The sequence below is a fragment of the Zootoca vivipara genome, chromosome Z1, assembly GCF_965207765.1.
Source record: "Zootoca vivipara chromosome Z1, rZooViv2.hap1.1, whole genome shotgun sequence".
NCBI classification, from domain to species: Eukaryota; Metazoa; Chordata; class Lepidosauria; order Squamata; family Lacertidae; genus Zootoca; species Zootoca vivipara.
Genome location: NC_142583.1, coordinates 28,399,669 through 28,530,832, shown reverse-complemented (window position 1 = coordinate 28,530,832; position 131,164 = coordinate 28,399,669). Strand labels below are relative to the sequence as shown.

Below are 131,164 nucleotides of genomic sequence, written 5' to 3'. Positions count from 1 at the left end.
GTCAGCAGTTCGAATCCCTGTGACGGGGTGAGCTCCCGTTGTTTGGGCCCTGCTCCTGCCAATCTAGCAGTTCGAAAGTATGAAGTGCAAGTAGATAAATAGGTACCACTCTGGTGGGAAGCTAAATGGCATTTCCGTGCGCTATTTTGGTTTGCCAGAAGTGGCTTAGTCATGCTGGCCACATGACCTGGAAGCTGTCCCTTGGCCAGTAAAACAAGATGAGCATCGCAAGCTCAGAGTCATCCGCAACTGGACCTAATGACCAGGGGTCTTTTTACCTTTACCTTTAATTATAAATTACCAGTTACATATGCTATTAGTAGAAATCAAATTAATCAGAAGGCTGGTTTCTGTTGAAGTAATGTTTAAAGGTTGTTTGATTGCGAGCAGGAAGAGAGAAGTAGATTGGGGATTCATTGTGGAATTTTCTCCCCCCCCCCCCGCCGCCTTTTGTGTTTGATTTAGTTGGAGTAACAAATGTCTGTTTTAAAAACTTGTAATGTGTTATCCTCAACTCTAAGCACATTTTCCTCAGTATTTTATTAATCTGTCTGCCTTTGTGGTTAGCTCCCAAGTAGCTAGGTCATCAACAGGCTGATAGGGAACTTCATTTAAAAAATAATAATATCAGTGCTCCTTAGCTGACAATTCTGCCTGCAGGGAAAACCTTATCTGAGGTTTTCCCACAGTGGATATAGTCATGTTGCTCACTCTGGTCTCCCCTGAACCAAAAGGCTAAATCTGGCCAGTTTGAGAAGGTGCTCTGACTCATAAAGTTAGCTAATGAAAACATCCAGCCTCAGCGAGTAGATTATGTTAACGTTTCCATTTGTTGGTAGAGCATTATTGCTGAATAGGTTCTTTGGAGAGAGAAGTAAAGTGAGCCGAATTTCCCTAGTGGGAAAGTAGAAGTATAAAAATAGAACTGTACATATAATGAAAAAGCAGCTGATGTTTCACGTAGTCCAAACTCCCTGCCCTTATAGTATAGCTAAAGCAATTTTACCCTTAAAAACTTCAAAACAGGTGATTTCTCAGCTCATTCATTTATTGTACTTAAAAAAACAAACCAAAAAACCCCCACTTAACTCTCTGATAGTCCTTGTGAAAAACAACAGCACTTTTTCTTATCCTGTCTGAGGTTCAGTGCTATCTCCTGGGCTACACTGGTTTTTGTGATTCATGATGGAAAGAAGTTTTAGTGATAACATTTTGGTTTAGTTATTATTTGCATTGCATAATGGTAGTTTGTAGCTTTAAAACAAAAAACAAAACAAACTAGATTGGGTGGGATATTGACCGGCTCAAGTAATAGGCCTGATTTTACACTTTGGATTTCAGACAAAACTTTGAAGGGCCGATAATATAGATACCTTTATTCATAACCGCTTGCTTTAATACAACACTTGCATTATTATGAGTTTTCTGTCTCCAAGTACAAGTTTTATTTAATCCAAAGAGTTCAGGGTTTAGACCATTGTTCTGATCTAGGACAGAACAATGGAGAAATACTGTGAAGACAATTGGGAAGACCTCTAGCCAAGAAAGCTTTATTGAGCGTGTGTACTCTTTGACTTAAAGAACACGGGGGTTACAGTGACATGTACAATAACATAAGCAGTTCGCCATAAATTGCTGCTTAAATGTAGGAATATGCTATCCTATTTACAGTGCAGGTTTCCTCAGAAGTGAACTGTGTTCAGTGAGGCTTATTCTCAGGAAAGGTTGGTGCCAGGCTTCAGGCGGCCCTTGGCATTATGCCACCAATATGTCCCCACCCCAAACACATGATCCACCCCAAGACAGCAGTGGCTTTCTTCTTCTTCTGCTATTAACACAGCATAATGATAAATTTTATTTATATGCCACTCATCCAACTGGGTTGCCCCAGTCACTCTGGAAAGCTCCCAACAAAATATTGAAAACGCTTAGACATAAAAGCAGTTGATTTAAACCAAGTTAAGTCAAATTAAAACTAAATTAAAACTGTGTTATCTGGGACTGGCTGCATAGTTCAACATGTTCTTCTTCTTCTTCTTCTTCTTCTTCTTCTTCTTCTTCTTCTTCTTCTTCTTCTTCTTCTTCTTCTTCTTCTTCTTCCTCCCTCACCCATCTGGCTGCGTTTCCCCAGCTTGTAGTGGGGTGGCTTCCAACCGAATATTAAAAACACAATACAGCATTAAACATTAAAAAATTCCCTAAACAGGGCTGCCTTCAGATGCCTTTTAAAAGTAAGATAGTTGCTTATTTCCTTGACATCTGATGGGAGGGCATTCCACAGGGCGGGAGCCACTACCAAGGAGGCCCTCTGCCTGGTTCCCTGTAATGTCACTTCTTGGAGGGAGGGAACCGCCAGAAGGCCCTCAGAGCTGGACCTCGGTGTCTGGGCTGAACGATGGGGGTGGAGATGCTCCTTCAGGTATCCTGGGCTGAGGCCGTTTAGGGCTTTAAAAAGCAGCACCAACACTTTGAATTGTGCTCAGAAATGTACTGGGAGCCAATGCATGTCTTAAAAACACAATAAGACATAGAAAATGAGCTCATCCTGTCGCGGGGATTCAAACCGCCAACCTTCCGATCGGCAAGCCCTAGGATCAGTGGTTTAGACCACAGCGCTACCCATGTCCCACAAATACAGAAGCAAAATACAAATTAACATGTACCATTTAATAATAATTTACCCCCCCCCAAAGAAAACCTATTTGCTACCTTCCATGCTCAGCTTCTGGGCTGTAACTGAGCATCAGAGAGGAAATGATGCCACTTTTGAGCAGGAACCAAGCTCGGATCCCCTCTTCAAAGACCAGCTGCCATTTTAATTAACTCAAAATGCAAGGCCGCAGCCCACACGTATTTGAAATGATGTCCTAGATCTGTGAGCTGGGGGCATTTCCTTTGGGGTAAAGGAAAATGGCTGGTGTCCCCTGTGAATGGGGCCAGAGAACCTACCCTTGTCAGATGGGTGAAAGGCTCTTCTGAACCACTGGAGACCCTGGCCAACACCCAACCTTGTTAGCCTTGGCCCTGGGGGGGGGGACATTAAGTAAGGTTGTGTATGCTATAAATTGTATGACAAATCTGGTATAAACAAGTGAAACTGACAACACCATGTTGCAGCATGGATTCCTGCTCAGGATTGTATCCTCTACATCCCTTCCTGCCCCACAGTGATATAGTATTCTATTGCCACAGAGCCCGCTCAGTCCTCATTGAGCAGTCTTATTTCTCTACTCACCCTTTTAGGGTGTGGGCTTCCGCAAGCCTGCTGTTACTTCTCTGTTGTGGGTGGGGCTGTTTTGGCTACATACGCAACAACACAGATGCATAAACACTGGAAATAGAAGAGCTGCTTTCTCATACGGTAACTAGCAGTATGAATATATCACCCGAAACCCAGAACTATCACACTTGCCACTTGCTTGAAAATCCTGCCCTATGCAACAGTATTCAAGGCAGTTTGACATTAATTACTAAACATTCCTGACAGACAAGTCAGAAAAGTGCCTGAAGAAAAATACAGACTAACTTGTTCTTTTGGATGTTGAGTCAATACAGGCACTAGAAGGAAATGTATCTGGTTGGGGATGAATAACTTCCTAGAATAACAAGGCAATCTAGAAAGTTATAGGAGGACAGTTCTATGACAAAAGACTCCTTTATTTTTGTCACAGGATTCCCAATGAGTGGGAAAAATACCCCACCCATCTGCCTCAGTTTCCCCAGCCACTCTGGGTGGCTTCCAACTAAGTATTAAAAATACAATAAAACACCAGACATTAAAAACATTCTTAAACATTTGTTGCTGTTTTTGTGCTTTTGTTTTCAATTATTTTAGGTGTAAATTGCCTGGAGACAGTGGATTAGAATGAAATTAATAAATTAATTGGAACAACAACAATGTTTCATTGTTTAAAAGTTCATCTCACTTATCGAACTGAGTATATATGCTTTAGCTTTATTTTTATGCTATCTTCTTATGCCATACCATGGAATTTCTGGGTCCAATGCCAGCCCAGTTCCAGTAAAAGAGCCTGACATTGGGTCCTCTGCTGTGCCAGACTGGAACTGGTTCAGCTAACTCCCCAGAAAAAACCACATCTACCACCTTGACTGGTAGGGGGTTCAGATCCTTTGGTGGTTCTGCTGCTCTGTTTGACCCTCAGTTGACTTAGGATTGCTCTGCCCCTGTCTATCTGTTTGAAATATACTCGGAGTCCTGTAGTGACTTCATGCTCTTTATTGCAGCTTGTAAAACAGTGAATGAAATGCCCCCCAGACCTCAGGCTTTTATATACATTAGTTACACAATGAGTCCTGTCTGATTGGCTGATTCTGCTTCTCCCCCGGGGCCTGATTGGTCTTCTCTTGCAGGCCAATCAGTTGTTGCATTCTACAATCCTACCAGCCTAATAGGCTGATTAACTTCTTCGTGGAGCCTGATTGGTCTTTTCCTGCAAGCCAATCAGTTGTTGCATTCTAGGATCCTACTTGCCTATTGTTCTAGGATCCAAGCTTAGTGCATAACACTGTTACAGTATGTTCCCTCTCCTGTGGATAGCACATAAAGTGGTTTGTACCCAAACATCTCCAGCAGCAGCATTCTCAGTGAAACCACCAAGGAAGGAGGCACCATGATGCTGTTTGTTAATTGAAATTCTATTACAGTTTGTTGCACAACTATCAGCCAGGAACACATCACAGAGTGTCACTTCTTTTATACTCAGTAATTCTATTCACGTGAATTGGCATATTGAGCAACTCAAGTCTGATGGCTTTTGATTTGTGGATGCATGTAGAAGATGGAGCAAAACTTGGCATATTAAACCCCTCTTGGCAAGATGTACAGAAAAATGTCTAAAGATAATTGTGCATTTCCAAGCATGGTTAGGCAAGAGATGAGTGATGGTGAGAAGTGTTTTCCAAATGCAGGTGAGGTAACAGTTGATGGTTAACTTTTATTCCAGTCTTTTCACCACATGGCAGCAAAAATGGATTTATTCACATATACAACCTTATATCACAGCAGATTCATATATTGGCCAGCTGATGGACAGGAGAAGGTACAGAGTATTTACTTTTCAAACTACAGATCACATTAGCTCCTTGAGATGTTTCAGAAGACTGCTATGGAAAACCACTGAGAGATCGAAGAGAATGACCTGGGTCACACTCCCTGAACCTCTCTCCTATTAAATGCCATTAATCAGGGTGACCAAAGCAGTTTCCGTGTTGTGACTAGGCCTGAAGTCAGACAATAATGTCTCCAAGTACAGGTGACTTTCAATTTACGTGGGGGTTTTGTTCCAGGGATGGCATGTAAAGTCAAAATTGCGTATAGTCAAAGTTTTAAAACAGGTGTACTAAATTCTAGCCTTTTTTTCTGGCCACAGTGACCACAGTTCAAAGTGCTTATGGAGAATTTATTCTTTTCATGGTCGTTTCTGAGGTAAAACTTTGTTTTGAGGAAATGTAAAGGGCTAACTCTATGTCAGCTGTCTATGCTTTATACTAAGAGGTGTTTAAATACATGGTATCAGAATGTGCAGGTGGCTAACTGAAATAATAATAATAATAATAATAATAATAATAATAAATTATTATTTATACCCTGCCCATCTGGCCGAGTTCCCCCAGCCACTCTGGGCGGCTTCCAACAAAATATTAAAATACAGAAATCCATCAAACATTAAAAGCTTCCCTAAACAGGGTAGCCTTGAGATGCCTTCTAAAGGTCTGGTAAATGTTGTTCTCTTTGACCTCTGGTGGGAGGGCATTCCACAGGGTGGGTGCCACTACCGAGAAGGCCCTGGATGGGTGGATGGATAGACAGACAGACAGACAGACAGATAGATAGATAGATAGATAGATAGATAGATAGATGGTGATGATGATAGATAGAGGATAGATAGATGATGATAGATAGATGATAGATAGATTTGAGTGCAAGTCCCTCAAAAACAAAGCATTGAAAATGGCAGGCTTTGAGTGGTTCAGTTAGTGGACATTCTGCCTCATCCCAGTGAATCACTGAAGTGCCCTAAGGGAAATTTCCACCCAAATTTGAAGGGATTGGCTACAGAGAAGCCCTGGTGGGAAAATAAAAGGTAAGTCACAAGCCAGAGTCTAGGTCTGTCATTGTGAAGAAGGTCAGTTCCAGTGAAGATGACAGCCAGCATGAGGAGAAGCAGAAGTGGATAACTGATGGTACAAATAGGGAAATCAATAGGTCTCATTCATCCTATGTCTCTCCTGAGAGCGACCAAAAGCCAATTCACTCAACGGGTCTAGATTGGGCTCATCTACATGTATCTGCCATTGTGCCACAACCACCTACTCCAAAAATCCTTCCAGCAGAAGGGAATTTGTGTCTGGGCAGTAGTTGTTAAATATAATTGGGTCTAGGGTGGTTTTTGTTTTAGGAGTGAGTGCCCTACTACACCCTTCAAGGTGGCAGGCACCACCGAAACATAATGACACATTTAGCACATCCTGAATCCACCCTGTCACTTTGACAGGGCAAGGGCAAGAAGGGCAAGAAGGGCAAGGGTTGAGAAGGCAAGAAGGTAGTCATATTGATGCACACATCTCTTCCACAGCATCAAAGCCATTAACTAAAACTGATTCCCAAAGCCAAGCTTGATGGTGCAATGGACTGTCAAAACCATGGTATCAAGACTGCTGAGGGAAAAAAAAGTTATCATCAAAGTGCCTAGCAAAACAGCTACTATGGGCCTCCACAGGATCCACGGCCCTATTTAACAAGTCAGTATTAACAAACCTCAAACCACTGTTACCTATTTGCGGTTCATGGTCTCTCAAAAAGATATTTTGTGGAATATGTTTCTCCAAGTGTTAAAAACAACAACCAAGCAGCTGAAAACATAATTAAACATACTTTATATTAACCCACTGTTTCACTCCACAGCCTGGATTTTGCCTGGAAATATATCTTGCATGTGTGATTATTCACGGTTGCCTGTAAACCAAGATAAGCTGCTTCTGTGGAAGCCAGACATGAGTTTGGAAAACATGAATTGTGAATATAGAGTACAGTAGATATATAAAGCAGTCTGACTGCTGTACACCTTTCCATGAAGTTATTTGCTTGCAAAAGCATATGTCTTAAGAAAGGACAAAGAAAAGCCATATGACCTCTGTTGAACTGGTTCAGTTGTTCATGAAAAACAGGATCTAAATTCCATAAGGATGTCATACATCTGCAGATACGTACTACTCTCTAATCCCTGATATGAGACATGCTGCCACATGCAATTGAAAGGCAACTGTGTTGACCCGTATTTTCTTTCTAAATCAAAAGCAGCTTTTAAAGGCAAATGTTTAAATATAAGAAGTGGACTGAGGAGAAGGAGGCTGCTTTATGCTATCTATTTCAGCCATTTTTTGCTCAACCCCCATGGCAGCCTGCTCTTTATCACACAAGAGTAAATAGTCATCTCCTCTTTTGTGACTGGGTAAAAAAATAGCTTGAGGGGAGGTAGATTCTGAGCAGAAAACAGTTGGAAGGGAAAGGGTTAAGCAGCTCATCCCACATCTGTTTCTTTGGTGAAACTCACAAGTTTTGGTTTTAAAGGTTTAAGAAAATGTCAGAGAAAAGGCATGAGCTTAGCTCATTGTCCTTTTGAGTGCAATAAGTTCAACAGGGCAAGATGTTCCTATAGGAGCGATTGTACTTTTGCATTCTTCATCAGTGGGCCTATCCAAGTCATGTAGCTTTTTGTAAATGAGTCACAAAAGCATGCAGGAATATATCTGCTGTAAAAAACAACAGCTCTACTTTCATTAGGCATTATTTTTGCTTGTCAGCGCATGACATCCATCTCTTTGCATCGGAGGCTGAAATAAGAAGCTGACACCAGTAGCTGCATTGAACTAACCGCCACTTTAAACCTGCAGGTGTATCTGGTATATAATACTTAGGGGGTTATTTCACTCGGAACTTGCCGGAACTCAGTTTCAGCACCTCTCAGGTGGACGCCATTGCCATTCTAAGGGAACAAGGGAGGTTTTTCATAGTGAGTTCCGGCTCCTCTTTTTCTAGAAAAATAGCACCAATAGTAGCCAATAATCTTTTTAGTTATCTACAAAGTTTCTTCCCAAAAGAGATGTGAGCAATCCCTCCAAAATATGTACAATATCTGATCCCAGAGCCTGATACCTCCAAATTTATCTTCTCGGAAATTATAGCTTTGCTTCAGATACAGCTGTTGCGCTCGTGTCCTGCCTGTAAGCTCCCCTTGCTGGCCGCTCTGTGAGAACAGGATCCTGGCCTACATGGCCTTTGACCTGTTGCAGCAGGCTGTTCTTTTGTTGCTCTTGTTATTATCACTGATTTATTAATTGCCTTCTAAGACTAGCCTATCAAGGTGACTTACCCGTAATTAAAAACAGTTACAAAAACAGAAACAGCAAGAACATTTCAAACAAGACTAAAACCATAACAAATGGTAAATACCTATTTATCCAGCTGGGAAAGTCTGTCAGAACAAAAAATGTCTTCAGTTGTTTCTGGAAAGTGGGAGCCTTTGGTAGTATTACACCAATGAACAGAATCTTATAAACATTTCCCATGAGGAGAATAGTTATAGGAGTGTTAATTACCACAGTGCTGCCCCTCTGATTTTCTGGCTGTGCCACAGCTGGGTGAGATCCATTTTACCCAGCTCACCCACAAGATTTCAGCAATGCAACCTCAGGTCGGCTTTATCATCCATGATCAAAGTTTGATGATGATGATGATAAAATTTATACCCCACCCATCTGGCTGGGTTTTCCCAGCCACTCTGGGCAGCTCCCAACAGGATATTAAAACAGAATAAAAACATCAAACATTAAAAACTTCCCTAAACAGGGCTGCCTTTAGATGTCTTCTAAAAGTCAGACTGTAAGCTATGCTAGTGCATTACGGAAGGCCTCAGGTTCATTGCCTAGCAATCCAGTTATAAAAGGACTGGGTGGCAAACATGGGCGTACCCAGCATGGGGCAGGGGGGGCAGCTGCCCCCTAGAAGCAGGGCAGCTGGAGAGGACAGGCAGGGACGCTGCCTGCTGTGCTCCGCCTCAGCCTGCTTGGCTGAAGCGAAACGGCAGCAGTGGCAGCGAAGCTGCCTCCGTTGAAAAAAAACCTGGACCTGGACCTGGGCTAACTTCAGCCCACACTCCTTCAAGTCACAGCGAGCACAGCACAGAAAGTGCTGTCCCACAATGCTGTGCGGCACCTCATTTGCAAATGAAGTGCCGTGGAGCATTGTGGGGCAGCACTTTCTGTGCTGTGCTCACTGTGACTTGAAGGAGAGTGGGCTGAAGTTAGCCCAGGTCCAGGTCCAGGTTTTTTTTCAACGGAGGCAGCTTTGCTGCTGTTGCCTCGTTTTAGTCACCGCTGCCATTAAAGGAGCGGGCGAGGCAGGAGTGCAAGCGCAGGTGGCTCCATGTGCTGCCTTGTAAATGGCCCCCTTTCCTCTGGGGGGCGTGGATGTTGACCATGCCTCCTGGGGCAATCCTGGCCACGCCATTGCCAGCTAGCCAATTGGGTGGCTGGGGGCGTGGCTGGGGGCGTGGCTGGTGTGCCCCCACTAGCTTTGATCCTGGGTATGCCCATGGTGGCAAATGAGAGAAAGACCTTTGACTGAGATCTTGAAGAGAAACAGGAACCTACATAGGTTGTCTTATGCCAAGTCAGACCTGGAGATGCCAGGACTTGAACCCAAGACCTCACCCATTGATTTGTGCCCCTTTCCCAGTGTGAGAGCTCATGCCAGTTAGAGTTAATACTGGGTAGATGAACATATAATCTGACCTTGTATAAGGCAGCTTCCATTTTCCTAAAGGTGATAGCCTGAAATCCTTCTGTTTACCCTTACAATTGTCCTGGGTTGTTCGTTTTACTTAAAAGCATTTTTTAAAAAAGTGAAGTACCTCTGAATAATTCTGGACCATTCGGAGGGCAAACAGATAGTGACTTTTAGGCTATCACCTCTAGCAATTGATGTATTTTCCATGGTGTATTCTAATAACTTATAACATAGCCTGAAGTTTGGTGTAAGGAAAGGCTGTTCCTTGTTCTAGATTTTTAAATGTGACAGGCATATGTGAGGAAGAGATAAAGAAAAGAAGTGAATTGGTACACATTGTACAAAAATAATCATGCAGCCTCTGCCTGCAGGCATGCATGTAAAGGATTTCAACCCAATTGCCAATCATTAGCAGCAAAAGACATATGCAATATATCAGTAGAAAAGGAAGGATTTTCTAAGAATTAAAGCACTTTAAGTCCCCCTCCTGTAGTTTGCCAGCTATTTATGGAAAGCAGTTTGTGTGTCCTTTCAATGTGAGATTCATTTATTTATTTCACCTTTAAGGAGCTCCAAGGTGATGTAAACGGCTCAGGACCGCAATATCTCGAGGACTGCCTCTGCCCATATGAACCAACCTGGATTGTGTGAGCCTCATCTGGGCCCTCTTTTGTGCACAGTCTCCACAAGATGTTTGGAGGGCAGAAACACAAAAGCAGGCCTTTTCTGTGGTGGCTCCCTGCTTGTGGAATGCCTTCTCCAGGGAGCCTTCGTTACATATCTTTAGGTGCCAGATAAAAACATCCCTCTTTCCCCATGCCTTTGGCTTTTTAAATGGGTGTAATTGTTTCTGTTTGTAATGTATTTTTGTGTTTTTATATTGTAAACTTCCCTGTGATCCTCAGATGAAGGGCAGTATAGAAATTTAATTAATTTATAATAATGTCCTCCTCATATAATCTGCACAACAACCCTGTGAGGTAGGTTAGGCTGAGAGGCAATAATTGCCCCAAGGTCACCCAGTGAGCTTTGTGGTTGAGTAGGGATTTGAACCCTGATCTTCCACGTCCTAGTCTGGCACTCTAACCACTATACCACTAGTACTGGCACTATTACTGTGGGAGTTTGCTGCTAAGGCTGATTATGCCCAGTGTGCTAAGGAAGAGCAATTTAAATTGTTGTAAAACCTGCTGAGAGAGACTTGCCTATTTGCATCATGAGCATTTTCTGGGCTATGGAGCAAAGGTAGATTTCTCCATGGTGTTTTCATTAATGGCAGCTGCCAACAGATACTGTAGGTGTGTTGATAAAATGTTTGCTTTTTACAGGCGTAGACACAAGGAACACATTAACCTGCCTAATAAATCTAAAGTAGCATAGAAAATCTAAAAAGTGCAAATGTTTACATTATTATTTTAGGAGAGGCTTATTGGTTCAAAACAGTCAACGCCCACACTCATAAATTTGTATGGTTCATCTTATAATATTTTGTGAACCTTTCATTTGTATTTGTGTTAACATTTTGAAAAAAAATTCTGAAGGAGGAGGCCTGATAGTCTAAATTAAAAGCAATAGACCAAACTTTGTTCAACTTGCACACTTCCTGCAACACACACACACACACACACACACACACACACACAATAAATAATTGCATGTGTGCCTAGTATGGGGTGGGGGTAAAAATGGCGCAGGAGTGACTGCAGAGAGGGACAGAAACACAGCCCGGTTGCATTCTGTCCAGGGCTCCCCACTGGTGCGGATAGCAAGCTGCAGAACAGCAAATCGGCATCCAGGCAGAATTTGTAAAAACTCATTCACCAATCATGCACACATGAATGACTTTTGTTTGGACTCGTTCACCCTGCCCTACTTCCTCAGAGTAAGGCATAGGAATGGGGCAGGCACTCTGCAGAGAACCAAGTGGTTGCAATATCTTTGCTGGGTGAGTAGCTGGGGGTGACATCAGTGGTGGATGACGAGGCACGTTCATTCACTGCTAAGAGAAGTGCTTTCATTGCATCCTCAATGTGTCTGAAGACCGTGTTCTCTAGGAATGAGACTACACGTTAAAACATTGAAACCATTCCGAGATATGAATGTTTTCATCGATGGTCCAGTCTCCCATTCTGCGTTTGGTGTGTTTTCGAAAGCCTAAGGAAGAAAAAAGGATTACTGTTCTATGTCCGCACTCTGAAGAAGAGTTCATTACCAAAGCAGCCTGAGAAAGTGATATGAGTCAGGCTCCCAGCTCTAACTAGTCTTATCAGTGCTCCCATTTGCAAGATTTCCAAAGTAAACGAAAGTTAGGAACAAACAAGATTACATCCATACTAGCTAGAATACATTGAAGGAGCAATTCCTCAGGAGCTTTTCTAGGAGTGAATAGTTGAGGCCTGCCTTTAAAATAGCTATCTGATAAAGGGGATGCATTCTCAGTTCAGCTTGTTATGAATGAAAATAGCATTGTTTAGCAAATGTCAATATGGTAGTGTAATCAGGCCTGAAACAAATATTTCACTACATTGCGGGTGGGGTGGGGGTGGTATGCCAAAATTAAAGTTGTCTAATATTTCATTTTAGACTTGAAAAGCCTTATTAATGACTGTTATTACAAATTTCAGCAAAGGTTGCTTTGGTGAAACTTACGTTAGCTGATTGAATTTGACAGAGCAGGTTTGTTGCTGTTTAGGGATGAAATATTCTTATTTTATGTGCAGATATGTGCAACTGTCCTAACTTATTTAAGATACAAGATGCAAGACCAGAGCTTTATGGCTGATATCGGTGGTGTGAGCTCCCAGAAACCCTTGATCCTGCCTCTGTATAAATAGGTGCTTTTGCCAGACTATTTTGATTTGTGGAACAAGAAGAAATACAGATGTGATTCATTCATTCATTGTTTTTGTTGAGAATTTAAAAGCTTCACATCAAAATGACATGATTCAGAACTGTGGAATGCCATAGAGAAATGTTTTATTTCTGTGAGGAATTCAGAATATTAGGTTACTTCTGATATTTTGTCCCTAAGTGCTTCTGAAATTAATTCTTAGAAGTCCCAAGGAACAAAATGCCATAAATAGTCATAATATCCATAGTAGGGAAGAATGAATATTTCAGTTTTGTTTTATTACTTTTCTCATTTTTCCAACCTTAAATTCTGTTTTTCACATTTCTGCAGTAATCTGCAATTTCTATTTTTTAAAGAAATCCTCATGAAAATATGTCAGCATTTTAGTACAACTTACTCCTAATATTTGTATGCAGTTTTGAGTTTTTAGAAGAATTTTCCTCATGTATAACATGTTTATGTATTTTATGCACATTCTCCCCTAATACATATCTTTTGTACCTATTGTGTGGATAGAGAACTGTATTGCAAAATTCAGAATTTCGAAGAATAGCTGTGTTTTCATTCACATGTTAGTTCAAGAAGTGTGAATTAGGTAGTTTCTCATTAAATGCAAACAAAATATTTTTTCTCCTCCATCCCCATAGTATATGCAAAAACAATATATTTATTTAATTTGATAATTCAAGAACAGTTTCCTGTCCGACACTGAATGTACCTCACTTATTTGCCTTCTGCTTTCTTTCTTTCTTTCTTTCTTTCTTTCTTTCTTTCTTTCTTTCTTTCTTGATAACATTAGCTTGATAACATGTAGCAGTAGCTACAAAGTGGACTGCTATATATATATATATATATATATATATATATATATATATATATATATGCAAAGTATGATACTGAAGCTTGAGCCACAGCTAGGGCCTGTACCAGATTCAGAGAAACACCTGGAATTTGAAGAGTCACAGACAAAAAGTGAATAGAAAAGTCAATAGTACTTGTGCAATTTCTCACCAATCCAAAGGCTTCATGCAGCCTTCATTTTGGCCTGTGCAATGCCAGGCAATGTTGCACACCCTGTTCTCTTCTGAAGCCTGAGCACACACAGATCTGAATCACAGTGCAATCCTAATCACACCTATTCAAAAATAAGTCCTCTTGAACTCAATGGAGTTTACTCCTGAGGTAAGTTGGGTATGATTGCAGCTCTGGCCTCATTACAAGTGGGTCTTTTCTTAATGCTGCGAGGTTCTTGGTCTCTATGTCTCTCACCTGGGATGAGTCTGAGAGAGGTGGTTATCTAGATTTGATGATGCAGATGTTGTGCCCAAAGTGGCTCACAACATATGAAGTGAACAATTAAGTACAACAGTTCTCTCTCTCTCACACACACACACACACATTTGAAACAATTAAAAATAATTATCTATAAATACATACCCCCACCTCATGAGAAGAGAAGAATCCTTGGAAAAGACCCTGATGTTGGGAAAGATTGAGGACACTAGGAGAAGGGGACGACAGAGGACGAGATGGTTGGACAGTGTTCTCGAAGCTACGAACATGAGTTTGACCAAACTGCGGGAGGCAGTGCAAGACAGGAGTGCCTGGCGTGCTATGGTCCATGGGGTCACGAAGAGTCGGACACGACTAAACGACTAAACAACAACAACACATACTCCCAAATATATCAATCCACACAAGTTTTTATAGAACAATACAAATAAACCAGTCTCACTTAACAATTTAAAACTAAACAGGAGAGCGAATCTGGACTGAGCTTCAGTTTGTTGACTCTCACCCATTATTGAAACAAGACATTGGTCCAGCATATCCCCTACCACACCTGCAGATGTGAAGGAGATGTGGAGCTAGGTGTCAACAGCATATTGCTGACAACATAACTCTTAAACTGGAAACAATCATTCAAGTACGACCAGAACCACTACAAAGCAGTGCCGCCCACCCCCAACTCTGACAATTACTCCAGAAGGATAATAAAAAAATTCCTTCAGTAGCACCTTAAAGACCAACTAAGTTTATATTTTGGTATGAGCTTTCGTGTGCATGCACACTTCTTCAGATACACAGAAGGATACTATAGTTCTTCAGATATACAGAAGGATAACTATAGTATCCAGAAGGATACTATAGTTGACCAAAAGCTACTGAGAGGCCGAGGAGAATTAGCAGGGACACATTTTCCTTGTCTCTCTCCTGACAGAGGTTGTCATACAGGGCGACCCAAGCAATTTCCGTGCCAAAACAGGGCCTTAACTGTGATAGAAATGTATCTAGAAAACTGAAATGTAGCTAGCCAACTGTCCCCTCTGCTAGTTTTTTTTTTTTATATCAGCCACGAAGGACTGATGATACAAATGAAATACTGATTTTTGTACTTTGCTCAGCACTTCTGAGAAATGTTGAGAAATGATTTGGAACTTTCCAGTCAATGCTCTTTGCTTGATTATTAGGTTTTTTTATTTTTAATAAAATATTGGAGGGATATTTATGTGTGCACTGGCATTTTTTACATTTCAGAAGACTCATGAGACTCTTTTGTCTGTTTTCATGATGAATTTAGGTAATGAAAGCCAGCACTGGAAAGAAAGCCAGTATTTTTGACCTTACACAACTCCTGCAGTTTCTTTCATACAGATAATATTTGCTGAATCTAGCTAAGAGATAATAGTGTGTATATTGGACTAAATGACTTTAAATCAGTGTAGTCCTAGCAAAGTCCAAATGAAAAATGGAACCAATCACCATAATGAATGAAGTTCATTTGACTTTTTAAGCTCATGTTTCCTGTTAATTCTTCTCATTTAATAAGTAACCATTTAACTCACTCAAAAGGTCTATATTTTGGACAAACGTACCATTCAAAACAGTATATACCTTTCTTCTCTGCAATGGATTGAATAGACCACATATCGCTAAATGTTAGTACAGATAGCATTATTTCTTTTTCATTCAGCACCATAACAGCACTGTGAGAATTATTACATTTTAACTGAAGCTGAAAAGAAGCAGCATGTTACCAGCTGCCATTTGAATAATAAAGCTAACAATTATTTGATTCTATTTTTATGTCCTAAGATAGCCAAAAGGCATTACTTCTGCACAGCAGATGGGTGGGGTAATAATAATAATAATAATAATAATAATAATAATAATAATATCTTTTCTCCATCCATCCATTATTATCTCCCCCTTTACCTTTATCCACCTGCTCCAAAACATTTATTTTTTATTTTATTTTTTATTTTTACCCTACCTTTCCCCTGACATGGAATCAAGGAGGCTTACAGATAAGGTATCTAAAGAAGTGTGCATGCACACGAAAGCTCATACCAATGACAAACTTAGTTGGTCTCTGAGGTGCTACTGATTTTTTTTAATTTTGTTTCGACTACGCCAGACCAACACAGCTACCTACCTGTAGATAAAATAAAAACAGCTTAAAACACAGGGGGGAATCATTTAAAAAACAATTAAACGTTAACAAAATTAAAACACACAGAACCTATTAAAAACATACAATAAAAAGGGGTAAAAACTGAATGTTCAGCCCACAGCGCCCCTGTCACCAAAACTAGTTCTGCAGGTCTGTTTAAATGTGGACAGTTTGTGGCTTGAGGTATGACTGCAGACTTCAATTGCAAACAAGCAAACTACTAGTAAGCAGAGATGTGCAGAACAAAATGATAAAGATGCACAGAAGAGGAAAACAAGTTGCAGGTTGCAACCTGAACGTATTCTGGTGCTGCAGATTTTGTGATATCGTTTGAGAAGAGGTCCCTGAAGCTCAGAGTTCAGATTCTCTTGGAAGACAGACTTGGGAAAGAGATGTCCTTCTTCAATGGGCACATTGGTGCCTCTGGAAAGAGAAGCCAAGGACAGGATGCATAATCAGCAAATGTAGAGCTTCATGACAAAAGTAGGGAGGCCATTCTATTTATTAGGAGCATCTTCTAATTTGTGCATTTTATAGGCAACAAATAAAAACACCGTGTTCTATATTCAGTTGAGATTGATTGGCGAGACACACGTACTGTATAGTAAAAATGAAATAAATGTAACCAAAGGAAATAAAGAAACATTCTAATGCTAAGTACATTATTTGGATAGAGGTTTATTCAAAATAGACATACGGTACTTGTGTGTGATGGTCTTAATCCAGGAACACATGCAGTACCTTAGGATCAACGCATCAAAGCTTTTAAACTTTTAGTTACAGGTAGGTAGCCGTGTTGGTCTGAGTTGAAGCAAAATAAAAAAATTCCTTCAGTAGCACCTTAAAGACCAACTAAGTTTATATTTTGGTATGAGCTTTCGTGTGCATGCACACGAAAAGTATCTGAAGAAGTGGTATCTGAAGAAGTGTGCATGCACACGAAAGCTCATACCAAAATATAAACTTAGTTGGTCTTTAAGGTGCTACTGAAGGAATTTTTTTATTTTGCTTTTAAACTTTTGTTAGCCAACAGTACTAATTCTCAAAGCACCAGAAATTAGTTCTGAAACAGAGAGAGGTGTTAGAAGACAGTTCTCGATGCACTGTTGGGAAGGCTGCGTTGTGGAAAGGCAGTAAAAGAGACAGTCGCCCTTCAGAGACCCGTCTATCAAATATATAGATTGACATAGGCTGCAATCCATAAAGCTGCACAGCTTCAGTTCATTTCAGTAAGGCATTAGTGATGCACGCCTCACAATAATTAGTAAGTATGAGCAGTAAGACAATGCTTGATGGATTGCAGCTGTATTTTCTTTAACAATCAAAACAGCCCAGAAAATGAAAAATTGCATTAAATAAAAGATACTGGGAAGGAAGTTGTTTTGGCTCAAACAATATTCTGGAACGTTTAATGCAGAGCCAGTATTTACATGTCAGCAGTTCTAAATGAACTGCTAATAGTGATATAATTTGAGACATTTGGCACCTATCTGTCCTAAGATGTCAAGGAACTGTTTCCTTTAGTGTGACTTATGCGAGGTGAGGGTGGGGGTGGGGGCAAAAGCACCACAGCACTGATTTTTACGTCTTAAGTGTAACAGGGTCTCTGTTAAAAAAAACATTTAGGGCAAGTTTTAAAGTGTCCTTTAAATTTAAATTTTGATCAGGGATGTTATTCTGGGCTAAGGGGGGAGATGTTAAATCTTCCCATCATGCTCTTTCCACAACATAAATCGTACGCCTGGCCTTGAAGCTATTTCATTTAGCCATTAGCCACAGAGCTGGGTGAGTGAAAGACCACTGCAAGGACCTTTCTTTCTCTTCTCCTTGACAACTAATAGCTTCATGGTGTGTGTGTGTGTGTGTGTGTGTGTGTGTGTGTGTGTGTGTGTTGTGAGGGTAAATGGCTGGTTTAAGTTAATGAATTGGTAGGGGGAAGGGTTAGTTCCTCCCTCCCTCAGTCCAATCACACATCCTCTTCAACTGCTTTCAATGAAGGGGCGTTGGGAGTTGTTGATGATGGATCTACAACTTTCAGGGCAGTCTCGAGCAGGTCGCGCACCCTGGCGCTGAGGGGCGGAGATTGCTCCGGCACCCTCGCAGGGCACAGCATGGCTTCCGTGAGGCTTTGCTGCGCAGTGCCCTGCCTACTGGCCTGGCGCCCTGGCACCCTGCGCCACCGGGACTCTACCTAGAGCCAGCCCTGCCAACTTTGGATTATTTCCCCCACCATACAGCTGAGAGATATTAGTCATGAAACTGAGCATTTGGGCCAAGCAGGCTAAAGTGAAATAGGCACACTTAAGCCTATTGACTTGTTGGGTCACGCCCCACATCTATATAGGTTAATTAATGTTTAAAAGAACTGTTATATAATGAAACTTTCAGAACATTTGTAATATGTTTCCAGAGTTCAATCAGACTAGACAAAATATGAAACACACATCTTTTGGTGGTGTGGGGAAGGGGATTAATACCATTCATGCAACTTCCCCCACAAAAGTTTCCTCCCACAATCTGCTATTTGCCTCAGGAGATAAGCTGCTATTTGTGTTTCAGGTAGAGGTCTAGAATGGCCAGCACCTTGAGGCTTGTTGAATGGAAGGCCCTCCACAACTAGTCCCATGATCAACTGAATTGGTGGGACTGCTTGATGTGGTCCTCTTGGAGTCTTCCAGATGCCAAGTGCTGAGGGGTGGTGGTGGCTGACACCAATCAGGACACATACCTATGGCTTCACTTTATGGAAATATGGTTCTGCCATCTTTCATGATAGCTTGGGTGAGGGAGTTGCTCTGGGGTGGTTTTGCAGGAGATTTCCTGCCCGGCAGAACAGGCTGTGCCTCACCACACTTGTGTTTGGCTTCACATAAAATCTTCTATATTATATTTTAATATTTATAACCTTTAAAAAACCACAAATGTTTATTTATGGATTTTGGAGTTTATAAATCACAGGTAATAGTGCACAGGTAAAGTTTAGGTACACCAAATAGTCAGGACTGGATTAAGCAAAATAAGCACGTGTTTAGGGCATCAAGGGAAGGGGAGCACCACCCAAAAAAATTCCATTGCCAGATTTTTAACATTAATGGCCACAAATTTCTCAGCTAATTGTTCATTTTTCAGTGGAAACATGTTAAAAATCCCAACAGAACAACTATGCAACAAGGCCAGTTAGATACCACATTTCTACTAAGTACTGAAGCAGATGCTTTACATAAGATTAGTTTTGAGGATCTGATCAAAGACTTGGCAATTAGAAAAATCAGGATAAAATTTTCAAATATTCATAAAGTGGTATACCAAAGTAAACTTTATTTTCTATCTTACCGTAGGTTTTGTTTCATTTTGGAAAATAAAACTTTCTTTTATAGTTTATTATTGTTTATACATTGAATTAGAAATATATGTGGGCATGAAAATCTCTTAATTGCTTAGGGCCCCTAAAGGTGTTAATCCAGCCCTTCCAATAGTTATAACATGTCAGGAATAAAGAACAATATACCTGAAATATGCACTAACTCTGTGGCCCAACATGCTCCCCTGCTTGGCATATATTTTTCTCAAACTATGGTGCATGTAGTCTGTGAAAAGGAAACATGCTTTCCACTTAGGACTACACAGAAGAAAAGGTATAAATGTTTATAATTGTCTTTTCCCTAGAAAATCAGGCTTTATGCTCCACACTTTGATTCCAGGTGCCTATATATTTGTGCCTATATACTTTTGTACCAGGCAAATAAACAAGGAACTGGTGTAGGAGGAAAGCGTTGATCCCAGGTCACCCACAATGTAGCCCTAATTTGATCATAGGCTTCTGTAGTTACTTTAAAAAATAATGAAGAATAAGGAGATGGTCTTGTGATAACGCATCCTACATCTCAGAAACTTAGAGCCTGGAATGAAATATTTGGAGCCAGAGCCACTGGCAATTTGCAATGCAATCATAGACCTGTCTGTTGAGAAGTAACCCCACCTGAGTTCAATGGCACCTATTATCAGTTAAGTGTAGATAGATTTGCAGCCTTAGCCCATCTTTCTTAATAGCTTAAATCACCTTAGAGACAGGGAAACTGTACAGTCTTTGCCTTCCATGTGGTTTGATAAAAATTAAGTAGAAGCATGCGAAATGAATCAGATTCCATTTATTACCCCCAAGACTGAAAAAACCCTAGAGAGATTTGTTTATCTAAAAACATGGCACTAGAAATTTGTCTAGGCAGCTTAATTTTTAATCATTTTATTAGTTGATGTGAAAAATTTGCCTTTCAAATGTGTGAGTTCCCAAAGAGGAGATTGTGGATGCTATGCTTCTCCCTTGTCCTGATGCTTAAGGATAAGCCATTGTTTGGCTCAGTATGTCATCCAAACCTAGGCTTTTGGTTTGTTTCCTCAAGACAAGGCATCCATCTTTTTCTGCTTAGTGGTACCTAACAGGACACAAGTTGAAAGCTGTGCATTGTAGTTCACAGATATGTTGAAGAGGCTGGTATAAAAGTGCAAACCCCAAATACATCCCAAAAATCCGGGGAATTCCAGATTCCTCTGGCATTACTACTTGGAGAGGGGGTGTGTGTGTAAAGCTGCAAAGATATTTACCATGAACTCCCTGGAAATGTATCTTTACACGTCTCTTGATTTAATTTTGGACAGCACCCTTTACTATGAGATCTAGCTTTCATTTTGACTTAATTTCTCTCTCTCTCTCTCTCTCTCTCTCTCTCTCTCTCTCTCTCTCTCTCTCACACACACACACACACACACACACACACACACACACACACACACAGTGGGGACATTGGTTTCTGGATGGGGTTTTGAACACGGTGTGGATTTGCCAAGCGTGTCTTCCTCTTAGCACATTTCTCCCTTGTGTCCTGAGTTCGAGTGTCTTCAAAGTCCATGACACCTTTGGTAAAGGCTGTTCTCCAACTGGAGTGCTCGCAGGCCAGTGTTTCCCAGTTACCAGTGTTTATACAGTACTACATTTTTTAAGATTTGCCTTGAGACAGTCTTTTAACCTCTTTTGTTGGCCACCAGGATTACACTTTCCATTTTTAAGTTCAGAATAGAGTAGTTGCTTTGGAAGACGATCATCAGGCATCCGCACAACATGACCAGTCCAACGAAGTTGATGTTGAAGAATCATTGCTTCAACACTGGTGAGCTTTGCTTCTTCCAATACACTGATATTAATTCACCAGTCTTTTCTCTCTTTTGCCCCATATATATATATATATATATATATATATATATATATATATAGTTAAACAGGAATGTAGAAAGCATATGAGTGTTTATTCTCCCCTGTGTATATAACCTCCTTTATATTTGCAAAACATTACACACACGTAACAGTAAATATAACTCAATTATATTATGACCTCCAAAGGTTGCTGGCAGTCACTTTTGTCCTACACAGTTGCTAAATAAACTTTGCATAAAAACACCATGCCACCTACCTGGCTGGATGCATTGAGAATGAGATACCTGTACTGACTGGTACAGGACTATAGGCCAAAACATCTTGAGGTCACCAGCTCGGCAAAGGCTATTTTATACATATGCATATAAATGGAAGGCCAGTATATAGCTAACTTTATCGTTAATTAATTTGACCTGGTGCAGGGATTGTGAGACATACCCCCAGGTCAGAAAATCAGCAGTTTGGAAGTATACATGTGCCTCTGTGATCTTTTCACATCTCTGATGAACCCAGCATTTGGGCCACAGTGTATGAGTTAAAAATATGTTTTGAATCAGGAGTGGGGAACCTCTGGTCTGTAGGCCAAACCTGACCTGGCAGGCTTCTTCACTTGGCCCATGAGACCTTTTTCCTGAAACCATGTTCACCTGTTCCACATCTGACATCATATGGGACATTAGCAGGCAAACAGGTAAAGATGCAGCTGCAGAAAGGAGGATTAATCCTTTAGCAGATAATTCCACAGGCAGTGTGCCACTACCAAGAAGGCCCTGTCTTGCATCGGCACCCAGTGCACTATGCTGGCTGGTGGGACCATGAGAAGATCTTCCCCAGATCTTAAGGCTTGGGCCAGCAGATATTGGCTTTGTATAGACAAGGCCCAACAGCTTCCGTAAAACTGTGCAGCCAATTCGCAACCCACAGACCCACTCCGGGAGGATGCCACTGTTGGTAGTATCCAAAGCCACTGAGAGATTAAGGAGTTGTTTTTCACCCCTCTCTCTTTCAATAAAGGTCAGGGCAACCAAAGCTGTTTCACTGCTGAAACCAGATCTGAAGACATAGCCCATAGGAAGCTGAGTCAGATAATTGATCTCCCTAGCTCAGGGGTAGGGAACCTTTGGCCCTCTCATCACACCTAGCATGCATGGCCATTGGCCAAAGATGAAGTTGCAAGTTTAGTTCGGCAACATCTGGAAGACCAAACGTTTCCCACCTGTGAGCTAGCTCAGTATTACCTACACTAACTTGCAGCACCCACCTAGGGCAGATACGGATTTTGGCAAACATCCGCGTATATGGCTTCCTGTGGGAGTGCCCTGGATGCAGAGTAAACAGGAGTACGCACACAGCCATAATTAGAAGAGGTACCCATGTTGAAACTGTAAGGTAAAGGTAAAGGGACCCCTGACCATTAGGTCCAGTCGTGACCGGCTCTGGGGTTGCGCGCTCATCTCGCATTATTGGCCGAGGGAGCCGGCGTACAGCTTCCAGGTCATGTGGCCAGCATGACAAAGCCGCTTCTGGCAAACCAGAGCAGCACATGGAAATGCCGTTTACCTTCCCGCTGTAGCAGTTCCTATTTATCTACTTGCATTTTGATGTGCTTTCGAACTGCTAGGTTGGCAGGAGCTGGGACCGAGCAACGGGAGCTCACCCCGTCACAGGGATTCGAACCGCCGACCTTCTGATCAGCAAGCCCTAGGCTCAGTGGTTTAACCACAGCGCCACCTGGGTCCCTGTACCCATGTTGAAACTGTACCATTCAGCTATTAGCTATGCAGCTGAGTGGGATGCAAAGGAGAGATACGAACGTGAGGTAGGCATGGACTTGGCTAAAGTGTTTTATCTCGTCAGCACCGCTGCTGTAGTGAAATAAAAGAAGCCTAATTAGGCACACAATTTCCTCTAGTGTGCACATTCTCCTGGTGCCTGATCAGGGTTCCTAATTAGTAGCACGGCACCTTTCAGCTATGGTTTATTGGATAGTAGGAATGAAGCTCGGTAACCTTACGCATAATACTCTCTGACGGGTAGGGAAAGAGAGCCACCTGGTGGCAGGCTTTCCATGATACTGATAAGTAAAAGAACAGAGTAGCATTAAAATAAAAAAATTCCTTCAGTAGCACCTTAAAGACCAACTAAGTTTTTATTTTGGTATGAGCTTTCGTGTGCATGCACACTTCTTCAGATACAGTGAAATGGAAGTTTCCAGGCACTTATGTAGAGAAGGGGTGGGGAGGGGTGGGGATGGGGAGGGGGGATCACTCAGAAGGGTGGTGGAAATGGGTGATTGACTGACTGATAGCTGTTGATGACCGCAAACGACTGCAAATGGTTTTGCATGAAAAAGCAAGGGTTGAGATGGCTGAAGATCGCTTATCATGTATAATGAGATAAGAACCCGATATCTCTGTTCAAACCAGGTCCCTCCATGGTTTTGAGCTTGGTGATAAGTTGCAATTCAGCAACTTCTCTTTCCAGTCTATTTCTGAAATTCTTTTGTAGTAAGACAGCTACTTTGAGATCTTGTATAGAATGTCCTGGGAGATTGAAGTGTTCTCCTACTGGTTTTTCTGTCTTCTGGTTCCTGATGTCAGATTTATGTCCATTTATCCTTTGGCGTAGGGTTTGGCCTGTTTGTCCAATATAGAGAGCTGAAGGGCACTGTTGGCATTTGATGGCATACACAATGTTAGAGGATGAGCAATTAAATAGTCCTGAGATGGTATGTTGGATGTTGTTGGGGCCAGTAATGGTGTTGTCTGGGTGTATGTGGCAGCAAAGTTGGCATCTGGGTTTATTGCAGGCTCTGGTACCAGTGTCCATGTTAAGTCTGGTGGTTGTATTATTGTGGGTGAGGAGTTGTTTAAGATTGGGTGGCTGTCTGTAGGCAATGAAAGGTCTTCCTCCCAGAGCTTGAGAAAGGGAGCGGTCATTGTCCAGGAGAGGCTGTAGATCTCTGATGATGCGTTGTACTGTTTTAGCTTGGGAGCTGTATGTGATGACTAGTGGTGTTCTGTTATTTTCTTTTTTGGGTCTGTCTTGCAGCAGGTTCTCTCTAGGTATCTGTCTGGCTCTGTTGATCTGTTGTTTAATTTCATCAGGTGGATATTTTAGTTCTAAAAAGGTTTGCTGTAGATCTCTTTTTAGAACTAAAATATCCACCTGATGAAATTAAACAACAGATCAACAGAGCCAGACAGATACCTAGAGAGAACCTGCTGCAAGACAGACCCAAAAAAGAAAATAACAGAACACCACTAGTCATCACATACAGCTCCCAAGCTAAAACAGTACAACGCATCATCAGAGATCTACAGCCTCTCCTGGACAATGACCGCTCCCTTTCTCAAGCTCTGGGAGGAAGACCTTTCATTGCCTACAGACAGCCACCCAATCTTAAACAACTCCTCACCCACAATAATACAACCACCAGACTTAACATGGACACTGGTACCAGAGCCTGCAATAAACCCAGATGCCAACTTTGCTGCCACATACACCCAGACAACACCATTACTGGCCCCAACAACATCCAACATACCATCTCAGGACTATTTAATTGCTCATCCTCTAACATTGTGTATGCCATCAAATGCCAACAGTGCCCTTCAGCTCTCTATATTGGACAAACAGGCCAAACCCTACGCCAAAGGATAAATGGACATAAATCTGACATCAGGAACCAGAAGACAGAAAAACCAGTAGGAGAACACTTCAATCTCCCAGGACATTCTATACAAGATCTCAAAGTAGCTGTCTTACTACAAAAGAATTTCAGAAATAGACTGGAAAGAGAAGTTGCTGAATTGCAACTTATCACCAAGCTCAAAACCATGGAGGGACCTGGTTTGAACAGAGATATCGGGTTCTTATCTCATTATACATGATAAGCGATCTTCAGCCATCTCAACCCTTGCTTTTTCATGCAAAACCATTTGCAGTCGTTTGCGGTCATCAACAGCTATCAGTCAGTCAATCACCCATTTCCACCACCCTTCTGAGTGATCCCCCCTCCCCATCCCCACCCCTCCCCACCCCTTCTCTACATAAGTGCCTGGAAACTTCCATTTCACTGTATCTGAAGAAGTGTGCATGCACACGAAAGCTCATACCAAAATAAAAACTTAGTTGGTCTTTAAGGTGCTACTGAAGGAATTTTTTTATTTTACTTCGATCCAGACCAACACGGCTACCTACCTGTAACCAGAGTAGCATTAGGTGACATTCTCAGGAAGCTGTAAAATAAAACCACATAATGGATACACACGGCATATTTGGAAGTGATTCACATGGAGAAGAGATGGCATGCCCAGTGTTGTTGCTCTTAATAGCTTATAATTTCTATTTTCTGTTGACGTAGGCCACCCGGTAACCCAGTGACAGAATGCATGAAAAAGGTCCAAGTAAACTGCCTAAAGAAACTATTGTGTGCTTTTAAATGCCCATTTATATATATATAAAATAAGTCTACACTTACTTCAGTCTTGGGTGCATATTTATACTAATTTATGACACTGATCTTAGCTGATTTCTTGCCAATTTTCAGAGGTGTAAATGCACCAAGGTAAATAGTTTAATAAATGCTTTGGAAAATGTGGCAATTAAACAATTGCAAATGTATATGCGTTTATAATTTCAAGGTTACAGACTGTGTGACAGAAAGCCAAATAACATCTTATGTGGAAAAATATGTGATTGGATCTCCAAACATAATTGTCTTCATCTAAAAGTAACTTGCTGGGATGCGGGTGCCGCTCTGGGTTAAACCACAGAGCCTAGGGCTTGCCAATCGGAAGGTCGACGGTTTGAATCCCCGCAACGGGGTGAGCTCCCGTTGTTTGGTCCCAGCTCCTGCCAACCTAGCAGTTCGAAAGCACGTCAAAGTGCAAGTAGATAAATAGGTACCGCTCTGGTGGGAAGGTAAACGACGTTTCTGTGCGCTGCTCTGGTTTGCCAGAAGTGGCTTAGTTATGCTGGCCACATGACCTGGAAGCTGTACGCCAGCTCCCTTGGCCAATAATGTGAGATGAGCGCCACAACCCCAGAGTCGGTCACGACTGGACCTAATGGTCAGGGGTCCCTTTACCTTTACCTAAAAGTAACTTGGTGGGGGGGCATGTCCCAATTTTGATAATATCATGCACCCCAAGCACTGCTGAGAGATGCACAGGTGGAAAGTAGTACTAGGAAAAGAAGGGAGAGTATTTTGCTACCACCATAAAAGGACCAGGTCATGTGGAAAAGTTTCATCATAATAAGGAAGTTTGGGGTGCTTCCAAACAACCTGTTTTATTGACAATTCATCCTGATTTGTTTGCACAAAGTTTGCAGGGAAGTTTGAAGTTTACTATTTCATGAGCATTTCCCCCAATCTGTTTGCACAAAGTTATTATCTGGACTATAAGCTGTGGCTAATTCATCAATCTGTTTATATACTAAAAAAACAGTGTGCCCCCCCCAAATGTTTAGGGGTATTCTCATTTTGACTTAAGAAAACCACCATTTTATAGTTCAAATCGGGGAAAATAAATACAGTAAATGAACAAAAGTACAGAGATTCACAAAATGTTTAGAGATATATGTCCCCCTGCTCCCCCCCCCAGAAAAAAGCACTGACTAAAAAGAACCGCACACACTAAAATCTTTTTAAACTGTTCACTTTAGACTTTATCTAAATTTCATTATCTCATGCTGTAATTCTGTACTCACTTACCTGAGACAATGTCCCACTGAGTGCACTATGATTACATGTTCAACCTCTAAGTGAACATGTCAAGGTTTGCAATGTTCACATGCTGATTCCATTGTGTCCACATAATAACTGCTACATGAAACCATCACTTCTATTCTTCACAACTTCTGCTTATCCCATACAATAATAAAACTGCATATTTTTCTACTTTTTCATTAATTGAAACATCTCAAAGTTTTTATATATGCTGTAAGCTGCCCAGAGTGGCTGGGGAAACTCAGCCAGATGGGTGGGGTATAATAATAATAATAATAATAATAATAATAATAATAATATTTACTGCTGCTGCTGCTACTACTACAAAAATTGCAGGTCCAGTCCCTATATGGGGCAGCTGCATTGCAGGGGGCTGGGCTAGATGATCCTCAGGGTCCCTTTCAAGTCTACAATTATACAATTCTATATAATATGTTTATATTATGTTCATGAATGTACCGGTATGTGCTTTTACGCACACGTTCCCCCTAATATATGCATTTTTGTAAACATAGGTTGGAGTACCCTGTTGCAACATTTGGATAAGTGCACATTTCAAAAAAAAATGGCTGTTTTCCAGTTCTTAAATTGTTTTGGAAAGTAGAAATTTGATAGGCATGGCCTTAAGTGTGAAGTGAATCAAATTTCTTCCTTGTTGCTGCCAGAGACTGAATCCAGAGTTTAACTTATTTAAACTTTAAAAGGTATTTGGGGGATTTCAGCCCATGCATCTTCTGTAAAGATAACTGCTTAGACAAGCTGATGTGCATGAACAAATTATTCACCTCATGGCACCCACATGACATGCATACATTATTTTTTTAAATATTTCTTTAGAAGCATCTCCCCCTCTGCAGTGAAGCCCCTGAAATTAAGAAGGCACTCGGGTATTTGGTACTGAGAGTTGGTCATCATGGGAATTTCCATATTGGCTGCTCTTGAAGGAGGTAGTTGTGCCCCGAGGCCCCCCCAGAGCCCTTTCCCAGTAAATAACTTCAAACGGACACATAATTTTAGTTTAAGTTTTTGGGCAAAATTTGGCCACAACTTTATTGATTACAAAACAAATTGAGCAGTATTGGCCTAGGCAATGGTCAGAGACTATAACTGACTCCAGCCTCTCTGGCTGGCAGTCTGAAAGGGTAAACACCAAACGAGGGAGCAACATCAATGAAGACCAACCGAAGCTCACCCCGGGGTTCCTGTGGTCCTGGCATGGCCCTAGCCTCTCAAGTAACTTCAGACAAGATCCAGGACTCCCAGATTCCTTTACTGGAATACCCTATTTCTGGAGAGGCAGGTGATGGCCACACCTCCCCTCCCACACACTTCAATAAACCAATGCCTAACCCCAAACCTTACAAAGTTGTAACGATTGCTAAGGGGGTAGGCAAAAACCAGGTGGCTAAGCCAATCTGCCAAATGGAAAAAGTCCTAACCAGCCCCTGCTCCAAAGCAAGCGACCCAATCCAAAGCAAGGCGAAAGCAGCAGCACCTAAAATAGGGAGGGAGGGAGGGTGTTCAGCAGCGCGAAGCAAGTGCCCCACCCCTGTTGCACTGCCGCATTAATAGGTCCCCGGGATCACGCCACTCACCCCAATTGGCCCAAACAGCCAAGCGCGATCCCGGGGCCCAACACACAAGGCCTGGGCCACGCATAGCAGCAACATACCCCATGGGGGTGGCTTACGGGTCCTGAGTGCAACCAGGACCCTTGATTTGTTTAGGTAATGTTTAGGTGGAATCTTCTTTCTAATGTTCTAATCCTGATGTTTAGGTGGAATCTTCTTTCTTGTAGTTTGAAGAAAGAAGATTCCACCTAAACATTAGGAAGGTAGCCATGTTCAAATATATAAAAGGATGTCATATAGAGGAGGGAGAAAGGTTGTTTTCTGCTGCTCCAGAGAAGCAGACACGGAGCAATGGATTCAAACTACAAGAAAGAAGATTCCACCTAAACATTAGGAAGAACTTCCTGACAGTAAGAGCTGTTCGGCAGTGGAATTTGCTATCAAGGAGTGTGGTGGAGTCTCCTTCTTTGGAGGTCTTTAAGCAGAGACTTGACAGGCATATGTCAAGAATGCTTTGGTGGTGTTTCCTGCTTGGCAGGGGGTTCGACTGGATGGCCCTTGTGGTTTCTTCCAACTCTATGATTTTATGATTTAGGAGGATCCCATTTCACAGGATTTTTGTTTATCATTTCCTCTCATGTTTGCTCCTGTTTCCACCAGAAAAAGCATTCCTTTCCCCGACCCAAGTTTGTTTTCTAAACATTAGCGATTGGGCCTTCAATAGTCAATGCTTAAATTATGTGAACAGTTTGAGCAGTGTCTTGAAAAATGGTAGCTTTTATTTTTGTTTTAGAACAAAATATATACAGTTACATGAACACCATAGGCAGCACACAACTTAATACCTCTGTCAGCAGAGCATGTTAGCTGTAGTGCTGAATATAGGAATACAAGAAAGAAAAGGAGTTTAATTAAACTCATGCATGACACTTTTCATTGGATTTTACTGAAAAGAAATACTTCTAGACACAAATTGGTATTTGCTGCTGTCTAGACAGAACTCACAGGATGATATGTTTAAAAATCACAGACAAGTCATTAACACACTAGTATAACCATATATTATTTTTTTTGCTGTCACCTTTTAAGGAAGCTTGGCTCACTATCACACAAGCTACTGTATATAATGTTTAAACTCAATGTTAAAAGCTTATGGCACAGTTTCTTTTCATGTGGCTCACAATTAAATATCCATAGAATGTCAAAATTTACACAGTCCATTTCATCCATTGATACGGTCCTGTCATAGTTTGACATTTGCTAACTTAAGGAATGGCTCTTGCATATTTCATGGAGATGAAAGTGAAGAAGTGCAATAAATATCAAAGCATATAGAGAAAACAGCATGAGCCAGTGTTTCATGGCCTTTAACCCAAATATTTCCCTCAGTCTCATCTGTTTGCACAAATATTCCAAACTTATAATGGTTAAGAGACCACTGTGCAATGTATGTTTTGCCAGGAGGCACCTTTCTGTAACCTCTGCAATACAAAGAAGCCCCCATACAATAGACACATCCAAAATCCTGTATGCACATCTTTGTATTTATAAGTTAATTTGCAAAATAGATTTCAGAGCTGTTTTGAAAGCAAACGAAAACACCATTAACTCAATGTTCTCTTATCAAACTAACCTCTGTTAGTACAGATTTTACATTGAGTTACAAGATTATTGTAAGAATGACTATGAAGCAAATTTTGGAGAGCTTTCAATGCATTGAAGCAAATTCTACAACCAGTCATACTGAGAATCGGAATTACAGGTGGAAGGTTTATTATGTTGTGCTCTTAGTCTTACTGACTATGTCACTTTCTTGCAGTTACAATTTAAGCTGGGCTTAATGATAATAACAAACAGTTCTTTCATCTAGTAGAAAATATCATGAAGTAAAAATACAATTTATATTTTTAAGGTTAGAGAATCTATTACCCCCAAAATATTTTTAATCCATAGATTTTTTTTAACCCCAAAGAATATTCCTTAAAATGATTACTTATCAGTGCTGTAACAGGCAGAGCTATGTAGTAGTAGCATTTTGTCTTTCCTTAAATCTAAAGTGCACATTTAGATTGCTTTATAGAAGTCTACCTGGTATTACACAGACAAAATATGTGCTTTTTAATAAAGATTTGTATCAGTTCTCTCAAATATAAAAAATATAATAATGCCTAAAATAAAACTCCATGAAGAAATATATATGATTAAAATGGAACTAGTGAGAAACAAGACATTTATTTTGTAACAGCGCCAAGTCCATTTAAACAAATGGTACATGCACTCAAAACTCCTCTAGCTATTTTAAATTCTGGGTTCGTATTTCCCTCTGAAATAACACCTCTTCCCCTCCACTTATGGAAGCTTCATGTTGAATGAGAAGCAATAGCACATTAGCTGCTATAATTTGTAGTACAACCATACAACTTTACGATATCTTGCATCTAAATGTGTAGTAAGCTGATAAAATTGAGCTGCTTTAAATTCAGGAGACCGATAATAGTGGAATATGCCTGCAACACAGGATAAATTGTAATGAAATCATTCCTCGTTCTCCCTTAACATTTTATGTGGTTATAATCTATAAAAGAAGCCAGATCTAGGCCTCCAAATTTCAGGTCAGGTATCAGTGCTTCATATGAAGCTGCTTTTATGCCTGATCAAATCATTTGTCAATCAAGCCCAGTATTGTCTAGTTTGACCTATAGAAGCTCTCCAGGGTTTCCCTTAGAAGTCTTTGATATCACTTTCTGCCTGATACATTTAAATGGAGATACCAGGGATTGGACCTTGGACCATCTGCTTGCAAAGCTTGTAGTCTTCCAATAAGCCATATCCCATCCTCTATGGCTTCTTCACCCACACAGAAGACAGAGTGACTAATGCTGTCCTGAGCAATAGTGCGCACCTCAAAGCTAAGTTTCCTTGTGCTTGTTCCAGAAAGAGTGCCCATGAATACCTATAACTTCACTTTGCACTCTTTCAACACTCTGATGGAAAAAATATAAATATCTGCCTGCCACATACCTGCTCAGGAAGCAGGACATGCTAGTGATAAGAAGAGATCAATTGGATTTCATCATGGTAATCTAACAACAATTAAATTGAAATGCATTTCTTATGACCAAATAAATTGTTCTCAAAACATCCTGTGGTACCTTCTTCCACATATTCTACAAACAATGCTCTCAGTGAGGTTTTTTTTTAATGTCCTCAGGTAAAAAAAAAAGTAGGCTCTCAGCTCAATTGGTGTCTAACATGAATTTTAACACCCTAGTGGTCAATATTTGCGTTTGTGCATCTCCTGCAAGGCCAGTGGGCATTGATCTCTGTCTACCCCACTTGAAAGCACTTTTTAGGTGGGGCAGCGCAGATTAAAATTGTGCCCAAAATACATTAAGTATGCTGTTCCTTTCGGGGGTTGGGGGACTACGTAGCCACAGTAGGGAGAATCCGAGTGTGTAAACTGGATTGTGAAGTGTTTGCATATGTTCCATAAGGATATAATAATGATACTTGCCTAAAATAACTGAGCCCTTTGATCATAATTTGGGGCTGAAAAGGTCTTTCATATTTCCATATGGATGTGGACTACAAACAAATCTTCTGTTAGTGGACTCCGTAATAAATAATAATATTTAGAGAGTGGAGTAGGAAGCAGAACCCTATTCATGTGGCTAATACATGAACGAGAGGCATACCCTCCAACTCCCGGATTGAAAAATCCGGGATCAGCGGCGGCACGGCACTGGAAGTCACTTCTACGCATGTCCAGACATGTGTAGAAGCGACTTCCGGTGCCACCCCCGCCCCTGTCTGCATGTCTGGGCACCAGAAACAGCCAGCAGCTGGGACATGGCCGCCGGCAGGAGCTTTACGGGATATTTCTGGGATATAATCAATTCGGGATAACAGCGGGAAACGGTAACAAAATACGGGGGTTTCCCCGCGAAAAACGGGAGACTTGGCAGCTATGACGAGAGGTAGAGCCACTATGCTGTCCTTTATGCTGTGCATACATATCTAGTTCTGCACCCTGAAGTTCTGAAGGTGGAATCAAGTAAACCTTAAGGAAACCCAATGCAATTGGGAGCCCTGATCACATACAGGACCTACACAAGTACAACATATGGGGCTGAAAATATTGGAGGTAAGGCCAAACGATAGGGTCCCTATCAATGCATTAGCTGTCTCTATGGAAATACTAATGCCTGGAAGGGGTTAGAGATGGAAAGAGATAAATTCCAATTATCTCCATTCATTAATGTTTTGAGCTTCACATATTTCCATATGGCACATGAGAATCCATGGTTCATTTAAGACAGCATTTTGGTTCCAACAAAAGCCAGTTGGATGCTTCTATTCATGAAAGGGCTCGTCTACAATTCCACTCGTCCCATGTCTAGAAAGCATGGGTCTAAGTGGTTTCCCACTTCCCCCGTGCTTTTGAGGCAGGAATCTGAGTGGTTTGCTTTTGCTCTTTCATGCTAAATCATGCTAAAATGGGAATCTGTGGAAAACGTGATCACCATTTGTTCCAATTCAGCACTTCACTGCAGCCTTGTTTAGATGTTGTGAAATCACATCTGATTTTTGTTGTTGCTGTGTGTGTGTGTGTGTGTGTAGAGGGTCATGAAGTTCAGCCATCCTGGTTTCTCTGCCTCCTCCCTTGTCCATGGCTTCCAACACTAATTTCTTCTGGGTTCCTTCACAGGCAAAATAATGATCACCATGTTGCAAAACAGTGACATCAGATCAAAAGTGTTGCCCAGATCAAAAGTGTTGCCCACTTCCTAGGCAATGCAGATACACTTCTCTGACTTTCTGTAGTTTGCTGCCTGCACGGCAGTGCAGTGATTGAAGATAGGAAGAAATGTCCATTTGACTAGGAAATGTGGGGATGCTTCATTATCTTCCGGCCATTTGCTGGACATCTTCCAATTTTCTGGCAAATGGTCCTTATCATCATGGCCGTGAGCAGCCATGAATAACAAAATTGGTGTAAATTGGATTCTCCCCCTGCTGGGGATTTCACACACTGGACATGTCCTAATTCACCCCAGAATGTTGCAGTGACTGATACTTCATCTCAGCCCCAGCCATAGCACTATATGGTGTACTGTATCTAACATAGAGCCTGCAGTAACCTGAATACAGGTAAATCATGTTTGCTAACTTTTGTCACTTTGCTAAAACCACTGAGGGTTTTTGTAACAGTGCACTAAATCCACAAGAAGCATTAGTTTGTCTGACAGGGTCTGCAACACCATTCCTGGATTTATTTGTGTGATAGGTTGTCATATGCCTGCTGGTATTTTAGACTTAATAAAATAGGCACTAGTGGGTTGCTGGTATTTTTTGGTGGCATGAGACAACACAAAACCTTCCTTTATCATTCTGCATTGTAAAGAAGTGAAATGAATTTGATGATATGCCGTTACACCCCAACTTTATCCCGTTAAGTGCACTCTATATTCAATGAAAAAATAATTTTGTGAGTAAAAGTTAAAATTTAGTTTACAATGCTTTGTGCAGAACATTCCCCTAGGCCAGGTTAAAGGGCATATCTTAGTATCACACTCACGGCTCATGAACTGGGAAATACTGGATTTTTTCTGTAGGACTGCTTGCCTTCACTCTTTCAAACTCACCACCTTTCCCATAGATTAGGCACCTCATCCTGTTCAAATATAAGCTATCTCAAGCCAATCGTATCTTCAATAGGCATGCCTAACTTTTTATGTTGAGTTACCAAAGTAGTATGGCCACACAATCTGTGACTACTGGAAAGAAAGCTGAGAGGCCTCCCCCCCTATTTTTCTATTCATAGCCCTAGAGTGTCTGTAGAATTCCATAATGTTCAGAAATTGTACAAAATTCATTTGCATGAATATTTACTTAGATTTAACCACATATTTTAAATCCTTAACCTTTGTATTGATCACACTGAGGGCAGATTCAGAAATGTATAACTGAGATGGCACAGTCCTCACAGATTGGCCACACCACCTCAAGTTTTGCACTGGGAATCATTTGTTTGAAAGTACTTCCTCAAGAAAATATTTCCTGACATACAACTACAGTATGTTAGAGCTGTTTTTGACATAGGACACAATTTGCATATGGTTCCCACCCACCCATACTTAAATGGATCTGTTTAAATCAAATTTGCTTTTTCCCCTTTTGCTTTTTAAAGTCATCTTAGTAAATATTTCTATAACAAACACATCACGGAAATAGTCCTGTATCACATTTGTTCTTATTTAAAAATCAAAGTAAAACTTCAGCTTTGATTTTCTTTTTCCTTCAAAGCAGCATGTTTTTCTCTCTTCCCTCTCTGGTGTTCAACAATAAACTCTTGTGGTTTTTTCTGTTGGCACACTTTCAGGACATATATCATTCCACTGCATTAGATATGCTGTAGAGCAAATATATTCTGCCTTTGCTGATAAGAACACAAAACAAAACAAAAAACAGCTCCTAGGTGCAAAGTTCTATTCTATATTTTCTTTTAAGCCCATCACACAATATATAATTATTGAGAAAATAAATTGAAAGGGCTGTGCAATTCTAGAAAAAGGAAATAAATTTCCTTAATTTAAATATCTAGATGAAACATCACACCAGGAGGTGTGCTAGATTCTACTTCCAACATTCACACTGTGGCCCTGCAAACTACCCCCAATCAGGGTTTCCCAACTACGCAGAGCAGATACTGTATTGGGAAATGTGGGTCGGTGGGGGGAATTGGGAGGGAAGGGAGGAAGAGCAATTCCTATTTGTGCAAGTGACAGTCTGCTGCACAAGTAGAATGCCATAGTTGGCTATCTGGTATCTTTACTAAAAAAAAATGACTTTCACAGGAAGGTTTTCGTTTCCCCCAATTTTGTTCTAGCATTTCTTTTGACGTTGTTCAGCACATATGTATGTAAAGTCAGTTAAAATGAATGGGAGCTACATATGATTTTCAGCATGTTTACCTGGAAGTAAGTTGAACTGATTTCAATGACACTAAATGTTCCTAGTGTATATTGTGTGTATATTACAGAATCGAATATGCACCACTGCCCCATAATTTCAATAGCTTTAAACATATCTAACCTTCATGAAACAAAATCCTCTCCCTCTCTAGGGCCCTGGAGGTGACAATACTCATTTGAGTGATTCAGAATATCTGACCTCACATCCTATCATGTAGAATCTATGTTACATTTTAGAGTAAATACCAGAAGCAAGTGATCTGTTTTCTCAACAGAAGGTCTAGCCTGCTGAGTCATACTCTCTGGACTGGTAAAGAATGTGATAAGACAGTTTCCTCCTGCCTTGCACAGAGAAATTTCACTAAGGCATACTTTTTCTTTTTATAAAATGGCCAGCAATCAACAAACTGCTTATTCCAGTGCAGAACTGAAGCCTCACCAGAAAGACCAGCAGCATTTCACAGAGTAAGTGGTTTGTGGATTGTGTCATTATGAAGTATTTTATATGAGATTTCTCTCTTTAATGTGCAGCCTAATATATGCTCGGTGTTTATTATAAAATACATTGGCAGTGTCTTTAAATTTAGACAATGTGCTTCGTCACTTGAACGGAAACTTCTTTTTTTAAGCAGCCCCCCCCCACCCCCACCCCGTTGGCAAATCTTGACTTATAAAGTTTAAAGGAGACTTTAAAGTGGAATAGCATTTCTGTTAATATGGCACTTTGCTGCAAGAAACGTCAGAAAATACTATGCCATTATGGAACAGCATCTATAAACACATTGGCAGTAGAGTTTTAATTTAGAACGTTGTGGTTTTCCTTTGCAAAAGCTGGCTTTTAGTTAATAAGAAGTTGAATTCGCTGCTGCAGCAGATACTGTAGCTTCTTCGGATTCCACTCTTCTATCCTTTTGTGACTTTGCATAGCAAGTCAAATGTGATTTCCCCCCCTCCATGTCCTTTATGAGCCAATCGGTATTTGTACCATAGTAATAGAGAACCAGAACAGTTAAGCACTGGAAACCTTAATCTTGTTTTTGGTGAATGTCCTCGTGCCGAACGATTTTGTATATGACCCAGTAAAAAATGTTGAATATCAGAAAGGCTAGTGGAAAACAGGCTCGGGAGATGGTGTCGATTTTCTTGGCCCGATCAATGAATACCTTCCTCATGTCTTCAGGGCTTTTGGGGACAGGTTGAACTGCATTGTTTGGTGCTTTTGGAACCACTCCATCTTTTGCTTGTATACATGGTGGCCCCATTCCGTAGCCTGTAAAACTGAACCGATTTTCCCTTGAATCTTCATCCTGTAAAAATAAACACACAGGAAAAGTCTTCACCTGGAAATTCTAACAACTGAAATCTTCAAGACCCTTTATATCAGACTTCTGGAACGAATTAAGTTCGTAACCCGAGGTACCACTGTATACATAATAATCCATACCTGCCAAGTCTCCCGCTGAAAAATGCAGGATCAGCAGCGGCGCGGCACCGGAAGTTGTGTAGAAGCAACTTCCGGGGTCGCTCCGCCCATGTGTGGGCACCGGAAATTGGGCAGAGCGGCACCAGAAGTCACTTCTACGCATGCCCGGCAGCTGCCGTGCATGCGTAGAAGCGACTTCCAGTGCCCCTCTGCCAGATTTCCGGTGCCCAGACATGGGCAGAGTGGCACCCAAAATGGAGGCTCCCTGGCAGGTAGGAAATCCAGGGGATTTATGGGATTTTTCTCCATTCAAGAGAACAGCGGGAAACGGATTAAAATCCGGGGGGTTCCCACAAAAAACGGGATACTTGGCAGCTAAGATAATAATCACACCTCTCGTAATACTGTAACTATGTTAACTTGTGATCCTGGGCCTAGAACTGGGCTGTTACCCGGACACATGCAATACCCTGTTTCTCATATTTTAAGACATACCCATAAAATAAGCCATAGCAGGATTTTTAAGCATTCAAGGAATATAAGCCATACCCCGAAAATAAGACATAGTGATAGGCGCAGCAGCAATGCTGGCCACGGCAGGAGGAGGAGGAAAAAAATAAGACATCCCTTGAAAATAAGCCATAGTGTGTGTTTTTGAGGAAAAAATAAATATAAGACATGTCTTATAATATGAGAAACACGGTAATAGTTAATGGCCTAGATGACCATTACAAGTGTGTAACTTGGTTCAGATGAATACCAAATTTTGAATTGAATCAGGAAGATTCAGAGAGATTTGGGGAATCTTCCAAAGCAAAGTGGGTCTCCTTTGAACTGAGCTGCTCCTGAAGCATCAGATAGACTCAGATCGTTGGTCTTTTTGAAATTGCAAGTGTCTAATGCAATTAGGGGACTTTAGTTTTTACTCTGACAGATCTACCTTCCGAACAGGGAATAATTTTTCTACATTAGGATTGATGAAAAAGAAGGAACTGACTGTTCTCAACTGAGCAGAAGTGTCCCCGCAAAAGCCATAAACTGCTTTTATTGATCCCCTGCACCAATTAATTATCTTGAAACATTACCGGTTACTGATCTGCAGGCATTTCTACAACATTTGCTATTTTCATACAAACTCTGCCCAAAACACAGGAAGGTAAGCAAATCCTTTTCTTCATTTAGTTCTCCCCCCCCCCCAAAAAATGGTTTCAAAGGCACCCAACACAAAAAATGTTGCACCTTTGCTTTTGAAATCTAGCATTTTTTTAAAAAAAACTAGAAGCACCTCATTGAAATATACTATTTTCATACCAACTGTCTACAAAACAACAAAAGTTGGTGAGGGTCATTGGACAACAACACAGAGCCTTCAGTATCATTGGCCTAGTCCTGTGGGATATTCAGCAAGCACTTTCTGGGCTCCCTTTTGAGTGCTTGCAGAAAACTTTGCTATTCCACCAGGACTATGGAGGCAATTAAGAATGCATACTTCCACAATGGTTAATTGTTTAATGTCTGTTTTTAACTTTTCTACATTTTTATTGTATGATTTTATGTTTTATTGCTCTAAAACACTTTGATATAGGTTGTATGATGTGGTGGTATATACATATTTTAATAAATAAAAAAATAAAAATAACCTGGGAAAAGAAAAACCACCCTAAAACTGTGAAGGCTGTCTTGGTAGAAACTTCCTTGTACCTATCTTACTTACATTTGATGGTACTCCTCCCCAGAGAAAGGGAAATGCCAGCTTGCCAATGGAGTGGAAACAACTCCATCAGAAGTCTCCCTGGTTGGCTGCTGGAAGGCTCCACTGGCTGGAAGCACTGGCGGAAGAATGGGGGTGCAGAGGGAGCAGACTGCCCCTGGCACCACTATTCCGGTATGGTGCCATCGTGGTGGCCCCCCGGGTGTGTGTTGCATACCCCAGTGCACTGGGCGCTGCACCCCCACAGGTGGCGTGTCACGCCCCTACAGGTGGCATGTCATGCCCCCAGAACGCGTGCCACGCCCCTGCGAGCAGTGTGCCACACCCCCGGGCATGTGCCATGCCCCCGGGGGTGCCAGCTATGTCCCCGCCTGCTCTCCGCCCCGGTAGCAGAGTATGCAGCTTCGCCACTGGCTGGAAGGCTTTATTCTTGACTTTAGTACTGCTCAGTACTGGGCAGCTTCCAGATTAACTTTGCCAAGATAATGTCATATGAAGATTTTTGCCATGGCATTTTAGTATGTTGAATATTCCATTTCAAGGCACTCTCTCGTGTGGTGAGATGTGGTGCTTTGCCCTCCAAGGGAACATTGTTTAAGAAAAAACAACAACCTATGCCCAGTGTGTTAAATACTAGTTTCCTTAATGTGAGACCATATTCATACAAAGTGAGATTGAAAGAGTTACCTGTTGGTTACTTTTTCACATTAAAAGCTGATGTGTGATTATGCCAAATGATGGGTAAAGGTTATAATTAAAATAATTACACCATTAATTATTTTTAAAGGGTCTTAACAACAAAAGAAGGCAATACACAATTATTTTATCAAAAAATACAGATGTATTATTTCCATAGGGTGCCTTCTAGAGGAAACATGACACAGATTTCCATGACAAAGGATTATTGTTTCTAGGAGACTTCGGCACTCCTAACCTTCTCTAGACCAGGCATCCCCAAACTGCGGTCTCCAGATGTTTTGGCCTACAACTCCCATGATCCCTAGCTAAGAGGACCAGTGGTCAAGGATGATGGGAATTGTAGTCTCAAAACATCTGGAGGGCCGAAGTTTGGGGATGCCTGCTCTAGACTATGTACCTAGTCTGCAGCTGAGCTTGATTAAAAATGTTCAGTGCGAAATAGTGAAATCAGTGCAACAATAAGAGGAAATTGCTTTCAAAACATGCCGGTATATCCAGAAAAAAATCACAAATAGGATGAACTCAAAACATCAACTGGCATCCAAAGGGAGCTCTTTTCAACAAGAAAGTCTACATTGGCTTTCCTGCAGGTATGGCTGCCTCCCCACCCCTGATAAACAAAAATAAATGAAGATTGAACACAACAAGAAAATAAATAACTGTGGATTGCTAACAAATGAAGAATAACAAAGATACAAAATGAAAATAGGAAATGAATGATATGACATGATACAAAATAATAATAAAAAATCTTGTTTTTACTTCAAATACTATGCTATATAACTTCTTCATTATAGTTAATCCTAGGCAATTATATATAAAGCTTGATATACGCAAATGTCAGGCATGTAGATTCTACTAATATGAAACCCATTTTAAACCCCTAGCACTATATGTCTAACGTAGGGTCTCTTAATATTCCAGCTGATGAAGAATAACGAAACAGGGCCTTGTCCTGGAGTTTATTTCAACTGGAACTTATCCTTAACATAAAGAAATAAAATCGTTTAAAGACTGAATAGCTAATCATATTTTTTGCCTGAGCTCTTGGAATTTTTTGCATTTTGTTTCTTTACAGAAAGAGACACAGTAGGAGTGAAGCAGACATCATTAGATCATTTCACAATGGTCATGTGCGGAACATATTGATGCTCCTTTCAAAGAAGTAGATCTGGAGCTGCATTAGTAAATGGTGAGAGGTTGCTTCTTTCCCCCCTCAGGGTTGCACAAGGGGCACCCTATCACTGTCTTATTTGCTTATCTACTGAAGGTCTCTCGGATCCTGGCAATGCTTTAACATTGCATCAGTATAGGAAACCTTAATTGTTTCTTAATATTCTTAATATTTCTTAATATTTATATTGTTTTTGCAGAAGTATTTAGGTGTACCATATTTAGATGTATTAATTTCTAAACCGTGTTTTGAGGAGAAAGAAAATCAGGTGTGAATTCTATGTTACGAACTCCAAATTAACTACCACAAATTTTATTTCCATGATGAAGGGAGGCTGATCCTCTCTAGTAACAATATGTATCATCACACAGAAGTAATAATGGAAGTTCACAGAGTCCACATGGAAAGACATTAGTTCAGACAAATGGACTGGGCCTTTGTTAATGACTGGGTAGCATGTTAGGACAAATGGGACATCTTCTACATAGTTTACCCTTAAATTTATATTGTAGATTTGAGGCAAAGTCCCGTCTATGAATTCTGCACTTCTCAAGCCATTGCTACGCCGCAATGATTCATTGATTTCATTTCCATCAAGCACTCCCTCATAAAACTTTCATCAAAATGGAAGGCAGACCAAAGAAAATAAAAGGGGGGGGGGAGAAATGATTATTAGTGAAAAAACATATAACCAACCTAGTCTACAAGTGGTATGGCATTTAGAACTTGGGTTAAAAAGCTGAAGAAAAGTAGAAAAGTAAATAAAGACTAGTAAAATGTAGCCTTAGAGTAACACTATATTTTGTTCAACACAAGCACAGAATTAGTATGCATGCTTGCTTCTTTTAAAGTGGAAATGCCAACAAGCAAAGCAATATCCACATGTATCATTTATTTATGATACACCTCCAACTTACTCTCTGCAACCTCTATAAGTGCTTTTTAAAGGGCAAAACGGGTGTGAATTTTAGATGTATTCATCCTAAATATCTTTAGATCCAGTTCATGAATTTAGTGATACTAATTCATGCAAAGGCAAACCCCCAACTTGCACAGATGACTGCGGAATCTTCAAAATATGAGCACACAATTTCCCAACGCCTCTTCCAAAAGTTTCTAGTTCCAAAAGTTTCCATGCTTGCATTACTGATACCCCTCATAGATGTGATGTTCTCTCTTCTTAAAAATATTTCAGAAGGCACAGCTCCCCATCATTATGTGGGGAGCCCACTTTGTGCAATGCCCATGTGGCATGATGGGAGGGAGCCCCACTTCCTCCCCCTCAGAACCTCCCTTGAGGTCCAGGCCTGTTCTGCTCATAGAAGAAGAAGAAGAGAAGAAGAGTTTGGATTTGATACCCCGCTTTATCACTACCCGAAGGAGTCTCAAAGCGGCTAACATTCTCCTTTCCCTTCCTCCCCCACAACAAACACTCTGTGAGGTGGGTGCAACTGAGAGACTTCAGAGAAGTGTGACTAGCCCAAGGTCACCCAGCAGCTGCATGTGGAGGAGCGGAGACACGAACCCGGTTCCCCAGATTACGAGTCTACCACTCTTAACCACTACACCACACTGGCTCCCAGAAGCCAATTGGAAGTCCAGAGGGTGGAGTTGGGCAAGCAGATCTGAGGGATAACTTGTTTCCATAGGCCTGTTCCTAGATTATAAATTTGGGTATGGACCATAGGCCACTGATCTTGCTGTCATGTTTCCTACCCACCTCCTTTCAGATAATGGGCACTGTTGCTATGGGCTTTGGTTCATCACTGGTTAATAGGGCTAGGAAGGAATGTTACCTGCAGCTGCAATTGGCCAAAAAGCTGTGATTTAGTTATTCTTTTATTGTCACAACTTTTATTTGGTTGGGATTCATAACATACTGAAAGGGGGACCCATCTCATAAGGGGTCTTGGGAGTGTCTCACTACAGCATCAGAACATGTTTGAGGGGCTGGGCTGCCCCACATCCAGGCTTCTGAGGGGTCTATGATTTGCCCACCATGTGGACTAGGGGAGACATAGGACAGCAGATGTTGTCTGCTTGTTTTGTCAGGATACTTGCTTATTCTATGCCAAAGGTTGTGGCAAGCTCCAATCCACATCAGTTTTCCCGTGTGTGTGTGTGTTGCACCTGTAGAACATGCCATAAAGTGTGAGGGCCACAATCTCTGTCTTTGCTGTAACAGTGTTTTCAGCAGGTAGTGTGGAAACCTAATCCATGCATTTACTTAAGTCTGTAGTATTAGCTGCTGAATATTCTAGACAGAGCAGCTGAAGTCAATTTGCAACTGCAGCTCAACCCTGGAACTATCCGGTGCAGATTTCAAGGTTAAGCATCAATTGACTTTTCAATATCTAATATTCAGTGCTCATCCAAAAGTATCTGATTTTTGACATGTGATATTTTATATGCCTCAGTATGCAGTGTTCGACACATCGTCTGTCAGCACTGCTGGTTTACCGTATTTCCCCACATATTATTTCTCATTGAGCAATATTTGATACAGTACTTGGAATTTGATGGCACTTGATACCTGTCATTATCAAATGATCTGTTATCTAATAATCTGCACATAATACAGAATTTACTATTTACCGTTTAGTTTTTTTATATTTCTTGTGTTAGTTTGAGGCTGTAAGTGGCTACTTGCTCAGCTGCCTATAGTAGGAATAATCTCCAGACAAGTGGTCAGGATTTTAGTTTAAAAAACAAAAGAATAAGAAGATAATTGGTGGCATTTGTGGGCTGGTGGGCTTCTCCCCCCCCCTTAAGGCCTCATTTCTCATGTGGGCATTTTTTCAACTAGAAGCTGGTGTTGTTTTGGGAAAAGGTCAAGCCACTTGTTTTCTCCCTCAATTATATAGTTCACTAGGAAAAATAAGTAACACCAAAAGCATGTTTGAATGACATAAACTGAAGTGATACATGGAGTGATTCCATTAAATGAATGCTTGACGAGAATAATAAAAAAAGGGAAACCAAAATGGAATCTCACAAAATATTTACATGTCAGTGGTTGGCTGATTACAACTTCACTCCAAGAACTAATAAGAGGAACTGTGGTGAATTTGACACTGGAAGGGTTACAATGGGAAAAAAAGTATTTTCTACATCTTGTCCTAGAAAAAGAGACTGGTCCAGCACTGCAGCTCTGATCATTCCACTTTTTCAGTCTACTACAGTTTGTTGACCTGGATATTCTACCAGATCCTATGCATTTCTCGTTGCATATAAATTGTAAGGAAGGTGGGGCATACACATCTACATCCATATAGACACAGGTTTGACTGCAAAAAGAATCCTTCCAAAAAGTGGGAGAATTATGGAAATCAAGTCTACCTCTGTTCAAATATACATATTTGTTCCATGCCCTATCATGCATACAGCATTTGCAGTCTACATATTATACGGATAGAACATTATTCAGCAAAGCAAAGGAGGGGAATTTAGCTAACAATGGTTCTCCAATCAGGAAGGAATGTAACAATTAAATGTCAATAATTATCTCACCAAGGGACAACCCAACCAATCATTCATTCTCAATTCTTGAATGTTGAAGTCAGATTCCAAAATCATTAACAGGTTTCTAGATCATTGGCTTGATAGTGTATAAAATACCTATCCATATGTGTGAAACTCTGAGTGGATGGCATATGATTATTGAGTGGCAGTTTCATTATTCCTGACCACACTTCCCATACAGTATTTAATATTGCTATGTCAGAAATGGGATACAGTGGTACCTTGGTTCTCAAACTTAATCCATTCTGGGAGTCTGTTAGACTCCCAAAACTGTTCGAAAACCAAGGCACGGCTTCTGATTGGCTGCAGGAGCTTCCTGTACTTAAGCAGAAGCCGCGTTGGACGTTCGGCTTCCGAAAAATGTTCACAAACCGGAGGAGTTACTTCCAGGTTTATGACGTGCTGGAGCCGATTGGTTCAGCAACAAAGCCATTTTAGAACCAAGGTACGACTGTACTGTGTTAAGCAGCACACTTATTTGATCAATTTACACAGCATGCTTCTAATGTTCATGAAAGGAAATAAATGTAGGATGCAACAAATACCTTATGGTTGTATCCAACTAAGTCATATTCATAGTAGACCCCATGAAATCAATGGACTTAAATGAATTAATACCAAAAAATTCAATGGATTGACACTGAGTATGCCTTAGTTGGAAAGAGCCCTATGGAAAAAAAAAGTATTTCTTGATCTCTGCTCATTTCCTGGTTAGATAAAATCCAACTGGCCAAGTTTTTTCTTTTTTCTTTTAACCTGACTGCAGATTAAAAAGAACAAGAAAATTAGGTTGTTAATGAAATCAAATTACATGTTCTAATTTACCAATGAGAAAATCTATTCCTCTTACAAACTGAAATGGAACCAACTATTTGCCTGTGTTCACTAAAATTCATTTTTGTTCCATAGGGGCTTCAGCATGATACAGATTCTCACTTCTGCAGATTCTATCACATTATAATCTAGATGATTGGAGCTTATCTGCTAGCAATGTTAAATACTTCTAAGTTCTAGGTTACCTACAACTGCGTAAGCCTATAAAACACCTGTGCATATGTGTATGTATTTAAATTTGTGTTGCATTCTGTACCAAGAAGAATATTGGAGTTAACTCATTGCCCCATGAATACCAATCATTTTATAATATGATAAAGCATTTGAAGATTTGTCAAGACTCAGTGTCATGTGACTGAATTTTATTCCTGCTGCTTTCTGGGAAGAAAGATGAATGTCAGCTTTGAAACACGAGAACTTTACAGCCCAACCCTCAGTGAGAGTTACATTAGTCACCACCCATAAGGAGCTGTTGGGTTATAGGATCACATTGGCACTCTTTTTGTCCTTGGATACTCATTTGCGTCTATTTTTATTGGTGCAAAAAAGAAATGAAAATGTATTACAACTTATAAAATGGTCAATGTCTATTAAGTTGTGTGTGGGGTGAGTGTTAAACATCGTGTATTGTTTTGTTCCCCTTACAACGTCTAGAGTGGTTTACTTTGAGCATGCCACCAGTAATGGACATAAATCTGACATCAGGAATCACAAGACAGCAAAACCAGTAGGAGAACATTTCAATCTCCCAGGACATTCTATGCAAGATCTCAAAGTAGCTCAGAAATAGACTGGAAAGAGAAGTTGCTGAATTGCAACTTATTACCAAACTTAAAACCATGGAGAGACCTGGTCTGAATAGAGAAATTGGATTCTTATCTCATTATACATGATAAAGCTATTTTTAGCCATCTCACTCCTTGCTTTTTCCTGTGACCAATTGCAGTCGTCAACAGGTTTACCATACATATCAGACAATCACCCATTCCCACCACCGTTTTGAGTAATACCTCCTTCCCACCCTCCCACTATATATAAGGGTCTGGTGACTTCTGTTGTGTATCTGAAGAAGTGTGCATGCACATGAAAGCTCATACCAATGACAAACTTAGTTGGTCTCTAAGGTGCTACTGGAAGGATTTTTTTTTATTTTGTTTCCATACTGACTCTGTAAGTGTGGAATTGAACTGCTAAATACATGCAATGTCTAATTCCCTCTCTTGCCACTCCCCAATACAAAAGTACCCAAACCAAGTCTTATATAAGTTAAGTAGATTAAACAAATGAATACATTGGACCATAGTAGGAAATTATTTTAACACATTTCAAACCATCAGTTTCCACCGTGAAGGGGCAATCTGCTAGTATTCTCAGAGGGTGAAATTAAACTTTGTGCAGCAAGCTTCCACGAGACTCTTGTCCCACTTAAATCCCTTTTTAATCCTTTCTCTGAAGGTTTCAGCGGGATTTGTGAATTACACAGGCCTTGTGCTGACCTTAGGCAGACAGAATGTTATCCTGTGTTAACATGTTACTTGTACAGCCACTCCTAAGACACTGTACCATTGTTACAAAGCAGACAGCCCTTTCTGCTGCCTGTATTTCTTTAACCTATGGCTGTCATATTTACCTTGTTCTTCTTCCTCTTTCGGTGGAATCTCAAAAGTTCTTTATGCTGCCTTGACACAAAGTTTACAGCTGCATATTCCAGAAGTGCCGAGAATACAAAAAGCAGGCACACCGCCATCCAGATGTCAATTGCCTTGACGTACGAGACCTATAGATAGCACAGAGTAAAAGACTGCTGGTATTAGAAACACAGATGGGAAGTGCAGTGTCTCCTAATGTCAAGGAAAGAGAAATGTGTTTCCCCAAGCCCAGAGAGAAAGCTAGTTTTACAGGGGGAAAGGGCAAAGGCCAAATCTATATTTCCCATAAAAGTAACATTTCCTGAACACTTCACACTAAAAGCACTATCCTAAGATTTCCTGTGCCATTACATATAAATATATAGGGTGAAACCTACTAGCTATTGTGCTAACACAGCATTGCAAATCATTCTTCTTCTTTGGCAACCACTCATGGCTGAGTAAGATTGTCTTCCATAAACACGGTTTTAACAGTGAATCCGTAAGTGACTATGGAGGATGATTCTGGATCCACATGTCCTTCCACAGTGGGGACATCGGTTTCCAGGCAGGAGTTGAACATGGTGTGGATTTGCCAAGCGTGCTTTCCTCTTAGCACGTTTCTCCCTTGCATCCTGAGTTTGAGTGTCTTCAACGCCCTTTGTAAAGGCTGTTTTCCGATTGGAGCGCTCGCAGGCCAGTGTTTCCCAATTGTTGGTATGGAAGGAACAAAAAATGCTCACAATCTTGCCCACTGAATATTTTTGAATCTACCAAAAATGTCTTATTATTCTAGATATGACTATGTCTTTGAGCTCCACATGTCCCCACATGGTCATATGGTTCCCATTTCCAGCTTAGATTGGTAGAGTTCCACAAATTAACTTATTTTAAGATTTAAGCTGGTGGTAAGATCCAATGATGCCAGCTGCTTTTAGAATTGACTTCTGCTCATGTAACAGCACTTGTCCTTCTCTTTCCATTGCACCCACCTATCCTTGAAATCTACATTGTGGGGTTGGGGAACTCACTGTGGAAGACTTTTGGGGGGGGGGGCAGGGTTGCAGGAAGAACAAGAGAGCCCTATTGCATTCATTTCCACAACACTGACACATACCAAAATCAAGTGCAGATGAGCTCAGATCAGGCATTTAGCTTTTTAAAGTTGTTTGCCTGAATAGGAAAGTGAAAATTATGTGTGTTTTGTTTCTAAGATCATGCTCTTTACAAGCAGTATTTTTTTTTAAAAAAAGAAATATTTCTCAAAACAAATTTTAAGTGCTAGTGAGGAATAGATCAGTTCTATTTAGATATTTAATCAGATTTGATGAAAATATTCACTGTAAGCCAAAAAGGAGCTGATTCACTTTGTTAAAGCGTCTGTAACTTTTTTTTTGGGGGGGGGCATATCCTTTAACTACAAAATAGTGCATCCCAGCTATTCAAAACAGTCAGAACTTTAGCTTTGCATAATAATAATAATAAAAAGCTTTGGAGCTAGAAAGAAATATTTCAACTTTTCTCTTATGAATAGCTGGGATGTAGTATTTATCTAGAAGCATTTGGAACCATTTAAAGAAGCAGCAAATATTCCACTTTTACGGGCTGAACACAGGATTTCAGCCCAGTTCCTCACCACATTCATTATGACAAAAGAAATTAAGCTACACAGCCAAGTGGACTATTTCTTTTCTTCACAGACATTGGCCAATTCTTTCTCAGAACTGAACATCTAGTAGTAAAAGTTTCAAACAGTACAACACTTCAGAGCGCTTTTTAGTTTCAGTTATATTGATGTACCGTTCTGTTGAAGCCAGCATCAGGGTTTCTTCAAAGTGAAAGGAAACAGAATTTGACCTTGGAACAGTAAATCAAATAACGGAGATCTCACACTAGTGATGCTTTATGTCTGCCATCACCTTGTGAACTACAGGGAACTGTAAGACCTGTGTGTACAAATCAGGGTGTTGTAACTGCCAAAAATGTGTTCAGGAGAAAAAGAAATAAAGCTACTACTTACAACTATATTCACTACTTTATGGCAATGGGTATCAAGTGGCTATTGCACAAGAGAGTTGCAATACTACTTCTGAACAGCAGGTTTTGTAATCATAGGTTTATTATAATACCTAGCTGAGTCATTCAAGTGCGGCTATATAGAGATTTACACATATAATTGAAATAAAGGCTAAAGTGCACTACACAAATGGTTTAGCTTTAATCCCCCAAACCTGCCCCACTGAAAAGATCTTCCAAGGTTTATGAAGGTACACTAGCCACCCCCTTCCAGATTCTGCTGAAAACACACTCTCTCTCCAATTATAATGTTTGCAAGTATCAATACTTGAGATAACCCATGATTTGTGAATCCACCCACACTGGATTCTTAGTGGTATCTGGAAAAGGCCGAAACCTACAAGATGATGGACTAAGATAACAATGAGCATTTACAAAGATTATGACGAGGAATGGGTCCTGTTTGCCCCAGGGAAGCTATTCTTGGCAGCAGCCTCATGGCAATTGCAGCTTCAGCTCCAGCCCTCAGCTTGGATCTCAGCAAATCTCTGGACAGTTCCACATGTGTGGGTCTTAAGTACCTTTGCTTCCAAAAGTAGTTGTCACAAGAAAGCACCGTTAACTGATCCTAAGGGGTCCTGAGGGAATGTGGCACAAAAGGAAGTAGATCAATATAAAACAAATGCCCTAATGCACAGCAAGGAATATCTCCAATGAGAATCTACATTTCCATGACCAGCAGAGAATTTGACATAGCTGAAAATGATTAAAGCAATTTAAGGTTACAGGTAGGTAGCCCTGTTGGTCTGGGTCGAAGTAAAATAAAAAAATTCCTTCAGTAGCACCTTAAAGACCAACTAAGTTTTTATTTTGGTATGAGCTTTCGTGTGCATGCACACTTCTTCAGATACTTCAGATCTGAAGAAGTGTGCATGCACACGAAAGCTCATACCAAAGCAATTTAAGGTTAGTTTACAAGGTGAAAATGTCCTCTGCTACTGCAGATCTTCCATAAACATACTTTATATTGCTAGTGGCATGTGTTTTAAGACTAGGAGGGCTAACACACAATATTTGTTGTTGTTTAGTCGTTTAGTCGTGTCCGACTCTTTGTGACCCCATGGATCATAGCACGCCAGGCACTCCTGTCTTCCACTGCCTCCTGCAGTTTGGTCAAACTCATGTTCGTAGCTTCGAGAACACTGTCCAACCATCTCATCCTCTGTCGTCCCCTTCTCCTAGTGCCCTCAATCTTTCCCAACATCAGGGTCTTTTCCAGGGAGTCTTCTCTTCTCATGAGGTGGCCAAAGTATTGGAGCCTCAGCTTCAGGATCTGTCCTTCCAGTGAGCACCCCTTCATGGATCAATGCCTTGTCGTGGCGAAGGGGCTTGAATAACTCAAAGAAGCTATGAGCTATGCCATGCTGGGCCACCCAAGATGGACAGGTCATAGTGGAGAGTTTTGACTAAATGTGATCCACCTGGAGAAGGAACTGGCAAGCCACTCCAGTATCCCTGCCAAGAAAACTCAATGGACAAAGACAACACACAATATATGGGGGGGGGGGAATAGCTCCATGTTTAAGGAGGAGCAAAACACACAGAGAGAAATATATAAAGTCCAAGAGCTTGCATACCTTTGGCAGGGAAGCCCGTGACCCTGAACTCTGTGTTGTCATGGTGAGTACTGTTGTTATTCCTAAAGCCACTCTTGCTGGTGCTGCATCCATATTGATCCAAAACGAAACCCAGGAAAGTATGACAATTAGGAGGCTGGGTATGTACATTTGAATGAGATAATAGCCCATCTGCCTTTCAAGGTGGAATCGAACTTCAATACATGTAAACTTGCCTAGTTATAACAGAGACAAATCGTTAGTGGAATTAGCTGCGGTTTTTTTTTTTAATCAGCGGCGAGAAATGCAACGATACAGCGATTTTTAAAAATAGCTTTCTGTTTATAACAATTGATGAAAGTGACTAATCCAGGGGTTGGCAACCTAAAGAGCGCTGGAAATAGTGTTTGCACGTGTGTGCATGCTCGCACACTCTGACCCACTGTCTGTGGGACTGTGAACCGCCCTAAGCCACAAAAACTTTGCTGACCCCTGGACTAATCTATAATTTTTTCCAGGCTTTTCTTGCTCTTTTCCATTTCTATTTAGGGAAAAAAATACATTCATAGGATTCACAGTATACTTAAATCATGTTACATGCCACAGGCAAACAGCGGATAGCCTTTCATGTCATGATTGTGAACTTCTAGAGCAGGTGATACTGACTGAAGAGAATGCTGGACTAGGTTGCCAGACTCAATAGGGTACAGGACTTCTGTGCCTTAATTGCCCTGCTCTCTTTTGAGTCTGGAAACCTTAAAGAGAAACCAGCAGACCCTTTGTTTAATTAAAGGGTCTTCTGGTTTCTCTTTAAGGTTTCCACACTCAAAAGAGAGCAGGGCAATTAAAGGCACAGAAGTCCTGTACCCTATTGAGTCTGGCAACCCTACTAGGTAGACATTTCATCTAATCAAGAAAGAAGTTTCTTAAGAGTACTGAAGAACACAGGCTTTGGGTTATTTAATCATTTGTAACATTACTCTGACTTTACATAATAACACTGCACAGTCACAACACAACTTTGAAGGCCACTTTAACAGCCATGGCTTCCCCAAAAGATTCCTGTGAACTGTAGCTTGTTAACAGTGCTGAGAGTTGTTAGGAGACAACCCACAGAGCTACAGTTCCCAGTACCATTAACAAACTACAGTTCCCAATAGTCTTTGAGGGAAGCCATGACTGTTAAAGTGATGTAAGAGTACTTTAGCTGTGTGCTATGGCTATTCCCTAAGTCAATGGGAGTGCTTCTCAGGCAAGTAGGTGTTTGAACCCACATTATTACAAATGTCTTCATCATAACCTGCTTCTGCATTAAGGAATTCAGTTTGAGCTTTGTACAAGGCCTGATGAAAACTGGAACATTAATTTGGGAAGACAGGGAGTATAAAGAGCAAAAATGAAATTCATGATGAATGCAAAGAGAGAGAGAGAGAGAAAAGCAAAATACAGTTTCCTGTGTGTGAGGAAAGACGTCATGTTTTCCCAGTTTTCTTGGGAAACTGCTGACTTAAATCCTTGTTAATAATTCTCCATTTCCCCCTCTGATCATTTTATTTAATCAAGGAACTCTTAATACAGGGATTAGCATATGGTTTGTTCCACAGGTTGATCCACAGAGGCAGAGGCATAGCTCTGCCAGCTGACACAAAGGTGATTAAATTTCTGTTTTGCTATCTACCCAGCAGCAGTCTAGCTCTACTATATTTCCGTGCAGAAGGTAAAATATAGGCTATGGTTGTTCTGAACAGTCCACCTTGCTGAACTTTTGGTAGGTTCAAAGAGGGACCATCTTTTTTTTAATGCTAGAAATAATGCTACATTATCAGGTAGAACAATTTCCAGGGACATTCCAGGGCTGATTTGAAAGTACATGGCTTTGTAGCCACATACCCTAGCTCTTACTTTAAAGAAAAGTCTTTTTTTTAAAATGGATGTAAAGTCCTCAGACCACCTCATAGTATTGTAAGCTTACTATGTACTCTCCAACCCCTCACATGACTTCCTTTCTGCCCTGGATATTGCCAAATTCCTTCCCTTTTATGCTTTTCTTTCAGAGTCCATGGATAATGGGTATTGAGACTTAGGACCCAGGTGAAAAGATGTGGTATTATTATTATTATTATTATTATTATTATTATTAATTACCCACCCTTCACCCTAAGGTATGAAGGTTACAACAATTTTTTTAAAAAATAGTATGTTCCAGAATGTGTGAGACTTAGGTTCAAATCTCTGTTTAGACATGAATTTATTGGCTTCGGTTCACTGAGTCTAAAAAAGAGCTCTGACAGGAAAAACCGAAGATTCCAACCATCTACCTGAATTCATTTGTGTTTCATTGCATGCCTCTTCCCCAACTCCTTTGGCTTTCACCCAAAACCAAATCTCCATGTGCTTCTGCTCCCCTGTGTCTCTCTGCTTCCCTCTTGCCTTTCTTAAGTTCCTACACATAAAATGGACTCATAAAACTATACTTTGGATTCTTTTTTTTCCTACTTCAAAAGTCTGGCGCTGTTTTTCCTATGACATTATGATCCCCTTGGTTGCCACTTGGTGGTGGCAGCCATAATGTTCAGCAGACAACATCCCATCGCTCTCCACAAGCCATTGCTGCTTTGTTTTGAGTACATTGCTGAATACTCCTAATGACTAAGAGGAAAGAGAAACAACAGGACTTTCAGTTGTCAACAAACTATGTGATTCTTCTACCTGTGTTGTAATGCTTGGTGCAGTAACATAAATCTTTATCTTCTTTCAAGAGAAACTGTGGCAAAGTGAGTCCATCGGCCACCTGGACAGCCCCTTTTTCTTGCCACTCAAAGATGAGATCGTTCATCGTGTATCCAACTAGGAATTAAAAACAAAGCATACAGAAGCTGTTGTCATAACATAAAATTGGCTTAATCTCCAGATTCCATTATGAAGGGAAATTTTCAAATTTTTCCTGAGATTTCCCTAAATGAAGAAAAGACATTTTCTTCTTTATCATTCTAATTAATATTTATCATCATCATCAGTGTAAAGTGTAGGAGGAAAGGTTTCTGACATCCTGTCTCAAATTAAGCTCAGAGTATCTCCATTAAAAGTGCTGATCTATGAAATCAATCCTTATTAATTTCATCAAAATTGCCCAGACGTTCTGAAATATTCCATCTATTTGTTTGTCTTCCATGAGGTTTTCCTTTGATGCTTAGCTGGGCAGTGATGACAACAATGCAAAAAAGGTATAGTGTAAATGTTTCCTGTTTTAGTTTGGATTCCTGTGTTCTTTTGTGTTTGAAGTTTTTAATAACTACAGAATCTAGAAAGCAACCTTAGCTCTAAAATAGTGTTATCATGTATATAACCTTACTGCTGTGTTTCTCAATGCACAATATCATGCAATATTACCCTATTACAAATCCACAGAAGAAGCTTACAGAAAGAGAACCACAGATGCATATATTTTTTCACACCTTGTATACATTCAGATGAAAACCAGCTGTGTGTAAAACAAATTATCATTTGAAGCATGTAGATTCTAGCCAGGAGTAAAATCTCATGAGTGCAACTCATTGAACTGACAAGGAACAACTGCTATGTCAAAATGGATTTTCCGAAATGAGATTCATTCATTTAATATGTATTTTAATTATAATTATCTGCCATGACCACTAACTCGTTCTATGTTACAATTCATTTAACTATGAAAAATGCATAGGCAATTGCTGATACAATATTTTCTTTCTACCTTTTGTCCTTTCGAAGACATGAGGCAACCTGGAATTCACTTTTTCATTGCTATGTTTTAAAATCACTAAGAAAAGTGATTTTTGCACTCATTTCACAAGCTAGCAAGGTTATGCTTAAAATTGTACAAGGCAGGCTTAGGCAGTATGTGGACTGAGAACTCCCAGAAGTGCAAGCTGGATTTCGAAGGGGCAGAGGAACCAGAGACCAAATTGCAAACATGCGCTGGATTATGGAGAAAGCTAGAGAGTTCCAGAAAAACATCTACTTCTGCTTCATTGACTACGCAAAAGCATTTGACTGTGTCAACTACAGCAAACTATGGCAAGTTCTTAAAGAAATGGGAGTGCCTGATCTCTATGTGGGACAAGAAGCTACAGTTAGAACTGGATATGGAATAACTGATTGGTTCAAAATTCGGAAAGGAGTACGACAAGGCTGTATATTGTCTCCCTGCTTATTTAACTTATATGCAGAATTCATCATTTGAAAGGCTGGACTGGATGAATCCCAAGCCAGAATTAAGATTGCCGGAAGAAATATCAACAACCTCAGATATGCTGATGACAAAACCTTGATGGCAGAAAGTGAAGAGGAATTAAAGAACCTGTTAATGAGGGTGAAGGAGGAGAGCGCAAAATATGGTCTGAAGCTCAACATAAAAAAAACTAAGATCATGGCCACTGGTCCCATCACCTTCTGGCAAATAGAAGGGGAAGAAATGGAGGCAGCGAGAGATTTTACTTTCTTGGGTTCCATGATCACTGCAGATGGTGACAGCAGTCCCGAAATTAAAAGATTCCTGCTTCTTGGGAGAAAAGTAATGACAAACCTAGACAGCATCTTAAAAAGCAGAGAAGACCCTGATGTTGGGAAAGAGGGAGGGCACAAGGAGAAGGGGACAACAGAGGATGAGATGGTTGGACAGTATTCTAGAAGCTACCAACATGAGTCTGACCAAACTACAGTGGAAGACAGGAGTGCCTGGCATGCTCTGGTCCATGGGGTCATGAAGAGTCAGACACGACTAAATGACTAAACAACAACAAAGAAAAAGATATCAGACTAGTGAAGGTTGAGATAGTATAAATTATTCCACAGAGTTGTAGCTGGGTTGAATTTGTGCTTTTCATATACAGTATACACACTATATAGCCTGTGCTAAAACTTGCATTTGCACCAGCATGTACCTAATCTGTAACAACAGAAATGCCAATTTTAATAAATCTGGCATTACGGGAGCAACAAGACAGCATCCTAGGCAGATATGTCAACAAAACACATCTAGTATTTGGGTTCCATTATCAAAAGTAAACCATTTTAGCATTATGTAATAGGCACATGGAAGAGACACTTAAGGGATTTTCTCCACAGATAATACAGAAATTAAGGTGAAAGCTTTGGGTGCTCAGATGTCATTAACTCCGCAATCCTATAGTTCCTCTGAGGGCATCTCAGGGGCCATATGAAACATCAGATCTCACTCTCTGAGATTGCTACAACAATAGGAATGGTGGCCTGATTTAAATTCCTCCTCCCCAGTGGTGTGGAAAGATGTAAAGCCTTGGCCCAATGTCAGGACAGCCCCATAAAGGGATCTGTTGGGGTGGTTTGGATCGTGTGACAGAGTGGTTTAAGACAACCTTTCTCAACCTTGTGTTCCCAGATGTTGTTGGACTAAAGTTCCCATCATCCTTAGCTAGCAAGACCAGTGGTCAGGGATGATGGGAGTTGTAGTCCAACAACATCTGAGGACACAGCGTTGAGAAAGAAGGGTTTAAGGGAATGTGTGCCAGCCCAGGAGCTGATGTAAATGAAGCACTAGAAAAATCAGGAAAAGTACACAAAACATGCCTCCACCTTCACTTTCATCCTACTGGGAGAGAGCTCAGTGGGGTGTTTGATAAGGCAGAGAAAACACCTTCAGTCTCCTTTTCTTCTACTCCATGGTCTTATGGAAGCTCACAGAAAGAAAGGTTCTTGTTCTATCTTTTCCCCTCAAAATGCATCTTTAGAAAGTTGAGGGGGTCGTGCTCCATCCCTCATGGCTCAGGAGGCCCCCTCAATTGTTCAGAGAGGCTTGGAGGTCAATCATGTGCCTGTGAGGGACTATTCTTGTATGAACTTATCTAAAGATGGAAGCCACCAAGGAGACCCCCTTTATGTCTCTTCCATATACTGTACCTATTATGCAATTCAGTACATGTTGTTTTTAAAGCTAAGTGATCTAACACTATATAAGACTGAGATTTTACACACTTCTTGTCTATCAAAGAATAAAGAGTGGCGGCATCAGCATTATTTTTCGGGTGTCTTTCTTCACCAGTGTGTGATCCCAGACAATCAGGAATCAAAAGGAGAACATAGTGTCCTTGCATCACATAGCTGATGAAATTCATGGTGGTGTCACAAAGGGTAGACAAAACTTTCCCACTGTTCTCTCTCTGAATTGGGCAGGGAGAATGAATATGTTTGTACACATTACCCAAGCAACTGAGCTACATTCCCTATTTTGCCACAATGCGCTAACAGTTATATTGTTTTCCAGGGCTATGGTGGAAGAATTTTGCCGGAATCAATTTCTAGTTGCACTAGGTTCTGCATGTCTGGCTGGGTCAGATGGTAGATATAATGTCATGCAATCTTTACGTGCACCCCCATTTACATTTTGCAACAATGGGAAGTTAGTTAGGATTGGTGAAAGGAATTCCAGCACAGTTTCCTCCTCCACTTTCCCTTTGAACAATGGTACAGAAATTACCAAAGAGGAGAGACATGTTATGTGAGATCAGATAAACACTTCATGCATTAAGTTTGTACTGCAATAAATATATTATAGCACATTCCATGAAGATCCCATTCAGTTCAATGGGATTGCATTTTAAAGTGCCACATGACTATTTTCTGCTTTTGCTATAATAGACTAACATTGTCCCATACATGACATTGGCAATGAGAAAGCTATGCATCTTTTTACATGGTTATTTAGTTCATTTTAATTTATAATATCAAAATTTATAAGTGATCTTCATGGACAACTAGGAGACTACATAACCTACTAAAGGATGAATGCATCATTGGCTATAGTTTAGAAATTATTGGAACAGCCTGCCAAACAGTGAGACTTTGGACTGATCCTGAGCAGTTGTCAGTCCCCTGTTCTTTCCCAATTCAGTAAGACTTAAGACTGCTTTGTTGGTAATAGTGTCAAATTTATTTCATTTCATTGCAATCATGAGCTGACCCAAGACATATAAATATATTAGGATAACTCTGTGTTTATGCTACTGCACCAGAAACGACATCATTATCAAATACAGTTTGTGCACCAGAGGGCAGAAAGTCACTGTGCTTGCCTCAGTGGGGAAGAGTGGGATTGTGAAGAGATGGGAACAGACAAGCAGACCATGGTGTATTCAAACAGCCTTTCAGAAACCGCCAAGCAAGCTACATTTTTGTAATTCTACATGCTTGATACAGGGTAGAACCAATAGTGATATGATTAACAGTCAGTATGATAGGACAGTCTTGGATAATAAGCTTGTAGCATGTCTACATAGCAAAAATATCACCAATGGGCATCTTTCTCCAGCCTACCTTCTAGGTTTGCCATATTTTGAAGAGCAAAGAAGAGGACACTATGGCGACTCTGATTTTAAATACTCCTACTATATGTAGCCTATAGAAGCTGAGGGGGAAGGGGGGAGGAGAAGAGAAGAGGAAAGCAAGTTTTCAACCACCAGTTATGTCTATTCTATGTCTCATTCAAAAAGTATAGCCAGAGACATTTTGGTAAATTTAAAAAATCTGCCCAGACAGAAATTTAACCCCTGAAAAAGAAGTGTCCTGGAAAAAGAGGCACATAGCAACCCTACTTATCCCTAAGCTTTGACTATGTGCCACCTGCAGCCCAGTCATCCTGGATGAGAAACAAGCCCCCTCCAGGCATTGACTCCACACAATCCCATTCCTGTGGTGGAAGGCAGTGGAGACACATCCACTTGTCTTGCTGCCATCATCACATCTTTGTGGCCTGCCCCTCCATTGCCCACATGTTGGGGTAGTGTCTGAAGAGTGGCTCCTATTCTATATGTACCAGAGGTTCTAAAGCACAGGGAGGCAAGCAGGCTCTTTCTTCAGATATCCTACTGAGTAACACGTTGCCACCAGGGGTATGGGATCTGTGGAAATGCTAAGGAAGAGATAGTGGGGGCAGGAGGCACAGCCCCATTCTCTTCCTCCATGTGATTATGATCATATGGAGGAAAATGCCTTAAACTATGGTGAGGGGCTTACTAGGCAAATTGGTGACCTATATGTGTTCCCACAAAGGCTAGTCTGGTCTACATGTTGATATGGACTCTTTGGCCTTAAAATAGAAAAAAAGAAAACTGGAAGAAATCTTTAATTTTATTTTTCAATGTTACTGTTCCATTCTACAGAATGACCAGCATTAATTTGCTGGATACCACCCCCCCTCTCTTAGTTTTATCATATACACAAAAGTGCCCTCAACACAATGGGAGGCTCCATAGTGTTTTTGTATAGGAAGCTTTTGTTCACAAAGAGCTCGATTGGTTTGGACATTTTGCCTTATAGTTCTCTGAGCCGAAGTGACTTATTTTAGTCCTGTTCTCATTATTTTTTTACAAATTACTATTTAGGACACATGTTCCAGAGCAGCTTTGCTTTGCTAACTGAATCTGAGTGGATCTCTAGGAATCCCGCTGTGGTTCAAAAATATCAAAATGTTGACTGCAGTGAGTTTACTACTTTTCTGCAAAGCAACCCAATAACATGCCTTTAGGCAGGCTCAAATGCACAAGGCTCTACTTGAAGAGTAGAATTCTAGGAGCTAGATATATCACACATGCTTTTCAGTGTGACCTAAGTTCCACTGAGAAAAACAAGTGGATACCGTGGTTTAACATTCCAGCCCGCTTATTCTAGTCTGACTGGAGGCCGATCACTACTATTATATAAATCTCACATACATATAATACAAGTCACCCAATAATTGCCATTTTCTGCTGCCCCATATCAGGACCAGTAGCAGGGCAGTTTGGCTATAACATAGAAAATGTGAAAGAGAAGGCATCCGTGACTGTATTTCCACTCTCCAAAATTCACTCTACAAGCAGAAGGAGAGGAAGGTGGAGGTCTTATTGTGCAGAGGGAAGTCCATTATACTTCTGCATGGACACCATTGGATTTCACCCATTTCTGCCTATAATATTTGATCCATATAACACCAACATGAAACATGATGCATTTGAAGAAGGCAGCTTTTGCCTATGGAAGCTTATGCTGCAATACATAAGTTGCCTTCAAGGTGCCACAGGACTATGTGCTATGAACATGAGAATACTATGTTCACACTTACAGCTTTCCAGCTGCATGATACATGTTTGGACATCCATTGGGAAATTTTTGAGGTCCATTGGGCAGGAGAGTATTAAAGTCAATCTGAAAGAATACAGAAGAACTATTATAAAGTGAATGTTGGGCAACACACATTGTCTCATATTCAAAATTACTACACACACACACATCCATTATCAATAAAGAACAAGAGTCTTGGCAAACAGGCAGGTGTACAAACCATTTAGGCATCTGGAAAATAATATGAAGTCAATATGCTTAATTCATGGGGGGGGGGGTAAGGTTTGCAATTCTACCTTACTTGGAAGTAAACCCTATGAAAATAAATCACCACAGCATTTTCTAAATATAATTCATGCCCTGATTGAATTGTATTGTAGCCTAGACCTTAATCCTGCAAGTCCATATAGTTTTTTGTGATATTACAACCAACAGCAATTTAAATATTTCAAATAAAATCCCTCTGAGCCTGTTGGATGAAACCTTCTGTTTCCTACAAGGAAAGCTGATCCTTTATGATTTCAGTGAAAGTGTAGCACTGGTATCCTCTGTCCACAGATGCCAGAAAGGTAGAATGAGTTAATCGAAGACTCCCCTAACAAGAGTGCAAATGAAGGACCTTTGGAAAACAAAATTCACAGAGGTTGTTTTGGGTTTCCCCCCCGGGGAGGAACCATCTAAGAAGGGGTGAAATCTAAACAATGTTACACTTTGCAGAACGTTGTACAATGATCTACACATGGATTTCTCAAAGGATGAAAAGAGTTGTGCCAGAACTGGCTCTGTGTGTGTCTCCCATTTCATAAAGGCAGCAGGGAAAAGTCATTTTGTGTCTGAGACCTGACCAAGGGGCAGCTATTACTGGGTGGTTAACTTTCTGGATCATGGTCAGAACTTGTGTCCAAGTCAGGTCTTGGACCAAGAACCTGAGAAACATCAGGCAGAGATTTCAAACACAGGTCTGATAGTTACCTTCAGTTCCAATTACCTTCATCAGTTTAATTCAGTTTAATCAGTTCATTAGATTTTATGCTGCTGCCGCTGCTGCTACATGATTGTGGTCATGGAGGGGGGAAAGGCAATTCTGCACAGCTCTTATTTATTTGACTTCACTTTAAATGTTTTCATAGTTCTCTTAAAACTACTATTATCTGCTACATATGCTTAACTGAGTCATCAACACACCCGAATGGTGGGAAAGACGTCTTCTTTTTAATGCACATTGCATACTATGGACTTCACTAACACTAGATAGCCACCAGCTTAGATGGTTTTAAAAGATTATACAACTTCATGAAGACAAAGCTATAAATAGCTACAGTACTAGTAACGTGTAGGGGCATAGGAAAGGGGAGCGGGAGCTGCCCTGGGTGTCACCCTGAGGGGTGTGTGTGACAAAATGGCGGCTGGCCGAGGGCTACACTCACTGTAAGGGAGCCAAGGGCGCATGTGCGCCATCATTATGGGCGCCGCTTGAGCGGCGTCTGTATCAGTGCCGTGCATGCCCCGTCCCTCGACACCCCGCACTGTGTGCTCGAGAGCCTTCCTTCGCCACTGGTAACGTGCCACCTCCTCTATTAGAGGCAACATGCCTGTGAGTATCAGTCACCAATACCAGACAACAGTAGGAGAAACTATTGCTCTCATGTCCTGCCTGCTGCCTTCCTATAGGTACTGTATCTGGTTGGTCACTGCAGAAGCTGGATGCTGGACTGTTTAAGATTTGGCCTGATCCTGCAGGGTCTTACTTCTTGTTTTTCGTTCTTATTTTGGCAACTGCCGATATATTGTGGTCAACAATATATAGGAAATTATATATTACAAATCTCTAGAAATCTAGAAGTGACTAATCACTGAACTGTTACTGAAATGAAGTAAGGAATTCAGAGTAGACATTTATCTAAGACTTCCATTCAATAATACTACTTTACCAGAGAAAAGACTCGCCCCTAAAAAAGAGACACCACTCTTATTAGCACAACACTTTTCTCCCACATCTCAGCTTTAGTTTGTTAATAGAAGGCTAGAACCAGTAAATAAAACTAAAAATAATGGTTTTGGTTTTTTTGCTTTCAGAAGAAAATTCAGCAGTGAGACCTCTGTGTGCAATTGAAAGAAATGGCCTCTACATGGAACCATGGCATTTTAAACAGCCTCCAGTTATTTCACCAATTGAATTACATATGGATGACTTAGAGAAATCAGCCTATGTCTTTGTATCTATGTAGGCGAACAATCCACAACAAGGGAATGCGGTGACTGTTTTCATTAAGGGAATGTGTACTGCATCCAAACTAAATCATAACCTCATTGCTTCCATAATACATCAGAGCCTTCTATTTGCAATTTACCTGATGGAATAGAGAACATTTCCATTTTTAAAAATCCGTAGCAATTTGTTGTCCGTTGTTACTTCATGAAAATTGGCGCCCTTTTCATTAGCAAAGAACAAGTCAGGTTTCCAGATAGAGTCCAACATGGATGGGTCCAAATCTAGAGAGTCATCTGGATATTCACTATAAGCAAGACGGGGGTCATTCCAGTTCTGACGGAGAAAGATGTTCACACGATAATCCTAAAGTAAAACCAAAAGTATTTAGTGTTTTTATCTCCTACCTTTCATTTGGTTGAATAATATGGAATTTACTAGCTGTATCCTTTAAATAAACTTAACTCCCTGAAGTCCTTGATTATATTACGCATCCCTGGCTTCAACCTTATACTGTTTAGTCACTGAACATAATACTGTATTAAAACCTAAATTGCATTACAAATATTAATCCATCAATTTGGAAAGAAATGGTCACAGTCCTGAAAGACTAATTATTTACAGAGAATAAAGCTTAAATGCTTCAAACATGTATTATTTTGTGCAAGTTTATATTTACAGAGGTAATTTGCCTTCCCGTAAGAGGATTATTATGTAATAATTCAGTGTCTTCTGTTCTCAATTTGTATTAATGGACAAGAAATAAGCCTGACCTTATATAAGCTTAACAAAACATGTGCGTGAAGTTCTTTCCCAAAACTCTGGAGAGAAATTTGGGGGACTACAATATACCATAGTATGGCATGCCATTGACATTCTTCAATGAACTCAGCAGCTTCAGGTGTGGGGCAAAGAAGAGAGAAGGCAAATCCTCCTGGATAAGGAGTTGCCTCCTTTGTTCCTAAGGTTTTTTTTAATGACTGCTAGGTCCAGTGCCCTAATAAGTAATAGTAATAAGAATGCTTGACCAGGCGTCAGGTGACAGAGGACTTACATCACTCTTGAGCTATGAAACTCACCGTTGCTTCTTATTCCATATATCAAGTTTTTCAAAAGGGGATGAAGATGTCTCAAAATGTCACAAAACAATGTGCAAATGATAAGCATACAATATCCAAGAGTGATGCAAATGTATATTGGGAGCTTGTAGTGTAATACATTATGAGGACTGGGATAGCTGATAGTAACTGTGAATGAATAGGAACAAACACAACAGTTGGGGATGTGAGCGTTGAGGGTGAATCCATTGCGAGGAAAGCTGGATAGTGAAAGACATAAATTAGCCCTCCTGGTGGTAAAACAAGTATATTATTTGTGCATTTGTCTCTAGCCAGTAGAAATATATATGAATCTGGAAGAAATTTTTTTTTGGGGGGGGGGATAGTGGAAAAATTATGAAGTGCAAGGATCTTTACCCCAGTAATTATGTTTTAGACATTAATTTCATTTTCATTTTCATTTTCCATTTCCCCTTTTCAAAAAAGGGAAAGTCCAACATTTATTTGTTGTTGTTGTTTAGTCGTTTAGTCGTGTCCGACTCTTCGTGACCCCATGGACCATAGCACGCCAGGCACTCCTGTCTTGCAACCAACATTTATATGACGATTATATTTACTAATAGTCTACAGTGCATGTTCACCTGATACATTCTGACAGCCTTTCTAACTTTAGGAACAACTCAGTGAGAATCAAAACCCCTCTGGTAATTTTGCACTTTGTCTAATAAAGCCTATGAGAGTGCCCTCAAATTTGGGAGCTTAGAGATGACCTCCCCCGCTGTTCTACTGGGGTAGCATAAATGCTCAGTGACATTATTCTTCCCATATATCTTTTATTCCTTTAGACTAGAAGTGAGAACATCTTTAAAAAACAAACAAACCCACAAATCTCTTGATAGTAAAATCCTTTACGTGTGTGAGTGTGTGATGAACAGACCAAAAGCTGTCAGCGCTGTCAGTAGTGTGAGTCACAACAGTGCTGCTAATTTCATCAAGATCATGCAATCAAAAGAACTGGGCACATTTCACAATAGGCTTGCACAAAACAATTGCTTTTCCTGCTGCACCAGCCCTTAAACGAACCAGCACAGCTCCTTTCCTTATCACCCTCCTTTTGCTTCATTTCAATATTTTCTTCTTCTTCTTTGCTTAAAACACAAAACACAAAAGCAGCACCTTTAGCTGCTTGAATGAAATCTCCAGCATCCCCTGACCTTCTAATTTCATTACCATTTGCTCAAACTTGGATGAGCATATTGGGTGCATGTGCCAAGACCCCCCAAGCAGCTTTAGCATCTAATCTTTTTAAACCTCACATAGTAGAACTGCATTCTATAATTAAAAATACAATGAATGGTTTACAGTCAATTTGGATTGCGTGCTTTACATGCTTACAACACAGAGATGTTTTTAAAAATCACAAAATGTTGTTTGAGTAGGGCAAAGGATGAATGCAGCCTTGTTTCCTCAAACGGCAGACTCTTACAGTGGGTCCCTCCCAGGAATCGCACTCTCTGTGCCACAAGGTTAGCTTACCAGAGGAGGGAGCTGACAACCTTTTTTCTGCTGTACTTTGATGCAAATGTAGCAGATCGAAATAGGGTAGTATTGTAGGAGTCAGGTGCAGAGCTGAGCTGAAACAGTCTCTTTGGTTTTGTTTTCAGTTTCATTGTTGCCAAAAAGCACTTCCGTTTTTCAGTGCATTTTCCACAGCTCCCTGAAATTTCATTTATTTTTCAGTTAAACTCTGCACATTAAACCTCAGACACAGCTGTAAAAACCCTCAAAGGATGTTTGCTTAAGTCTCTATGGTAGTGTTCAGGCCCCGAGCTAGCTCAGGGATGGATGAATCAGCTTGTTTCCTTACTGTGTTCACTCATAATTCCGTTCCACCCTGTTTCCACATTAATCTGTGATCTGCATGCATATTTGCATAGTATTTCGAAGACACATTTCTTCTCCAGATAAGCATTTCATTTCTAAGCCTAGGATTTCTCAAAATATATATTTTGAAATGCACTTTAAAAAAGAAGACAAGAAATGTGTCACCGCAGAGCAAATCTGAAAGGCAGCTATGTTCTGATCGACAGATTACTCCAAGAGGTGCAGATCAGGTCAGTTCATATCAGGACTCACCAGAATAGAATTCCTTCTGCATCCTTTGCTCATCATGCATAGCTCAGGTGAGCTCCAGAGCTTTAGGAGTAAATGAACTGTGCAGACAGGCATGTGGAAAGCTCTCAGACAGAACAGAAATGCTGTGACAACTAATCCCCGATCTTGTGTGACCAAACCCAAGGAAGCTCCTCACCCAAAATTGCTCTTGTAACTTCTTTGCTATGTAGGGCTGCCAAATCTTTAATCAGCTCCTACTACTTTGATTATAAAGCAACATCATCTGCAGGCAGGTGATAATATTTATCTCCATACTGTGAAAAGCAGCTTCACTTATTGATTTTTTCGGGGTAGCTCAAACTTCTGGTCAGACTGTTTAGCTTTGATCTGGTCAATTGGCAATGCTGGAAGTAGGGTGGTGCTGGGGGAGGTCTTTTCCACTTCTCTGCCCACCAGCCATTTAACCAACTCTACAGCTGCCACCATACAAGGCTCAGAAGGTGATGGAATGGGAAAATAAGGTAAGATCAGAACAAAAAGAATTTTGTCTCCTTCATATAAATAGTTAGCTAGGCAGTCATCAATACCTTTTTAGATTATCTTGAATCTTTGCTGTCTACAGAATTAACGATTGGAGAAACAAGTCTCTTTTCGGATGGTGAAAGAATTTATTTGACAGACAGGCTCAATAATGAACCATGTACCTAAAGGTGTGATTACTGACTGTGACAGCAGGCGTATGGATTTTTAAAAATGTAACCCCTGTGTTTATCATCAGTGCTACTGCAAAACAGTCACCAGGGAAGTGAACTGTGGCAAACAATTTGCTAAAGGCCTGCTTGGTAAAACACGGAGACTTTTTGCTGTTTTCTACATACCATCGGTAAGCTACCAAAAAAACTCCCCAAAACAGTGTGGGAGCCTGATCCTATGCATATTTACTGACTGTGTTCAGTGGGCAAAGAACAACAGTGCTGGAGTATGATGTTGTTGTATCCTCTATGTTTCTCTTGACTCATCTAATACTTTACAGATAGAATTCAAAAGTGACTAAAACTATGGAACGCACTTGCTGATACATTGTAAATGGTTCTAGCTGTACATAAAAAAGGAATGTAAAAGGCAAAATGATTATATTCACTTTGAAGCAGAAGAGAAGGAGCAGGTTTTTCAACATATTATTAGAAGTTTATTGTTCATAACAGCAGCAAGGGTGACATGTTGCATCCTTCAACTGAATTAAGGGTAGCGAACGTGTCGCTCCATCACAAGAGTTCCACCAGACATATGTTCATGTATATGGTAGACCATCTTCAAAGGGAGGGGCACTTGGATAGCAGAGTACAGCTGGAGGGAAAGTGCAATCATATGGTTTGTAGGCTTTGTTAAGGATAATGGTGCCAAAGTTTCATATTCATCCTTTTCACTAAGCACCTGCAGGCAGTTTACTGATGTTCAGGAATAGCAGCCATACTGAGAAAACAAATGGCAGACCCATTCCTAAGGCTAGTATTGCATATATCTATACAGTACTCAGATTTGCGAAGAATGGCAAATAATCTGGAGCATGGAGGAATTATGTTTACATGCTATTTGTCTCAAAAAGTTTTCTTAAATGCATCTTCAGTTGATTTAAAACAAAACAGAACAAAACAGAACAAAACAAAACATGGGAGCGAGCTAAATGAAAGACAGAAACTTGGGTAGTAAATACTCCAATATTTACTGTATGCAGGGGATGCGGGTGGTGCTGTGGTCTAAACCACTAAGCCTCTTGGATTTGCTGATAGTAAGGTCAGTATTTCGAATCCCTATGATGGGGTGAGCTCCCATTGCTCTGTTCCAGCTCCTGCCAACCTAGCAGTTTGAAAGCATGCCAGTGCAAGTAGATAAATAGGTACCACTGCGATGGGAAGTTAACAGTGTTTCTGTGTGCTCTGGTTTCTGTCACAGTGTTCCGTTGCACCAGAAGTGGTTTAGTCATGCTGGCCACATCACCCGGAAACCTCTCTGTGGACAAACATCGGTTCCCTCGGCCTGAAAGCGAGATGAGTGTCGCAACCCCATAGTCGCCTTTGACTGGACTTAACTGTCCAGGGGTCCTTTACCTTTACCTTTTATTTACTGTATGCAAAATACTGTACTTCAGTTTCCACATGAGAATAACTTTATATTGGTTTCCTCTTTCATTTACCTTGGTAATCACTTCACACAAGAGTTAACACAGCAGATTCAATTTTGAGTGTGCAACAATTTCTGTTACCATCATGCAATTCATGCATATCTACAGTATACAGTTGCCCTTATTGTGTCAGATGCTTCCTTTGCTTAATTTGTGAACATACTGGGACCAGTCTAAACATAATACGTGTTAAAAACAAAAAGTAGCCAGAGGGAAATAATTTTTCCAATGTCTTCAACATTTAGCTGTCTCTCCAAGTGTGTAGGTTAATCTCAGCTTGATGTATAGATGCTTTTACCCTTAACTCCTATTAGAGTTAATGGCACTTAAACTCGCAAATCCCTCTCCATCAGTATAATGCACTCTTCTAGCCTATGTTCCTTTTGCAGCTGACAGTTTATTTGCAGTCTTCTTTCAGAACCAAAAGTCACAGAACTTTACAATAATGTGAAATCTGAAATAAACACAGAAGCAAAACAACCTGCCAACTTCTTAACCATCCATGGTAGTTGCACCATTAACAGCTACTTGATGTGCATCCCTCAGCAGGTGACAATGTTTATTTATCTACAAGCTGCAAAAAGATTTGCCTGTTGATGTCTGTCAAGCAAGTGGTTGCTGAAGGTTTTAAAAAAAAAAATTCTCCGGCTATTGCAGATACAACAATCTGTCAAATTTCTTCTCAGGACCAAAGGACAACTGAAGCCTGAGACTTTCTATGAAAGTTTCCATGAAGCATCTATGGGTTGTCTAAAAGGTGGTGTTTCTAACATTTATAGAGGTATTTTATCTTGTTTAATGGTTTTCAACATGAATTTAAAAGGAAGTGTGGGAAGCTGATATTGGTTTGACAATAGATGATAAAACTTGGCAAGTATTGTGGCTAAAGCCTCCGATTAGTGTTATGTTTGGTATCCATGATCAAAGTAATGTTATGCTGGTATTTTACCCCTGTTAAAGTTGCTAGGAAAAATGTTGGTCTTTCAAATATATATTGGAGAGTGTGTCGGGGGGGATTCTTCCACCCCTCTCTTTTTGTTTTATTTTAAAACTAATAAAAGTGTTGTTGTTTTAAAAAAGAAAAGCCTCATTTTTTTCTCAATCAGTTAAAAACCCCATACATATAATTTCCTTTATGATTAAGGTGCTTCGGTTCCTATACACTCAACAACAGTTGCCCTCTCAACCACTTAATTCAAAGCAGTCTCATTGACTTCCATCTGCTCATTATGAATGATGTATGGTCTGCCACATTTTGCCTTTTGAACATACACAAGCCACTTCCATTTTTACACCATCAGTATGCAGCCTGGTGCCCCCACATGATGCTGATCTACAGCCTCTATCATCTCTGACCATTGACACATTACTGGGAGGGCATCACATTGTCCATTCATACTCTCTGTACCCTGGGTTGTCAATGAAATGCAAAGCTACACACTTGCTTCTCGTGAATTTTTGGAGTTTTCTGGAGGCTAGCTGGGCTAGCGGCTTTGGAGTTGGCACAGCTGAGGTTGTCACATCCAAACAATAATTGTCATTTTTGCTGTTCAGGCTAGGCACTGTTGGCAATCATCTCCCTGTGTCTTTAAGTCTATTTTCTCGGTATGAAACGCAGGGAGTGAAAGTTCCACTTGCTGAATTTTTATTTGTCACACAGCAAGGTACATGGAACCTGCCAGAAGTGAGTTAGAATGCAAGCCTAATTTCCTAGTTCTTCTTCAAACTGTGAAGAATGTGTTTCCAAGGCTGACTCTCCCTATGATTATGAGATTAACAGCCTCTTTTGACCTGAGTTTTCTAAGAAGAAGACAACTAGACAGCCTCACACAAAAGAGCTGATCTAGTGCCAGCTTCAGCATGCAAGTCAGATCAGTCACTTCCTGTTCCTGGTCCAGTCAATGTGCCTATTAGCAGCCAGCCTTGAAATGCCTGTGAGGAAAAGCTTGGCAGGACTAAGCAAGAGACATGGCTCCTTTACACAGATAATTGGCTCCATTAAAGTCGCTTGCTGTTCGATCCCTTTCCAAGTGTCAATGAAACAGTGGCACATTTACTAGTCTCTTAGGATCTGCAGCTTATTTCATAAGTGCTGTTGTATTATGTTAAGCAGTTTAAGAACAACGAAGCACAATCTCTCTCATTTGGGGAGATCATCGCAGAACTATGGCAAGGGTCACTGGCAGGATCTAAAGAAAGACTTCCTGAAGAATGGGAGATTCCTGATGATAGGAAGCTGGCAAATACAGGGCTGACTTGCTGCCTCCTCTCCTTCTAACCCAATGTGCCATGTAACAGCCACGAAAAATGCCGAAGGGCACACTGCGAACAATATATTGACAATGAGAAGAAGAGTCTACAATAAAATAGGCAAAAAAAAATTATTACAATCTCAAAACATACATCCTATCAAGACATACAAAGAACCATATAGCACAAACATTATTCTTGTATATATGTCTCTCTCGTATTGGTCTCTACAGCCACAGCAGGTGTTGCAGCCTCTCAACAGTTTGACTTCACCCCCAAAGGTGCATTCCTCCATAGTACCCCAGGACAGATGGATGCCAGACCCAAGAAGCAAATGAGAGACTTCCAGGTAAGATCCTGTTTGAAAGAACTTCCTAAGATGGTAACACCTTAAAAGCTTTTTAAGGCCATGATTGAAGTTTTCACAAAGGGGTGGGGAGACTTCAGGAATGTTTAACTCTCCAAACTAACTTGATTCCAGGAGGGCAAACCCACTGCAAGGGTCCAAAATTATAGGCAGTTGATAATTTTGGGCTGCTTGGATGTTCCTTGAAATCCTCTATGTGCAGTTTGGCCATTAGGCAAGCATGGTGGTGTGGCAAGTGTGTGGTTATATAGAATGGCGCCCTTGCATTTGATCCCCCCCCTTTTTTTCTTTTTTACACAGTGTTCTGAACTCCCTAGTTCATGGGTAGGAAAATTGTGTCCCTACAGGGGGTGTTAGACCTGCAACTCCCATTGTCCCTGATCTCTGGCCATGCTGGGGCTGATGGGACCTGGAGTCCAAAAATGTCACCCAACGGCTATAGGCTAGCTACCTTCTGCTCTCATTCATTAGAACTCCTTGCTGGTGACAGGCAAACAGTGCTATCAGGCTACAATTCAGGGTGCCTCTGTAACCCCTCCCTACAAGCAAGGGGGAGGAATGCAGCTGTGACCACCAGCTCTTGCATTTTTATTCCAAGTTGGATGGAAAGGAGAGACCAGCTGAAGAGGCAAAGCAGTCCCATCCTCTCTTGGAGTATGTAAAAGGTATAAACTAGTAGTACCATATGCAGGCAGGGGGTGGGGTGGGTGGGTGTTAACTTAATAAAGCTCAGGCTACTGGGATACTGTCACCATCCTAAAATTTAATTTTAAGAATTTATTTTGCATGTACATTTCCTCTTCTTCATTTGCTCCATTACTATGTTTTCTACATTAGATTCTAGCTTTCTTTGATAAATGGGACACAACTGGGTGTGAGTTGATCTATGCTTAGAAACTATAACTGATCAAGCACATTTCTGTTGTGCCACTAGTTTAAGAAGTTCCCTTCACATTCAGCTTTCCTTTGCCACTTAATGTAACAGAATCAAGCATGACCCATTTGGGCATAGCTGCCAAGTCTCCCGTATTCCCTGGGAAACCCCCGTTTTCCCAGCCCGGATTTTTTAAAAAACTCCGTAAATCCCCTGGATTCTTACCGGCCCGGGGAGGCTCCTTCTGCACATGTCTGGAGTCTCTGGACATGCGCAGAAGCGATTTCTGGTGCTGCGGCCATTTTGGAAATGGGCAGAGCATGTGTAGAAGCGACTTCTGGTGCTGCTCTGCCCAGTTCCAAAATGGCTGCAGCACGACATCCGGCACTGTGGCCATTTTGGAAATGGGCAGAGCATGTGTAGAAGCAACTTCTGGTGCTGCTCTGCCCAGTTCCAAAATGGTCGCAGTGCGACTTCTGGTGCCGCGCCACTGCCGATCCCAGATTTTTCAGTCTGGGAGTTGGCACCTCAGCATTTGGGAAGGGCCATGTCTTGGTGGTAGAGCATCTTCTTTAAATGCAGGTCACCCATCCAATCCACAGCATTTCCAGGTAGAACTAGGAGAAAGCCCTGTCTGAAACCCTGGAGAGCTACTACTGTTCACTGTAGATGATGCTGAGCTAGATGGACCAATGGTCTGAATCTGTATAAGGCAGTTTCCTATGTGTCCATCACAGTTTAAAGAGTTGTAGACAGGGTATGATGCAAAAAAGGACAAAGCTCCTGAATCATTATTAGTTGTTGAGAAGAGGGAATTTCAGCAGATGTAGCTTGCATGACACTCTCATTGAAGATCTCTAACTTTTTAAAAGCAACACACACACACACACACCTTGTTTTGAATTTACTCAGCTGCTTATTGTTTTCTTATGACCAAGCCAGGGAAATAACAGATTTTGGTCTACATATTAATTAGGGGGGAAAACAAACAAATCAATCAATCAATCAATCATCCAATCAAAGAGTAAGCTACATTAAAAGAAAGGACTTTTAAAGTATTTCTTCAATTCCTGTGAAATATCATGAATACACGTTTGAGAAGGAGGTATGCATGTTAAATAACATAGTTCAGACTATAGAACATATACTTAATATCTTTGTCTGCTGTGCACTTAGAACATAGCAAAATGTAGGGGAAATGTTGCACCCCTAAATTCTAAGCTTTCTTCAGAAAACTATTTAGATAGTGATTTAATAAAAACTTCTCCTTCATCCAAAACAGTATATGAAATGTAATAGAGGCATGGATGAAACAATACCTGAAAGGTGACCCAATTGTTCAAGAAAACATCATCAAAATATTCCCTAGCTATATTGAAGTATCAGATGTTAACCTGTAACTAAGGTACATAACATTCCTACTTTGATTTTAAAGAGCTTTTCTTGTTCGGTACAGTGAAGTTAAAGAATATACCGTAGATGCTAAACCAAGAGAGAGGTCAGAAATAGAGCTATGTGTGTTTTAAAAATGCTCACATTCTCAAAATGATTGCTTTGATTCTGACAAAATTTGACAATTGCTGACCGCAAGAAAGTCCTCCTTTGAGCTGCATCAATGCATAATTTAGATGTGAACTATTACAGAGCCCTGGCATTCCTCTACATTCAGGGCAGCAGTTTACTAGGGAGTTCTGAAAATGATGTACTATGAGCAGTGAAAAAATAAAAAACCCTATGCAATAATTTATAATTGACTGCAGCCAAGGCCCTAGAGATGAATATGTATTGCATGTACCCACCTAATTGCAGCTTTCATTTTAGATGAGTGAATTTCTGACTCTTATCATGGAATGAAAGGATCTCAATGTGCGTGAGGAGGGTCTGCCAAAGACTGAGAAACAATGGAGTCAGTACGATCAGGATACAACACTTCTGTATATACCTGTGTATCTTCCTCTCTTCCCCAGGACCTTCCTCACTTTGTCCACAATATATTTCCACTCAATTGCTCCAATCCAGTGGTACCTTGTACCACTGATAGGATTGATAGGATTCTTATGCAATGATTTATCCATTCACTTCAATGTAAGGAGCAGCTCTGCGCAGGTAGATCTTTCATTTCCATTCAAATAAGTTCTCCTATTGTTTCATAATGTGCAAATATGATAAATTAGGCTTGAAATTTCTCCTTCACATTAACCCTTCTTTGAATTTTGTAATGCAATTCTCCAAACAATGTTTATAAAAATGTACATAAAAACAAATACAATAGTGGAAGTAACACAAAAATGCAGAAATTGGTTGCAAAAATGTATGTTAGTCAAAACTACATACAAAATGTGTTTATTAGGAGAAATCTACTCTGAATTTTCATGAGGATTTGGTTTTTTGTTTTGTTTTGTAAATTGCTGCAGAAACACTGAGAACTGAATTTAAGATTGGCAAAATGGGACAACGGAAATTGGCAGATCCTTTCATTCCTAGCAGTAAGGTGAAGGAAAATTAAATAAGGGCAGAGTAGAAAACAAGGGATGAAAAGAACACCAGGTCACATAATATCAGAAAAGAAGTGAAATATCATGCATTTAAAATAAACAAATCCAGATTGGGTTTTTCCTTCAAATGCATTCAACAGCAAATTCAATCCTTGGTATTTAGAAGTTAGATTTTAATACAAAGTTCTTGAATTTTAATACAAAATTTCTTGAATGTCTGACATGAGGAAGCTGCCCTTTTCAGTGAAAGGAATGCAGATGCTTATGCAGGAACTCTGCAAGTACATGGAGGCATATGCCCTGCTTAGCACTCAAGGGCACAAATGAGTTTAGAAGGCTCCACCTGCCACTTAAAGATCACTGATCAGGATTGCATGCAAGTATATCCAAAGATGGGGACCCAGGTGGCGCTGTGGGTTAAACCACAGAGTCTAGGGCTTGCTGATCAGAAGGTCGGCGGTTCGAATGCCTGCAACGGGGTGAGCTCCCGTTGCTCGGTCCCAGCTCCTGCCCACCTCGCAGTTCGAAAGCACATCAAAGTGCAAGTTGATAAATAGGGACCGTTCCGGCGGGAAGGTAAACGGCATTTCCATGCGCTGCTCTGGTTCGCCAGAAGCAGCTTTATCATGCTGGCCACATGACCCGGAAGCTGTATGTCGACAAACGCCACCTCCCTTGGCCTATAGAGTGAGATGAGCACCGCAACCCCAGAGTCGGACACGACTGAACCTGATGATCAGGGGCGCCTTTTATATCCAAAGATAAGTGTTAGTAAGATCTGCCGGACTTACTTCCGGTTACTGTGCACGTGATTGCAGTCTAAATAATTTGAAATGTAATTGTTTGTGATAAAGAACATCTTACCATGGTTGTTTCTGCAATGGATCCAAAACTGTTTATGAAGATGTTGCATGTCACATTTACCGGAGGCCCTGTAAATGAAATCAAAATGAGGAGAAATTACTGCTCACACCAAACAAACAAGCCCAAACCTGTGGCTGCTAAACCAGGGATGACAAACCTTTTTTAAGCTCAAGGTCCACATTCTCTTCTGGACAACCTTTTGGGGCAACCCATGCCATGGCGAAAGGTGACAGAGCAATGAAGGTGATGCTTATCTTTGCACATACGCTAGTTTCTACACACCCACCCACTCTGCCCTCCATCCAAGCAAGAAAGAGACATTGTCAGTAGAAGGTGTGTGTGTGTGAGGATCATTACTTGAGAGGATGTGTGGCCTCTGAGGGGCAGACTAGGAGGGCAGAATTTGGCCCCATGCATTACGTTCCCTATGCATGAGCTAAGAGAAATGGAGGTAGTACTGCAGCCCTAAGACCACCTTTCAGATATCCTTTTCTTTGGGTACCTTTCCATTTCTATGTGCATTTTAAAGAATTTCCCCTTAAAACTCCACAGAGAAATGGGATGAGATGGGTTTACCATATATTTCAGCGTATAAGACAACTGGGCGTATAAGTCGACCCCAACTTTTCCAGTTAAAATATAGAGTTTGGGATATACTCGCCGTGTAAGAAATATGACCCGGTGTATAAGACGACCCCCAACTTTTGAGATTTTCCTTAGTTAAAAAGTAGTCTTATACGCAGGGATATACAGTACGTACTTCCATTCCCTTGCCGAACTGGAGATTGTTCCACAACATCTTTTTTCTGTAATACACAATAGGCTGCCACCCAGAGACCTTGAGAGCCTATGCAAAGTTCATCTGAGAGCCAGATGTTTGGAGAAAAGGCATGTGGGTGAGGAGATGCAGAAAGTCCCAGGTTCGGTCACTGGTATCTCTGAGAAGCTGAAAAAGGCTCCTGAATTGAGCTCAAGGGCAGCCGCTGTCAGTATGGGCAAGAATGAACTAGCTGAGCCAACAGTCTGACACAACAGCAGGACTGGGACCATGTTGTGCTGACAGAATCACAGAATTGTAGATTTGGAAGGAGTCCAAAGGGTCATGTTGTGCATTGCAGGGATCACATAGAGGTTTAACTCTATTCCTGTGCATTACAGTTTACCCCTCAATACACTCATGTAGCAGATACTAGCAATCAAACTTTCCCTCCCAGAACTCATATCAGCTTCAGGAAATTTTTGGGCAGGACTGGCGGAGAGAAGAGTTAATCTGGCTCCCCAAAATCCTTGGCTCTGCTTACATGCATTTAACATTGGGCATGCATGGTGGTGTCACCATCTTTGTCCTTTTGGTTTTCAAGCATCTCATTCCGCCCCCCCCCCCACTTGTGAGTGGGAAGAACAAAAGGCTGTTGCCAGAAGGGAGGTGATTAAATGCTCCAATGCACACATGGAATACCATGATTCCAACACCTGTTGCACAATTGCACAAATTTAATTTAAACTGGATGCTAAAGTCATTTACCTTTGGAGGAGAAAAAGCAATCCAGTTGGTTCTACCAGTTGGTAGCTGATCAGAACGATCAGCTAAGCGCCTGCTATGAGACCTATAATAATGGGCAGTATGCTTGTCACTTTTAGTGGAACAATGTACACTGCAGCCTTTCAGTGCAATGACTGAAAGTGACACTATTTCAACAGATCTATTCCTTTAAGTTAAATCAAATCACATTTTACCACCCTGACAAGCTAGACAGGGTTGTCAAGTAGAAGAAAAGGGACACACTCCCTCAGGTATCTGTCAAAGGCAGTCTAGACATATTCCCTGCCTCAACATCCAACATTTGCAGAGGTCCAAAAAACCCACAAAAAAACCCCACACCCCATTCTGAACACTGGTTTTGTAGCCCTTTGTTTCACATGCATTTGAATGTATATCACTGGATTTTTCCATTCTGTCTGGGAGATCCACTAGTGAGGATGGGGAACCTGTTGACCTCCAGGCGTTGTTGGACTCTGGTGCCCACAGAGGAGTGCCTAGCAACTTTACTGCGCTCCTTTTGCCGTGTGCTGAAGATGCACCTCTTTACCACAGCCTTTGACAGCTAAGGTATTTGCTGAATTTGTACTCTTTTGTTCCATTGGGATTGGTTTGATAGTTGCCATGGTTTTAATTATTTCTATCCTTGTGTTGTTGTTCTATCCTGCTCTGGGAAGCGTGGGCATGAAATCTTCTAACTAAATAAATAAATGAGACCCAGCCAGCATGTTCAATGGCCAATGGATAACTGGGCGCTGGATCGCCAGAGGTTTTCCATTCCTGAACTAGGAGAACTGTATGTAAAATTGCTTCAAGTCCAGTGATTTTTTTTCCTGGGGGTACTCAAGTCTACGCAAGTCTATGCAGCTTCTCCCCCTCCCCCAATGTTAAAAGTGTGTCATTTACTGTAACAATATCCTGGTGAGTACCAGCACATTTTTTTCTTTTTAAAAAAAGCACTGTTTGAGCCATTTCTGTTAGTAAAGTGATTAATTATTATTACTAATAATAAACACATGTGATTCTGCTCACAGACATGCCCTTCCTTCGAGTGGGTGCTGCGAGGATGAAATGCCTCTCAAACCTAACACTCAGGAGTACGTTCACACTGCACTGCTGAAGAGATGGAGCAATTCAGAATTGTTGCATAAAGGGATTAAATTCCGGAATAATAATCATTCAATCAGTGCTTCTAATGTCTAAAATGCAGCTTTTGTATGGCTGATGTAAGAAATAATGGATTATTCTTCTGACAGGAAGAGTGCTTTTTGCAGAAGTAATGGTCTCCTTTTTTTAAAAAAATATTCTTATTAAAGATTTTCTTGGTTTACAAAAGTACATGCCTTGTCTCTTTTTTCAGGTTGTGCAGTCGTTCTTACAAATCAGTTACATTTGTTGTGAGACATTAGTGTTGAGTACAGTATAAGGTTGGGGAGGAAGAGGGGGGAAGAGGAGGGGTGGGGTGATGAGGCTTATATTCTTTTGTATAGTGTAGGTATGTGATCTCCTTTTAAAAAAATCAAATAAGGTGTCTTTTGAGACTCATTAGTACTTGGTCCTCTCTTATATATATATATGGTAACAGACCACTTTTGTTGTACTTTCCCTCTTTTCTTCTAACATGCACTGGGTGCACTTGTGGGGTTGAAGGTGAAATTCATGAATGGGAAATGAAATAAACTGTCTTGTGAATGCAGCCAATGTTTCTCTCTCTCTCTCTCTCTCTCTCTCTCTCTCTCTCTCTCTCTCTCTCTCTCTCTCTCTCTCTCTCTCTTTTGCTCTGCAACATATCTAAGTTTCTGTCTGATATTCAGGGAATAAATGTTTGGATAGTTTAACTCTAATTTTAATTACGAGGGGCAACAGGTATTAGTCTACTGAACATTAACCTAGAATGTTTGAGTTCCTCTCCCACCATCAACCACCAAGTGGCCTTAGATATCCCAGACTTAGATGCACATCTGTAAAATGGGAATAATTATGTATTATCAAAAGTAGTTATAACAAAAGGAGGATATTAGTGCATTTTATTCATTTCCATTCATATCTAATTCCAGGAAAATTAAACTAAACCTAAGGTCCTTCTTGAATAACAATAACAATTCACATGCGAGGTGGAAAACAACCATTAAATAAAAACCACTATGAAGAACCATAGGGCTGTGTCTGAATGAATAAAGCAATTGAATCACCGGAAGATTACAATGATGCTTTGCCACCATTTTGCTACAGGCTAAAAAACAAAAGTTTTTTTGATTTATTTATAATGAGCTAGACTGTCATAAGGGATAAGCAGTTGTGTCACTGCCGATGCTTTCCTGCACAGAAGCCAGTAGTAAGAAAACAATGCACTTGACAATCAATAATTGAAATAATAATTTGCCTGCCGGAAAGTGCTTGAACCATCCAAGAAAGAACCTCCGTGCCCCCACTCTAAGGTATGCAGTCCATGCATGGCAAAGCTTTTTCAGATGTAGAGCTGATGGAATGGCGTCTATCAAGCACCAGTTATACTCTACAATAGAGTTTGCTTTTAAAATGATTTTACATTAGACTATGGTTTACCATGACCACTTGAATGTGAGAGGTCCCAGAGAACAATTTGCGCCTACTATGCCCCTCTGTGTTGTTGTTTTTAGCTAACTGAAGTGTGACAGAGCGTGTGGAAGATTTAGGACGGATAAAAGAAACCTCTACTTCATGCAGTGCACAGTCAAACTATGGAACTGGGTCTCCCAGGAGGCAGTGATGGTCACTGATTTGGAGGATTAGACAAATTCATGGAGGAGAGAGAGCTATCCATGGCTATAAGCCAGGATGGCTATGCTCCACCTCCACAGTTGGAGGCAGCAATGCTTCCGAATACCAGCTACTGGAAACCACAGGAGAGGAGAGTGCTCTTGTGCTCCTGTTCTGCCCTCCTGGTTTCTCACATTGTTGGCTGCTGTGAGGACAATATGCTGGACCAGGTGGGCCATTGGCTGTTCTCATTATGAGTTTTTCAAACCAGTAATCACAGCTAAGGTCTCTCCACCTCAACCATGACCTATAGCCAAGGTTTGTTCCATGCTTACAGTTTGCAAGGAGAAGAGACCTTAGCTACAACCCCAAGTTCAGATTACATGCTAATCCAAATTTTAGCACAATTGATGCACCATACTGAGCTAAAAAGCCCAGGGAGGAGAAGGAATGTGCAATTCTGCCAATTTTGGTTTCTATCGGGCCTCATCCACGCTCTTTCTTTTCCTGTGCCTAGAAAGCACAGATCTGAGCAGTTTTCTGCTAGTCCTGTGCTTTTCTAGGCATGGTTCCAAGCAGTTTTGCCTTCGCCCCACCACTTTGCCCCAGAAAACCCACTCTTTAGCCCTAAGTCAGAACCAACGACCATCCATGGAAAAGCCAAATGCTGTTTGTTCCAATTTAACACTAAACTGCTGGTTTTCCCACAGGGAAAGCAGTGGGGCACGCAGAGATATGGATCAGCCCTTAGTTTCTCATTTTCCCCACTTATATGTTGTTTTCCATATTTCCGCATCAGTTTGCAGATTTTTTGAAAAACAAACAAACCCCTTCATGGTAATTCAGCCTTTTAGTGTGGTTTTCTCCCACTATGCACATTTTTGTATGCAGTTTTCCTTATATACACTTTTTTCAATGCAGTTCCCCCTAACAGAATGCATTTTCGTATCATATTTTCATTAATATCTGCATTTTATGCACGCTTTACCTTAGTATATGCATTCTTATACATGTTACTTGGCTGGGAAACAGCACTGCGGAATTTGGAACAGTGCGAAGTTCAAGGGGTGTTGTGCCTTGTTTTAAAAAAGCATGAATTAGGTAGGTTTACCTTTAAATTATAACTGAACTGAAATTCTTCATAATCCTGGCAAGAAGCAATGTGGCTGCCTCAGGAACCAGGGCATTTGAGCATTCATGCTAAGTCATTGGTTGGCTTTAGGTGCAGAGTCCAAAATAATATGATATTCTATTTGGCAATATTTTCTCCCACAGTATAGAAACACACACAAACCACAAAACTCAGCAAAGAGGACGCTTATCTGAGCAATAATTCCAAACCTCTCCTTGCAGGTATTCCCACAACTGACATCTTTAAATGGCATCTCAAGATGTTCCTGTTTATCCTTGCTTTTGGAACATGAATTGTATTGTTTCTGGGCTATGATTTTACAGATATTACTTAGTGCTTTAGTATTTTAATTGCAATCTTGTGATTTCATTGATATTTTTATAGCATGATTGTTTCAGTTTAATGTTTCTGTTAAGCCACTCTGTGGCAGAAGGACAGGACTTAAAAACATTAAAACTAACTGCTGCATAATAGTTTGGCTTTATATTTTTTGCAAAGTACACTTTTAAGAAAAAGTGCCAAATTAGACTTGTGTCCCTTCTGTATTCCAGCAATGACAAAATAAGGCTTTCAGTATTTAGAAAACATGTTGCAGAAGAATGCACTACTGGCTCAACATCTGCCCTATTCCACACTGTTGGCATAACCTCCTGGTGTCTATAATAAGCTCCACTATCCAATCTCCAAATGACCCTCCATGCCTTCAGCTTTCTACTAATGCTTTCCCCCGGAGATCTTTAAAAGATTCCAATAAAAAGTGGAAAGAGATTGGATTGCCTCCTATTATTTGCCTGAAGTCATCCTCTGTGCAGCGTAGCTAAGGTAGATTGAACTTGAAGTTTATGTGCTAATGGGAATAACTATGGTAAGTAAACGAGAACAGCTTTGGCTGCAAAGCATTGGCAGTGGGGGACAGAGAGAGTAATTAGGAAGATGATACCGGCACAACATCAGGAAAGTAATATTAGAAGTGCATATCTTATGTAACTGTGCAAGTTCACTTATTTAGCAACCTTCTTTTTTCTCTCACCAAGCAAAAAAACCCAACAACACAAGGATCAGCACATATTGAATAGCTGCCCATGGAGGCAGAATTAAATGGTTCCCCATGGCTAGGAAGCTGTTTGTGTGAAGTGGTTCGCTGAGTTGCTATGCAGATGAAGGAATTCAGTCTGCTCCTCTGCACATGTTTGGGTTTAAGGTTTTGATGACACTGAGAACACTAAAATAAAAAAATTCCTTCAGTAGCACCTTAAAGACCAACTAAGTTTTTATTTTGGTATGAGCTTTCGTGTGCATGCACACTTCTTCAGATACAGTGAAATGGAAGTTTCCAGGCACTTATGTAGAGAAGGGATGGGGAGGGGTGGGGATGGGGAGGGGGGATCACTCAGAAGGGTGGTGGAAATGGGTGATTGACTGACTGATAGCTGTTGATGACCGCAAACGACTGCAAATGGTTTTGCATGAAAAAGCAAGGGTTGAGATGGCTGAAGATCGCTTATCATGTATAATGAGATAAGAACCCGATATCTCTGTTCAAACCAGGTCCCTCCATGGTTTTGAGCTTGGTGATAAATTGCAATTCAGCAACTTCTCTTTCCAGTCTATTTCTGAAATTCTTTTGTAGTAAGACAGCTACTTTGAGATCTTGTATAGAATGTCCTGGGAGATTGAAGTGTTCTCCTACTGGTTTTTCTGTCTTCTGGTTCCTGATGTCAGATTTATGTCCATTTATCCTTTGGCGTAGGGTTTGGCCTGTTTGTCCAATATAGAGAGCTGAAGGGCACTGTTGGCATTTGATGGCATACACAATGTTAGAGGATGAGCAATTAAATAGTCCTGAGATGGTATGTTGGATGTTGTTGGGGCCAGTAATGGTGTTGTCTGGGTGTATGTGGCAGCAAAGTTGGCATCTGGGTTTATTGCAGGCTCTGGTACCAGTGTCCATGTTAAGTCTGGTGGTTGTATTATTGTGGGTGAGGAGTTGTTTAAGATTGGGTGGCTGTCTGTAGGCAATGAAAGGTCTTCCTCCCAGAGCTTGAGAAAGGGAGCGGTCATTGTCCACTGAGAACACTGATAGCTTACTATGTGGTCCAAGTCACCATGGGGAATGATTTAAATAAACCTCCCTATGGAAACCATTTTGTGTGAAAGAGAGTATCTCGAAAGAGGGGAGCACTGTATGCAAGCAAATGGGATAAAATGGTCTAGCAACCTACACCCCCACATTACTTTGCTACTGAAGGCTCTGGCCAATCCATACACATGGGTCATAGGGTTTCATATTTTCCTCCCACATATAATTGCATGATGCAATCCTCCACATGGATGGTAGTCACACAAAGACTGGACACGAATACTGGAATCATGTGGGCAGGACAAACTGTGTGTGTCTTTCCCAATTAGGTGATTATTGTGTGTGAAAGACCCACACCATTGGCTTACTCATCCACATCACTATTGAATAAGATTCCAATACAAGCACAGAGCCAGGATCAGAAATGGCTGAGCCACCTAAAACCCATGTAGTGGTCTCCCTCCTTTAGGAATGGTGGGCACTTCTCTCTATCCTTATCCTGACCCAGTGTTTTAGTTTCCCCACAACACTTGTGTGACCCTGACAGCACTGCAGCATCTAAGTTTTAGTTCTGACCAAATCTCTAGCACCTGATGGCTTGAAACAAACAGAATATTTGAATAACGTAAGTTCTCAGCAGCACCCATAACAGCCCATCTTTTCAAGGGAGCATAGCAGAGTACCATTGGCCTAAGGAATCTCATATCTGTCTATTTTTTATTATTATTTCCAGCCAGTTCTAGAAATACTTCCACCTTTGTATATTTAAATGCCATGCAATGTCTGTGGTTGCTTTTAAACTATGTGGGCATGTGGATGTTTAATTGCAACAGGGTGCATTTTTTTCACCCCATCCTACTCATAACTACGGTAACTGTTTTATCACTGTGCTACCTGTTATAGCTATCCGCTTGTGTGATGTTTTGGGGACTTTCTGCAGGATAGCAGGGAGGACTAGCTGGGGCGAAGTCAGGAGGTGGGCAAACTAGTTCTGCGTTCTTCCCATTTTGTGTGACAAGACTGTCACAGCCAGTTTGAAACTTCATAACAGGTGTATTACAGAACTGTTTGGCACTGAATAGCTGCAATATTCTTTAATGTTTCTAACATAACCTTAACTACATTTAGTAATTTATTTTCTGTCATCCAAAAATGTTGCAGGAATTCTCTATTCCAATTGAAATTTAGCACTGTAATGTCTCTAGAAGTTTGAACCAGCAGAAGAACATGTAGTTGTTGTTTTAAAAAAGAAAAGATTGCTGAAGTGTGAATGATTAAAACCATATTCTCAATTATGAGCCAAAAATTTTTCTTGCTTCTAAAACAATTCAAGCAACATTATAACCCAAATGGACACCTGGGAGATGACATTACCTTTGAAGTTCGGTCTTATTCTTGCATCGTAGCCAGACATCCTACCCATTAATTTATCCAGGAAATCTGATGGCGACATTGGCATGCTGCGTGATCTTGCACTGCCTGTTTCCTTTGTGGCCACCAAACTAAAAGCAAGCAAAATCACACTTTTAATCAACTTAAGCACCCAACATTTTTGAGATTCAAAAATGATGTCTTTGTAAGAATGAGCTTAAATGATAATTGTTGAAAACTAAATTGAGAATTACATTGGTACTACTTTCCATATTTTCCCCTTCCCTAAATTAACCAATCATATTTTAACAGAATAACACCAAATGAGAAAATGAATATACAGTATTTTTAAGTTTGCCACCCTAAGCAAATATCAGTGGAAACCAAAGTTGTGGCTTAGTGGAAAAAAGCTGTACCAAAGCTCTTTTAATAAATTTCATCTGGGATGCCCAAGAAGTGAATGACTCCCATTGTGAAATATATTTCCATGGGATATAAACCCTATTCAGGAATTCAACTCATAAGTGGCCCAAATGCTACAACAGAGGTTCTTACATGCGAGTAAGGAGGAAAGCTTTATCTAAGGCTTACAGTGCCAGAGGTCAGGCTATGGGTACAGATTGCCAAAAGCACAGCTAGAGAATTTAAGATCAGCATCAGGGATCTGAAAATAGATGAAAGCTGCAAAGATGTCCCAACAAATGGTCACACCTCCCTGTCAGATTTTGAGTTCAGCTGTGGCGTGCTGTCCCTGTGAGACTGGCACAAGCTTCTATGAAGAGCATGCATCTGTTACCAACAGCAGAGGCAGCCCTGAGTTTTCAGTGATGGGATGGAGGTCAGTCCCATAAGCTGTTGCTCCAGCTGCCCAGACTCCCCTCCTGGCAGGTTATAACCCTCATTCATTGCTAGGGGATCTTGCTGCTCCATGGCTAGAGCAAGATAGGCAGCTAATGGGACTGCATACACTTTTCCAACATCTAAATGCATAGGAGGCTGCATCCTCCCTCTCAGTCTGCTCCTCATCTTCCTCACCGGACAGCAACAGCTGCTCCACTTGGACTCACGGTAGTAGAACATGAGAGTAGAAGTGAATAACTTAAGCTTTGGGCCCTCCCTCACCTGCTACAAGTTGTGGCCTTGTCCTATTCATGGGGGCTTCCTGCACCACATATAATCCTGATTTTCCCAGAGCTCCTCTTTGTGTGGGGAACCTACACAGTTAGGGCAGCATTCCTCAACCCACGGCAAATGGCCACCCTCCAATTTGCTGAGGGAGACAGCAGGGGTCAGAGACAGCACATTCTGTTTGCCACCATAGCTTACTGAATATCCACGGGAAGACCACAAGCTGAATTTGAGGGTAACCACGCTCTCTCACTGCTCTTCTCCAGTGGTTAGTGTTCAGAAAACTGCCTCTGTTGATTCTGGAAGTAGCATACAGTGGTAACTCTGGTTACGAACTTAATTCATTCCGGACGTCTGTTCTTAACCTGTAACCGTTCTTAACCTGAGATACCACTTTAGCTAATGGGGCTTCCTGTTGCCGCTGCGCCACCGGCGCACAATTTCTGTTCTCATCCTGAGGTAAAGTTCTTAACCGGAGATACTACTTCTGGGTTAGCAGAGTCTGTAACCCGAAGTGTTTGTAACCCAAGGTGTTTGAAACCTGAGGTACCACTGTATAGCCACCATGGCATTACACAAGAATAAATTACAAGACTGACTGGTAATGCATGCAAAGATTCTCCCAGTCACCCACCGATGGCCTAATCCTCTGTACTTAGGCTGTGTTGTATAAATAACATACAGTCGTACTTTGGATCTCAAACGCCTTGGCTCCCGAGCAAATCGGCTCCCCAACAATCGAAACCTGGAGGTGAGTGTTCAAGTTTTCGAATGATTTTTGGAAGCTGAACATCTGACACAGTTTCTGTGGCCTCCGATTGGCTGCAGGACTCTCCTGCAGCAAATTGGAAGCCACGCCTTGGTTTTCGAATGGTTTCGGGAGTTGAACAGACTCCCAGAATGCATTCTGTTTGAGAACCAAGGTACGACTGTATAGGAATGGACTTGGAAGCACAGCCATTTGCATATATTCATAGTGTTCAGCTAGGTTTACATCCATTTAAATGGGCATAGATTGCAGCCTCAGAGTCTGAACATGCAGCTGAATGCAAGCAGGTGCCAATAATTAAGTGTCTGGATGTTGCAGCAAGAGCCACCCATTGTGTTTTATGCGTGAAGGTGCCTATGCAAATTTGACTGCCAGTCATAGACTTTGAGGGTGTGGCAGAGAGAAATTGGGTAAAGCGATCAAATCCCAATCCCTTTTACGCATGTTGGATCAACCATTTGCACAGAGCTACTGCTGTATCACAGATTAAAAGTGTTCCATGTACTGAAACCCAATGTCAAGAACACCTCTTAATGTCAGGGGGAACAAGATGCCACCCATTATCTTTCATTCTTATCTCTTTAACTTGGTTCATCCTTCAACATGCTTCCTTCTAAATCTACTTCAACGGTTTGTCTCAGCCATTTCCCAGAGCAACACAAATCCATTTCATACAAACGGTGAAGTAGGTGACTCCCTATGAAAGCTTAGTCCACAGGAAGAATGCATAAAGTACCCCCACATCATGTGACTTTTGCTGATTACACACTACAGCTTAAATCACATCACACACTAAGAGGCTTTGCATCACAACAATTTGGCATGGTGGCAGCAATGACACCACAAGACTAAAACGAGTATTAAGCCCCCAGTGACTAAGCCCCCAGTGACTAGAAACAGGCGTTGGGTTGAGTAATACTCTACAGCCTTTTAAGGGTGTCTGTGGGAAGGGGGGAGGGTTATTGTTTTGTTGTTTTGGCTTAATTATTTACTTGTGTTTCACCCTGTATTTTATTCTGTGAACCACCCTGAGATCTTCTGATGAAAGGCAGTATGTTAAATAAATAAAAATAATAAAATAAGAATACTCTTCTACATTTTACCTGTGTCATACATTTCAGGGGGGGGGGAATACATATTTTTTTTCTAAATCCATTTGAATGACACTACAGCTGTGCTTCTAAAACAGTGGGCCACATGACCCACTAGTGGACCTTGGTGCTACAACTTCCCCTACCCTTTAGCTATGCCACCCCCTTTTGCTTGGACTAATGCCAGCATCTGAATTTTTTTTATGTGCTGAGTAAAAATGGCTAGAAGACAGAAGAGTTTGGGGGGTAGATGAAAGTCTCCTTCCTCTGAGGCAAAAGTGCCAGAGAAGGTGTTGAAGGAAAATTGAAAGTGAGATAAAATGTGTGGGTGGCATTCAGTTCTTGTCCAGATTAGATCAATTGAAGTTAATGGGCATGGCTAACTTAGATTTATTATGGTACGTTCTACAGAAAGACAGCTTACCTAGAACTGTCAGCATGGTGCTTGAGGTGTTATGCACCCCATAACCTGGATAGAACAATATCTCCCCTGAAGTAAACTCTTCACCCCAGGAGGTCATATGGCAACAGATTGTTCCAGACAACTCGTTGTGCACCAAGTTCATCTTCCTTTAAAAGAAGCCTCTGCAGTGGAATTAAAACTAAAGTCAATGAAAGCAACTCTCTCCCAGGCAAAATTGTCATCTTGGCCCAACATGAAAAGTGTCATTTTAAATATCCTGCTCTTCTTGTGCATTCTGAACTCTCTGTGACATTCTAAAGGATGTTCACATACACAGAAGATCACAGTCCCAGTATAACCTATTTAAACTAAAACAAGTTAGTTTATTTTTATTTTAAATAGAATTGTTTTTAGGTTCCCTAAAAAGAATGAAAAGTAGTCAATAAATACACAGAATGACTACAGCAGTCTGTGCTGAAAAGAACCCCAAACACGCCTGAAGGGAAAAGAAATGTAATGTTTGGCTTCATACGATTTTTTTTACCCCCTCAATACATTACTCAGTACTCATCACAATATTACTCCAGTTACCAGAAGTCATGCCTGATTAATAAAAAAAATGTATCTTTATGAGGCACTCAGTCTCTGCTGTTGCTTCACCTGCTCCCGAGCCTCAACTAAGAATTAGGTGTGGTGGAAATTTAAAATAAAAACCAGCCTATACTCTGCACAAACTCAGGCATTCCTGACTCTTCATATCTTTAGTACATGACTTGAGTCCTGGCACTGAACTGAAAACAACATGTCCCTTCTAGGCTCAAGTCCCTGACACAATCCTGTTGCTTGAGTGCAAAACCAAATGTTACCAAGAATCATAGAGTTGGAGGATCATCTATTCTAGTCCAACACCCTGCAGTGCAGGAATATGAAGCTGTCCCATATTACAGGGGTCAAACTTGCAACCTTGGCATTATCAGCACCATGCTTGTCACAGTGGCCGGAGCAGGCTACTTCAGAGTAACGACGCTACGCAGCTCTGCATTTTATTCTTTTATTGGTGCTGCGTATTTACAGTGCTGAAATCATTGCTATTTACACGGAGCGATGTGGTCATTCGGTTTCAGAACCTCCGAATGGCTTTTGGCGCGTCTTTCTCCAACACAAAAGCTTTGGCAGACCCATCCTCTTTCCCCTCCTCTTTCTGCGTAATTCCGGAGTTGGGGGGATGGGTCTCCCCCCCTTATTCGCCCCTTCCTGTCCCACCTGGGACCCTGGCTCCGCTACCTTGCCTGAGCCTCGGACACGACTTCCTGCTTCCCCACTGGAATCGGAGCTCCCTCTGCTTTCCCCTGTGCTCGGGGATGGGCTTGAACTCAGGAGGGGAGGGACTTCGCGATATCCCTTGTCCCTCACAATGCTCTAACCAACCGAGCTTTCCAGGCTGACATACAGTTGGAAAGGACCTTAATGCACAATGGAACCAAATAGATTGATGCTGACAATCTGTGCTGTGAACTTACAGCAACAGCTCAAGGACTCGCTCAAGGTTTATGCCACCACAGGGAGTATTTTTCTTCATATGACAACAAAAATTCCTGGATAATGTGCCTAATGTTTCTGTTGCTCTAAGGGTCCTTCTAAACACTTCCAGTATCAGTGGCAAGTGGTGACTGCAGTTTCTGAAAGTGCAAACTTATAATAACTTACATATGCTCAACGATGTTGCAAAAGAGACTACTTGGTTTGTCAATTATATCATTTGAACATGCTCAAGCATCAGCCCTTGACTTGAAGGAACTGGTGGCCAAATTAGCAAAGGAAAATGCACGCAAAGTGATCTTTTGATGTGCCTAAAACTGAAACTTTTTAGAGACAAGATTATTCAAAAAGATTTGTGTGCTAAAACATCTGCATTTGAGAAAGATAATAAAATATTATTGTGTTACTTATTCTTGCAATTTAAATTTAGCAGTTTCAAGTTTTGTGCTTTTCAATTTTCCCCCCTAGAAGGTACCTGTTTTTAAATATTGAAGATAAATTCTTCAAGATTGCACTAAAAACACAGGATCTGCAATGCATGCCTGAGAGATGGCCACCCAACTTTCTCTACAATCAAGGAATCATAGAATCATAGAGTTGGAAGAGACCACAAGGGCCATCCAGTCCAACTCCCTGCCAAGCAGGAAACACAATCAAAGCATTCTTGACATATGCCTGTCAAGCCTCTGCTTGAAGACATCCAAAGAAGGAGACTCCACCACACTCCTTGGCAGAAAATTCCGCTGTCGAACAGCTCTTACTGTCAGGAAGTTCTTCCTAATGTTTAGGTGGAATCTTCTTTCTTGTAGTTTGAATCCATTGCTCCATGTCCGCTTCTCTGCAGCAGCAGAAAACAACCTTTCTCCCTCCTCTATATGACATCCTTTTATATATTTGAACATGGCTATCATATCACCCCTTAACCTTCTCTTCTCCAGGCTAAACATACCCAGCTCCGTAAGCCGTTTCTCATAAGGCATCGTTTCCAGGCCTTTGACCATTTTGGTTGCCCTCCTCTGGACACCTCAGTATCCTTCTTGAACTGTGGTGCCCAGAACTGGACACAGTACTCCAGGTGAGGTCTGACCAGAGCAGAATACAGTGGTACTATTACTTCCCTTGATCTAGATGCTATACTCCTATTGTTGCAGCCCAGATGTGCATTGGCTTTTTAAGCTGCTGCATCACACTGTTGACTCATGTCAAGTTTGTGGTCTACCAAGACTCCTAGATCCTTTTCACATGTTCTGCTCTCAAACCAGGTGTCACCCATCCTGTATTATATCCTTTCTTTTTTTTTGCCCAAGTGCAGTAATTTACATTTCTCCCTGTTAAAATTCATCTTGTTTGCTTTGGCCCAGTTGTCTAATCTGTTAAGGTCATTTTGAAGTGTGATCCTGTCCTCTGGGGTATTAGCCACCCCTCCTAATTTGGTGTCATCTGCAAACTTGATTAGGATGCCTTCATGCCCATCATCCAAGTCATTGATAAAGATGTTGAATAAGACTGGGCCTAAGACAGAACCCTGTGGCACCCCACTAGTCATTTCTCTCCAGGATGAAGAGGAGTCATTGATGAGCACCCTTTGGGTTCGGTCAATCAGCCAGTTACAAATCCACTGAATGGTAGCATTGTCTAGCCCACATTTTACCAGCTTCTTTATAAGAATATCATGGGGCACCTTGTCAAAGGCCTTGCTGAAATCAAGAATCATTTACAGCATTCTGAGGTGCTGTGAAGGAGCCCACCTTGGACCTAAACACCCATATTTCTGGTCTGACTAATGAAAGAGCAAAGTTTCAGCTTGAATGCTTGCTAAAAGCGGGAAAAACAGTTTCCAGTGGAGTGTGATAAGGGAATTCATGGAAGAAACACATTTAAGCACTGGCAAATAGGCAAGTACTTACAGTAGATGGGCATTAACAACATCAAAGTTTTATAAGGAGTGCACTGAAGGAAAAACTGATATGAGTTTATGTCTACATCTGACAAAGTATCAGCATAATTTGGACATGCATATTGAATATCAAACATGTACACTACATGTACATGTACATGTACATACTATACTATACTATACTATACTATACTATACTATACTATACTATACTATACTATACTATACTATACTGGTCTGACCACAGCTGGAGAAGACATCATTCTTGAATAGTAGTTAGGAAAAAATGACAGCCACATGTTAAGAAACTGTCCTTCCACACACCAAATTATATCAAAGTCTGCTGCTGACAAAGAACTGTGAAGGATATTGCCGCCTGTATTTGTATTGTGCATTATTTAAAAATTATTTGCAGAATGCTTTCAAGAGCAGAAGAAAAACAAACAAACAAGCTTAGGTACTAGTTTCTTCTCCCACCTCTAGATTAGAGACTGGAAGCAATAAAGCAGTAAAGTCACCATAAGTGCTTCCTTACCAAGTATAGTCATACCTCAGGATACATCCGCTTCATGATGTGCTGAACCCGGAAGTCCCGGAACAGGTTACTTCTGGGTTTGGCGCGTCTGTGACCTGTGCACATGTGCAGAAGTGCTAAATCAAGCTTTGCGCATGCGCAGAAGCACCATATTGCGTCATGCGCGTACGCAGATGCAGCACTTCATGTTGCAACCTTTTCATGTTGCGAACGGGCCGCTGGAACGGATCCCATTCACAACATGAGGTACCACTGTAAAACCTTAGTATTGTGTTGTTATGAGTTTGGGGTGTTAAACTGTATGCTGAGACCCACCAGATACCCTCACCTGGTTTTGCTGGCCAGTTGAAGCCATTCCCAGGGTGTGGTTGCTGTCACATACTGACAGCTTCTAGGTGACAGCTGAGTGTAGGGTGGGGACCAAAGGTGGACAAACTACCCCAGAAGGAGTATGACATGTCACCCACCCACTAACACCCCATACACCCCAAATACACAAACAACAAGCAACATTCCAAAATATATAGTATATTGTCCAGAGCATAGCTGCCAAGTACCCCATATTTCCCGGGAAAACCCCTTTTTTCCTTACCGTTTCCCGGCGGTCTCCCATTTCAGCTTCTCTCCCGTTAATCTCCCTTATTTTGGCTCCTGTCGGCGGCCATTTTTCTGGTGCCGCTTTGCCCATCTATGGGCACCAGAAACTGGCCGGCGCCAGCACCGAAAGTCGCGTCTACGCATGTCCGGAAGTGCGCAAATGCAACTTCCGGTGTCGCTTTGCCCATCAATGGGCACCAAAAAATGGCCGGTGCCGGCGCCAGAAGTTGCGTCTACACACTTCCCAACATGCGTAGATGCAACTTCCGGTGCTAGCGCTGGCAATTTTGGGTGCCCATAGATGGGCAAAGCGACACCAGAAGTTGCGTCTACGCAACTTCCGATGTCGCGCGGCTGCCGATCCTGGATTTCTCCGTGAGAGACTTGGCAGATATGGTCCAGCTCCCACAAGGAGGACACACAACTAGAAGTTTAGTTCTGTATTGGCAAAGCACTAAATTACATCTGCTCCTAAGGCACAAGAATTACATGCACCACTTGCTAAAGAGCTTGCTAGACACGTCCATCTTCAGACCTGTGCTCCTACCCAACATTTGGAGCAACAGCGCACCATGCCCCCTTCAGCACATTTAAACCCCCTCCTCTGACGTGGTGTGCACAAGCAACCAGCAACTTCTCACATCTCCAGCTGCTCCTGAAACTTTAAACCCTTCCTTGTCCTTGGAGACAGTGGGGGAGGCAATGGAGGAGATCCTAGCAGCCCAACTCTCTTTGGGACTGTCTCTTCCACCTCTGAGCCTTCCTCCAACTCTTTCCTCACCTCTGAGTCTTTTCTCCCTGCTTCACAGGTGGCACAAAACCACTCAAATCACTGGCCCATTTCTCTGGATCATTCTCCTGCCCCTCTGCCTCCTCTGCACAACCTTCAGACTCCTGCCTGTTCTTGACATAGAAAAATGCAAAAACCAAACAACCCAGCTTTTCAGGTTTTTACTCCAGTGTCACAATGACTAAGTTATGTATGTTTAACCTAGATGGTAGAAGATTTGCTAGCCTAGCCTAGCTTCACTGTAGGTCACTTCTCGTTACTGTAACATCGGCAAGTGAAGGAGTAAGTAGAAACACAGTTAGCGGCTATGTCTTTATATATTTGACAGGAAAACAAACTCGTGCAGGGAACCTTAACAAGAAACAAATGAGACATATTTTGCTCACAGATAGTTTCTGTGAAGAATTGCCCAGTTATATCACATGCTGCCTTTGCAAAAACAAGACTCTTTAACGAGTGGGAGCACAATATAAAGGCACATTTCTTTATTACCATTGCAGTTACAGCTTAATGCAAGTTTTATATATGCAGAAGGCATGGAATTATTCTCCTCATGTTCTGCATATCTTTATTAGCAGCTTTAAAAACAGCACAACACTTGGACTTCAAGTGTGAGTGTTTAGACCAGCCTTCACCAGCTTGGTTCCCTCTAGATATTTTGGACTACAAATGCCTACCAGCTCCAACCATCACTCTCATGCCTCTGTGGGGTTTGTAGTCGAATGCATCTAGAGAGCAGTCAGTTGGCAATGGCTGGTCTTAAGAGAAGGTAAAATGGAAACTGGATGGAGGTCACCAAGAGAATTTTCACTAACTTGGCTTTGGAGAGCTACATTGTGTATATGGACAGATGAGAAACATGTTAGTGCCTCTTCCATGTCAGAGATGTGGACAATAACATTACAGTGGAACCTCGGTTTATGAACACCTCGGTTTATGAATTTTCGGTTTATGAACACCGCGGACCCATCTGGAACGGATTAATTCATTTTCCATTACTTTCAATGGGAAAGTTCGCTTCAGTTTATGAACGCTTCAGTTTATGAACAGACTTCCGGAACCAATTACACCCATGCTTCAGTTTATGAACGCTTCAGTTTATGAACACCGCGGACCCATCTGGAACGGATTAATTCATTTTCCATTACTTTCAATGGGAAAGTTCGCTTCAGTTTATGAACGCTTCAGTTTATGAACAGACTTCTGGAACCAATTGTGTTCATAAACCGAGGTACCACTGTATCTAGCTTCTCGGATTTCAGCAATATGTCAATGAAGGAGATACTGCAGCTGGATCCATCCCATCAAGGAGAGGAATGAAGGTGCCCAACCCTACTCATTTCCCCACAGTTGTAGCCCCTGGGCAATATACAAATATGGTCTTGTCAGAAGCCATCACCTGGCTGATGCTTGGTGGTGCAGATCAGGACCTTCTTAAAGGACTGGAGGCCTATCACATCTGGGGAGTTCTCTGGGGCCAAAGAAAGAGATTTCCCCACTCCTGCTATGGGTTATACTGGATGTTCTTAGTACCATGATGGAAGGCAGGGGGATCCCATGGGATTCAAACTCAGTGAAAAGCGGTTTGTAGAGCTTGTAAAATAAGATATAAAATAAAATATTTTAAAATGCTGATTTTAAAAGTTTATACTATATTAACACTAAGGCTATTGATTTTTTTTCTTTACAAATGCATTGCTATTTCATAATAGCACATTGATTCCAAATGCTAGAAAACTAAACTCCTCTGAATAATTAAACAGGATGATACTGTTTGATTAAACATTGTAACATTATTCATATTTTGAAGAGGAGAGGAATCCCAAAGGCTCCATCGACATAAAGTGTTCCTGACCAAGAAAGGCTGGGTGGGAGATATCATCAATAAATCATGCTGCACAGAGCTACAACTATTCCATGTTATTTATCAAAATCTTTTCTCATCTGAGTGAAGTGTAAAACTGAAATACTGTAAAAGGCAAATAACAAGGTTCTCCATGCAGCTGCAATAAATATTTTCTTCTTTTGTTTTAATTTATTCCTCAAAGTGAAACAAGATGGTTTAGATCAATAGCCTCTAGATGAGAGATGTAAAACTTCTAGAAAATTTGAAGCCATGGGAATGAAAACCCTTTCATTTTGGTTGTGTATATGTGTGTATGAAAAAGCAAAAAATATATGCGTCCTTTTTTCATTGTAGAGATGGGCAAGCTCTCCCCAGTTTGGGATTAATTTAGAATGATACAAGTTATTAAAGGAAAAAAAACTTCAGCAAGCACTCAGATTATTTTCTGAGACAATCCAAAGCTTAGAAAATGATCCCATCCCCTTTTTGCCAGACCTACCAATCGCTCAAACAGCTTCCCTCGCAGCCCCCAAACACAACCCCCCTGTCTCATTATTTTCCAGTGAAGCACTGACATAAACAACAGCAGCACGTGGAGACAATGGAGGGATGGAGGTCTTCTCCTTTCTGCTCTCCCTCTTCACCACTAAGGTGTGCTGTGGAACAGCATGCCAGGAAGAAAGTCTAGGTGGCCCTTTTGGACTGGTAGTTTACCCAATGGCTACTGCAATGTGAAGACTATTAAGTTTCAAGGGCCGCTGTGCCCTTCATCCACAGCATGCCAGAGAACAGAAGCAGGGAGGAGAATATCTCCCCTGCCCTCATGCCCTGCTGTTGCTCCTGTTGCCACAAGTTTAGTAAAGGAGAGTGGGCGTTTGTTTGAGAGGTGCTGGCTGGAAGGATGTTGACCACTCTTTTGGACTCAGATTTTAGTCTAAACTGGAGAAGAATTGAAGGTCTTGAAAAAGATTATTTGTCCATTCAGGAGAGCTTTTGCAGTCTCCAAAATTCTTATCTGAGGCTGAGCTTGGAGAAGGTTGCTGGCATCTTGTAATCATTTACCAAAGGTGCCATGGACTTTGAAGATGCTCAAACTCAGGACAAAAGAGAGAAACGTGCTAAGAGGGAAGGGACGTTTGACAAACCCTCACCATGATCAACTCCCACCCAGAAACGTATGTCCCCACTGTGGAAGGACATGTGAATCCAGAATTGGTCTCCACAGTCACTTACGGACTCACTGTTAAGACCATGTTCATGGAAGACAATCTTACTTGGCCACAAGTGATCACCAAAGAAGAGATCAGTTGTGAGGGGAAAGCTACATGATCAATTTGTGATCAACACACAAATGGTTCAGTCTGTCAACAGCATCTCATCTCTCTGGACTGACTTAAAATTGACCTCTCCCTGGCCAATTAGTGCACATTTGCTCTGAATTCTGACATGCTGCCAAATTCTATGCAAAACAGAATCAGGTGATGATGAGTATCATGATCCAGATTCCAGAATCAATGGGGAACAGCTGGGGCACTTGCTAGACCTATCGAGAGCCCCATCAATGCATCCCAAAGTCATAGCTGTGATGAGTTGTGGCAAAGTAGCCTTTGCAAATATTACAACACATTTTTTCATAGAGCTAATCTTGCAGAACAGATGAAAAATGCAGGGGATATTGGATCTTCTAACAAAAAACAAGATGGATGAATAATTCTGTTGATTTTTGCAACCCCTGCACTGGCTACGTCTTAATTTAAGAATGAGCTGATTCTTACCATTAAAGAGCCCTTGTGTTTCTTAAGAATATCTCCTTCTGTAAAATCCCATCCATCCATCCATAAAGATCTAGTGAAGGAGCTCTTTTCATATCCCATCTAGCTGGAGATAAAATTTGTGCAAGGGCAGCATCTTGTCCATAGTGATCCCAAGCCTTTGGAACCAATTGACTTACCATCAGAATAAGACTAACCTTAAAATTATATTTAAAAAATTCCTTCAGTAGCACCTTAAATTGGTCCTGCGGGGGAAAAGCAAGGGCTGAGGTGCTAAAGAAAGCTTGATCATGCAGGACCAATTGCAGTCACCAGCAGTCGTTAACAGCCATCTACAGGTTTACCACTCCCATCAGCCCATCACCCATTTCCACCCACCCCCCACCCTCTGTATATACATAAGGATCTGAATCTTCTGTTTCAAGTGTATCTGAAGAAGTGTGCATGCAAAGGAAAGCTCATACCAAAATAAAAACTTAGTTGGTCTTTAAGGTGCTACTGAAGGAATTTTTTTATTTTGCTTCGACTCAGACCAACACGGCTACCTACCTGTAACTTAAAATTATAACGAAGCAGCAATGATGCCTTCTGTTATTGGAAGACTTCCTAATACTGTACACTTCATTTTTTATGACCCATGGCTAGTTAGTAGCTTTCTGAAAATGTGGCTGACTTTTTATTCCTTATGGCACTTAAATAATTGTTGAGTTTTTAAACTCTTACTTTATTACTTTGTAAGTTACTTAGAGAAGTGATGATGTATTTCAGTTATCGATAACTGAAATGTGGGGCATAACAGTTTTAAATTAAACTCTGTCTTGAATACATTGGAGACCCACCAAACTCAATAATGTTTGAAGACAATTCAATAGAAAGATTAATAGCACCCCAATGGGCCATGGAATTAGTGAGGAATGAGTGTTATAATATCTTTACTTTACTATTCAAGGTAAAGTTTAGCCCAGCAAAACCAGCAATCATTACTATTTGGAAACTTGCATTAATACAGGAGTTAACTTATTTACTCTGTTAAAACAAAAGATAAAGGACTCCTGACAGTTAAGTCCAGTCGCAGATGACTCTGGGGTTGTGGTGCTCATCTTGTTTTACAGGCTGAGGGAGCCAGCGTTTGTCTGCAGACAGTTTTTCCGGGTCATGTGGCCAGCATGATTACGCTGCTTCTGGCAAACCAGAGCAGTGCACAGAAACACCATCTACCTTCCCGCCAGAGTGGTACCTATTTATCTACTTGCACTTTGATGTGCTTTTGAACTGCTAGGTTGGCAGGAGCTGGGACAGAACAAAGGGAGCTCACTCTGTCGTGGGGATCTGAACCGCCGACCTTCCGATCGGCAAGCCCTAGGCTCAGTGGTTTAGACCACAGCGCCACCCACATCCCATATTTTACTCTGTTAAGTTAGTGCATATATGTGTTAGGGGGAATACAAATTGGGCAGTTAATGTGCATAATAACTGGTCATTGTTGTTTTACCAGGCCTCATAGAAAACGTGCAAATAATTTGTCTATGAAGAGGGAATTGTGCAAATTTCTAGGTCAAGATAATCTCCCGCCAGAGCTGGCCTACAAATGAGGTGGGGTGAAGCAGCTGCCTCAGGTTGCTGAGATGCAAGAGGTGGCATTTCCTACCCTACCCCACTGCTTCAACCACTGGTGGAGAAGCTCTGCTTTGTTGCTGATCTACAGCACCAAAACTTTCTGGAATGCTCCCCCCTCACTTGCCAAGCTTTGGCAAGGGTGGAGTGTTCTGGATGCCCTTGCAGAATTTTACCACCACCACCACCCGACAGAAAACACTTTGCAAGGGCTTTTCCCTTAGGGGAGGGCAGCCCCCCGACTCCAACAGGCTCCTGAGAGCATGCATATATTGCCCTAATATTGTACATTCCTCTGTCATTGCGCATAATCTCTAAGAGGCACATTCTCCATAAGACCTAGTGAAACTGCACATTGGCCAGTTATTTTGCACATTAACTGTTAAACTTACATTGGCCTTAAAATATTTATCTGAGTGGGGTTTTTTAAAAAGCAAATAACGTTGTCTTATACATGGGAACATATGGTACATTTAATTACTCATAATCTGAACTGTGGGCCAACCATACAATTGTTAAACATGCACATCATGTAACCCTCTTACCAATCCAATAATTATTAAATTGGATTGGTAAATATTGACTTATCTAATAGCATGTACTTGATTCTTTGGACAGTGTGTATATATATTAGTAAATGTTCTCAATCTATCTGTTAAAAAGATTTATGCTGCCTTTCATCGATACAAGAACCAGAGTGGGGAACAATATAAAAAAACAAACCTATAAAAGATGCCAGAAAAACCAAAGCCCACTTCTTAAAACACCAGTAAAAGAAGAGAATTTTAAAAGGGTTGTCAGAGGTGAAGACTAAAATAGATATATCTTTATGTATTGAAGTGGCGCTGTGGGTTAAACCACAGAGCCTAGGGCTTGCTGATCAGAAGGTTGGCAGTTCGAATCCCTGCGACGGGGTGAGCTCCCGTTGCTCGGTCCCAGCTCCTGCCAACCTAGCAGTTCGAAAGCACCTCAAAGTGCAAGTAGATAAATAGGTACCGCTACAGCGGGAAGGTAAATGGCGTTTCCGTGCGCTGCTCTGGTTCGCCAGAAGCGGCTTTGTCATGCTGGCCACATGATCTGGAAGCTGTACGCCGGCTCCCTCGGCCAATAACACGAGATGAAAGCCGCAACCCCAGAGTCGGTCATGACTGGACCTAATGGTCAGGGGTCCCTTTAACCTTTAACCTATTGAAGTGGGAGAACATTCCACAAATGGGGTGCCACAATGAAATGAGACTCTCTTAACAGTGGAATTCAAAAAAGAGTCCCCTTTGCTGCTCCTAAAGCATGGACAGGCTGATAATAGTGAGGAGCCCTTTTCAGGTATTTATGACAAGGGTGAGGAACTGCATCTGGATGGAAGGCCAGATCATTCCAGATCATGATCTCTCTTACCACCCATATGCCAAGGTGTGCAAGTCTGACAAGTGGGCGAGTTCGACAGGTGTGCAGGTGACCCCTTTTTCTTCCCTTGCATGGTTTGAAATCAAATTGTGAGGGCAAAGGCATTACCCATGGTCTTGGAAAGCCTCATGTAAGCCCCACCTCCAATCAGCTGAACAGCAGTGCTTGTAACCCTCATTTTGACTGAGTTGGCTTGGTTGAAATGGCCTTGTTGGGTATATGGGAAGGCCTGGTGAGCCTAATCAGACTTTCAGGCCAGAGCTTGCACACCCCTGGTGTGGGTCTTTAAAAGTAAGCAGCAGCATCTAGTATGGCACAGTTTACTGCATCTTCATGCCTTGCTTCATAATTTCACTTTCCCATAGGGAAATTAGTGTTATTTTGGAGGAGTTTGCACATTCTTTGATTGCTTTTCCGTGCACAAGTCCATGTAGTACTCAATATCTAGAGTCATCAATATCTAAAGTCCTTAATACCCAAAGCTGAAGTCTAAGGGATCAAAACTGACACTAATCTTTGTATTTTTCTTAACTGGTTTGTGGTTTGGACTTCAAGTGACATGTGTTGTAAAGAATAACAATATTATTTCCAGAGTGACTCACCTCTATTGTAGAGCAAGTCAGTTAGCTTGGAGCATACAGTATTAAGAATGGTTAATAATAGGAAAATGAGTTTAGCACAGCATGAGGTGTGAAATGTAAATAGAAATCCAAGCAGCATTTTAATTTGGTTGTCTTATAAACTGCCAAGTCCCATGATAGTTTCCAGCCTTGGCTTTTTCTTCATCTGAAAGGTGAACTATTTCACTTAGACTTTCCTATGGGCAAGCCGATAATGTGTGTTGATTCCATGTGTGCAGAATGTGGAATGCAGAGAATCAACAAGGTCTTATGTACCATAGAGCAATCACATAGCCACTCTGTAATGTGTCAAAGTCTGCATGGAGCCGTTCAATTTCTAGTTTAGGCAAGGCAGTCCCATTGCTCCCATGACTTCAAGAAGAGAGCTTAAGCTAAGTTCATTTTCACTGACTTGGCTGAGATGAAGTTATCTGAAATCTGCAGCTTTGGTCACATTTAGTAATTTTATTATTAGATTTAAACCTTTCTGTACTGGACATTCAAAATTCAATAGATTATTTTTTTTTACAAAAAACATTTAATCACAAAACCATTTAGAATGAAGCATAGGCAGGAGCAGGATGAGGGGAACCATTTTTTATTCCTTTTTGAATGCTTTGTAAGTTGCTATCTTTGTGGCCACCAGAATTCCTTCCACCTTCTTGCTAGCGCAACAACACAACCAATGGCATTATGCTGGTAACAGGCATATTCCTGACAGTTGTACAAGTGTAGGAATCAACTGTTTGCATGAGCATTGGAGAAAAGGTGGTGGCATAAACTAGTACAGGAGATGACACATCTGTGATGCCACCATAACAAAGGCCTTGCCTGGTCACCTGGCTCTATGCAATTCTACACACCAGTTGTATCAGGGTAAGCCATGCTAATGGGATTTAAATGGACAGGCAGCATAGTAGGCCAGAATTGCTTCACACAGAATGCCTTTGAAGCTATGTCCTAACAAGCCTCTGTGTGCACTTCCGCAGCTACTCATATCTATACATCAGAGTGTGAAAGCGGAAAAATCAAAGGAGATAACAAAATACTGGTTTTCCAAAAGCAGAACAATCCTACTACATTTTCTTTTGATATGGTATATTGTTAGACCAATTTCTAAAACATATAAGGAAACCTTAGCTGTCAAAGAATTTGAAGCCCTGACTAAGATTTGTGAAGAAAATGAATAGAATGTGAAAACGAGCCTAAAGATTCATGACAGATTAATTGTACCAATCCTTAGCTTTCTTAATAGTAAAGTAGTGGCAGTAGCAGACAGCTATATAGGAAATACTAAACAATGAACTAAAAGAATAATGACCTATATCATGTTTTTTCTGTAAAAAAACATAGTCAAATAAAATGAAAACAGGACAATCTTTTATCCAGTTTTCAGATTCCCCCCCAACAAAAGCATCAACACTATTAAGGGGAAGTATCTGATGGCACACCCCTCCTCCATATTAAACTTTTGGAATTAACTTTTTATTTCTGGCTGAAAACCTATTTTAAATGCATCTGCAAAGTTTGAAGGCCATAGAAATGGCCTGAATTAATTCAAATCTATATCTTGTTCTTTGAAGACCTTAGAATGGATGAAAACATTAAAACAAGAACAATAATCAAACCATAAAACAACCACAACCATCCTCTAACTATCTGTAAACATACGTAATAATACACAAGCCAGACATGCAGCACTGTTTTTTGGGGGGAAAAACAACAGCTAAAAAAACAGTGTTCATATATCAATAAAAGTGTTGTGGGTGCTCTATGCAGCAAAAACAGAAGTGATAGTACTCTGTTCTGTTAAGTGCTATCACCAAAAAAGCAAAAGGCAAAAGCAAAACAGTGCAGGTGTATCAGTCAAAGGTATAACAAAAGAGATTTTTTTCTTTTAACCTTACACCTAACAATGGACAGTGATGTCACCAGCCAGATCTCTAGGAGTAACATATTCCGCAATCTGAGAAAGCCGTATGTGAGCTATAGATTCCTGGGTTTCACTAAGAGATGGCGTTTCCAAAAGGACCTCAAATCATGAGCAGATCTCAAGTCATGGGCAGGACTAAAAGAGAAGGAGTCCTTCAGGTAACCAAGTCCTAAGCTGCTCAGGAATTTATATGTCAAAACAAAAAAACTTGAATCAGGCTTGGTAGCAAATAGGCATCCAGGACATGTCTTTACAGACTGGTGTTACATGGTGTTATATCTATCAGGTCCATCAAGGTCCTGGTATCTGTATTTTGCACTAGCAGCAATCTCCATATAGTATTCAAGGGCAGCTGACATAGAGCACATTGTAGCAGCCTAGATGTGAGGTTACTAAATAGAACATAGATTACTGTCGCCTGGCTATATCTATTGAGCCATAGCTGAAAACAGGCCTTCTGACCCTTGCACTTCTAGCAATGAGGTAGAATCACCTCTACATTATGCACAAATGCAGATTTAGGACAATGTGACTGGTTCCCCTACACAGGATGCAGGGGCCAAAGAGGTGTCTTCTGGCTTCCTTCCCAATGTCTAGCTAGTGCTTGCCCGGCTTTGGAAAGAAGACAGGAGGGCTTTAGGACTCTGCCAGAGCCTTGTGCCTCCTTCCCAAAGCCCAGCACCCCCTTTGGAAAGGCGGCCTTGGCCCAAATTTTAGCCTCACACAGGGTGCCATATTACCAATGTCCCCACCCCTGTTATGCACTTGGTCCTTCAGGTGCAATGCAGGCCCATTTAGAAGATGCCTAATTCCTGCCTCCTTAGTATATGTTTATTAAATTTTTATATATGTTTTAGAATTCAAAAGGAATAACAACAACAACAAAATTAGAGATGCAAAGATATGCCCCATAGAGTCTGTTGATCCTAGAGCAGGGTTTCCCAAACTTGGGTCCCCAGTTGTTGTTGGACTACAACTCCCATCATCCCTGAGCACTGGTCCTGCTAGGTAAGGGTGGTGGGAATTGTTGTCCCAGAACAGCTGGAGACCCAAGTTTGGGAAACCTATCGTAGAACAGCAATGGGGAACCTGAGACCTTCTAATCAGCCCCAGCCAGCCTAGTCCAGTCCAACTACATCTGGAAGGCTTCAGATTTCCTATTCCTGATGTAGTTCAGAGCCCAATATGCATTCATTTTGAGATTTGATTCCTGTGCCTGAAATAGTAACCTTCCGAGCATGAACTATATATGACGTACCTTAATGTCTTCCCAGTTTGAGGCAGCCTTCGCCAACCTGATGCTCTTCAGATGTTTTGGACTACAACTCCCATCAGTGTTGGCCATCATAGCCAATGGACAGGTATAATGGGAACTGTAGCCCAAAACATCTGGAGGGTAACAGGATGACAAAGACTGGTTGAGGTGTGTGTGTGTGTGTGTGTGTGTGTGTGTGTGTGTGTGTGTGTGTGTAAGCTCCCCTGTTCCCTATTTCATTAAATAATCTAAATGTGATACTTCGGTATCAACACCAGTGCTTTTTATTGCTCAGTATTTTCACTCATGGGGGGAAAGGCACATAAAGCACTATCCTGGGCATGTTGCCATGCTTCTTATAGTAACTTTTTCTAATTATGTCTATACAAGTATATTTATACAACATTCATAAAATGTTGCAGTGTGGAGTGCTCCAGTTCATGAGTTCAGCTAGCCAACCATGTGGTATTCTAGGCTACTCCATTCCATTACCTGTTCCAACACTTAGCAATCCATTACTACTGAGCATTTGCAGTCCTCATTTGGCTGTTTAGTCCTCCCACCCCAATATTTTTGGTAGTTCTGCAGACCTTGGGGACCCCTGGACATACAGAGACTGCTCTCTTGTTTTTCAGTGAATTGGCTACAATATTTTCAGCTCCCGTCAGATGACTTTGATATTAGAGTTTGTGATATGCCATAAATTTCCATCCACATCATTTCACTCAGTCTCACTTCACTCTGGGTGTTGTAGTCTTAAAACTGCACAAACTCCTTCCCTGCCCATCTCATCCCATGTCTGCTGGTTTGGCAAATGGCAGTCTTATATGTCACACAGGACAGGGATGCATTTAAAAGACTATTTTGCCACACAGATTACTGCAGCAAAAAAAGTCTGCTTCTGGAGATTTTTCACATAATACATATTTTGGTGAATTTCCTGTAAAAATGGTTGGATGAGAACATACACCTCCAAGTGAAAATTAGTTCTAACTTTAAATTATAGGATGATAGCTCTTATATTCTATGCTGCTATGTTTCTGCTCAACACACCCACTTGCTCTGTTTCCCTGTTGTGACTCAAGAACAGATCCCTCCAACTAGAGGTCACTCTCACTTGTCACAAACACTTTTATATGCGTCATTACCTCTCAACTATTGTCTGAGATTATTTCTCTCTCACTCAGATAGGGGACTGAAGCATTATGGCATCAAAAAAAAAAAGCAAAATGTACTCTTCTCATTATTGTTGGCTTTAAAAAAAGAAAGAAAGTATATTACCTCTAAGTTTTGGCACATTTGCGAATTTTTATCCAAAATTAGAAATACATTTTCCACAAAAAGATCAGAGGTATTGTCTACTGATCTTCAGCATATACAGGTCTGCTGGCCCCTACGTATTGGACATGAAATGGAGTGATGTTAGGCACATTTGACTAATTTTGAGGCTACTGCTTCTACTCTCCAAGTAGACAAGCAAGTGGGGCACATGGCAACAAAACAAGTGAGGAGTGCTTTTGTTCTAGGTTCAAGCCATAACACCACTCCCTCCCCAGTTGCTCATTTCCCTTCCAACAAGCAGTTAACATTCCATGTCCACTGAGCATGCTCAATTGTCATTGAGATGGTATGCCCCTCTCCATTTTGGGGTTTTCCTTGGGCTGAGTTTTTTTTTTCCTGCGGGGGAGCAAGCTGGACATGATCTCAGTCCCATTATACTCTGAATTTTTCAGTTGATGCCTACAGACAGTTCTGTCTGCAGTACCTGAAGCATTAAGTAACTTCTCAGTGTGATCGAAGAAGTGACTTACTCAAATAAGTAGACAAATATAAATATCTTGTTCCATTCCAGGCATCCCACTCTGTTGTCCCCCCACCCCACTTCTCACAGTTGTATGGTTATACCCCTCTCATCCATTCAACATTCTACCCCCTGCAAAACTAAATATTGTCAATCCTGGAACCTCTCTCATTCTCTTAGAATGGCAATGGCACCTACAGAGAGGTGCTGGAACGCACCTGAGAAGTGCCAAAATATTGTTCCTGTGAGTTCCCCCCGAAAAAAGGCCTGCCTGTGTGTATCTCTGGATTCCGCTGTGTCTGCAGGTATTCTGTCTTGTGCATCAGTGGTTCACATAAGCACAAATGTGGGAAGACTCAGATTACTATTAGCATATAGACTAGTACCTCACTTTTTAATAGTATACCAGGAATTCTCTCACTCTAAGAAAAATCAGGTGCACCTACGTCCCATTGAAGTAAGTGGATTTTAAGCATGTGCACTTTTTATTTCAAGAGATTTATATACATTTCTTGCTGCTTCCAAATAGTTTTTGTCATACAGTAAAAAAACACATCTGCTTTAGTAAAATAAGACTAACAGCTAAAGCTAAAATATGTGGCTTGTGAAAAACATGCCAATGGCATAGCTAGTGAGCGCTCATTTCATTTCATTTCCCCCTCTAGCTCTGCATGTCCTCACAATGTTGTGCACTTTCCCCATAACAACCTGATTAGGAGTTCCTCCCTTTGACCCTCTCACCCTTCCTGGTACCATCATAGCTATTATCTTTTAACCAGAGCTTGATCATTTTACCAGTCTCCCAAAGTGAAATTACAGTAAATGAGTCCATCCTGGCTGGTGGTCAACTGAGGATATAACCAATAACCTCTGGAGTCAATATGAACTTGAAATGAGTTGTGGTTGCAAGGTTTCAAGTATAATTGCCCTGTTGACTTCTGCTTCTCAGAAATGCACCTAGTGTAGTACCACTGAATAAAAATGATTTAAAGAGCCATTTGTAATACCCTTTCACCAAGTTGAGAATGGAGGCTCAGTTACTTGTTTTGTACATAATCCCTTCAAAAAAACACAAGATTTATCTTACCAGCCATGCCATAAAATAATCACTAGATCTACTTCATACCATCCCCTTCCATTAATGTTATAACCATCATGATATTGAGGCACAACCTAAATAAATTAGTTTTGCATTTCATAATGCAAATTAGCAGCTTAGAAACATGCAGACAAACATGCAGAAGCTTCAGGTGATACTTGATAATTTCAGGGGTCCCTCCATGTTTTTGTAGCACAGCTCATGAAGATTTGTATGTGAAAAAGAATTTCACTTACACATCAGCTTTCTTCCTGCATTTTTATTTTAATAAAACTAAACTAGCTTAAATTCAAACATGTAAACTGAACTGTGTAAAGGGCTATAATCATTATTTTTAGGGTTCTGTGTGAAATATCCCAAGTGAGAGTGGGGCAACCCACTAAAATGCATATTTGAATATCTGGCACAGAGAGTACACAGTGTAGTTTTGGGAAAGCAATCCAATATCAAATTCTTTCTTTTCTTTGTGAAGCTGGCAGCTATTGGGACCTGGGATTGACTCTTAGGGATTAATTGTCATATATTTATTTCAGTGTGAAAGAATAACAGATAGATTTCTAGTTCTAAATAAACACTGCACAATTCAAATATTGCTCAGTAATATTCTGTGCTTCGTAACAGAATAGCGGACAAAACAGGATACAGAACTCCTGGAGAACCAAACTTGGGGAGGGGGAGGCGAAATTTAAACATCAGGCACAGGAGTACAAAACAACAATGGTATGGGATGCAAGAGACTACATTGCACAACAGTATCAGAATGTCCACATAAATCTCGCATTACGAGGGAAAGAGGCATTTTCCACAGCTCCATCCACGAGTCCCTTTGCCTCTGCCGCGCAATCACACCAAGTAAGGCACATCTGGGAGATCTAGCGGAGACTCACCTGAGCAGCACCGCAGCTTCCCACAGATAGAATCCCGAAACAGCTGCACGCAGGTATCTAATCCGGGCCATGATATGGTGAGGAATTCACAACCTCCTCCCAAGCGATCGTGTCCGAGTCATGAGGGAATCCAGAGGGAAAGCGGAGGAAGGGAAAGTTCAGCCTGAGAGCTCTTGGAGAGGCTGCCAAGTGTTCAGCACCTCGGAGAGCTCCCCGGAACCCTCCAGCACCTGTAAATCCAATCGCGCGAGGACGCCTCTGCCCCGGGTCGTCTATTCTCCAGCGCCTGGGACTTCGGGCATTTTGGGGTGGTTGTTGTTGGCAACCAGCTCGCCAAGGGTTGCGCTGTGCATTTAAAGAGAGAGGCAGATCCCAGGGGGAAAGACCAGGCAGCAGAGCAGAGGCACCGGGAGAAGCGAAGCAGCGGCAGGGAAGACCTACTTTCCGCCTTCGCTTCCTCGGGTCCTTTCTTCTCCGGCCAGAAGCCAGCTCGCCACATTCCTGAACACTGGGAATGCCAGGGCTCGGGAGGGGAGGGGGAAGGGGAGGGGGCGGAGACGGAATCAAAGCAGTGGACTTTCCTCAGCCAGTCAGGGGAGCTCCCAGGCCGACGGAGCACATAGGCAGAGCTGCCTCTCGAAGACGCAGAAAGGGGCGCCGGGTGGGAGCGCGTTTGCACGGAAGCACGGGGATTGACGAGGGATCCTCTAGTCTAGGCAAGGATGCTGTGGAGAAGGACGGAAGAAAGGATTCCCAACCGCCTCAAGGAGGAGGAGGAGGAGGAGTGAGGAGATGAGGGAAACTGTTGTTTGGGAAGGGGGTTGCTCCTTAATGTTGAGGAAAGACAAGAAAGACCTTGCCCGAAGCGACACTTGTCCCCTTAGTGCTTTGTCTCCTCATGACGGGAAAGTTTATGTTGTGCAATGGTGTTGTGGAAGCAATGGTCTCTCTCTCTCTCTCTCTCTCTCTCTCTCTCTCTCTCTCTCTCTCTCTCTCTCTGTGTGTGTGTGTGTGTGTGTAAACATCTGGAACAAATGTGGTGAGGTTGTCATGATTCTCCAGGTTGGAGATGTTGATGGATGACTCGCCCTAGAGTTCAGAAAGAGGACTGTTACAGACAGTAAGTGTGGAGAGTAACCATCAATGTCCAGCGCAATCAGTTATCTAAAATGAAGAAGGGAGGGAGGGAGAGAGAAGGACCGGCAGTACAATCCTGTGTATGTTTACTCAGGAATGTCCTACTGTATTTAGCAGAGTTTACTCAGTAACTGATTTCAGGATCTCAGACCACATGTGTATATTGATGGTGAAGCCGCTTCTACTGTTATCTTCATTGGCAAAGCAACATGAACAACCTTCTTCTCTGTGGATAGTTGGGATGCATACAAATTGGCTTCTGCTCTTTTTGGTAGCATATCAGTTAAATTATAAAATTAGACCAATTTAATGACTTGGTTTAAAAAACACGCACACAGGCAGAGCACTCAAATTTGGTTTTAGGCATTCTTCCTCACATTCATCTTGGGCAATGACTCCACCCACTACAGTGGAACCTCGGTTTATGAACACCTCGGTTTACGAATTTTTGGTTTACGAATGCTGCGGAACCATCTGGAACAGATTAATTCACTTTCCATTACTTTCAATGGGAAAGTTCGCTTCAGTTTATGAATGCTTCAGTTTATGAACAGACTTCCAGCTTTGGGTTAAGTATGCTTCAGGTTGAGTACTCCGCGGACCCGTCTGGAATGGATTAATCCACTTTCCATTACTTGCTTCAATTTATGAATGCTTCAGTTTAAGTACTCTGCGAACCGTCTGGAAGAGATTAATCCACTTTCCATTACTTTCAATGGGAAAGTTCACTTCAGTTTATGAACGCTTCAGTTTATGAACAGACTTCCGGATACCAATTGTGTTCATAAACCGAGGTACCACTGTACAAGAATAATGTTAGAAATTGCATTCCATTAAAATAACATTCTATCATTCTAGGCTGCACTAAATCTGTACTTGGATTTATACCCCATTGAATTTCAATGGAAATTACTTCTGAGCAGGCATGATAAGGATTGTGCTGTTAGTTATGTAAACATTAGGGGCTGGCCAATGTTGGTTATATTCGGAGTAGACGTACTGAAATAAACTGTGGTAAATTAATTTCAATGAGTCTTCTTTGAGTAAAAGTTAGTTGGATTCAATCTCTTCTTTTTAAGAAACTCTGAACTGACACTTTAAGAGAAATGTAAAAAAATTCATTCAAATTAGTTTCTACATGTGCATGTATCAAAGGTGAGAAAAGAGCATAAAACACATCTCCTCATATTTGGAGTATGTACTAATTTTTTTAACTAAGCCATTTAATTTGTCCTGTTTCCCACAGAGACTTAAGCAGATGTGTTTTTCTTTTCACAGTATTAATTAAAACTACTATCAGGAGGTTTCTAGTGTAAATAAGTTGCAGTTATAATTTATATACACCATCCTAAGTATGCATTATTCAACACTATGGAAATTCTTAAAGAGAAAGCATGTTGTAAGTACTAGTTTTTCTCATTGTTAAATCCACTAGGCATATTTTGAATTGGTGCACTGTTTGCCTTGTTCTTTGCTTTTAAGCTTATGGAATGGGAAGCTTGTGGAATGGGGAAATACCTGCAGTATTGTATTAAATTAATCTCTTTGAACACACACAAGACAGAGAGGCAGTGGAAGACAGGAGTGCCTGGCGTGCTATGGTCCATGGGGTCACGAAGAGTCGGACACGACTAAATGACTAAACAACAACAAGACAGAGGATGCACAATACATTCAAACTTTCCACATTTTACCAGCTATTTGTTTGTGGCTGGAATGGAGAATCTGTGACACTCTAGATGTTGTGGTCGACACTCACATCCTTTTACTGTTTCTTTCATTGTTAACACCACTAGACATAAAGGTAAAGACATAAAGTGACCCCTGACCATTAGGTCCAGTCCTGACCGACTCTGGGGTTCCGGCGCTCATCTCGCTCTATTGGCCAAGGGAGCCGGCGTACAGCTTCCAGGTCATGTGGCCAGCATGACAAAGCCGCTTCTGGAGAACCAGAGCAGTGCACGTTTACCTTCCCACCAGAGTGGTACCTGTTTATCTACTTGCAATGTCTGAGTTCTATTGGACCACACAGCTATTTACACACATCCAAGGAGTCTTTGGGTTTGTAACCCCTGTGCTACATAGTACACATAAAAAAAACCTAATGGATTTTTAAAAAAACAAAAACAAAAAACCATGTTGTTGTATGGGCTATGGGTCTGCTATTCAAAGGGGGGGGGAATCCAAAACTACTTCTGGAGTTCACCTAAAAATTATTATTATTATTATTATTATTAAGCAGGGTTTATTAGTTTATTAGTCAACTGACTGTAAAACATACCAGTAATCTTAGTGCCTGGAGTGTGAGAGCAAGCTTCATCCTTTCATCCTTCTGTAGCAGCAACATAAATAAGTGGGCAGCAGAAAGTTGGAGACTATAGGAAGGGAAGGCTGGAAAGTGTTCAGTTTTTTCCTCAGAATCAGATCTGAGCTAGAATATAATTTAGGTAGTCAAAATACTAACCACAAAATACTAACCATCGCGGTCATGTGGCTTTTCACCCTCAAAGTAGGGGGCAAGTCAACACCTCCGATTGCAGCTTGCTTGATTCTTTTGTTTAACTAGGAAGCAAACCTTGTTCATCTTGAAGTCACAAAGGTGATGTGTGCATGTAATTTCCCAGCTAACATTTTTACACACAAAATTGTTCCAGTGTTTGGACAGGGCTCCGAGTACTCTCCCTGTTTCAAGTGTTTGCAAAATCCCATCTTAAAGATTAAAATTCCCACACAGTGCCATCCCAGCATAACTAGCTATGAGAGACTACTACTTTATGGAATGATGGAGAACAGACAGAATTAACCACTTAAAGGTCCAGGCCCACAGAATTTCTAGGCATTATTTGGGCATGAGCGGTTCAATTGCTGGGCACCTCCTTGAAATCTAACCTCCTTAAAATCACGATGGTCTTTTGTGATATGGCATTATTACAGCCCTCCTGATATTCCTGAACTCCAATTCCCATCAACCCAGACAAGCTAAGATGATGGGAGTTGTAGTGTAACAACCTCTGGAGGGTCACAAGTTTCCCATCACTTGCCTAGATCATTTACATGCCAACTATTTGCATAAATCTTAAAGAACTATTTGTGGCAAAAGGTGTAAACAGAAAATACTTTTTCTTACTCACTATGAATGGCTGGTGCAGTCATGTTGAGTGATTAACTGGGGTACCCAGTTAAAACAACAAGAGAAATGGGTTTCTAACTTGAGAATTTAAGAAAGAAAGAAAGAAAAGAAAAGAAAAGAAAAGAAAAGAAAAGTGTGTCTTCACAGTTACAACCCCCAGTGGAAATTATACCACTATAATGTAGGGCTTAGGTTTCCTGATATCCTTAATATCTACAGGCTTATCAAGTTGAATGGTCTGTTCCCAGAGAATGATAGATTCAGATGGCTTTGTGATGGTTCTTCAGCATTATTATTTTTTTTTTGCCATTGATTATCATTGAGTTCAAGTTCTTGACAATATTGAGGATGCAGTAGTGTCTTGGGGAGTTGGCACAATCAGTCACCTGCTTTTCTGAGAAACTACAGGTAATGAAATAGAGGGATGATGGTAGACCATTTTGAGAGGGAAAACTGATGACCGATCTGATGAAACATGGACTTTGTCTCACTTACAGGCCCACTCCATGGCGATGATAGCAAAAACTTCCCTACCACCATTTCATTTGCACAGTCAGTCAGCATAGTGATGTTATACATGTCTATTCAGAAGTAGTCTCCACAGAGTTCAACAGAACTAACTCCCAGGTCAGTGTGCATAGGGCTGCAGACTAAAATGTCAAACTGAACTGTTACAGCAAAGCTTCCTTTTATCCAATACTTGTTTCTATTCTGTTCAGATGCCTGTTGCCTAAACTGATTCTCCTCTTCTGAGATGATAGATGAGAGGATAGGTGTTATTTCTATTTGCTACGTTCCTCCTCATAAACCTCTGACCGCTGAAGGTCTGGAATGTTAGATAATGTTCTAAGCCCCCTAAACAAGATGGTATGGAACATAATCCATTATGTTTGATCTCCAGTAGCCTAGTCAAATGAATAATACTATATTGCAATGAATTGTGCAGTTCATATTTTGGTGTTTATTTTTAAAGTTAAGAATGGTTTAGTTATGTCAGTTATGGTGGTTTTCTCAACCCCAAAGATTCCCCAAGATGTAACTCAATCAAGTGTGCAAGCCCAGAGGCTTTAATCTGTCATTAAACAAACAGCCACAGAGAAAATGTCCTTTGATTAATACCGCCTCACGATTCAAGAGGCCAAGGCAACAGAAAGGAGTGAGAGCAATAGTTGTTTAAAGTTTCATATAATGACACTGATCCTGAAAGCAATTCAGGATACAAACCTAATAATTCTTACTCGAAATATCAATGAAATTAGTAGGACTTACTTCTCAGCAAACTTCCTGGAAAAGACCCTGATGTTGGGAAAGATGGAGGGCACAAGGAGAAGGGGACGACAGAGGACGAGATGGTTGGACAGTGTTCTCGAAGCTACCAACATGAGCCTGATCAAACTGCGGGAGGCAGTGGAAGACAGGAGTGCCTGGCGTACTCTGGTCCATGGGGTCACGAAGAGTCGGACACGACTAAATGACTAAACAACAACAACAACTTCTCAGCAAACCTACTTATCACTAGGCTGTAAGCAGTGAAATTCAAGGCACTGATTTCTATTGTATGTAGCAGCCCATGTTAATTTCAGAGTAAGCAATTTGTCAGCTACTGTGGAACATCCTCCAGCATCTTGATCCCTCTTCAGGCATTATGGAAAAGGAGGAATTACCATGTGAGATGAAACAATGGAGATGGGGGGACTTCATTGCCTCACACAAGCTGGAAAGTAGCTGGAAACCTCTTGCACCTGTGGAAGTTCCTCATGTATTTTGGAGCCCTGGTTTTCCACAATACCTATTCAGCTGATTATTTGCCATCGGGGAGCACTTGCTGCTTGATGAGTAGTATCTTCTCAGTCATGGTCAATTACCTTAGAAAAATGCAAAGTGTCTGCCAAATGCCGATTAAGTAGTTGCTCATATTTATCAGTGAACACCTATCAGATGCTCTCAACTGGCCTTGAACATATTTCTGTTAAATTGGTTATCTTAACCAACCAACTTCTGTGATGTTTCAATAAAGGAGATTGGGTCGGATTGTACCTGCTAGCCCCCATCTCCAATCTCCACAAATTGATCAGGTCATGTAAACAGAGCTGTAGGCCCCAACTGCAAGCAAATTTAGTTATATTTTAGTCACAGAATATAAAACCCAAATTGACTGTATCCATTAGTGGAATTGTTGTTGTGTGTAGAGCAAAAGAAACTTGCCATTTTTATGGTAAGTGTAAACCATTGCTCATATGTGCACTGGAAGTTGGACATTTAGTTTGGACCCACTGTGGTCAAATTGTAGCTGAACAGTATGCCTGTTCTTCTATCAATGGAACAGTGGTAGGAATGCACTAATAGGGAAAACGTTCGGGGGAAAGGGCCAGAATAAAATGCCTCCTAATAATGGGCATAGTATAGCATTCTCCGTGAGCACTCTTTGAAGACTTGTTACTACACATTTAAAAAGCCATTAGGTAAAAGTATGCAAGCATGTAAGAAAGGTACATTTGAGAGCTCCCCCTGTGAAAGCATCTAATTAAATGTCTAAGAATAGAATGCTTACACATTAGTCATGGAACTTTCGAAATGAATGCTGATGCTTAAGTACAGAAGAGCAGGTGTATAAATAGGATGATTTGTATTCCATTAACAGCTTGCCACTGAAAGATGAGTTCTGAAATTAATCTTGGGTGTTTATTTCTGAAATTGTAAATTATTAATAGGGTTCTGATTTGTACTCTTGATTCGATAATGCTATGCTAACCTACATAGACTCTCTAGTTGCAGTTGCATCTTGAAACAATATACTGTATATCTTCCAATTATTTTACAGTAATGGAGTTCCATTGCACTCACTAGTGCCCAGTTATAAGTACTTTGGTTTCAGTCAGTGTGATATAGTGCATAGTGCTGACTTTAGATTAGATCAGGCGTAGGCAAACTCGGCCCTCCAGATGTTTTCAGACTACAATTCTCATCATCCCTGACCACTGGTCCTGTTAGCTAGTGTAATGCGGCTGGGTTGCTTTCTCATGAGTAATGCGCCCCAAACTCCATATCTGGTTTTTACAGAGTTTTATTATATACATATGTACAGAACAGAGTATTAATGTCCATGACCGTTCAGTCTGAGTCAGAATCTGGAAGTGCTGCTCGGTGGAACTTTCTCCAGCAAAGCACCCTTGGTGTCCTAAATCTCCTCCTCTCCCCTCTACGCTCCCCCCTGCTACGTTGCTGAGGGGGTGGGGAGGCTGCAACCCCCCCTCTAGAGCTGGACAATTGTTGGGCAGGTGCTTTAGTCACTGGTGCCTTCCCTTCCGCAGCACTCTGGTCTGACCCCCCCAGACCTTGCCTGTTGGCTCCTTGTCCCAGCATCCCCAAGCTCCTGCATCTCCATCCCTGGCTCCGAACCACCTTCCAAACGATGCTGTGAACCGTCAGCATCCTGAGGCTCCTCCAGTTGAGAGATCCCTGGCACCACCCTTCCAGGCTCTCTGCTGACCCCTTATGGTCCCCTGACATCCAGGGATGATGGGGGTTGTAATCCCAAAACATCTGGAAGGCCAAGTGTGCCTATGTCTGGATTAGAGAGAACTGGGTTCAAAACCTTCTCAGTCATAAAGCTCACTAGCTGATCGTGGGGCTCTCACTATCTCTCTAATTAACCTCCCTCCCAGGGTTGCTGTGGAGATAAAATGATGGATGAGCAGGATGCCCTTGAGAGACCCATTTGAAGCCCATCATGTTGTTGCCCATCATTAAGCCCACCATGATCATTTCAGTTACTGAAATGATTCTCTGTTTTTGGTTCTCTGTTGAGTTGGAAGGTGCTTCCAGGTGGATGTTTATTGTCGAATGGGTGATCTTCATATATACAATGTTCATACAATCCCAGTGGCATCAAAAGGCCAGCCCATATTTTCCCTTCCCAATTTAATCTGGATTTACCCTTTCCAGAAAAGAGCCAATAACTTTAAAATAAAACATGCTACAAAGGACCAGGTTGTGATATCTGAATGATCCGTTTTCACTATTAAGCCCACATCTGGAAGCTTCCAGAATGCAGGGCCGCAAAGGGCTACCAGAACACAGATACTGGATTTTACTTAATTCACCTGTAGCAGCTCATTTGTGATCCTTCTGGCCTCCACAAGGCTACCCAAAATGTTGTATATGAAACCCCTGGTATGATCATCATTATTAATGGTCGTGAAACCATTCAATTGCCTTTCCCTGTAAAGATCCCCATTTTCTCCCCTGTTGTTCTTGCTAGCGATTGAATCATTAGTCATAGCTATTTAAGCACAAGTAAATGAGTCAAAATGAATTTCAAGGAAAAGAGACGTTATTAACTGGGGTATTGCTTTATAGAGTAATAGGAGTATGAGGGGCTTACAGGGTCATCAAGTCCAATCTTCTACTCTGCAGCAATGCTCACTAAAACTAAATTGTTCCTGACAGGCATTTATCCAGTCTTGCTGTAGAAATAGAAACCTCTAGATATGGTGTTTTAACAATTTCTCCAGGCAACTGCTTCCATACAGATACTCTCTTGTGACAGACTCTAGATTCCATACTGGTTGCTTTACAGCTCAGGGCAGGTGCCCTGGCATTAGTTCACCAACTTCACCTGGCCTAGAGCACAGATGGTAGCAAGTTATGCCACAGGCCGAAGCACCTGGGCTGCCTCCTCGGCTCTTCAATATAGAAAAGGGTTGCTGTCCAAATCAGGCTGGAGGGGCTTCAGAGCAGAGGCCGAAGAAATGCATTCCTATGTTCATATGAAATAAACAGCCAAATATTTGGCTTTATATATGCAGCTTTGTAAACAGGTACCGCTGGTACCTGCCACAATGGAAAATGCTTTCAATTTGCTTTCAATATTCTGGCTCAGGAGGTCCCACTGAAACAACAGACTTAAACAATGTGAAAACGAGTTTCCCTTTGTACTGTTCATTGGCACTGTTGCTTATTTGGGAATGCCTCTCAGATGAAAAGTCCTGCTCGCCTCCTCCCAATGGAGTTTGCGACCCCATGTGGGGCTTACCTGGCCGGGTGCCACCCACCTGGTAACAGGGTGTAATTGGCGCACCCCTGCCTGGCAGGCCAATGGGCTGCGGGTGTGTGTGTGGCCAGGGACAGGTACTGGGGCCGATCCTTCAGTCAACGCTCATTCTTTTTCAGGATCACCCACCCGACCCTCCCTAAATAATAAATTAGGCTTTCTTGCCACCTTTTTCTTCTTTTGCAGCTTAACGTTCCAGGTATAGCGGGTGCTGCTATGGTCATAAGATGGTTGCTGTATTCAGAACCGGGAAGGAATTTCCCCTGCATTGGCAGGTTTTGCCTTCCCAGTAGCTATTTGTCACAACTTTGGCAGTTTTGGGGTCTTGTTAGGTATCCTTTAGTCTATCTTCAAGTTTCAGGGGAGAACATCTCATGCACCCCCATGCGACGGCCTTTGCAGGGCCAGTTAAAGGGTGATTGTGGGAGTCACTGGCCCTAGAGCAGCGGCAAGTAGGTCAAACTCCCAACTTAGGTGCAGCGCATGGGCACGCTGTGTCAGTTCATGCTTTGCAGTTCCCTCACATGGCACCTGATTGACCCTGCGCATCCTCAGCCTCAGTGGGCTGAGAGGCCAGGGCCAAGATTCCTACATCTGAAGTTCAATAAAGTTGTGGCCTAATTTGAACCCATACCTTGGTGTCTAGTCTCTTTCTTGCGTGTGTGTGTGGGGGGGGGGGGAGGCTCCAAGGACATGGTTTAGCTTGTGGGCTCGCAAATTATTCAGTGGGTTATAGAAAATTCTGAGCATCAGGTTGGTTCCCTCTCCCCTATTCAACTTCAGGAAATAAAAGTATTTCTCTCATTCACACACACACACACACACACAGTTTTGAAGGCCACAGGCATGGCTTGAGTTAACATTTTGAATATATTTTTAATTAAAGAATTATACGTGTTACAGAATTTAAGAATAACAAGCAAAAGGAGAGATGCGAATCTTACATCTCAGGAAGCACTTTTACAGCCACCATGAGCTTTTTATTCTGTGAAGAGTCACTAAAGGTGGTGTTAGGGCATCTGTGATAGAACGTGATTAACTACATGTCGTCTTCTAATAACCAAGGGTAAAAGAGGAAGATAATATTTCAGCTGGAACCTGGAACCTGAGCATAACATGGCAATAGATAGTGGATTTTGGAAATCTGACAGTGGCTGTTTATTGCTTATTCCCAGCTTTTTGCATATTCTGTTTATTGGCATTGTTTTAGTAATAAATTGAACACTTAAAAGAATGAATACTTCCACAACAATCTCTTAATGTATCTTTATTTTCAGGGTTCCAATCTCGACAGGCCATGCTACAGAAGGCAATTTGTAACTTTGTTCATTTAACAGCAGGGAAAATAGGGGGATTGTGCAAGAGAGTGATATGATCAGAAGTCAACAAGATGTTGTTTGTGAGACCCTTTCACCCCTCTCTCAAAAATCAGAGAGAAAACTCATTAATTTTCCAGCACCAAATGCCTGTGGCCAAAATTGCACAAATTATGTTTGGAGCTTTAAAAGTTACTGCAGTTTTAGCCAGCTGACTTGTGGAATGTTTTATAAATCTTGTACTCATGAATTGCAGAATTTGCCCTTTTAACACCGTTTCATTTCATTTTTCTCATCAGCTTTTAGAAACTTTCATGCACCTTCAGTGGTCCTCTAGCCTGTGAAGTTCTTCAAAAAGGTTAATGAAAAGGAAGATAAAGGTGACTCGGTGGACATAATTTAAGTGATTTTATAAAACTTTGATAAGATCTTTGTAGGAGACGGCAAATAAATAACACTGGTCTTCAGTCCATTCCAAGTTATCATATATTTTAAAAAGTGGTTGCTGATAGGAAGAAAGTGTTAGCGCACAGATAATCCTGCAGTAGGTCCTGGGGTTAATGTTATCTACAATGGTAAACTTGAAGTCAGAGTTCAGAAACAATTTCCACTTGAACCAATGATTAATATTTAACTTCAGCAAATCATTTTACAACTTTCACTCTTAACTTTATACGTGATGAAGATTGAAAGCCAGATGTAACCAATGAAGCCATTATTGGTTGCTTTTTTATTATTTAAAAAAGTTATCTCCATTGTGTGCTGAAAACTGATCACAAATCAACATGGAATAACCAGATGACCACTTTGCTATAATATATACTTAGTTCGGTTTCACATGCCTTGCACCTACCCCACATCATGAGGAATTTATGAGAGATGGGGAATTCCCTCCACACTTTGTATGTTTAAAAAGATGCACTGATACTAACCATGCTTTAAAAAATAATAATTGTCCAGTAGCACCTTAGAGACCAACTAAGTTTGTTCTTGGTATAAGTTTTCATGTGCATGCAGACTTCTTCAGGTATCTTAGTTGGTCAGACCAACACTGCTACCTACCTGAATCGTGCTTGTTTACAAAAAGCAAAGCCTGTTGTAACCGTGCTTGTTTACAAAAAGCAATGCCTGTTGTAGTGATCCATAAGGGGGGGAAACAACCATTGGGCAAAGCTTTTGAGTTCTCAAAAATGCTTAATTAGACTGGATGTGACACAAAGCAATGGGAAATGATAGGGGAAGGGGCAAAAAAGGGCAAATGCTAAACTGGATGTTGTAGCCATGAGACTCGCATTTAGACTAAGAAACTGTTCACAATCATGTTTAACATACTAAAACATGCAAAATTTCTCAGGGATACAGCCCTTTGTCCATAATACAGTCAGGCATTGTAAACTGGACACTTGCTCACTCACACATTAATAATTGTATTTGTATGCTGCTTTCCACAAAAAGAAGCATGCTCAAAGCAGCTTACAACAATGAAAAATGGAATACATCTCAATATCAACCATCAGAATAACATCATAAAAGCAAATATGACAATATACGAGAACAACATTTCAGTACTATAAATATAATAATATGATATTAACAGGACCTCCAGGCAATAGCAAAAATAACAAGGGAGCTAGACATTTCTACCTTGGTCCTAGAAACACCCCTCCCTTGATGTTGATCATAGTCCTTCTCCTGCAGCAACTTGCAAGGCTTCCAAAGGCAGAGTGGGCTTGCTGGAAACATCCCTGCCATGATGCTGCAGCTTAGTATCGCCCAAATTCATAGGCCAAATCAGGTGGTTACAAATTTCATTGCTACTTTGTACTGATTTCTGATCGCAGCCATTTTGAGGGGTAAAATTAGCCCTTGGTGGATACACAACCAAGAGCGTACCAAACGAAACCATTATGATAATAAAAACAATTCCAAGTTTTCAGTTTCTTTCAGTAATGTACAGATAAGTATTATTTCAGCTGAATAGAAAATGCCTTACACGTGTTCCCTGCTGTAATCCCCTCTAGCAACAGTGCCTTTGACCATGTATGGAGTTTTGCTAAAGATATCAGCCCTCCCTATCATTACATCACCATACCCACTTAGCTTAACTACGTCTGAGAATTCTGTAATGATGAGGTGGCACATGGGGACAGGAACTGCAAAGGAGAAATGAAAAAGTCTATTTTGCAACGGTGAAGCATCAGAGAAATGGGAGTCCATGTTACGTAGGTATCTTATTTCCTTTGTTCTATAAAGTCCCAAGACCTTTCTGATTGTGCAGTGTTGAAAGAGGACCAACTTGTGCCAGAAAAATATGCTTGTCCTGTCCGTTTATGACATTGTCTTGTATTCAACTCAGCACATTGGTTGAGCCATGCAATATTCCACAATGTTCCTGAGACCTTAGCAGTCAGCAATGTACACGAAAGGTATTTGTGCTCGCCACAAGGTGGAATAATACCTGTCAGCAGGTTTCTTCTGTTGAACACATCACTTTGCAGCATATAATCACATTGGAGACAGCTACAAACACAGCTGAAATTCAAATGTGCTCAGCATGGCTAAGCTAAGAAACATCTTGATAGAAGAAGAAAGCAGTAAGCCAGCAAAACTTACCATGTCGAACTTGTTACTGAAAAGTTTGGCAGATGGCAATTACAAATGCCAGATGGATTTAAAAAAAGAAAAAAAGAATAGCTGCACAACAGATGTGGTAATCAACACTGGTAAAAATAAGCTAAACTTATGTTCATAGTTGTACTGTATGCTTGCAGGATCCTTTGATGAAATCATTTCTGAGTTAAATTGAAAAATTCAAGAAGAAAAGTCCAGGTTATCTATAGGATTCCTGGGGAATAATTTTCTGTCTCAAGTGTCTGAGATGAGCAAATCCGTCAATTTCAGATACTGTCAGCCTCTCTTCCTTTCCAGTTTCCAGTTCTCCACATTTCCACACCACCAAAGGCCAGCCAAGAGGCAAGGTCAGAACAGTCCATGGTCAGGTTTGGCAGAGACAGGCAAACCACCACCAGCAGGACAGAGCTGGTACACAGACGTTGTTCCAGCAGATCTTCCAGCCCACCACTGGGATATTTGAACTGGAACTGCTGAAACCACATCTGAGCCTCAGCTGACTCCTATCGACTCCCTTTTCTCCAGAGGTCTCCTTGATATGAGCATCTGACTGCTGAGGACACCTGAACTCCTGAGGAGTCCTTGCCTATAGTCAGGCACTTCTCTGAATGCACTGGGCTTCCACTTGGCATTTAGCATGCCACCTTTTCCTCAGGCTTGGGACTTATTTGGCCTCAGCGTCAGAGACTGAAGTCATGCTGGGCACAAACGTCCCTCCTTGGCCTCAGTTCAGGATCCTGGCTCCTCACTCCCAGGTGGACTTCCTCAGCTGGGACCAGACACTAACCCACAGTTTGGTTATTGGTTTGATCCCATACCTTGTTCCCACTATGTAGATCGGTTTTGTGTTTAAATAAATGTGGCCCAATCTACCCAAACTTTGGGGCCTTGTCGCTTTATTTCCCCTATGTGTCCAGCTTGATAATTACTGTTATTACCTTTATCATCACCATTATTTTCAGTGTTGTGGTGGTGTTTGACAGATTCCTAAGAGGGAGCAAAGAATTCCAGAAAACTTCTAAAATGTTTTCCAAATGCACAGCTCTTAGTCTGGTCTAGTCTAGTCTCATATACTCTTGTGTGCTGATAAAAAGTACTGGAGAGAAATTATGCAGCCTAAGCAAGAGGTGCAGAAAATTAGAATGCAATCTGGAACTGCAAATGTACAGTAATCACTTGATGGAAATAGCAGTGCAAATGAGATTTTCTTAGGATTTTAAAAACTTGAAAATTTTGTCATAATGGACTTGCACATTAACACTGATTATGATCGTCTTGTAATCAAATTTTTCGTGCTGGTGGGAATGCTATTTAAGCACACACATCCCAAAAATTAATCAAACACTGAAGTAATATACCCAACTGTAAAGGAATAGCGACATCATTTTCAGACTTTTTAAAGCATATTTGGAAGAGGTTATTCTAGACAAGATCAACAGTGAATTGATGAATGTCTGATAGCTGCAGTTTTAATTGTTTTCATATTGGTTTTAAATTACCATTGGAAATTTCTTGTTGTACTCTTTCAGTGTACTGATGTTTGGCCCTGAGATTGTGACTGATGAAGGGCAGTTCAGAAATAAGACAGGAGAAATACTGTAATAGAAATGAAAATTTGCTGGATCATAATCTAAACTGTATTGCTACAGCTGCTGGGTGGTTGGTACATTACCAATTAATAGCTCAGAATGGTTCACTGATGGTACATAAAGGTCATAGTTGGGAATCTCTTTGTGTGTTTGAATGACACCCATTTGGAAGGGACAGACAGAAAATGAACTGAGTTGGCTGGAGGCACTTTGGGAGTCTGATGATGGGGAGCGATTATTTAGAGGTTTTGTTGCTCACAGACCTAACCATGAGCCACCATTCCTGGCAGTAGCAGTGGGGAGGACTCACAGCGGGGCTTTGGTTAGACTCTGAACTAGGGGTAGCTAGCATGTTGCCCTCTGGCTGTTATTGGACTACAAGTTCCTTAAGTCCCAACCAGCATGGCTGATGGTCAAGGATGCATAGCTGCCAAGTTATCCCCTTTTTAAAGGGAAATTCCATTATGCTGAATAGGCTTCCTCGCGAGAAAAGGGAAAACTTGGCAGCTATGCAAGGATGATGGGAATTGTAGTCCAAAAATATATGGAAAGCATTACACTGGCTTCCTTTGACGTACATGCTGCTATGAGACTTATTCATTATAGCATATAGAGATGTTAGGAACCACATAAAATGTAGTTCCTTAGGGACATCAAGAGTTGAGAGAACTATTTTTCCCATGGCTCCTGGTGGTGCTGGATACAGTGGCAGATAGGGACTAACATAGCACCTGCTGTGAGCCCTCCCGGCCATTAGGTAAATAAGGCTGTGATGTTGTACTTCTTATCTGTTAATTCTTACCCCCAACTAGCTAAGCAAGTTGTAAGTTTACTTGTGTTAACTGGGATGTGTGAGAATAACATAGTTATAACAGGCATTGTATTGACATTTTCTTAAAACAAACAAACATTACTTTACTAAAACAAACAAGGCCTTATCTTAATTTCAAAAAAATCTAATCAGATATTTATAATATGATACACTATGATACACAAACAAGTTTGAAAGCCTAGTTGTAACAAAAAACCTCAAATAAACCTTAAGAAATTTGGGGATGTATTTAAATCAAAATCTAATCAAGATCTTTCTAGCTTTCTCAAGAAAGAAAAGAGGTTGAGTTAAAGAGTTGATATTAAGCTTCCTAAATTTTCTGACCCTCTGATTTATACCTGGAACTTCATGAGCTTGCAAGAAGTTATTACTAACTTGAATGAAAACCATCTCTTCACAGTAAACTGTTTAAGCTTCAGGATATACCTTTAAAATGTTGTTTACTTCATGCTCATGTCAGCATTTCCAAACAAAGATTTCAACAAACAAGACTCTTGACCTTAGATAATATTTAAATTTCCACCCTTTAATCCCTGTGTCGCTGAGTTAGCATTATTATTAACTGGCCGAGAATTCTTAGTGATTTCTTAAAAATCTCTGCAAGATCCCAGGGGTTTCAGGCACTTACCCAGGGTTCGTGTTTCCTTTTGGAAATGAGGCACAGTGGAGACTGTGGTGTCTTTAGGATAGATGGTTTATTTACACATATATACAGTTTGAGATTACAATGGAGGGGTTCACAGCATTGAAACCCCAAAAGGTGTCTTGCTTCTCCCGTGACCACAGCAGTGGATGCAGAACAGAAATTAGCCATCATGGTCTGACCCTTTCTCCTGCTTTCTGCCTTTACCAGGCTGCAACCTTTTACCCCTAAAACTTTCCTTCCAACTCTGACTTTGTCTTCTGGCACAGAACCACCCAGGTGTACAACAAACGGTTTCCCTGTAAAAAAACAAAAAACAGCAAAGGTATTAGAACACACAATCAGAAATGGATCATAAAGCACAATTACACTTTTAACCCAGCACCAACACAATAAGAGCTTATTTGTAACTAGCAAGTCCCAGTCCAATGGAAACAGGCCTCCTTCTTTCTCCTTGCTGCACACGCCTAGTCAGTTCTTCATGCTTAAGTAGCTTTCTGACTCTCACACACAGTTATCTGAACAATTCATAAAAATAATCAAGTAGTTCCTACCACCACAGGCATGCAAAAATCAGAAATCAACCACATTTCAAAAATCATGGACAAAATTGCAGGAAGGATAGATCAGCTGCTCCTACAAGTGGATCAACAGCTACGAACCCATAGCAGTATTTTTACTAACTAGCTCCTCCACTAATATGCTGTGATCATTATCAATGAATTAAAAAAAAGAAGCATGAAGGTTCTGACAGCATGCATAAACTGTTTCTAGTAACTCTTAGGGCAGGGGGACATACTTGGTTCAGGTCACAATTAATGAGGACCTACTTTATTAGCTTTTCCCCAAATAATAAATGAACCCAAAAAAGCACAGCTGTCCTTCAACATTTGCACTTTTTCTAAATTTTGCAATGCAGTCCTCCAAAATGTGTACAAATATGTGTATGGTAGGAGAAAGTGTTCATATAAATGCATGTATTAGTGAAAATAACATACAAAAGATGCATTCAGGAAGACCATTCACAAAAATGTGTCTATTAGGGAATATTGCATACAAATATGTGCATATGAGAAGAAATGCACACAAAAATGCTGACTGATTTTCAGGAGGACTTTAAAAAAGAAGAAGATTGCAGTCTTATGTGGAAATGTGGCATATTGAAGTCAAGACTGGAAAAACAAGAAACAGAGAGATACCAAAAGAAAAATTCATTCCTCGCTGGTTTGTAATCTTATTTTACAGTAAGGGATTCATCAGGTTTGTCTTGTCACTACATCAACAGAGAAAGAATGCAAAGGCAATATTTGTGTCCATGCCACAGAGCTCCCTAGAACTGGAACATCAAAGACACAAACCTGGGGAATTTATTTGTAAAGGAGCACCATGTGCTTAACTACTTCATTTCAGACTTGCAAGAGAAGCATGGGAAGTGTTCTCTGGAAATGCAGGAACAAGGTTGCGCAGGAGAAAGCAACATTTGGTCAGTAGCAGATGGCATGACAGAGTAGCAGTGTTCACCTGTCCTCCTGACAGCTGAGTCACTGCTGCTTCCTTGGACAGAAATGGGGAGGTGGCAGAGAGGTTGATGTGGTACAAACACACCAGCAAGAACGTTTGCGCCATGCCAACCTTTCCATCCCCTTGTCCTTCCAGGTAAGCTGCAGCAACTCAGCTTTCAGGAGTTTACATGAGCTCCACCACTACACTACTGCATCTAGCATATGTTAAGAATGTTTTGATGGTGTTTCCTGCTTGACAGGGGGTTGGACTGGATGGAACCTTGTGGCCTCTTCCAACTCTATGATTCTATGATTCTAGTACAGGATAGGCTGCTTTGCCAATGTTCTGCAACTGCTTATTTCTATTGTGTGCAGGGATGAGGGATAAGCAGGGCTAAAATACTGTTACTTTACAGGAACTGAAGACAGTAAATTATAGCCCTAATATGATTATGATAATGTCTTCTGATGTACCCTATAGCTTCTGCTCCTTGAATTACTTGGAGTTTAGATACTGATGATGATGATTTAAAAATTACTTAGGACAAATTTCTGATTACAGATAAAGGGGAGTTATTTCAAGAATGTGGCTTATGCAGATGAAAATGGACATTCTTACTGACAGATGGGCATGCTGTACTTTTTTAAAAAAATATATGAATATGCATATATTGTGCATCGTGTTTCAGGCTAGTATTGCTATTTATGGGTGACTGTTTTTTTATAGTAACTTGAAGAAGAGGTAGCTAGTACAAACATTGCTGCAAGTAATAGCCTGGACATATGAAGTACAACTATATATAGTAAACTATAAGGCACACAGTATCTAAAATAGCAGGACAGTGATGGTCAGATGTTGTTTACAAGGACTCCCACATGACGCATGAATGGTAAGACATAGCATTACTAAGCATCTGAAATAATTTCACACATTAAGGGTGTTATTCTTGTAAGTCGTGTCAGTGTAAGGAACTGATGGAAATTCAGTGTTGTAAAGAAACAATAATTCCCCAGTACCCAAAGTAGTGGTGATGCTAAGATGTTGCTTCAGCTGTATTGCCTAAGGCCTTCATTCTGTGTGCATGTGAAATTCCTGGCTTCAGTTTGTTGTGTGGGCTTAAAGATCCATTGGAACTCTAGAAAGATGAGGGGGTTTAATCTGTTATGACACCTCTGTGGAGTCACTGCAGGTTCAAACAGAAAAGAAATTGTAAAGGCTTTAAAAGGATGGTTTGGATGAGAAAAATGTACAGTAGCTTTGATGGGTTGCCCAAGAAACCACACAGAGCCGAATGCTTTGTTTTCAGATACACTAACCTGAGTACAAAAAGGTAATAGAGTACTTAAATTTTGCCTTTCTGGTGTTTTTTTTAAGTGTTGCTTTATTTATTTTATGATGCTGTATGGCTTTCTGCCACTTATTATTGATTCTGTGTTTTTTATATTGATTGTTTTTAGTACAGTTGATTGTATTGATTTGTTTTAAATCACGAACTTCCCAGAGGACACAGTTATAGTATTATATTTATAGTATAAAGTAAAGGTAAAGGGGCCCCTGAGCATCAGGTCCAGTCCGACTCTGGGGTTGCGGCGCTCATCTCGCTCTATAGGCTGAGGGAGCCGGTGTTTGTCTGCAGACAGCTTCTAGGTCATGTGGCCAGCATGACAAAGCTGCTTCTGGCGAACCAGATCAGTGCACGGAAACACCGTTTACCTTCCCGCCACAGCGGTACCCATTTATCTACTTGCACTTTGATGTGCTTTCGAACTGCTAGGTTGGCAGGAGCTGGGACCGAGCAACGGGAGCTCACCCTGTCGCAGGGATTCGAACCGCTGACCTTCTGATCAGCAAGTCCTAGACTCTGTGGTTTAACCCACGGCGCCACCTGGGTCCATATTTATAGTATAGAAATATATAAATAAAAATAAATATGTTTTGAGTATCTCTCTCACTCCCATGGGATCATTCATTCCACATGAATGGACGTGGGGATATTCAATGATTATCAGGGATTGGTGGTTTTAAAACATTTACTGAAGGGGGTTTATCTTTAAATTCTTAAAATTTGCTACCTATGAAGATTCATTAATTTGGGGGGGGGTAGGGAGTATTTTCACTTCACCCCTGAAACTTACAAAATTCAGCCCAGCACAAATTCAAATTAATAATGGCAACCTTATTTTAAGGTTCTATATGCAGTATTTTAACATTGCCTCTGTTTGCAAGCCTTGTTGGCTTGTGCATCTGGCAGCATCCCAATCCAGTCATTCAGGAAGCTACATGAGGACCACAGTCTGTTTGAACTATGCTGGATTTGACTTCCTTTCTATTTCCACATTCCAGGTAAATATTCCTGCTTGCCACCTTCTTGGATTTTGACTTCTGCAGTCACCATACTGAAACAAGCTGTAGGACTGCAAATTGGAATGGCAGATTGCAAATTTCATCACTGCTGCACTCAATCAAGTCAGTTTGTACTTGAGCGTACAGTGGCATGTGTTTCTGCCTGATTGGGCTCATTGTCTCTTTAAATGTAGGTCATATTTCACTTTCCACATAGATAAAACCACATTTCCCTTTCATTTCCTTCTTTCCCACGTATACACAGCCTGGAATAATGCACATGGAAGATTTCAGAGGTACGCTCACAGCCTGAAGCACAATGTTCGAGAGGTTCAAAGGGGGAATGTCTATGTCATGTCTATCTGAATTTACATTAGCCTTTGCAATAGTGTTGTCTCTAAGAACACAAGTATTTGCTTGTGCAAACGTATCGTAGCTAAAGCTCTGCTCTGATCTTGCCACAGCATGGCATTCTTATAGCAAGGAGTCCGTTTTCCTCTGTCCTGTATTTCAGAATTTTACTGTCAGTAAGTATGAGAGGTGGTGTGAAACGAGGGCCTCTGGCATGAAATGAGTTTGCAATGTATCAACAGTCCACTTAATGCCAGAAGCCAGAGGAGGTGAATGGCAAACAATTTACTCAGTTCATTACATACTGAATAGCAACCAGCAGCCAAAAAGTCACTCAGCTGGGACCTTTGTTTTCTTAGGAGCGCATTTCCCTTTGATCTCCTTCAAACTAAACCTGTGTGCACTGAAGAAATACAGAATTTCCCCATTCAAGACTGCATTCAACTATCAGGTACATGTCAATGAGGAATGTAGCAGTAGTGTTGGTGGTGGCAATGACAGTAAAGGTAAAGGGACCCCTGACCATTAGGTCCAGTCGTGACCAACTCTGGGGTTTGCGGCGCTCATCTTACGTTATTGGCCGAGGGAGCCGGCGTACAGCTTCCAGGTCATGTGGCCAGCATGACTAAGCTGCCTCTGGCGAACCAGAGCAGCACACAGAAACGTTGTTTACCTTCCTGCCATAGCAGTACCTATTTATCTACTTGCACTTTGACGTGCTTTCGAACTGCTAGGTTGGCAGGAGCTGGGACCGAACAATGGGAGCTCACCCCGTTGCAGGGATTCAAACCGGCGACCTTCTGTTCGGCAAGCCCTAGGCTCTGTGGGTTAACCCACAGCACCACCTGTGTCCCTGGCAATGACAGTAGTATTCATTGGTATTTAATATATATTTATTTAAATTATATCCTGCCTTTATCTAAGGAGTTCATGACCCATCTCATTTTGTCCTCACAACAACCCTGTGAGGTAGTTTAGGCTGACAGATGGTGACTGGCCTAAGGTCACCCAGTCAGCTTCATGGATGAGTGGAAATTTGAACCCTGATATCCTGAGGCCTAGTCATACGTCACACCACATAGTCATAATAGTGTTGCATGTCACCCCAATCCGCTGCCGCATGCACACATGCCTCAAGCTTTTCCTGTGTGTTTTTCTCCACTGAGGAAAATGCCACCATTTCCTCAAGCCCTGGTTGCTCCTCCAAGTCCCCTGGCACACCGAGAGTGAAGAGATCTAGAAGCGGCAGCTCTTCGCCTCCATCCTGCAGTTTGCCCTCCACTGAGGCACTTTTCTCCTGTACTGTGCTCCCTATTCCATAGCAGGCTCCCGTGGAACAGAGAAATCAATCAGCAGCATTTCCTCAGTTTATGAAAGTACCAGCTGCTTATATACTGTTTGGGATTTGTTTGCCAAATTGGATTTATAGGATTTATGAATCCAAGTGCTTCTTCCTTTTTAGGCTAATCCACTCCCACCCCAATGAAAGAGTTGACTTTTGTATGTATCGAAGTGCTGCTACTTGGAAGGTAGTGCTAGATTTTGGACTACCGGTAAACATTTAACCAGATGATAAGCAAGATGTGAAAATGACATTCGGTCTAGTTCTGGTAGGCTATGCCTGGGGCAGAAGATAGCCAAAGAGAAATACACAAACTGTATGTTTGTCTGCATGAAAATCTGGACACAAAAGTTGTTTTTTCCGCCTAAGTTGCCATTGTTGTATTTTTAGGGTTTTTCGTCAAAAAAATCAACACTTCCGATATGGGCTGCCATATCAAATCACGTCTATGTCCAGTAAATTCCAGACATATGGCAGCCCTACCTATCAACCTTGTGATACTTGGCATACTCTTTTCATGGAGCCATTCTTGTCCACCACAATTGCTATTAATTTACTTACAATTCTTCTTTGCCATCTCAGATTATAGAAAGGGTTGTAGCTCAGCATGATTATTTCAGCATTCCACTTATCAAGTTATGCACTCAGTAGATTTGCTATCATCTGTCACCGCCTTCCTTTCACATCATGCAGAGTATTAGTGCTGAAGTGATAACACTGCTCTAGTTCAAGATTTGACCTTTCTTCTCCACTGCATAGTTTTTGTGTCTGTACAATTCAGATTCATGCATGATAAAATGAACGTTAGTTTTTTCTCCAGGCTTTACCCTCTCCCTTGCTCTCTTTCACACACCCTGTTTCACCCACCATTTTGCACCTTTGTTGTCAGTCAATAAAAAACAAAAATCCAGCAATGGTTTCTCCCTGAAGTAATCTCATCTACTCATCAAGGATCACTTAGGCCGGCGTTTCTCAAAGTGTGTAGAATGCCACACTGGCATGGCAGGAGATAATCTCAGGTATGGAGAGAAGATTCGAGGACAATTAAAGAAACATTTCAATGTAGTATAGTATAGTATCAATATTTTCTTCTTCTTACGTAGCTGCATTGTTTAAAATTTTCTCAGTGTCCCATGATCATATTATAAAGTAGTTGTGTTCTATGTTATAAATCAAGCACTGCTAGGAATTCTCCCCTCTCCCAATTTATTTCTTATCAATAAAAAAATTGTGTGGTATGAGCAGATTTCCCCCCTGAAAGTGTTGCACACTGACTAAGGCAATATGATGATGATACACCAGTGTTTCCCACATTCTAAGCAAATGCCCTGACAATGTTAAATAGCCAATCAGATTTGGTTATTTGAAGACATCATGAAGCCAGATCAGAGTAAGGCAATCTTCAGTCTGAGTGGGCAAATCCTTATACCAAAATGGGGCATTTTTGAAGCATACCTGCCCTTTACTTTGGTTCAACCCTAGTAATGCAATACACCTAGACTAATAGTAATGTATGCTAAACTCATGATGGTAGAGAATTCTCTGCCCTTCTTCTTGCAGGCTGTTGAACAGCTTACAGAAATGCTAGTAATAGTGAAGGATTAGTGAATTATAATGACATGCTTAAGATTATAGACTGCTTTGCTGCACATGAGTCAATTTTCAGACATGGTAAATGAGAATGAAATTATCACAGAAAGTGTCACCTCTTCAGCACCCTGTGCCACCACCCCAACATATCCATTGCTGCAGTCAGATTATGGCAAGCTGTAAATCATTTCTATTTTCCCTGTTTAGCTGGCAATGGAATTATCCACCCTTTGCTTCCTGAACTAAAGAGCTCTGATTTCTTTCTCTCCGTCTGGGCATCATATGAAGCTTAAGGCCAGTGTGGAGTGGTGCTGCTGCAAGGGCAACCTATTGACACCAGTATGATTGCTGCTTACCAATGCACAAGCACTCCCACTGATGTAACCACATAGCCCTGACGTTACCATTGATCTGTCCTGAGCATCCCCACCTCAGTAAGTAGCAGTGGTGATGTCAAGAGGGTGCCACTGCAGAACCATCACAGTGACCCCTCCCAATGAGTCTGTGCAAGGGTGACCTGCCACAAAATGTCACAGTGCGCAGTGCTCCTGTTTAGGATTCTAATCAGCCAGTCATGGCCTCTTCCACAACGCTCCATTCCATTCTTCTCCCACATTTTCCCATTCCCCCAGCAAATACTCAGCTTTCTATGTCTATTGAACACTCTCAGCACACACTGCGCAGTTTGGTTTGGGGTTGACATACTTAGGCCTCCCTTCCAGATCTTTTGTTTGTAAGTCTTAGGGTTCTCCCCAAAAGGCAAGTGCCTTCATTTTGCTTGTTAGTTGCCCTGTTTTGGCTAGGATCCTGGTAGCTGCATCCACTATTGGTATATGATGATTTACCCACCACCTTTCTGTTTTCTGCTGGTGTTTTTTTTCTGCAATGTTAACAGCTAGCCTGTGCCCGAAGCCCATTTTTCTATAGAAAAGCTTTCCTTTAAAATTAAGGACTGTGAGCCAAAGTCTATCCAGATTGTAAAACAAACCCCACCCCCTCTGTTTCCATGGAGCATTATGAAATCCATCCACACCAGGGCTGACACACAACACAGTTGCTATGAACAGAAACAAACAGAACTACGTTAAAACCAAAACGTTGACGCACAGAAAATTTCTAGTTCCAGTACTTAAATATGCGCATGCATTGCCATAGAAATATAAACTATTATTAATACAAAAAGGTAAATTGGGTGTAAGTGTCTGGAATATATTCGGATAACACTGCCCTTTACAATTTCTTATCTGTAATGGGTGGGCAAACTGAGATTTTGTTTTATTTTATCTTGCCTTCCATGCTTTCTAAACAGTGCTTCCCTATAGAGTAAATGCCAATGTATATCAGAACACAAAATTCATCTGCTGGCCTTGAGGGAAGAAACCTTCATATAGCATAGCTGCATTAGCCATGGTACTGTAAGCTACTTCTGTATTAGAAATGAGTCAGTTCATCCCAAGGAGTTCATGCACTCTTGCATAAGCAAGAGTGGCAACAATTATACTATCTAAGAGGGAGGGAGAACAAAATGTTGATATACTGTTAGCTGTAGAAGTCTCTCATAATTACTGAGTTGGGCTGACAGGATTTAGGCTGAGGACGAAAATGGACAGTGCCTGTATTTTAGCTACATAAGCGAGAAATACATATCTTAAAGATCTATAATAAAAAAGACCTCTGAATTATTTCCCCTTGATGATAGAACTAGAAGAAGTAGGAATTGGGGGGGGGAGAGGATTTCCTTAACTCAGATTCCAAATCAGATCCAACTGATTCACTTCAGGTGGATCATGAATAATGGAAGGTCATCAGCTACCGTCACTCAAAGGGGGACTTGATGTACTGCAGGGTTAGACAATGTTGGGCCCTCCAGATGGTGGACTACAATTCTCATCATTTCTAACCACTGGCCATGATGACTGGGGCTCAGGAAAGTACAACACCACATTGGAGGGCACCACACTGGCTATCTGTGCTGTACTGAATTCAAAGTGCATGGAGCCATGGAGGCTAGACACTCCAGGATTATTCCCCCCCCAAAAGATATATAATTTAGAGGGACAGAGGCAGCACTGCAGCCCCCGCATTGCCTCTACTTTTGTATCTCAGCACAGAT

General features: G+C 41.2%; 1 protein-coding gene and 1 long non-coding RNA gene across 3 annotated transcripts; one reads left to right on the top strand and one right to left on the bottom strand.

The window, feature by feature from the left end:
• The first annotated feature begins 35,869 nt into the window (after window positions 1–35,869).
• On the top strand, window positions 35,870–45,558 carry LOC148687315 (uncharacterized). Its single transcript, XR_015947494.1, has 3 exons — window positions 35,870–36,066; window positions 40,513–40,626; window positions 45,040–45,558. It is a non-coding gene; the product is annotated as an uncharacterized LOC148687315 (long non-coding RNA).
• Window positions 36,627–105,671, bottom strand: GLRA3 (glycine receptor alpha 3). 2 transcript variants are annotated; one of them, XM_088659721.1, is made up of 10 exons: window positions 105,592–105,671; window positions 82,615–82,742; window positions 73,750–73,817; window positions 61,687–61,910; window positions 59,337–59,419; window positions 52,934–53,071; window positions 50,246–50,460; window positions 46,595–46,741; window positions 41,102–41,212; window positions 36,627–36,908 (listed from the first exon to the last, which is right to left on the bottom strand). In XM_088659721.1, exons 1-10 carry the CDS (start codon window positions 105,660–105,662, stop codon window positions 36,627–36,629), a joined length of 1,467 nt encoding a protein of 488 aa, XP_088515847.1. In that variant the 5' UTR covers window positions 105,663–105,671. The 2 variants fall into 2 exon arrangements, with proteins under 2 accessions (XP_088515847.1, XP_088515839.1); XM_088659713.1 differs by having other exon boundaries at window positions 41,102–41,221; window positions 105,592–105,662.
• Window positions 105,672–131,164: the final 25,493 nt, after the last annotated feature.

What these genes read in the sequence shown, in the direction of transcription:
- GLRA3 (XM_088659713.1), bottom strand. Translation starts at nt 105,662, where the DNA reads ATGGCCCGGATTAGATACCTGCGTGCAGCTGTTTCGGGATTCTATCTG. An exon ending in CCATTGCAGAAACAACCATG is followed by an intron (nt 61,911 to 73,749) that starts GTAAGATGTTCT and finishes GTTTTACTTTAG; the next exon opens with GATTATCGTGTGAACATCTT. An exon ending in AATGTTCTCTATTCCATCAG is followed by an intron (nt 59,420 to 61,686) that starts GTAAATTGCAAA and finishes GTATTCTTTCAG; the next exon opens with ATTGACTTTAATACTCTCCT.